General features: G+C 45.4%; 2 protein-coding genes across 4 annotated transcripts; one reads left to right on the top strand and one right to left on the bottom strand.

Annotated features, from left to right (window-relative positions):
• Positions 1-3753: 3753 nt before the first annotated feature.
• MYBBP1A (MYB binding protein 1a) lies at positions 3754-84749 on the bottom strand. Of its 3 annotated transcripts, XM_084651009.1 has the most exons (28): positions 84509-84749; positions 83715-83810; positions 82204-82287; positions 81751-81825; positions 80856-80963; positions 79228-79418; positions 78681-78848; positions 77429-77546; positions 71467-71756; positions 70394-70501; positions 68794-68919; positions 66545-66751; positions 65341-65449; positions 64049-64136; positions 61223-61374; positions 60205-60297; positions 59292-59438; positions 57929-58093; positions 55430-55587; positions 54057-54191; positions 52448-52568; positions 51444-51575; positions 48885-48953; positions 22826-22942; positions 7929-8030; positions 6927-7063; positions 4086-4230; positions 3754-4049 (listed from the first exon to the last, which is right to left on the bottom strand). In XM_084651009.1, exons 1-28 carry the CDS (start codon positions 84683-84685, stop codon positions 3852-3854), a joined length of 3816 nt encoding a protein of 1271 aa, XP_084507135.1. In that variant the 5' UTR covers positions 84686-84749; the 3' UTR covers positions 3754-3851. The 3 variants fall into 3 exon arrangements, with proteins under 3 accessions (XP_084507135.1, XP_084507133.1, XP_084507134.1); XM_084651007.1 differs by having other exon boundaries at positions 3754-4230; XM_084651008.1 differs by having other exon boundaries at positions 3754-4230; positions 6927-7051; positions 84509-84748.
• A 3177-nt stretch (positions 84750-87926) lies between these two features.
• On the top strand, positions 87927-102171 carry EIF4H (eukaryotic translation initiation factor 4H). Its single transcript, XM_084651144.1, has 7 exons — positions 87927-88074; positions 94963-95147; positions 96286-96350; positions 96465-96564; positions 97277-97342; positions 99792-99953; positions 100178-102171. The coding sequence occupies exons 1-7, from the start codon at positions 88019-88021 to the stop codon at positions 100312-100314; spliced, it is 771 nt and encodes a 256-aa protein (XP_084507270.1). The 5' UTR covers positions 87927-88018; the 3' UTR covers positions 100315-102171.
• The last annotated feature ends 1037 nt before the right edge of the window (positions 102172-103208 follow it).

Below are 103208 nucleotides of genomic sequence, written 5' to 3'. Positions count from 1 at the left end.
AGGGCCCCCTCGTGCCGGGTGCTGCACAAACAAACAGCCAACGACAGGCCTTTCCCCTTTGGTATCTAGGTGCTAAAACCACCACAACTGAGAGCAGAATTTGGTCCTATGTATTTTTGCCCTGTCGTCCCTTGCAAGAGCGATGGGGAGTCTCCTAGAAACACTTCAGTGCTGCCAGGAGCTTTTTGCTCCCCTGCAGTCCTGCTGAGATCTGATCTCCACTCCAGCCAGCCACTGAAGAGCATTGCAGGCCCTTGTTCAAAACATACCAAGCTCTTGCTTCACCCACTCTGTACCCGGGGGGGAGAGGAGAGGAAGACACACACATGGGGTCCAGTCCTGAAAGGGGCTGAGTACTGGCCCACTGACATCAATGGGAGTCACTGTGCACAGCACCTCTCAAGATCGGGCCCACGAGGAGGCTCCCGCTGGGGCAGCAGGCTCCACACCCGCATACAAGGGGGCCTGTGTGCAACACGTGCCTGGCTCTGCTCCGGACTAGTCTCAGCCAGCAGACCAGGCTAGGGGAAGGCCAAGCACAAGGACACTGAGTCTCATTTTAACTGCAATCGGGCCCCTCAACTGCTGCTTAAAATACTGCCCAGGGGCAGCCTCTGGAGCAGGGGGTGGGGGACAGTGAGATGGCTCAGCCAGACCCCATCCCCACGCTCACCTCTGCTGCCAGGGGGCTGCGCTGCTTCATTCCCCAGCTCTGCAGGGGCAGCAACACCAAATCCCGATCCCCAGCAGCAGGGGCAGCTTCCCAAAGGAGAGAATCAATCAGCAGCGGATACACACACACAGCTTCAGACCCCTCTCAGTCCCATCAGCAGATCATCAAGCAGGCCAGGCCCGAACTCCACACTCCATTTGCATAATTTATCACCGGTCATCTCTTAGGAGAGTCTTGAAAGGCATTTGAAGTGTGAGGCCCTTTATTAGGGCAGAGGCTCTGAAAGGTGCTGGCCCCGCTAATTCCAGATGGCAGAGGGTGCCCTGCGTCTCATCACCTTGCTCTGAAGTTCATAGGGAGGTTTTTTGGCCATATAAAGGGTAATAGCTGACCAGGGGATGCTGGGAATGAGATAGGGTTCGCAGATGTTCCGCAGGCTAAACCAGAGGCTATTTCAGTCCCTCCAGGAACAGCCATGGATTGGTCACCAGGGACCCTTCAAAACCTAAAAGCAAGTGGTCTTGGAAGTAAAGTCTGAGTCGCTCAGTCAGGCCCTAAACAGTCAGAATTCCCTCGGGCGGGGTGAGCAACAGAGCGGGCACAGCAAGGACAGCGGCAGGGGAGCGTGTTAAGGTCCCCACTGGGCCAATCCACAGAGAACAGGAACCGTCCCAGCTCCTAAGTCACAGCTCTTGAGCTCAAGCCATAGCCGCTCCTGCTTTCGGTTTGATCCCCGGTGTGTCGGCCACGAGGGCAGCCAGCACACAAGCATTACCCATGCAACATGGTACGGCCAAGGCTTTGGAGCGAGGCCCTAGATGGGTCATTGGCAGGGACTGATCCCCGTGCCCTGGATCTAAAAGCACGAGCCTCTCGGCTACTTGAGCAGCAGCAGCCTCTTCAACCTCTCTGCACAGTCCAGAGATGGAAAAAGGGGCACAGTGTGTTCACTAGCATGGGATACAGAAGTTTCCCTTCATCCCACTGCACTAACAGGCTGAGCCCAGGCTGCGGGAGCTCGACCTCCTGCGCCAGCCACGGTGTCATCAAACCTCCCAGAAGAGCAGGTACGTCAGCGTCAATCTCCAGCCTCGTTGCTGAAACTGGTGATCAGTGCCAGCGGTGGCAGGGTCCATGTGACTCACGTCATTGGTGACTACAGCTCTGCACCACCTGAAGGCAGCTGCTGTCCTCCTGGAGCTGGGCACACCGGCTGTTCCCTCCTCAGTGCACTGGGGGGAGAAAAATCACTCACAAAGTCTCACTACAGAACAATGGGGCAGCAAATTGGCATGCAAAGGGGATGTGGGTTTAGCATTCACTGAAACCTGCACCTCCCCACCCCACTCTTTAAAATCCAAACCAGCCCCGACAGGGCACTGGGGGCACAACATCAGAGGAGGATCCCCACCCCAAGGGAGGAAGGGATATTGCAGGAGAGCATTCCGCAACGGATTCGCCAGGTATGAATCACAGGGATCTCCCACCTCTGCTGCTGAGGCTGGTGCCAAATGCTTCCTTGGAAAGCGACCAGCATGAGGGCAGGGGGCCCTGCAGTGCCGTTCTGGGATACGCAGGAGGATGGGAGATGCCGTAGGGTAGATCAAGCGGTGCATTGCTCAGGTACAATGGGGCAGGGGGCAGCAAGTGGGGAAGCAGATGAGCCAGGCTGACAGAGACCACCAATGGGCAAGCTCACCCCACCTCCTGGGGAAAGTGAGAGTTTCAGGTGGGACTTCCCCCTGCATCAGCATTTGCTGCCTGGAACATGGCCCCCAGCTGCTGTGGAGGAAGCCCTCTTGCAAGGTGGAAACCTGGAGGGGTGAGACCTACCTGGATTAGCAAGAAGCAGCCCTTTAGGTGGCGGAAATAAAGCAGGGGAAGGAGGTTGGAGGAACAGCTAAAAACCCAGACCCTTCCCACCACCCCATACACCTCTAAATCCAGGGGGATACTCCCGAGACCCTGTCCCTGCTGGGGATAACGCTCCCCTGCCAGCAGCCTCGGCTGTGCTCCGGGCAGGGAGGGAGAGCTGGGAAAGGAGCCGGGAGGGAGAACCGCAGCTGAAGCCAGTTCTAAGACCCAGTGAGTGTTTCTACAGGTAAATTTTAAAAGAAGCTATCGATTCTTGACATTTTAGTCTCCATTTACTAACTACAGGCACTTATCAAGGGTGACTATATGGAAAGGATACCTGTAATCTGGGGCAGATCCGTCAAGAACGCCGACCCCACCAGCTGTAAAGCAGTTCAGAAGCAGCAATGCTGGAACCCACATCCCAGCCCTAGGGAACCAGGGCCTCTGGCCCGACATGAACCCTCCCAGTAAATGCTGCTTCAACAAAGACCATCCTACTGCGAAGGGGGAGACAGGAGGGCATCACTCTGGTGTGGCCAATAGAGGGCCTGCTGCGTTCACAGCACAAGAGGACACCCGAGTAGCTCCGACGGGAAGCACTCAGCACTGGCTTAAGTGGGTATAATGCCAAGATGTCACTTACACCTGCTGGAAATTTGGTCCACAGCCCAGCTCCTGCTTCCCAGGCTGGCAAGGACCAGAGCCACTGCCGAGGCTGCACCTTCGGTTTGTGAATGGGCCCCAGTCCAGCCCGGGAGAGCTAAAAGGAACCAAGCCCTGCAGTTCTCGGCTGGAGCAGTGGAGGACGGATGTTGGGGGGAGGCGTGGGGGAGGAGACCTCTCCAGTCATAGCGACTTACATGAATGGCCATCCGGGACTGTACCAGAGACCATTTCTGACCTGCAGAATGTCAGCATTGATTGACTGGCCAACTACCTGCCTAATCTCCAAAGAAAAACAGATCTTACCACTGGCAAAGCAGAGACATGAGCGAGACAAGAGCTCCCGCTATCCCAGACAATCACCCTGACAGGAAGGAGGACGGTACCTGGGGGCACACTGCTACTGCATCACGGTTACAGAGCAGAGAGCGTGAGGACACATGCAGAGGGGTTGGAGGCAGGGATGTGTCTATCTGATCCCAGGCTTCAGGTTCAGCAGACAGCGACACCCTGCACTCAGAAGATTCCCCGGTCATGAATCAGACAGGCAGGTCGTAGGGTTCAGCACCACAGATGGTTTATTGAAACTATGGGATAGTGCAAAAGTATATATAAGCTATTAAAACATCCCAACCAGGTCTGATTAAGTCCACACAGTTCATGCCTTTTGAGCTGGTGTTTTGTTTGCTTTCTTCTTCTTCTTCTTCTTGGCTTTACCCTGCTTCCCCTGAGTTTCTTGGCCATGGCTCCCCTTGGCCTTCTTTGGCGAAGGGCCCTCTGCACCGCCCTTTCCCACTCCTCCTTTCCTCTTTTTGTTCTTCTTCCGTGCTGCAGCCTCCCCTCCCTCTAGGCCAGCCTCTCTGCCGCTCTCTGCCCCGTTCTCTGGGCCAGCCTCTCCGCCGCTCTCCGCCCCGTTCTCCTGGAGAGCCTTTTTGCGTTTCTTGGTAGCTGGCAAGAAGCCTTTCTTCTTCCGCTTGAGAGACTTTGCTCCAGGGGCGTGCTCAGGCCGGGCCACTGCCTTCTCCTTTTTGGGGCGCCTGTAAACCAAGAGCACCACAGATCATGGCACGTTCCAGCTAGGAAGGTGACATGCACCGCAGCCTGCCCCCTACGGACGGCAGTACGGGCCAGTAACAGCAAGCGGAAGCATGAGCGCGTCACGGGAAGCGTAACATAGCAAGCAAATAGAGCAGGTAAGCTACATTCAGAGCCACATAGAGTCGATTACATTATCTGAACATTTGCTCCATCTGATCACACGACAACCCCAGCTGGGCTGGAATCCAAGAAGATAAACAAGAGCTTCAGAGGAAGGCAACCCCAACTCCAGTAATGAACAATGCTGTATACATTTTGTGTGTGTGTGTGTGTGTGTCTGTGTCTCTCTCTCTCTCTCTCTCTCTCTGAGTACACAAGTTTGGGGGAGTGGGGGGACAGGAGGGGGAGCAAGAGACTTGATTGGGGCAGCCAGCTCAAAGATGGAAAGGAGGATCTCAGGGGTTCCTACTTAACTTTTGGGCTCATTCCAGCCCCTACTCCAGGCCTGAGCAAGTTCCCACAGGGGTGGAGGCCCCACAATATTTCCACTGCGGGGAGGCTAGCCCCCTCCACCCCAGCATGAATTCATTCGTTATGCAGCAGCAATTGCCCGTGTTTACAAGACGCTATGTGAAACCACACTCCTATTTAATTCTATCTTGTGCCCTTTGTCCTCGTACGGCGTGACAGAAGAGTGAGGTCCAGGCCATTTTCAGCATGCCATCAATCCCAACCGACACTTCGACTGCCTCACCTCTAACCCTGCTAAGTTACACCAGCCTATGACAAACCCGGCCACCTCCCTGGATCTCCCCTGGGGGCAGCGTGAGTCAGTTAATCCAGGTCCATTTGCCTGCTGGACCACTTAGGTGACAGCACTGCTAACAGCTACCGTGTATCTCAGAACGCACAGAGCAGGGATTCGGGAAAGGATCCAGTCTTGAATTTCCCTGGCTTCTCTCCTTGTTTTTTAATCCAGAAAACCCTTCTCAAGTCAGTGTGTCTCTTCACCGCAGAGGTCTCGGGTTCTCAGGGCTGCTCATCAGTGACTCCACCCGGGAAAGATGGGGCCAAACCGCACCATTCAGTGTGCTGCGACCCCTCCAGCCCCCTGGTGCCAGCCCAAGGAACTGACGCAATCCAAGAACCATGCAGGGAATAAGATTTGGAATCCCTAAAGCCTCCCTCGGGCACTGCCAAGCTGGTCATTTGGGTAGCAACATTTGCTCTTGTTATCTGCCATTATAACATGAGCCTTCAGCATCACTTAGACAGAACGCCCTTGAGTTAGGCTGAAAAATGAGAACGTGTCACGAAGGGGGAGAAAGTACCACAAACCCCCCGTTCGTTAACTTAATTGGATTCCACTTTGTTCCTTAGTTGATACATAAGCCACCAACACTCCACTCTGTCTCTGCTTACGGCAGCTGGGCCCTGTAAACTCAGGCAGGAGATGAGAGGGACAGAGAATGCCAAGCAATGGTTTCAGCTGTGGATAAAGAGGGCCAGTACTATTCCTTCATTGGTATGTTCTACCAGACCTTACACTACTGCATTAGCAGGATAAAAGATGTTTTTCGGGATTTATCCTAATTACTTCAATGGGCTTTGGGTCAAGCCCTTAAAACCCAAACTGCATGCCTATGCATCCTGTGAAATGAGTCACACACACTCCACAAGTCCCTCCCCTGCAGATCCTGGACCACGTCTTCTAATGTGTGCATAATAATTAAACTGACGCCACCACCAGGAAGTGGCAAAGCTGTAAAGTTCGATTTTAGCCCACAAACAAGACAGATTTCCAGGAACAGAGCATTTCTTTCTGCCCTTGGGCAGAAGTTAAATACAGTCCAACAACTAACCCGCTCGGTCGGACAGATACAAGACATATTCAGCCCCTGTGCCTGACTCCCACCCTGTTATTCCGAGATGGTTTTAAAGCCTTGCTGAGAGATGCAGAAACTAACTTATTCCCTACTCACAGAGACTCACAGGGTAACAGAGCTCAAGGAAGGGGTGGGAGCCTAAAACAGTCACCTAAACCGGCTGGCCTCGCCCTCCAGATCTCTTGCAATGGTCACAAGTGACCAGTGATCTTGAGAATCTAACTTGAGACACCTCAGGAGGACCTGGGCACCCTACCCACTGAAGCGTTTTAATTTGGGCATCCAGAAAGCAGGGCACCCAAAATCACAAGTCATTTCTGAAACAGCTGACCTGCTTGCTACTCAGACCCATTGGTTGAGTATTTCTGCTCTCCTCATCCAGGACTGCCTCCGCAGTAGCTAGTCATACTCACAACGTGAGGGGTAGAATGGCAAACCACTCCTCTCCAGGAATTCCTTCACTGCCCCTGTCTGCCCTGGGCTGCAACTCTGTTCCAGCTGAAGGCTGGTCCTAACTGCAACGTGAAGTGTCCGGAGACAGCAGAGCAGCTAACTGAAGGTGATCCAAGATCAGGGAGAGCTTGCTTTCCTTCCCCCAGGGCTGACGAGACACCTGTACATACCACACTTGGCCTAAAGAGGTCCCAACTCCACCAGCCCCATGAGCTCAGCTCAGGTCGACATTCAGTCTCCTATATGGCAAAGGCACGGATCTGTTTCTTCCTATTTCCCCAATCTGAGAAGCCAGAGCAGCACAGAAAGCCCAATGCACAAACTGGCGTAGAGGCCCCGGAGCGGAGGGTACATACGCAAATCCCAGCAGCTTCATGACGTTCCAGTAGAGACTGTCGAGGCGCACGGATTTCCCAAACCCCTCCTGCTGGCTCAGAGCTTGTAATGCCTGACTCAGCTCCGCCAACTCCACATTCAGCTTCTGCAAGGAGAACTGTAGTAAATGAAGACCGACAATGAACTGCATTCAATCCTCATTCACCGTGGCACTGCACCCAGCTATTCCCTAAACCAGAAGCTACAACAGGCAAATCCCAACCCTCAGCCAGTTCCCAGCAGCCACTAGGCTTTTCCCTTCCTTAGGAACTGTCTATCTTGGGGGACAATGCCCTAGTACATACCTCTAGTGCAAAGACGTTGCATCTGTGTCAAAACGGACTTGAACCTGCGTGGCTTATCCTGGTTTCAAACCCATCTGCCATCTTGCGGACACCCACCCTCCCATTCCTAGGCCCATAATGTCCCTGTAGCAACACAGTATTGCTCCCATGAGAAAGGGATGTTAGGAAAGCATTTTTGTAAGGGGCCTTTAATGCAGTTCTATCCTTTTTTGGAATCAAAGCTAATCATGTTCTCTGCTCTGTCTCTTTATATAATAACTATCACCCAGATATCTCAAAGCACATTACAAAGTAGGGCAGTATCCTTATTCCCATTTTACAGATTGGGAAACTGAGGCTCAGGAAAAAGGGAAGTGACTTGTCCAAGCAGGTCCAGTTCAAGAGGCCCTATATAAGAGCTAGATATTATTATAATTATTGTGGATGTTAAGGGTTTTTCTGTCATCAGACTTAGCTACTAACTCATTTTCTAAAAGCTGTACAGGGATATAGACATGGGACTTGCACTGGCTTCAGTGGGGAGCCATCTGGTTAAAAGCCCAGTGTAACATTTGGAAACAGACCTTCATGCAGGATGCAAACAGGACAGCTGCTGACTGAAGCAGCAGGCCTGTCAACAGCATGTATGATGGACTGAACCTGGAAGTGATCACAAATTCGGCCAAAGTCTGGGCTCACCTGCTGGTTCACAGTTTTGATGAGGAAGTTCAACAGCTCCAAACACTTAATGACTTTCTCCTGGTCAACTTTCACCTTGAACTCGGTCACCACCTTCAAACTCTGCAAAAGGAAGGAAGGAACATCAAACTAAAACGAAGGTGAATCAAACTAAAAAACAAAGAGCTTCCCTCAAGAAAAAGCAGACAACGAGCGATTTGCAGGTTTAAAACATCAGTAAAACACTCAGAAAGGCAAGAGGCATCAGACTGCAGGAGAGCCTAAGATAAGTGCCAGGAACCGCTATCGCTTGGGTTAATAAACATGACCGAACAAAGCAAGGCACGATCCTGCATTGCTGGGAGACTGCAGCAATTAGAGACCTACTACTGTATGCGGGATAAAAGAGGAAAGTTAATATCTCACCCGCTAAAAGGAGAACTCCATTGCTGGAAAACAGCTTCTACTGAGAAACCACCATTCAGTTCAACGGCAGCAGGACCGGGGATTTACACACAACTTGCTAATGCAAAACTCTATTACCACGTATGTCTAGGAAGCACCAATCACGAGTCCCAAGAGGGATCTTGTCAATCAAGTGTATGTTCACCAAAAAGGAGAGGGAAAAAATAATCTCTCTCTGTATTTCCTTTATGCACTGAAGGCTTTGAGACACCAGCATGCTTCGGCTTAAAGCAGAGCCACGCAAGCAGTAGCGGTGATGGGTTAAAAGGAGGCCAGATTTATTTATGAGGGGAAGAAGGGAAAACAAAGCATGAAGGGCAGCAGCAGCAGCCACCCTGCACAGAGATGCTGGGTCTTTTGTTGACAGGTGTTAGAATCCTGAATGTCCATGACTTTTACCAAAAATATCCTTGACAAAATCTTAGCCTTAGTACTCAGTGTTGCTACCTCACTGCACTATGCACACCCTGCTCTAGGCCCACCCTAGGTTCCATGGTGGTGAGTTGTGACTTCTCAACTCCAGCAGAATAGTTATTGATTTAGGTTTTTTTTTTAAAAGAAAACGAACAGTCCAACAAAAGTTTTCACTCCCATCTTCATCTCCTCAGTACCTCAGGCAATTACAGTTAATGCAGTGAAAAGGGAACAAACCAAACATCAACTCCCCTGATAACCATGCTGCAAAAATAAGAAATAAATTCCCCTCAAAAGCCATGCAACATTCTCTGAAGGTCAACAAATCTGGACTGCTGTGGAGAGATCCACATGACCATCTGGCTAGAGGGAAGTAGAGGCAGAGACAAGATGGAACAGTCAGGTTGGTGGAGAAAGTTCAGGCTCAGATTTACCTCCTGGTATTATTATTATTATTCAAGTTACCAATAAAGCACAGTGAATAAGAATACTATGATTTAAATCAATCATATTTTTACATTAAAAAAACCCTATTTAACATTACATTTTAAATTATGACAACCTATGTTAATGTCTAAACTTAGATTATAATCTATTAAAATAATTTACTTTAAATATAAAAACAATACTAAATGGTACAGGTTGGCTGTCAAGTTTCAAAGAAAGTCAAACCACTAAACTAGAGGCAATCACTGGCTAAGCACCTGGAACCAGTGTGTTGAAGTGCTAAACCACAGCTGCAGAGAGAGAATATTTTCTTCATTTCAGTTCATTCAACTAGTTCAATTCAATGACTAGTTCATTCAAAGTTAAGAAACCAACTGGGAGTTCAAAAAGCAGGAACACTTATTTTTATTCATAAATTAGAAGAGGAAAATGAGGCCTAAAAGAATGAGATTTACTAGTTCTGAAATCCTGAAGGACAGGGTGACCCAAAACAATCAGCTCAATTGACTAACTACAGATATTTCCTTTGTTTAATAAATCAGTTTTAAATGCAAAACATATTTTGATAAACTTTTATAAACTTCTATTCCTTATGTATCCAGTACATTCAAAGGCGCTTGTTGATGCTGATGGGGAGCTCAGCAGTACAGGTGAAAAAATAATCATCATCGAGTAAATAAGAAATGCATCATTTATCCCAACATACACATTTTGAAAATTAAGAATCTGAATAAATATAAGTTAAGTTATTTAATCGCTTAAATGAATGTGTATAGACATAGTGTATCCTCCGGATTAGCAAAAAACAGCACCAAATTTAGGGTAGAGCCTATATTTAGCTGCAAATCAGCATGTATTAATGGTTACTAACTAGTGACAATCAAACTTCCTTTAGGAAAATAACTAAAAAGTACAAGATTAAAATCGATGATTTAAATCAAGGTTTCATGCTTGCTGATTTAAAATCAATTATTTAAATCGCTTTGATTTAAATCAATCCATGCTGCAATGAAGCCAAATGACACCAAGGGGGTGAGAATGACTGTATACTGTGTATGTAGGGAAAGGGGAGAGAGTTTATCTGGAACAAGTCAGGAAAGCCACAAGTTCACATGGGGGACAAGTGCGAAAAGGCACCGACCGCTGCAGAAAGTGTCTCAATGTGACTGTGTGCCAAGTGACATCATATGTGGAGTCCTGGAACACACACACTAGGTTATGAATTCACAACTACAGACCTGTTGAGTCTCTTCAGAAACTTCTCCTTTTCTTCTGCAACTCAAGATCCTGTCTACACTGAGCTGTCAAGGCTCCTGTATCAGCCAGTTCAATTTCAAATAGCAAACAGATATATAAAGATTGCAGTTTGGTCTCAGAAAATTCACGAATAGTTTAGGAAAAGGACTACATCTGCTGAATAAACTTCCCTTGAGAATTGTTCGCCCACCTCTAGCAGAACTTTACTCACTTCAGACATGAAGTAGAATTAAGAAGGTAAAGAAATCTGGACATTTGTAAATGTTAAAGAGGGAGGATGCGCCAGTGGTCAGGAGACCAGTTCCCGGCTCTGCCATAGACTTCCTGTGTAGCCTTGTGCAAGTCACTCAGCCTCTTTATGCCTCAGTTCCCCACCTGTAAAATGGGGCTAATGGTACTGCCCTGCCTCCTGGTGTGTTTTGAGGATAAATACATTAAAGAGTGTGAAGTGTGCAGATTCTATGGTGATAAGTACCTGAAACAGACATCAGAGCACGCACCCAGACGCTTATCCCCACTGTATCACATAGAACATAGGTCTCATTCTGACTCAACGGCCACACCAAGGCAACTCCAACAGCTTCAGAGAAGTTACTCCTGGTTTACACCAGAGTAAATGAAATCAGAGTCAACCCCCTTATGTATAGCAGATTCTGAGGAGTATAAAGAATTCTATTGCACCAGGGAAGCGCCTTCTTTGACTGTGGATTGCAACATCAGGGTAAAACATCAGTTGGCAAGACAATCTGATGCATACCTTTACAGGAAAATAAAGCAGAAACATATCATTATATAACTATCGGAGTACAAGGTAGCTCATTATCTTTAAGGGATTCCGCACCCCTGAATTAAATTTCTTACAAAAATACAATCATTTCATGATCAGGTCCACCAAATGCTCCACATCTACCAATCAGAGCCAGCAACTGAATGCCACCATGTTCTGCAGGCTAGAATTCACACCATCACTCCATTTGACTTTCAATAAGTTGCTGATTATTCCCTCTGGGTGGGTAGAAACTATGCTTCCCTTCCCTGTGCCAGAGCTATCAATAACCTCCAAGGTTACACACGAGTCAATGGCTCTGAAGTCTCTCAGGTAAAAGGAAAAACAAAACAAATATTAGCTGTGTAATTAAAAATACTCGCATGCATGAAATTATTCCAGAGACGATGCACAGTCCATTTATTCCACTTACCCCTCCCCCCACAAAAAATCAGCAAGTCAATTATTTGTTTAAACCACCAAAGCAGAGATAGATTTGTATTAAAACCATCCTTGCTAATAGTAAAATAGGGTGCTACCAGACTCGCATTATTCTTTGTATTCCTGTAGCTGAGATCAGTCGAGAGTGGGGGGCCCCTTATGGTCTCAGACAATTCACGAATAGTTTAGGAAAAGGACTACATTTGCTTATGGTAGGTGCTGTGCAAATACCTAGTGAGAGACACTTCTGCCCTGAAGAGCTTATAATCTACACAGAAAAAACAAAGGGTGGGAGAGGGAAACTAAAGAGAAATAAAACTATTTGACATTTTGAAAAATAACAACGCTTCTGATCATTAAAACAAAGACTTCAAAATCCCCATTGACTTCCCACTGTGTCTGCTGTTTGTGTCATTGTCTGAGCTTAGAGAAATGGTAGACAGAGACTCAATATTTTCTGTTCAGTTTGAGTTCTTAATTCCCAGGCACTAGCACCATGCCATTGGGTTTGAGGCCTGATTCAGAGCCCTCTGAAATCAAAGGGAAGACTCCCACCGATTTCAGTGGGAGCAAGATCAGTCCTGAACTACCTATTGCCTAATTTTCAGAAGTACTGAACACCTGCAGCTCTCACTGAAATTAAAACGGCATTGGTTTGTCACCTTTGAAATCAGGTCTTTGGTGCAAATTCCTTTAATCTCGATGGATTTCAATATAACCAAACTGATGCAGTTACACTGATGCAGTAAAACACGGGCTTTCGTCCCACTGACTTAAGTGCTTTACTAAGTTACTTCAGCAAAAACCCTGCTTTGTACCAGTCTGCACTGATGTAGGTGGTTTGCATGTGAGAGGGTATTTAGATTTAGTTATGCCAGGTAAAATCTCGAGAAGACTCCAGCATACTGTTGACGCTATGTAAACACCCACCCAACCAAAACGATCACCTGCAAGTGGCTATTGGTGAGAAGCTCAATCAGACAAATGATTGGCAATCACCCAGCACAGAAGAAGCCAATATTCATTCTTGCCCCTTGTGCAAGTTTCAATGGTGCAGAAGCTGGAGAGAATGATTTTAATGAAATCGGATCCAGACACGGTTTATCCTATTGGGTTTCTCTTCCAGCTCATACTCATTTTTTGACGGGGGCAATGAAAATTTTCCTCCAAGTGTGAAAGCACATTAGTTTATTAGAATCCTTGTGCACGGTACAGCGGAGATGATTAAAGCTGCCTCGGAAGCCTTGGGCACCCAATTCCCATTCTATTTTACGTAGCTTCTTACGCTGCATTCATCACCATAGTATCTGTGCGCCTTCCAGCAGTGCATTACGCGAGGCGACTAACTTCTGTCACAAGTGTTTATTCCTCTCATCCTCTCCGCAGAGGGAGACACATGGACAAGGGAGGGTTTTTTAAGTTGTTATACGTGTTTATGTTGGACAAGGCGTGCCAATGCAACATGCCTTGCATTTGAAATGGCAGGTGGTAAGGTTTCCGATGGTCCTCAGTCCCTGGAGGCGTTTGTTTCCCAGCTGTGGGTCAGCCCATTTTATTGAGAATTATCTCCAAATCTCATCAGCAGCTTTGAAAAATATCAGCCCAAGTATTCTTGCCACCTGCAGCATAGACTACTGTTTGTACGTCACAGGCTTGCATGAGGGTTTGGTTTTCTTCACACCCCCGCAAACCTCTGCACTGTCTGTCTAGGTACGCAAGTCACTATATGGAATGCAATTTCTACTACTGAAAGCTCAAACTTTTAAAATTCATTTTACAAATGTAAAGCAGAAGTGATTACCAAACAACAGATGGCACACCAAATATGTAACTATTCTAATACTACTTCAGGCATCTGTAACATCCTCGCAAGATACTAACTAAACCCCTGCAAAATTGATAAATATCCTCCTATTATACAAGGGAAAACAGAGACATGGAGAGGTGAAATGACTTGTTCAAGGTTATGGAACTTGTAGTTAAAAGATCCTTCACAAGGACAGCTGACTGATCAAATTACCCTGTCACTCTCTCTAACCATCTAGGACATCCTTTATGTCCACACTGGCACTATTGGCCAATTACAGTATTTCCTACTGTTTCCATTGTTGCTACCCCAAGAACCACCAGTGCCACTTAACAAGGAAACTCAGCCCAGATTTCAGCTCAGCAACACCTTCGCCAGTTAAATCATTCTGGCACATCTGAGTTGTCAGCGTATTTGGGCAGGTAGTTCTCCAAGAGGAAAAAATATGAAGGCAGTTTTCACAGCTGGAATTCCCATCTCACTCCAAGCCAAATACCAGCAGCCGAGTCTCTACCTCATCCTGCTCATGTTCAAATGGTGGAAGTGGCTACACAGGGGATCTGCTGCCTCTGAAGGCTTCTGCCATTTGCAATGTGTGGCATTTCTTAATCTAAGCCTTGCTGCCCATAGGGCTGCTGTCTGGAGTGCAAAACACATCTGGAATTTTCCAATTCATTATTTTTCCAGCATTACTAAAGCGAGTGAGAGACACAAAAACTGGTCTTCAACAGAGGACCAGAGTAGGAGGAAGCACAGTCCGGTGGTTTGGGGGCTAGCCTGGGACTCAAGACAGCTGGGTTCAAATTCCCTGCTCAGCCACAGGCTTCTTGTATAATCTTAGGCAAGTATCTGTGTGCCTCAATGTGTCTCTGTGAAATGGGGATAATAGCACATGCCTACATCACAGAGGTGAGGACAACGGAGTTGGTTATGGTCTCAGATACTACAGCAGTGGGGGCCACGTAGAACTGACAGTAAATAGCACATGTAACCTCTGTAGAAGTGGTAACACAAAGCATATACCAGGGGGATGAAGAAAAACACACACACACACACGTACACACACACACAGAGGAAACAGAGAAATATAGTCCTAGACTAGGAAGTTAATGCACATTTGTAGCCAGGAAACTTCAGAAGGGAAGGGAAAGCAGAAGAGAAATGCCCTCAGCTTCCCTCCTAAAAACAGGTCACAGGCTCACTCCCATGTTTAGTATAACTCTGGAGGCCAAACTGGCACACACTTGCACACCCAGTCTGGAGACACAATTCCTGTGGTAATTATACCAGGTATAATTCAAGGTAACTAAACATGCAGGTAAGACAGATACGCTGTGTACATGCAAAAAGAAAAGGAGTACTTGTGGCACCTTAGAGACTAACCAATTTATTTGAGCATAAGCTTCTGTGAGCTACAGCTCACTTCATCGGATGCTGTAGTTCACGAAAGCTTATGCTCAAATAAATTGGTTAGTCTCTAAGGTGCCACAAGTACTCCTTTTCTTTTTGCGAATACAGACTAACACAGCTGTTACTCTGAAACCTGTGTACATGCAGTTACCTGATTTGCAAGCACCATTATGGTAACTTTGTAAATCAGGTGCAGTCACACTCCTCAACCAGCTACAAATCTGCCCTTTAAAAACAGAACAAAATACAAACCCAGAACCCGATCCTGCTGCTTTGTGCTGCTGGATCTCTGCACTTGTGCAGGGCTCCACCGAAGTCAATGGGGTGTCACCGTGCATGCCGGGGTTTGCAGAACCAGAGCCATGTTGTATAAAATGTGTAAGACCTTGAGTTTCCCCCTATTCCTGCCAAGAGCTTTAAGTTACATTAGGTATTAAAAAAATCAGACAAGCAAACAAATAGCCACACTGATCCAAAGCACAAGCTGTCTGTCTCTCAAATACTTACGGTAGCATCTGAGCACCTTGCTGTCTTTAATCAGAGCATCTCTGTGAGGTGGGACAATGCTAAGATCCCCATTTTACAGATGGGGATCTGAGACAGAGAGTACATCTACACTGCAATGCAAATCCCCACAGCACCCACTCTCAGAGCCCAGGTCAACTGACGTGAGCTCCCAGGGTTAAAAACAGCTGCGTAGATGTTTGGGCTCAAGCTGCAGCCCGGGCTCTGAGATTTCACCCTCCCCTGCCTTGCAGGGTCTTCACTGCGATTTTTAGCCCTGTAGCCCGAGCCCTGCAACCCCAAGTCAGCTGACCCAGGCCAGCCACAGCTGTGCCTCAGGACCCATTGAGAATAAGTCCACGCCCAGGGTTGTGCAGGAAGTCTGTGGCAGAGCAGGGAGTTGAACCGGTGTCTCCAGAGTCCAAGGCCAGTACCCTAACCTGAGAGACACCCTTCCTTCCCTGAGCTATCTGTGGAGTGGTCAGTGGAAAGACACCATGGCAATGAAATAGGCCCTATGGGTTCAACACGTCTCAAAGCCTTTACATTTCAGGGTGGGGTGCTCTGCAGCCTGAGGGAGCTCCAAGCAGTACGTCTTCTTGCCTGGTACTTTTGAAGTGGGAACAGTTAGTCTAGGCTGATAAGAAACACAGCAATATCCCAGATAATCATTCTGTTACTGAGAGAGGAGGGCTGGTTTCCTAGCTCAGGGCCCAGGCACCAGTTCAAAATGCTATATCCCTGGCACACCCTCCAGCATACTTCATTATATAAAACAAACAGCCCTTCACCTGACATATCAGTCACAGCTCCGTGGGGTGGATCTTCCATTAAGTCAAACAAAACCCACAGCCAAGCTGCGTTCTTTCCACATGCCGCGCGCTATCCCCATCCTTCCCTCCTCCCACACAACAGACCTGGTTGCTAATGGATGAATGTACAGATTAGTGATGGAGTACTATGCCAGATGTCTGCACCTTTCACTACCTCACATCCCCTGGTACACCCAGACATTGCCAAGGAAACTCCTGCTTTGAAGGTTATTGTCCAGCTCAGCAAGCTTTTCAAATTACAGGAAGTCCACTCTAATGTTTAGAGTGAAGTTCACTCCTTCATTGTTACACAGAGATTTGCAAGTAGAAAGGATTCCTCTAGTTAGGGCCAAGAAAAAAAAAAAAATCAACAGCCTAATAAAAAACCCCCAAAGCATTCAATCTTAGGTACTTTTATGGGACCCATCACCATGCTATCTGAACACCTCACAATCGCACATGTATTTATCCTCACAATACCCCTGAGAGTACGGAAGTGCTACTATCCACATTTTACAGATGGGGAACTGAGGCTAAGTGACTTGACTAAGGTCACTCAAGGAGCCTGCGGCATCCTAACCACTACCTCGCCGGTGAATTTTCACTACTTTTGCAACAGATGAGCGAGGCCCTAACCTATGACCTCATGGATACAAAAGCACAAACACTTTCACAGCTCCACCAAGCCCCCGCACTCATCATCTTTGGCCACAACCAACTACAGTTTGCTCAATCATTTAATTTCAGCAAGGGCAAAAGGTTTCAAATGGATAGGCCTGAAGACAGAAGACCTCTGTTTACCCACAGAACAGATCCAGCATAGGCAGCATCCGTGGAATGGGAGAACTCTTCTCCATTTGTACATTAAGGAAGGGCTATCAAACCATACTCCCAAACAAAATGGTAGCTACCACCAACACTATGGAGGAGGCAGCATATTATCTCCTCCCCAGAATGATCAGCTTGTGATAAATCAGGCTCAAACCTCAAAATTTATTTCCCTTCCTGCCCATTTATGGAGGTTGTGCAGAAAGGCGGGTGAATTCCATGCTGCCCAGTTATATGCATGCAGCTGATAGTGCAGGAAGCAGGAGGTGCAGGCAGGGATGGTAGGGCACAATTACTTAGCCTGGAAAGGACCAGTGTTAATGGGGATGTGGTCGTTAATGTGTGGGGAAGGAAGCGAAATCAAACCCTCTTTTGTCCCCGGCCACGTGAGAGACCGAACAGATCCCACTCAAAAGAGCATCATTGGAGGACTCTACGTTTTTCTATGCAACGTTTATTTTGGCAGACATGGAAAAAAATCGGCAAAAACGAGTTCATGCAGAACATTTTATTTTTTTTTCTGAGTTTAAAGCTTTGGGGTTTTTAAAAGCCATATAACAATACAGAAAAAGACAAACTGTAGGACAGCCAGGGTGCACGGGATGGAACAAACAGGACTGAATGCTTCCCCAGCAATATTCTATGTCCACAGAGCACTTTAACAGCTCTGTCACATCTGCACAGCCATTCAGCAAGCTGGCTAGCTTATAGCTAGTGCAGGCACATCCACCCAAGCTGCTGCTGAGATGTGCCCACAGACACACACACAGACTCACTGGCTCAGGAGATCATCAGGACACACACTGTGGCTGGATTTTTTAAAAAGGACTTGGTGATTTTCACAGCCATGCAAATTAAGACGCCAACACAGGTCATCAAATGTCATGCACTCTGGAGACTAAAGCTGGTCTACATGGGAAAGTTCGACCAGTTATATGGTTTCACTCTCTCTCCCACTATGTAAACTCTAATCCCGCTAGTGGCTTTTTCCAGTGTAGCTTAAACCTCTTCCTAAGCAACAAACATAACTAACCCCCAAAAGCGACCACATGGGGTGTTATAATGGCAGAACTAAATCAACATTAAATTCGTGCCTCAGAGGTTATATAGAGAAAAAAAAAACAAAACACAACTTTCCCATGTAGACAAGGCCTAAAATGATCACCCATGGGGGTGGAGGGGTTCACAAACACACACACAAATAGGTGTATCACAGCATGGGACGTTTGCACTTTCCTCTGGACGCCTCAGTTACTGGCTATAGCCAGAGTCTTCATTCCAGGGTAGACAGGCTAACGGGGTCTGATGTGGTATCAAATTCGGCACAAGTTTCTCAGCACAGTGATGGGTTGAGCACAGGAACAGCAGCACTGCCTGCTGACCCCTCCCTTTGTACAGGATGCTACATTGATAGGAAATTAAAAACTAATCCAGGCCATCCCAGGATGCATTTACAGGAGAAGGCAGATCAAAACAAAAACCAACCCGCAAACCACTGTTCACAAGCCAAGAAAAGACTGACCTTCACAGACAGGTTTTCCACAAAGGCTCAGTAATAAAAGTACCAATTTTCCAGTGACACGTTTCATTAACTCTTCTCCATTTCCCTCTGGCTTTCAACTCTCAACACCTACTTACAACCTCAGTTGCAGCATCCTATGCAAGAGTTGACGGGGGGTTGGTCATGCAGCATTAGAGACTTGGCCACAGAAAAGAGGTCTCTGGTAATGCACTCAAAACAGTCTGCCCAAGGCTGAGAATTACATTGGCTCCTAACCAAATTTTATCAATGGGTCACTGGCCCTGAGACGACTTTAAAGGCAGGACAGCAGCAGAGTAGGAGGACAAAGAGAAACCTGAGCTCTACAGATACAAGAGGGTGAGGGAATGCACCAAGGTGAGAAGAATTCAGGGCAGCTGCATCTGAAGTGAGATCTTTATAATGTAGCGACATCAGCTAGCGATTTGGCCAATAATCTGCAAAGCCAATGTATGCATGGCCCCCACTCCATGAAAACATATAGCGAGGGTGGAGGGATCTCCTGGCTGGGAAGTCAGGAGTCCTAGGTTCTGCCACTGGACTTACTGTGTGACCCTGAGTAATTCATTTGAGCCTTAGTTTCTCCATGTGCAAAATGGGGATAATGCTACTTCTCTAACACAGTGCTGTTGCAAGGTTTAATCGGGAGGCAGCAGTGGAGAGAGCACTGGACTGGGACTCAGGTGACCTGGATTCTATTCCGGGCTCTGCCACTGGCCCACTGCATGACCGTGAGCAAGTCACATCACTTCTCTGTGCCTCAGTTTCCCCATCTGCAAAACCGGGATAACGATGTTTGTGCTACTCTTCAGGAAGCTGGGAGTCTCGGGTTTCAGTGAAATGGTTTTTATTTAGTGATTACCTCAACAACGTGATGGCTGAACCCTCCTTTTTTAATGTGCTTTCAGATCTACTGATGAAAAGCGCTGCGTAAGAATAGGTGCTATTATTATTACTATTAATAAACATAGCTAAGGCTCTTTGAGAGCCTCAGGTGAATGGAGCTATTCAAGTGGCAAGTATTATTCTTCCTTCTTCATTGGCAACACCATCCTGTTGGCTAGGTGCCCAAATTAGGGCAACTTTAAAAGCTGCACTAACTTTATATTTTTTAAAAAGTACTCGCCGTGGAACTAGGACTGAGGGCAACATCAGGGTTCCAAAACTGTATGGAGGGCCGGGTAGGGAAGGCTGGGTCTCCCCAAACAGCCTGGCCTCCGCCCGCTATCCGCCCCCTCCCACTTCCTGCCCCCTGACTGCCGGGAAATCACTGGCATTGCTGCTGCAAACCTGACTGACGGCTGCAAGAATGGAACTGATCCCTCCCTAGCCAGTTCTGCTGCTGTTTAAACAGCTGTCGCAGGCATTAGCGAAGAGCCACTTAACAGTTCTGGCTTTTCAGGTTATCTCAGAAGCTGCACTCACACCTTCACCTCTTTGGGAAACAGATGGCTTGGTGGGTGGTGCAGGACATTTGGAGACTACTGAGCGTTTCACGTCTAAATCCGCCCTCCTGCCAGTAGTCAGCAAGTTCTGTTACCACCTCCCAGTTGCCAGTATGTAATGGGTTACTGGTCTCCATCCTGTTCCCAGTTGGCCAAGTTTGCAGAGGAATCATGGGCTGAGCAGGCAAGAGAGACTGAACCCCCTAGTGAGCCAGAAGCTTCTCCTGCCTCTTCCTATGCCCTACCTAGTCTGTAGATAAACAAAGGCATTCCTAGATTTTGAGGCCAGAAAGAATCAAGATGCCACCTCGTCTGACCTCCTGCACAACACAGGCCAAAGAACCTCACCCAAAAGCTACTGCATCAAGCCTCTCACATCTGTTTGAACTAGAGCCTTTAAAAAAAAAAAAAAAAAAATGAAAATGTCCAGTCTTGACTGAAGGTACGGCTAGAAGGTGGAGGTGCAATTCCCAGCTCAATACATGGTTGCTTTGATTGAGCTAACACGCTAAAAACAGAACGCAGCCATGCAGAGCGCGGCAAGAGAGGTTCGTCGCACCAAGGATATGCCTGTCAGAGACACAGCTAGGTATGTGCTCGGGGTGGCTTCCTTCCCTGCTGCACTTGCCAGAGCAGGAACAGTCTCTTTAAGCACATTCGCTTGATGAGAGCTCACGCCAGTGTCTCTCCTCACACCCCCAGCTCAAAGTACAGACACACCCTTGGAAAGTTTGAGAACCCACCACGTTCCTAGGTAAGTTGTCCCAATGGTTAATTACCATCACTTAAAAATGTGTGCCTTATTCATAGTCTGAATTTGTCCAGCTTCAGCTTCTAACCACTGGATCTGTCATGCGCCTTTTTCTCCTGGAGATTAGCCAGGATTTGAACCTGTGCCCACTTGGTAAGAATCTTTCCACTCGACCACCAAGCCACTGCATGTTTCTAGTGCTATCAGTCAGGCACAGTCTATGTTACTCAGTACAATAACACCCCACAACACCGGGTCCTCTTTTTGCAGCAAGGTCTGTTACAACGTTTGTAACTTTGGAAACAATTTTCTGGCACAACGTTCAACCTCGCAATGCACTAAATCGCGGAAACAGGCAGATCATTTTACAGTGAATTAGGAATTATATACAGTGTATTTGTTAACCCCCACCACCACACTTAGCACTTAACCATTATTTTATGGGGCTAGTTCCGCACTTCTTGATGTTAGTTATACACCAGTGTAAATTCACTGATTTCAAAGAAGTTACACTGGTATAAATCTGGGGCATGGCAGTGAAGATTCAGACTCTACAGCTGGGATTTTCCAGCCATAGGGGGTAGGTGCCCAAGTACCATTGACATTCAGTGGAAGTCGGGATTTTAATTCCTTTAGGATTCCTTGAAAATCCCCATCTACCTGGACCACACTGTGGCAGTTTTTGTTAAAATGCAAACATCCACAGAAATGGAAAGGGATGAAGAATCATTCAGCTCAGCAACAGCTCATGTTGCTACCAAAGCTTGTTATAACACTAGATCCTGAACTGAATGACATGGAGGCATCGTAAAATTCAATGTGTATCACTAATGTGACGTACGGCCCTCTTGTGAGCCCTGCAGGTATATAACAGCGCCTGCCAGCTAGAAAGAGACATGGTGACACAGAAGGTTTGCGGAGGAGGATAGTTGATTTGATCCTACCCATTGCGTCACTGATGTAATCATTAATAAAATGCATTTTGCTGAAACCCAAGACTCCCCGATTTCTCGAGAGTACTACAAAGGTCATCCCTGAGTTTCTTAAAATAGATTTGCTTGGAATTCTTGTTCCTACTCAATGAAGGAAAATTCAATCTGTTGACAACATTCTAATATTGCTTATTGCTATAGAAACTTAAGACCATCATAACCAATTAAAAATGTGCAAAGAATGAAAGCTATACTCAGAGAGATGATAATGATACAGGTAAGACCCTAACCAATATGAGTCACTGAAATTAAGCCCTCTCTGTTGACTGAGACCCCCTCCTTGTACCGTTTCGGAACACTCCCTCCTAAAGCACCAGAAGCAGCATGGACCCATCATTCTTTTGCTCTCGCTGTGCTGCAATCTTGGCATCATTCTATTTTTAGAATAAACGATTTTAGGATTCTCTTAGCAAATATCCATCTGCCATTAGCAGCGAGTGGTCCGGGGCTATGTCAGGGGACCAGGAGCCAGGACTCCTGGGTTCTAAATCTTGGTTCCACTTACAACCGCACTCAAGTCAAGTCACTTTACCTCTTTGGCTTACAGGGTTATCTAGTTGTAAAACAGGTGTAACTTTCAGAGGTTTTGCGAAGTTAAATTAATATTTATGACACCCCTTAAGATTCTCCAATGAAAGGTACATGCAAAATGCCATTAGTGTATTGAATCTAAAATGCCTAAAACGTTCTGACCCATGCAAGTTTATTTCTCATGCTTAGCCTCTCCCACTTGGATCCACACACTCTTCTATCAGACCTACAGCCAAGCATCCCAGGCCTATTATATATGATACAAAACGGCCATGTCCTACAGCATGCAGGAGTTCATGTGGCATGAACACCAGAGAAACCATTCGCTAGCTACTAGGGGGTCCAGATTCAGATCAAATGTAAGTGGGTGCAAATGCACTGAAGTCAATTTAATGGAGCCAAAGCGATTATACCACATCTGAATTTGGCCCTATGAGCCCATGAGGAACAGGTGCAGAAAAGGCATCCAGTGGGCACGACCCACATTTAACCTGCTAGTTCTCATTACCTCTGTGATCTGATTGGTACTCTCTCTGATCAGCTCCTCCCACTCCTCCTCCGTCGTCATGGAGAGCTTCAAATCCCGAGTCTGCAGGGCCTTCTGGAGAAGCATGCACGCCTGTGCCTGGAATGGAAGGAAAAGAGGGACATGTGAAACTCCACTCTTTTTGGTGGATGGCATTAGCCACCTAGCTACAGATCACTGAAACCCCCAGTTAAATATGGGGATGGGGATAGTCTGCATTAGACTCACCAGCACAGTTAATGCTTTGACACAGAACATTCATTCTCCCTTTCAGAGTCATTCCTAACACAAAGCGCTTGCGTAACATACTGGAATTATTCGGTAGAACAGATGCATTTTAAAATGTGAGTCAAGCGGGTGGAGAGATCACCGTTATTTCAGAATCAACCTTTTATGGCAGAAATGCGCCCAAGTGCAACATATACAGTCTCCATAAATCTATAAGCCACTTTTTCAGTCACTTTACCTTTTATTGTGCTCTAGCTCTGTTGGTAAATGCATTACACACAGAACATAAAAGATTGGAGCTGGCAGCCTAGCGAATGCTCCAGATGGAAACTGCAGCTCAAAGCAGCACTCAGCCTAGCCCTGGAATAAAACGCACTCATTAAACCTACATGTTAACAGGACCACTGAAGAGGAGTATCCAACAGAAACCCAACGGGAATTTGCAGCCTTCTCACGTGTCCTCTTCTAGTTCAGAGATTCTATTTGAAGTCCCCACTTAGGTACAGGCAATGCGCAAAGCAAACAAAAGAAACACATCAAGACACTACGCCAACCATTAGTGTCAATACGCTGTAGGATTTAAAGGGGACACTTCCCTGACAACAAAATGTCAGAAAGAAAAAGAGCGAGTGAATTCTAGCCACAGATAGAAACACCGTATTGCTGTCTGCAGATACAGTTACAAAGGGCTAATTTCAATCTGGGTGTGTGATGGGGTATATAAACCCCGCACTATCATGGAAGGGTTTAAAGAGCTGCTTTGGGCTGGGGTGGCCCAGCCTCCTGGTACTGGCATCTACACACTGCTATATTTAGCATGACGTCTCCTGCTGCCTTCCACTGCCAGAACCTTTCCCCACGGCCAGAGCCTTTCACTGACACACGTAGGTACACACCACAGTCTGGACGCAGCTTGTGTGATGCTGGTGGAACTCCACTGATCTAATCAAATTTATTCCTGAATTACAACCCCTGAGAGGAGAATCAGGCCCAGTGTGAAGAGAATGGACAATAAATAGCATGAAATAAATAAATGAAATAGCAATTACTGGCTTTACCTTTGCACACTGACAGAGATGCTCGTAAATTAAAGCTGACAGTTCCAGCCAGTGAGCAGGGAGGTTTTTAAAAAAAATCCATACTTGGTGCCAAATTAACATCCAACAAAAACAATAATTGGGAACATAGCATAATTTTGGTTAGAGTAATCAGCAATATTTTAGCTAGATGAAAATCAAAACCATGTATGTGTGTATGTCTGCTGGAATTTAGGGTGCAGGCTGGAGGCATGTAAACTATTTGAGTGACACCTGCTATTGTCACTAAATAGTGATGACAAGCTAGGTTCTTTAGGGACTAGGGATTCTGAGACACTTCATAGAGGCCTCAGAGTAGCAGCCGTGTTAGTCTGTATTCGCAAAAAGAAAAGGAGGACTTGTGGCACCTTAGAGACTAACCAATTTATTTGAGCATAAGCTTTCGTGAGCTACAGCTCACTTCATCGGATGCCTGATATGCGGAGGGCAGGTGCTCAGCACTTTACTGAAAATCAGGTCCCACTCAGGTCTCAAGTCACGAATCCAAAATGGCATCCGCCATTATTAGTCACTTTTGATTCTCCTGTTTCTGATCTGTGATGTTCCCACCCAATAATTACTTGAGCTCTTCTGGAATACAGCTTCATCACTGGTGCCCCTGGTAGGACTCTCCACAAGATCAGCATTTCACATAAATAAAATACAAAAGCAAGACGGCACCCTGGAGTTAATCTACAGTCCTGAGATGCTGTTAAAGCAGTTTAAAGGAACCATTCTCTTGCTTTGCATCCTGGTGCAATCAAGATGAGTTGCCTGGACGAATGTTATTGAAACTGCAAGAGGAGAGATGACGTCTTTAGGTTTATGATCTCGTCTGGCCCCTCAAGTGAGTTACTGCCTTTCATTTACTTCAGGGGTCACCTATTCTCTTTGATAATTGCACAAAAGCAACTCTCCACTACCCTCGGTGTATGCACCCAGACATGCCGTAATTGGTCTCATAAGCCATAGCTGCCTCTTAATTACAAGAAGTAGGTGAGAGCGCCTGCCTGGCATGTGGTGGTAGGAATCTGTAACTCTGGCTAAATCAACATCAATTGAATGACGTCTGCTGCAATTTTATTTGAAATAACCCAGCTAATGGAGTGAGCTGTAGCTCACGAAAGCTTATGCTCAAATAAATTGGTTAGTCTCTAAGGTGCCACAAGTACTCCTTTTCTTCTTCCAGCTAATGGAGTTCCTGTTCGGAAGTGAAAAGCCTGGTTCCGCAGTATATGTCTCTATTCTTGCTACCATGGTTGCTATGTGCCCTGAAGATGAGTCACTCCTGTAGCCCATGAACCTTAACAATCCCACCTTTGCTGGGAAAAAAGGTTTAGTTCTATTTCTGTTGTTTTTATTCCAATGGAACTTGCTCTACGGGCAGGTAAAATTGCAATGGCTGCAATTTTCAAAGAGACTTCACCGCCCCATCACTCCCTTTTATCTTCTAGATTGCTAATGCAAGAGGCAATTTTCCTCTTCTCAGATAATCATAGTCTTACCCCACAGACTTGAGTTTGGCATTGGGACTAGTTCTTCTGCATCAGAGCAAGAGGCATGGTGTGTTAAGAGGTTACGGGCTGACCTATTGCAATAGGATTACTGTCACAGGTGGTTTTAATCTCCTGGCCCACATTCCTCCTTGTCTACTCTACTGCCAAACTCCTGCTCCAGGCAGACTGCATACTGAATGAACATATGAACTGTGGCTATCGATAAAACAAGCCCGGTAACATTAATGCTTCACTGTCCTTGGAAACGGTAAGAAATTAAACAATCCTGAAGAGAGGAAGTAAAAGAAAGGAAACTGCTTAGTTTCAGCAGGTCCCAAATTATAGCATGAAAGCGACCAACCAACACAACAAACCAGCAGAAAATTTCTGCACCCTCTTGTTTAGAGAGAAGTACGAATACTGGTCCTTGTTCGTATCATTTTATTTGCACGTAAAAATGGAACTTTGATTCCATAGCTCTACAAAAGGGACAATCATGGACATATGAAACTTGCCGGTGCTCAGATCTGAAACTCACCAGGCGCCCAGGATGGTGAGTGACAGCACCGCAATGGACTGGAAATTACCAGCCCTTAACAATAGTTTTAGAGTCCTAAAGCAAGCTAATGTATTGTCAGAGAGCACCCCCCTGAGAAATGTCAAGCTATGGACCTGAAGGCTGGACACATACTAAAAGCTGCCTGCAGAACAACGGCCTCTGGGTACCTACTGAAGTTAAGAGAATATTACAAATTAGGAAGGGATAATCTGCTGTTTGAGTGGGCTGCTCTAGGAAGCTTTTCCTTTTTATTTATATAGTGACGCTTTAAGAAGGGTGAGAAAAAAGTCTGCTGGGAAGGAATACAAGAGTCACTGAAGTACAGTTATAACTCAAATTATCCACAAGCCATTTCCTTTCAGGTGCATTGAGAAACCACTTGCTCTCTTCTCTTTATAGTTAATATTTTCTTAGTGGACAGAGCTTGTCACATTGAGGATGTGAACACAATGCATAAGGAAATCAAGGAGTTCAAATTTGTCAGAATTTAGCTAGGGAATCTACGTAGGAACACACTAAGATTGCAACATGATGAGTGATTTGGGGTGCCCATCATAAGGGGGCCTGATTTTCTTAGAATGGGTACTCAGCACTTCCTGAGAACCCAGCTCTTTTAAAGGTGACTCAAGCTGATAGCCTAAGAATTAAGGCACCTAAAATTACTATTTACTTTTGAAAATTTAGGCTACTATTTCTTTCTATGTCCAAGAGATAGTGCTGGCAATCCAAGAGGTGGGCCAGGGAGAGAGAGACCAGCAAAACCTATAGGGATGTAAGATTTCTATAAGCCAATGCTATTTATTTTTATTTAAGTAGATGCTTAGAAACATGCCCTGCTCTGGGTACACGTGTATACATAAAAATACGGTTACAGTTAGCAATGACCTCTATGCTGTCCTTGCCCTGAACAGCTTGCCACCTACTAGAACTGTGAAAAATATGTGCAGAAAAAAGTTTCCAATGACATTAGCTTGTTTTCCATTCTGCAAAATTTTTTTTTTTTTTTTTGGCAGAACATTTTCACACAATGGCAAGGGTTTAAAAAGCCAAGAGTTTTGGAAAGGATGTAAACCCTCACATTCAGGGCATAGACCAGCCTCTCGCTGAATGAGATAAGGGAGCAGTTTTGCTTGTGTGCAATGTGTCCCATACCTGGCTCCTCCATAATCTTTTGCACCCTCCAAGTCCAGGCCAGCGTCAGAGACAGGATAATGGACTAGAGGGACTATTGGCCTGATCTGATCTGTGATTTCCTACATTTTAAACTGGATGTTTGCTGGGGCAAAAGAGGGACTGACCATGTACACAGGAGAGCTCCCTACAGGGAGTGTGGTTCTAACGGTTTCAGCCCATGGACAGAGGCCAGCAACGCTCAAGTTCTATCCCCGCCTACGCCACCAAATATTCCTACCCCTCTGCATGTATGTGGCACTTTACAAACAAGCAGTACAACTTTGTTCCCAGTGGAGTCAGAGGGAGTTTGTCATTGACCACGCTAGAAGTGCGATTAGACCCTTTATTTAGTTGTGGCTCGTGACATATCATTCTCCCCATTTTACAAGGGTCAAAACTGAGGATCAAGAAAATTACACTCAGAATACAACCTTTTCTCAGAATACCCAGGAGCTCCCAGCTCCAAACCCTGGGCTTAATCCACTAGACAAGGATACTTCTAGGACACACATATCGCTTCTCACCACACACATACCCCAACCCCTATATCCCCAAAATGAAAATTTGTAAGTGAAACCACATTCTGAGCTAGCTTAGATCCAGTAACCAGGTGAAAAACTTTATATCCCATTCTGAGTCCTATAAGCCATCTAGTTCCCCAGCCAAACCTACTATAGAAACCAGTTCAGAAAATTCAGCATTAACAAAAAAAGGGAGGGGGAAAAAAAGAAGAAGAAGAACACTAACCTTCCTCCCGATCCACCAAAAAATTTATCCAAAGAGGATATACACACATATTCATCTACTTACCCATAGGAGTAAATGGGGTAGAAACGCTCATTAGTAGTTCATGTGGAAGGACGAAAACGAACAACAATCCATAACATGCCAATTCTGTGGTTTTCTGCCAGCTGTTTGTTTCTCTCTGACACTAACATGCATGTCAATTCAGTATAAACAGCCAAAGTCTCCCTTTAAAATACTAACTGTACACTTACTGCAGGAACTGAGATGATGGGGGATCCCCAAATCTTTCCCCTTACCTACAGGCTAACACACAGATCAATCAGGCTAAGATGCTGGGATATACAGCATGTCTCTATGTGTCCCAGTAAGGCATTGGCAATCTGATAATTTTAAATGGCAACACAACCGCTGTTCTCCCGCTGACCAATCACATCTGCTGTGGTTGCGACATTGGAAACAAGACAAAGGTTACCCAAATCACCGTCCATGACAGCGTAGGGAAGGCATTAAAGGGCCTATTGAAAGAAACAGTCCTCTCCTTATTTTATTTCAGTTTAAAACAGATGGGAAAACTGAAGTCCAGACATGTTAAAGCAATCTATTCAACTCAAGATCGCAGAGTGAATCAGAGAAAGAGTCAAGGAAAGAACCTTTGTTCAAAGTCTACTGTTCCGCCAGTACAGATTCAACACCAGAGAAAGCAATAGAATTACTCTGGATTTACAATGCTGTAACTGAAAACAGGATCTGGCCCAATGTCTCCGGACTGCCAGTCTCCTGCCCTATCCAGAGGGCCGTGTTGCTTCCTGTAACATACCCACCCCTCAATAGGCAGAAATAATGTTGCTATGGGGCCCTGATCCAGATTATAGCAAGCAAAACGTGAAACAAAAAATTAAAAACCAAGAATGAGAGTACAGACTCACAACCCTGGAGACAGAGCAAGTATGGTGAACGAACAGCAGCAGGGCAAGCTTCCCCATATCCTATCCGTCCAAGAATGCCTGAATAGATCACTGCAGGGTTGCTGCATGGTTATTTCGCCCATTCAGTCCTTGGTGTCTTGATGACTGCTGATGTTATGATACAGGCCTCACTTTAGGAAAGCACTTAACTACATGCTTAGGTCCATTCCTATTCAATGTAGCACATAGTTAACTTGAGGCATGTGCTTCAGTTCCATTAACTTTGATAAGACATAAGCATCCACTTAAGCGCTCTCCTGATTAGGAATGTGTTCCTGAATCAGGGCCATGGAAAATTGTCCTGTAGGCTCTGAAATGAGATCCAACTCACGTGGCCACTGAAAACACATTAGGATAGCAACAACTCATTCAAAGACAGGCTTGAGAAAGAGCCACTTTCCAATTCAAAAGCTTAGAGATAATACAGTTGACTAAGAAGCCTCCACCAATAACTTTCTCCAACCTAGAGCTACGACTGAGATATTCCACCAGTGCAAGCAAAATGTGCCTATTCTGCGACAGGATTGGTTTTAATGTGCTAATAAGCAAGAAAAGTTGCCTATTGATAAAGATTAGAATTTTTTTTTTCCTGATCAAGTTGAGAAGCGAACAAAATCCTATTTCAGCATTACTGGTGCAAGACAAACAGAATCCAAACAGCCTAAGAACCTTATTTGGGGGCTATTTAAAGGGGTTTAGAATGAAAGTATCCAACCGTTTCTGGGAGAATGTGCATTATTATTAAGACACAGCAAGTGCTGTCTACTTTGGATCAGGGCAGCAATGCAGAAATGCTCCGAGACCCACAGTTTTTTAGCATAGTTGCAATCATGTCCACCTTTTAAGAATACACACTTGGTAACTGCAACTGGGCCCCTGAAAGCCAGGCATCTCCCATCCCAGATCAATGTCAGCGGAGACCTCACCTCCTACAAGCAACAAGTCCTGGTAACAGCCGTCCCTAATGCGTTCGTAAGGCTTTCAGCCATTCTATTCTCTTCTAGGCTACTGTAGGCCAAGAAGCCCCAACGGAGATCAGGGCTCCACTGGGCTAGGTGCTGAATACTTGCATTGCGAGAGACAGTCTCTGCCTGGAAGAGCTGAAGTGACTTGCCCAAGGTCATACAGGGAGGAGTGTGGGTAGCAGAGCCAGGGATTAAAGCCAGATCTCCTCCTACAAAGTTAGGCCAACCTAGCTACATCATTCGGGTGTGAAAAAATACCGCCCCCGAGCGATGAAGGTAAGCTAACCTAAGTCTTGGGGCAGACACCACTAGGTCAACGGAATAATTGAGTCACTGCAGTGAGTGTCTACATTGAAGCGCTACAATGGCGTCGCTGTAGCTGTTTAAGTGTAGACACAACCTCAGTCTAATCTCCTCTGAGTTATGTATTTTGGTCTGAGTTACGCATTCCTCCAGGAATGGCCAATGCGGAATGCTGCTGCAGTAGTAGTAAAAATCCCATAAAATGCACCACGGACAGTGTGCAGCGATGTACACGGGTCGGAGGAGGAATTCATTCATTCACTCAGAGGCCATAAGCTTATTCTCTGAAGCATGAAGCCTGACATAATTGCCCATCATATAACATTTTGCAAAATCCACTCTCACTAAAGCATACCAAAGGGCTGGTCATTTGCTCAAGAAGCAGCACTGGTTAATGCAATGGAAAATTTACAAGCCTAAAAACAAAATTCTCCTTGCCAAAAATTTAGTACAACAGGGTGTGTGTGGGGCAATTATGACACTTTACTCACCTGTTTAAAAAGGTTACTGAGCCAGCTGGATGGATAAGTAGAACCTTGCAGATTGATTTAATCACCATACATGAAGCATTTAAGTGGCACTTTTATCATCACATTTTACTACCTTTGAAAAGTAAGAAAATCTCACCAAATACACTCCAACCACAATTCCTAGATCTTTACGCTTTTATGATTTAAAGCACTACCATTGTTTCAGAATGAGTAATTCTGCACTGCAACCTTGAATTCTCCAAAGAAGACAGTACCTGCAGATTCCTGAGAAGTAGCTGGATGCCTTCCGCTCTAAGATCCTTTAAATAACTGACAACGGTTTGCTTATTAAAAATAATCCCATCACATACTAGACACATTTTGCTCCTACAATATGTGGAATATCTGTGTGGTGTCTCCTTGCGTGAGCAAGCTATCAATTAATGTTTTTAAGTCAACTGTTTTACACTGATCCAAAGAGTCTCTCCCTCCCTCCCAAGCTTGTCTTTAAAGCAAGTTAAACAATGTTTAGTAAACACAAGGCTTTCTGTGTTTTTATGAACAGCTGTAACACCCAGTCTCAGTGATTCCTCTCCCTAATGAAAAAAAACAACTCAGCAGGATTCATCTGCAGTTTTAGCACCCAGTCACTAGCTCAGGAATGCTGCAGCACTTGGGGAAAAACAAACGCAGATAACCAAACACCTGTTAGATAGAGAACTAACCCCACTTGGCAGAGTTAACCAGTTCAGAGAGATGGGACACTCACCAATGAGGTTCAAGGGCAATGACCTAGTAAGAGAATTCTGGCATTGCCAGCTGCTGGCAAGGGAAAAGACACTGGTGTTTCTACCCTGGACCCTGCTTCCAAGGTGCCATCTTTCACATTTTATGGATCTGAAACTTCATTCCCCAACAGCTGATAAGGATCTTTCGGTTTCTTCTACCCCACTCCAGAACCTGCTGGAAGGAGGAAGAGATCACCACCATTCTATCCCACCTCCAGTCCCTGTTTCGTTGGTCTTCTGTTTCTCTCCCCTCCTTCCTCTGCTCAGTGGCAGCAGTGTCAAGTTCTAAGTTCTTTCACTGCTGCCCCCAGGGTACTTTCACTCTGCTGCTACTTCGGGCTTGTCTATACTACACTGTTCTGCCACTTTGAACTATACGGATACAGATAAAGGAGTACAAGTCCCCCTAGCGTGCATGCAATTTTACTGCTACAAAAGCGCTTACACTGATACAGATTATTCTGGTTCAGGAAGGGGAATACGCGATACCAATATAAGGCACCTTTAACTGCTACTATTGTGTCCACACTACAGTTATGCCAATATAGGCCCCATCGGAGGGGGGGGGAAAGGGGGGGGAATGGGATCCTTAACTTTTGTAGTACACACCAGCCCCTAGCAAAGCTCTGAGCAGCTACTGAGGCACTGCAGCCGTCTGTCTGAACACGCAGGCAGACCACACTGTATCCATTCATACTCAGGAGGTTTTCCTTCACAAGCACAAAGACTAGAAGATATTCTGTTTAAATTAAAAATTTTAGCTTCTTGAGTAATTGATGACCTGGGCCCCCCACATTCATCAGAGCAAGTCCATTCGCTCCCTGCTGGAGAGAGTGGATTTTTCAAGTGTTGCTGCCATGCAGAGAGGTACAAACATTTGGATGCAATATGAAGTCTCAATTTTATATTTAAATCTCCACAGAAAGAGGAATTCCTCTCCCCACATACAGGCTAGCTTCCAAAGGCAAAGCCAGTCTACTTCTGACAAACCCAGGCAAAGAATGGTCTTTTCTGTGCAGATCCCTGCACTGCCCAAGTAATGAATTTGAGAGGGCCAACAGCTACAAAATGACAACAGGGAATCCGGAAAGTAGGAAGCTCTGAGTACAGCTATTACTTTAAACACTAGGACAGCTGTAGTCCATCCTGCTGTGGTACAGCAATGATAGTTATCTCCCAATAAAAACACAAAGGAACAACAACAACAACAACAGGAGAAGAAACACAGAACACAATATGCAGTAATAGGTGCCTTATAAATGTGGACAAGAGTAATAAGCACAAATGCCTCTGAAAGTTTGCTCTGAGGTCTTAGCAAGTATTTAAGCTCCTGGTGTGTTCTCTGCACAGTCTCAGATCTGCACGATGAGGCCAGACTTAGTGCCTTTGAGCAGAGCTTCACGACAAGCTTAGAATTAAATGCCATTAAAAAAAATCTCCTATTCATATTAATGCTCTGCTGAACACAGGAGAGCAAGCTGCTGTGCTTGTTCCCAGGCACCAGAGCCCAAACTGGACCCCAAAACACTGTCTAATGTTAGGTGCCTCTGAAAAATGTAACGATTTCGCCAACACGGGCAAGGTACATGCAGCGCTATCCATCTGCCACTTACAGTGTGTAACATTGCCCTCCGATAACTTCAAGAGCGATTCGACTGCAAACCAGGCCTAAAAAGGGCATTGTGGAATCCCACGGCCAGTCTCTCTCAGCAATTTCCGATGGAAAAATATTGCGTTCACAAGTCGAAGGATGTTTACCCCCTCCTCTTCCCCTCAATGGCCAGCCCTGCAACTCCCCCCGAGTCAAGCTGGGCTCTATTCCATCTTACACAACACCCCCACAAGTAGGGGTTCTGCTGATCAGCTTCTCAGTTACACCTGTGCAGCCCCATTGGCACAGGTGTAGCTGATCAGAACTCAGTAAACAACCATGCATACACACTGGCACAAAATCCAGTTTTGTGCTGTCACTGCAGAGCTAACAGGAGTTCAGTAACAGAAAGAGTATTTTACCATTTTTTTTTTAAAGTCAGCAGATATGCCTAATGCACACCGGAAGGAAGTGCCTTCCTGCCTCCTGGCATTTTTCAGAGTACATCGGCCATATAGTAATTCAACACAACGGACATACAGGCACCAGGACCTGCAAAATTCAAGTATTTCAGGGGGCTTCTAATATTTTTGCTTCTCTTTCACCATAGACTACTGGGCAGATGCTACTGATAAAATTACTTATGAAAAGAAAATTCACACTGATCCCCTTGCCCTCTTCCAATCCGAAATGTCTGATGAAGTTAATCAGAATAGATGTAGCAATCCATATATTGACTTCTTGTTTTGTTGAACATAAAGATTTATTTTCCCTTGAGGTAAATATTGACCGAAGCAGATGGGCCAATCAGTCTTAATATTCACCTCACCAGAAGTCAGTATCTTCTTATCCTAAAATTTAAGACGGAGGAGGGGGGAAGAGAGAGAATATACTGATGTCAGAAAGGTTTTGTGACTTGCCCAAGGTCATATGGTGAACTAGGGGCACAGCCAGGACCAACACTCTCACATGCAGATATATAGTCTCTCACTCTAGTTACAGCATCTCACTACAGGACTGGGCTCTTAGCAAAGAGTGTTGGAACTGTAAATATAAACTCTGCTGTACATCCGAAACGGGGCCACCCAGTGAAAGGTCTAGTTCTGTGCTTTCACCTTTGCCAACAGCCCAAGTGTTCAAAAACCACAAGTCAGCCTCCAAAAACGAGATTTAAAAATATACATATATATATATATCTTGTGATTTCTCCCTAGCTGGGAGCCCTAGAACCTTTTGGTTTTAAATGCAAGCAGAGATCCTCATGGAATACTGCAGTAGCTGGGGCTTCAAGAAAAAAGGTCAAATATCACAAGCCTCAGAATAGAGAGTTAGCAACCACCTCCCTCCTTACCCAGACTTTTCTTCTTGAGAAACAAGGCCCTGATCCTGCTAATGCTGAGGCACACGAGTAACTTTACACACCCGAGTAATCCCATCAAACTCCATGGAACTTCTCATGTGCCCAAAGTCATCTGCATGCCTAAGAAAGCCCTTCTCCTGCAATAAATTCTCCTCCAAACAATTCCTGAACTGGATGGCTCCTCCTGGTCCAAAATGCTGCCTTTCCATAATTCAAAGAGGCACGTGCCAGTGTTTATTTCAAGGCTATTCAAAATGAGGCTACTGCATTAAGCAACCTAGTTAAAAAGACCTTGCTAGAGCCAAATCCTCAGAGATTTAAGACCAATATACATGCAAAGAAAAAGAGTGTCCTAATTATCATTTTACCCATACATTCTCTCTCTTTCAGTTGTATTCCCCAATTCACTCAGTGAGGCTTGTGACTTTGCAATTGATGGACAGAGCTTTTCATCTCTCTCAAACTCTAACCAGCCAAATAATGAAAAATTAAAATTCAGATTCACTCAAGTATCAGTTTGGAGTTTAACATTCAAACAATTAAAAAAAAAAAATCACGCCAGTAAAGCTGCCATCTGGGAAGCAAAAGCACGGGAGCACATATTGGGCCAAATAATGCAGTTTCATCATTTAAGACAATCCCACAACCCTTAGTCCTGGAAGGAACACTATAAGGGAGGTAATGTTGCCTAGTGGATAGAGCACTGGATTAGGACATAGGAGAACGGGGGTCTCTGGCACTGGCCTGGTAAGGTAACTTGGGCAAGTCACATCAGCGCTCTGTGCCTCAGTTGCCCCATCTCGAACACAGGGATGATGACACTTTGTAAGGCACTTGGGATCTGTGGATAAAAGCATTCTATAACAGCCAGGCATTATTGTTATTACGGATGTCAGGAGGATGGCTAGCGTAAATGAGTTCAGTAACTACTCACACAAGTTGCAAGACTGAGTCCTAACTGCATCTTCTTTGGCAAAATAGGAGAGCCATAATTTTCCAGCTGCACCCACCACAGCAGCTCTCCCACTGAAGCCAGAGCACAGACAGGAATTGCTGTGCCTCACAGGGCATAAGAATACCTGGTGGTTCTGTCTGTATTACAGCCTTCCTTCACTGGCGGCCATCAGCAACACATTCCAGGCCCTGTTTACGATGGGGTAGTCAAGGCGATACAATGCTCTCTCGTCGCAGGTTGTAAGAATCTCAACTTCCTCCACCCATCAAAGGCCAAGAAAAGGGTCAGCACTGCACATATGCTCTCCCTGCCATTTTCGGCTTTGCAGTATGTGAAAGGAAAGCAGCAAGCAGAATAGTAGCCACATACAAATCTGAGAGCAAAGCAGTGATTTCTCTCCTAGGGTCTGATGCTGGTCCCATTCAAAGCAAAGACAAAACTACCAGTGACTTCAATGGAACAGGATTTGACCATAAAACCATAAAACATTCCGTACCATCTATGCCACGTAAATCCAGACGATCCAGCCATTCAGTCACCCACTGCATCAAAATAAGCAAACATAAAAGAGTCACCCCTCATTTTCTCCACACTTAATTATTAAGCATGTTACAATAGCCTTGTAACCGAACAAATTTATCCCACTTGCTCCACAAAGACCCTTCCAGTGACTGGACCAAAAGGCTTTGCTGAACAGGGGGAGCAGAATGCACAGTGGAGGATTATTCTCAAATGTGCGGCTCTTTAAAAACCCCAGATGGCAAATAGAATTCAGTAGGTTACTAAATCACTCAGACTTGCAACTTACTGCAAACTCGTCCACTGGAGACAGGTACGGCTACTACAAGCCCAGTGAATGACTCCAGCCAGGAAAGCTGGTGGAAGTTCTTGTTATCAGCTGTAACCTGTAGCACAGAAGGAAAGAGGAACCACAAACTGGTGTGCCAGAACGCATTTAACAGAGAGCCTCTATTCTGATGGAGTAACAAAAAAGAAAAACATACCCTTCCTCTATCATTGGGAAATTTGCTAGAGAAACCATCATCTTGCAATCAAATATGAAGAATCTAGCAGAGTGAATATTTTACATGCCCTAAAAACCAAAATGGAGGAGAGAACTGGGGCAGAGACCATCCTTTTGTTCTGTTTGTGTACAGCGCCTAACACAATGGGGTCCTGGTCCATGACAGGCTCCTAGATGCTCCAGCAATATAAAAATGACAGAGACAAGGTGGGTGATGTCATATCTTTTACTGGATCAACTTGGGTTGGTGAGAGAGCCAAGCTTTTAAGTGACACAAAGCTCTGCTTTATGAGAGCCTCTTGCAGACCGTGCAGCTTGAAAGTTGGTCTCTCTCACCAACAGAAGTCTCTCTAACGTCCTGGGGCCAACACAGGTACAACAACACTGCAAACAAATAAGTCATGACATACAGACAGGGCCATATTTTGGAACAGAGCTCAGCACCCCAAAATCAGTCCATTTATTTAGGTGTCTGAATGGTAGTCAAGCCCTTATTGAAAATCTGGCCCAGAGAGATGGCATGTGTCTAGTAGCTGCCAAAGGTGCTGGAGCAATAACCTAATCTCACCTGTTTTATCCACAGAGTAGGTAGCGCACAGACAGCAGCAGCAATGCAAGCTTCTCCACCTGGTCATCAAGAACCTATCAACTTGCCTCAGAAGCCTGATGCGGGGGGCCCCACCTCAAGATTGCTTCAAGCCCCCAAGTCTATCTGCCTTCACCGTCTCTGCTGAGACAGGCTAGTGCCAGTTGTGGGTTTCTGTGTGTGCCATGCAGACATTTGTCCACTGGAAAACGGATTCTGATCAACATTTGCAACAGGCCACTCAAGAGCCATCACACAGCAACCAGAATAAAAAGTTACCACCACCACTGAGGGGAAAACAGAGGTGTGAGATGATCTTTCAGAGGAGGCACACAAAGGTGTTTATGACGCTCCCAAGAGAGTTTGAATGCACAAAGTAAGCCACATCTATGGCTGAGATGTAGCACAACCCCATTTACACACCACAGTTGGTAACCAATACAGGTATGTACCACAATGGAAACTCAGGCATTGGCTCCTCTGGAATCCATGCGTATTTAAATGTTTCAAGCTCCCCTGAATGAGTTAATATGATCCTTTTTTTATTTTAAATCAGCCCAGTCGAACAGGTGAAAATAAAAGTGGCTTATAAAGCAACTCAGGCCAGAGGGCTGCATTTAAAAATGGCACAAGACATGTTTCCAAATAATATCAGAGGCTATGTATAGATTCAGCAGCATCTAATGGAAAAAAGGGTTTCTTTGAGTTTTCCTGAGGCAAACAACCGGGTGTCAAATTCACAATTCCACTGCAGAAGTGGAAGGCTGAGATGGTATACATCCACAATACAGCTCAAAAGTCTAGGAATTAAAGGCTTGATCCTGCCAGGAATACAGCACTCTGGCCCCAATCAGCAAAGCCCTTCAACACATGAATATTCCAGCTGAAGCCAAAGGGACTACTCCCATGCTTAGAGTTAAGCACATGCTTATGTGCTTTGCTGGATCAGGATCAGAGTGGCTCAGCACTGTGGGATTAACCCCTAAATTCATCTTTTCCTTCAATTCCACCCAACTGGCCTAGACCCTCTTCTCTTTAAGCAAAAGAAGGTGGGGGGGAGAAATCAAGCAGAAAACTGTAATCAGGTTTCAGTGCAGACACCCCTAACTTTTACAGATACCTCTGCTCTTAAAAAATTGTCTGCCATGATTAAAAATAAACAGAGAGGTCTACAGGCAACACTGGCTGTAATAACTGCATTGCATAAAGAACCATACCACTTCCTCTAGTTAACTGAGGCTTCCAAGAGTGCCCCTGTCTCTGCAGGACACAGTGTCAAGCCTGCCCCCTCGTGGAAGCTCTTTGAAAGAACTCTTCCCCCAGTGAAATACACAGCAAGTACCATGACTGGAACAATGCAGAGAGAAGAGAATGGAGGCTGGTTTAAATGATTGAGATCTGGGAAACATCATCTCTCACTCTTCCTCTCCTCTCAAGTAACATTTCAGAAAGAAAGGAGTACAAATGGCAACAGTACTAATCTGGGCAGGTTTCAAATTTGCTTCATTACCAATAGTAGCTTATGCAAACTATTCCATAACAAATTCTCCCTACCACCCACTGGAAAACATCTATGAAAATGCATTCAAAGTAAGGTGCATTAGTGTAATGATTCATTTGTTGATCACAGGCATGGACAGAAATATATGCCTACCCAGAGAGGTGCCAGCTTTTGAGGCTGTGCGGCTCTTTAGCTGTACTTACCGTGTTAAAATTTAATTACTCCTCAACTTAAAAAACTCATATGAAACAAACTGTTCAGATACACTGTCATCCAGCCAAGACCACTTTTGGCACGGTTTAGGGATCATTTTTCACTCTCATGGCGAAGGCAGCATTGGCACAGAATTACTTGGATTCTGCAAAGTTTATCTACATACATTAGAGCTCTTAAAGGAGGCTCCGGAGACACCAAGAATAATCAGTAACTTGCCTAAAGTATAGTCTAGATTAAATACATTTTCAAGTGTTTCCCATCATGGGCTGCTTTAGAAAATGTATTTTGAAACAGTGATGAATACATTATATATATATGACAAAAGGTCACATTTTGAGCTCCACCTCCATGCCAATTGAAGCCTCAATGCTCCAAGGAAAGTGATTTTTTTTTTTTTTTTTTTTTGTTTCATGTCAGCAATGCACTTACTTGAAGGCCTTGAAGAATTCTAGCCAAATCACTCAAGGACAAGAAACTTGTGTTTGCTGGACAAGTAAAATATCTTTCTGTTTCCCTGGCTCACCCCTGCATCTTTAGTCTCCACAGAGAAAAGGCAGGTGAGTCACCTTTGCACCTCACCTGGTACATTTGTGTCTATGCCAAAATGCTGAGGTGAACACAAAGGCTCCAGATTACTGTGTAAGCTATAGCTCAGGAAAGCTTATGCTCAAATAAATTTGTTAGTCTCTAAGGTGCCACAAGTCCTCCTTTTCTTTTTGCGAATACAGACTAACATGGCTGCTACTCTGAAACCTGTGTTTAAACAAACACACAGCACAAACTGCACAACACACACAATGATGAATATTTGCCGGACAAACAGGCCATTGACCATGCATTACTCCATTAGCCCAGACTTGGAAAAAGGTCTTGAGATTGGGAATCCTACAGCTTTCCACTGAGACACTCAATAAGGGGACTTATTCCTATCCATGGTAATGGATGTTTTTGTAGGATGAACTCTTCTCCATTAGGAAACAGACTGAGATCAGAAACTAACGTCACACAGGCCACTGAACCATCATCAAAACCCACCTGAGTAAATTCAAGCTATGAGCAAAAGGTTCTTTTTCCCCACTGCCAGTACAGAGCCATCATCCAGTTGCCCAAAGCCTTTCCGCGTTAGAAGGTTCATTAAAGCTTAAAATGACTGACTGGATCAGCCTTTCAAAGAGAAGTCTTCACTACAGACATTGCCTCACCCCAAGAGATTTAGAGTACGCGCATGGGCATCTTTCGAGACAGTCAAACACTTTCTACTTAGTTTCTCTTTGGAAAATGGCAGGGAAAATTACTTAAGCCCTCATGAAAGGCTCAGTGCTCGGTTTGTACACGCCCCTAAATGCCCCTCACCAAAATTTTCTGAACACCAAGCACATTTTGCTACTGTCTCAACTGAATGCATCAACCGTCTAATCCAGACCAAAGGCTCTGCTTGGATGACGGCAACAGACCCAGGGCTGGTCGACGCAGGGCACTATGATGAATTAACTAACCCTGGGAAGTTACCACACTTAAATTAAACTACATTCAACCCATGCATGGATGTTCTCATTCAGAAATAAAGTGGCCTTCAGTTCACTGTGGTTTAATCCTACTTGGCGGAATGAGAGCCCTCGATGGGGGGGTCCTAAATGTGCTTTAATTGAGGTGCATTCTTCACAGATTAGTCAGTTTGTTTGTATTTCTCTAAATGTTCCCATATACACAAGTCCCTAGAGTAATGACAGCACATAAGCACCAGTGTAGGTATATTGCTAAGAGAAGTTGGGCTCATGGTCAAAGCCCTGGACTGACACTCAGGAGATCTGGGTTTCATTCCCAGCTCTGCCACAGACTTGTTATTTTATGTTGAGCAAATCACTTACTCTCTCAGTTCACCCATCAGTAAAAAGGGGATAAACAGCACTTTCTGTCTTCCACTCTCTCTTTGTCCTATTTGGATAGTAAGCTCTTCATCGCAGGCAGTCTCTTATGTACATGTACATTGCCTATAGCACAACAAAGCCTCGATCTCTGCCGCAGCCTTGAAGTGGTCCCATCGTACAAAGAATGATCAGACTTTTCTCTTTTTCAGCCCTTTCCACAACGATGCTCAAGGGGCTTTAACAAACAACACATTAATAGTTTCAGAGGGATGCACCCAAAGCCACGGGCAGTTACTCAACTCAGTGTTACTTCAGCTACTTTCACAATGTATTGACACTGCTAAAAATAAAGCAGGAAGCCATTTCTCACCTGACAGTCAGGAGAGCTCTGTGAAATACACACCTCAATCCCCTGTTCATACTCTGCCAGCCCAACATGCAAAAACAATTCTTTCAGGAGTTCACTGAAACACAATTCTTCATGCAGTGAAACAAAGCACAAGGAAGCAATCCGAAGGTCAAGTTCCCCGAGGCAACAATTGCATTAGGGAAGTAGGAGGGAAATGAACCCATGCACGTATATTTCAAAATAGAATTTAAAAGAAGAAGGAGCTCAGTGCTCATCGAAACTGTCAGGCTGACAGCACTAGAAGCCAAGGTCCCATATAGTCAACAAAACAGCAGAGACAGCAGCATGCCTCCCACGCTTGTTAATATGCCACACACATTCTGCTTAACTAATTGCAAGTGTCGGAACTGCCAACAGACCCATACGCACCAGAAGTTCAATGCAATTCATTAGTGGCAGGTTAGTTCAAAGGTCTGACACAAGCAGTTTCACTGGCGGCATAAGACATGGTATTATTTTCCTGTGCTAATGTGTGTGATCAAAGAACCTCCTGCTAGCTGCCACTTCTGCTTGTCCTACCTTTGTGCGTGCGCATGTGTAAAAAGGAATCTGAAACCGTACAGGTACATACCACTCAGTGTAAGGACAGTCGTCGCGGCCGTCACTGCATGCAGGCTGTTTCCATACAAACACGGAGCCTGATCCTACAGCAACTGTGCCACTAGTTTCAGTGGATGCAGGATCAAGGTTAGCTGGCAGTATTTTCAAGTGCTCAGCACCCAGAACTGCATCGAACAAGCTGAGCCCTAAGGAAGATTTGGCCTATAACGGTAATTATTGCTCTGACTTGTAAGAAAGCCTTACAGATACATACACATGCAAGCAGGTCTATAGGCTCAATGAATAATCCTTTGCCATCCAGAATTTGTTTAAACAAATTTTTATTAAAAAGTCCCTATTGCTAGCAGCAGCAGCAGCATTAAATTAACACCCCAATAAACATGCAATAGGCCATATTCCTAGAGGTCATTAGAGTGAAGATCTAAATTACCTATACATATGGCCTCAGGGGCAATGGTAGAAAGCGCTGCAAGAAAAGCAACTAACAAAAGAACTGAAAGATTTTTAAGCCTTTGTGAATTTTTATAAATTTAAAAAGCACAGCCCACTCCCCCCAGCCCTTGAAGGGAAATTAAGCTTTGAAAGACACTGTAGAGGGAGCAGCTGCCAAGCACTACCAAGCAGAAGGGGGTTCATTTCAACAGCTTGCAGATTTTTAGCCTCAGGATGGGCATGTCTGGAGCATCAGTCCCTGTTCTTTTGTGGCTAGCTCAGAAGAAAACACAGCATTCGGAATGTGACCACTGTATCCAACTACAAATGTCAATGCTTTGTACTCCATCAGAGGGTCTCAGAGCACTGTACGAACAGGAAGGAAATACATTTCACACCTTACAGTAATTTCATTGAGATCACATTTCCCTAGTTTGCTTATGAGAATCTCATGGGGGACTGTGCCAAAAGCCTTACTAAAATCAAAATACATCACATCTACTGCTTCCCCCCTACCCACTAGGCCAGAAACCCTGACAAAGGGTTAATATAGGTTGATTTGGTATTATTTGTTCTTGACAAATCCATGCTGGCTATTCCTTAGATCCCTGTTATCTTCTAGGCGCTTACTAACTGATTGTTTGATAATTTGTTCCAGTCTCCTGCCAGGTATCCAAGTTAGGCTGACTGGTCTATAATTCCTTTCTTCGATGGGAGTAACACTCATGGAATTACAGGCCTTATCTAATCACACAAGTTGCGCTGGTTTAAACGTGAACTGGTTTCAAAACAGACTGATGGACTGGTACAAACCACTCTCCATACATTTCTACCAGTTTAAAATTGGCTATAATTTAGCTTGTCTGCAAATTTACCAACACAGGCTAGACCCCCTATGAGCCAGGTTTATATTGATTTAAGAGCTCCCACCCACAATATGATGCACCTACTTCCACAGATCTCAAAGTGCTTTACAAAGGAGATGAGCATCATCAGTTCATATCGCAGGTAGGGAAACTGAAGCCCTGAGAGAGAAGTGACTTGCACACAAAGTTGCACCATTTTAAATGAATCAGTTTAAAAACCACATATTTCACTCAACTGGTGCATCTTTATATGCAGACAAGGCCCCATTTTCCAGAACCCCCTCCCCCAAATCCCTCCAGGAAAGAGCCGGTTCTGTAGTAATTATAAGGAGGTGTGACAGATTTCTGTTACCAATCTGCCTGAGGCGTCAGGTGATCAGGCTAAGGCCGTGAGATCATTTGGGGAGGAGATGACGGAACACACCAAGTGTCTAAATTTTAAAGCTTTGTTAATATAATAATAAAACAGCGGCGGGGGGGGGGCTGTTTCCCCATGTCACTCAAAGGAAGGAAGAAAGTGTTAGTGCTCCAGGCCTTAAGCAACTTTCATACTCACACACGCACTACCCAAGGCTGGCCAAGCCTGGGTGTAACGTAAAAGAAGAGGGGGGGAGGAGGGGACGGGAGTTCTTATCCTGTGCGCACAGGTCATCCAGGTCCCCTGTTGATCTCTGATTTGCCTCAGCTCTCGGAAGGGTTTTTAAGTCCTGGGTTCTTTTGGGGGCGTTTCGTTCAGAGACCTCTGTTCCCCGTGCTCTTTGTACCAGTCCAAAACGGGTCTCTGTGGCCTCCCCAGCTTTCCGAAAACACATCAGTTCCAGGAACGCGAGACTTTGTTTTCCCCCCCATTCTGCTGGCCTTCGCCATCTCGTTCGTTTTTGCAATCTCTGCAGTCCTGCTCAGCTTAGTTCTCCCCTTTTCTTACGGCTGGCTGGGGTTGGCTAAGATATGAATACAGCTGCAGACTTCTCGTGGGGCTCCATGACCTTGGACTGGGGCCAGTGTCTTATCTTCAGACTGAGCTAGCTGAAGTATTGAGTTAACCCATTTTCTGCTCTCTTCCCCTCTCCCGCTTTGGCCTCTCACAGCCTGCAAAGGAATCTTCCACTCCACACTTACACCTTTGACACTCCCCAAAATGCTTTGTGATGCTTGTAACAGCATTAGCAACATGCAGTGCTGATCTGCCTTCCCAGGGAACCCCCTGGGGGGAGGGAGGGGCTGTGGGGGTGTGACAGAGGGTCAATGCAATGTACTTATTAGGTATTTCTATGGCCCTCATTACTATAGTGATTATGAGCACCTCACAATCTGATGTATTTATCCCCACAATACCCCTGTGCAGGATGTACCATTATCCATATTTCACCCATGAGGAACATGAGATTAAATGACTTGCCCCAAGTCTTGGAGGAAGCGTGTGGCAGAGCAGGGCCTTGAACCCAGGTCTTCTAAGTCTCAGACTAGCACCCAAACCACTGGGCCATCCTTTTTCTGCATCTGGCATAGTTTCTTCTCTTCAAAAGAACCTTCAATCATTGATCTGCACTGATGAGTTTCCTAAACGAAGCCTGCTGCATTAAAAATATCCAGCATTGTCTCAAGAGCCTGTACCAGGTCTCCCAACCCAATTCCGCTCCAACAATTGGAATGGTTTTGTAAATGCTATGTAAATGTACACACACCCCAGCTATGCATTGGGTCTACAAATGGATTGCTATTATTTAAACATTGTGCTACTGCCTAGAGGCTGACCAGGGCAGAGCTGCTTTGTACTAAGCCCCGAACAAACACAGAAAGCCTGCTCTGTGTGTGTCTGTCTCTCTCACCTCCCTCCCCATACACAGAGGGTTACCACTGAAACAGAAGGTGTTACCCATTATTAGTAGCTCAACTCCTTGTATGAAAATAGCACCAGAGGCCCTGCAGCAAAAGCAGGGCCCCATTCTGCTAGGCACCATACACACCCTAGAGAAAGTCCCCACCCTGAAGAACTTACAGTCTAAACAGACAAGCCAGACAAAAAATGGGAGAGGAGCAGAAAGGGGAAGTGATTTGCCCCAGGGCACCCAGCAGGCCAGAGGCCTAGCCAAAAACAGAACCCACGTTTCCTGACACCCAATATACTAAATACAAGACCATGCCATGTTGTCTCTCCACATTGAGGGTTCAGCTGAACAAATCCACTAGAGCAGGGGTTCTCAAACTGGGGGTCGGGACCCCTCAGGGGGGTCACAAGGTTATTACATGGGGGGGAGGGGTCATGAGCTGTCAGCCTCCACCCCAAACCCTGCTTTGCCTCCAGCATTTATAATGTGTTAAATATATTTAAAAGTGTTTTTAATTTATAAGGGGGGGGAGGGGGATCGCACTCAGAGGCTGGCTATGTGAAAGGGATCACCAGTACAAAAGTTTGAAAACCATTGCACTATAGGACCCCCCACTCCCCCACCCCACCCAGGGTAACGGGCCTCACGCCCCTTTCACCATAAACTAACTGTAGACGTTAACACAAAAGTCCAAACCCAGGTCTGACTCACCCTGTTCTTTGGCACAAGTCCTTCCTGCAGGCTCTGGCTGGGACATTCTGCCTAGCAGCAGAACAGCAGATGATAGCCTGCTGGGTTAATTGACAGGCTAACGAGAGACACCTGTCAGCAGACCCAATCGCTTCTGAATGCCCTACAGATACTGAATATATCCCTGCAGAAAGTACAAGGTCTCCTCACAGCGACAAGGGGTCAGAGTCTGTGGAACTCAAATCGTTGAGGTCAAGGATTCAACAAGATTCAAGGCCATTCATATGGCTATCAAGAATATTCAGATTTATCATAGCATTGACATTTATCATAACATCTGACACTGGAGACCAGACACTCCACCAGATGGACCTCGGCTCAGTTCTAGTCCAGCAAATCCTATGTTCCTAGGTACAGTCCAGGGTGAGCCAAAGATGGCTTTACTCCACTTTTTCACCTCCTGGATTCTGGGGCAGAATAGCGCTGTGTATAAGTGAGATCCTCCATGGAGCTGTTCTAATTCATGAGTTTCCCAAGGGAAGCTCAGAACAGCACCAAGTGCAATGCAAATGTCCCCTCCTGCCCTCCTGTGCCCAGCACCCTGTAGCCAGACAGCCAGCCCCCACCCTCAGACCAGCATTGCTGGAAACACAGGAGGAAGCCGGAACAGGGCACTTAACATATATTCCAGCACAGCCTTTGAAGCTGTGAAAGCACAGGTGTGCTGCTACAATGTGCCTCTGGGAACAGATACGACGATTAAGCTCACAGCAGGCAGAGGCCCTGTGACAGACATGGCTCTTAGCCCCTACTAAATAGCGTGATGCGCACACACACCAACATCCTAGGTGGGAAAATATTTACCCTGATAAAAGAAATGTCCAGTAGTCGACACTTATTGTTTCTCTCCCTTGCAAGTGTAAACTACTCTTGCGAAAGCTGGCGTCACCCCGACAGACCAGCCTCAATTTGGCATAAGAAAGGAGAAAGAGAATAAAGGAGTACAGAGGTATAAGTAGGGGACCTACAGCACCATGATTTTTGAGTGCTTTTCACTATCTATCTGCTGGTCAGATAAGTGACAGCCTCCCAAGGCTTCTGCAGCTAAGAGGGTCCCTACGCCTTGTCCCTTATTCGTCTTTCCGCGGAATTGAGTGACCGATCCTGGCTTGGCACCGCTGGAATCGAGAGATGCAAGGAGGGTAAGAAGCACCCACACCTGATCTCCTATCTTTAGTGTACACATATTTTGAAATAGAGCTCTATACTTTGTTTTCTTTCTTTGGGATTGTGGCTTCAGTTTTGTAACTTGTTTGTGTGTGTAACATCTCTACATTTAAATAAGTAGGCACTAGCAATTTTGTAACCACATGATTAGAATCTAGCTTAATAAATTTTGGTAACCATTTGTGCATAAGCCTGACTTGTTTTCTCTGGTTTACTGTAAAGCAGCCAACACAATTAAAGAACCTCAGCCGTTTTGGCTCTAAAGCCTGGCCATTAGGTGAGAGTACTAAGAGCCTAGTGTTGAGTTGTGCCGCCTCCACAGGGCAAACTCTTGGGGCACCTGTCAGTCAATCCTGGCTGCCCGCTGCGAAGGAGCTCTGAGCTCTAGCAGTTAAAGTCACGGGTGGTTAGGACCTTGGGGCATCCGTCAGCCTAGCCCGGGCTGCCCGCCACGAAGGGACAGTGCGTCCTAGCAGTTAAAGTCACGGATGGTATAAACGGGCATAGCTGGCACCTCACCAAACATCCTTGGCAGTCGGCTAACACACCCCCCCCATCTCTAGCACACCACCTACACTATAGGTAAGGGGACGGGATTCCCTTTGGGCCACATCCCTAGACAAAATAAAGCCAGTCTGCATCAGGAAGGGAGGATTTAACAGAAGGCACCCCCCACCCCCACCCCACACACACGCGGACTGAAATTTTGACTGTAAGAAGCCAAACGTCCTGAGATGAATGCAGCCTGGGTAATTCGGGGGGCTGACTGCAGTGAGTTACCTGCTACTCCAGACTCCAAAAAAACACTTCACCAGGCTGTTCTTTATCAGCACAGTGTAGCCCAGTCCATGTTCTCTCCCCTCCCACGCACCCAGAGCCAAGAGTCCTTCCACTAAATAGACTCTTGAAATGAAGCTCACACATTACCACGGGAATCCCTACAGGAAAGAGATGTTATTCCCCATGGAAGAAGCCGAGATAGTAACACAAACGAAGCCCTCTGCTAGGGATGCTGCACGGTCTCTCGGGGACAGAACCAAGAACGTGCTTCTATTAATTAATTTGCTTGTTATTAACAGGGCCCATTCTCATTTTCATCCACCAAAGTCACTTTGGGTCTGATTCTCATTTACACCAAGGTCACTCTGGCAGCGCACAGGGGCCTTTCAGAGTGAGTTAACTTCATTTACACTGGCAACCTCAGGCAGCCTTAGTATAGAGGAGTATCTGGCCCTTCGTGTTTTAATTCCATTGCTGTTAATGATCAAATAATAACAAAGTAAGGTCACTCCAGGCTGTGGGTTTCTAAGCCAGATGCACTTTGCAGCAAAGGAAGGGAGTGTTAGAGAGACTACGCCACTGGCCTAGAGGGGTTTTCAGAGGAGGCACTCAGATGTCACAGTGATGGCTGCAGGTATAAAAGTCCTGACAGACAGGCTTCGATCGCACGGGCGTGAAGCAGCCTCAGTGGGCAGTCATCCCGGTCACGTTCTATCAAGAAGGCAACACACATATAGCAAAGCCCGGCTCACACAATTAACCTGAAAAAAAAACAGTTCCATAGACTAGGGGCTTGCCAACGAAACACAGAACTACGTGACCGGGGAAGAAGAGGATAGCCGCAGCTGGGTCGCTGAGGAGAAGGCATTGCCTGGAGGGCATATGGGGCTTAAGGCAGGTGCAGGAGGCCAAGCTTGGGATTGCAGGCCCTTGACATTAGGAAGCAGATATTTCCTAATATGATGAGTTAACAAAAGGAGCTTCTGACCCACAAAGCGTCAAGCTGTGATTCAAAGGCAAGGCAAATCAGGCACCTTCTGCAAGACCACCAGCTCAGGGCTGCGAGGGGAGCACTCCTGTGAGGTGCCAAGCACCCTGATGGCACTAATGAGTAAAAAGCAGGAGTGAAAAAGCTCAGTAGCTGAGAGAATACAGGGGAGCGACCAGGAAAATACAAAACCTCAGAATCTACCTCATATACCCACAGTGGGAAAGCAAGAGCCACAAGAGAACACTCCTTGGGAAGCCCACTTTGCAGAACAGGGCAATTCCAAAGCCAGCAATACATCTATGAAGCATCAGCCGAGCCAGCACGATTAAGTGCCATCTCCAAATTGCTGTTGAACACAGCTTTGCTTCCTTGTTTTCCTTCTTACCTGCTGATGCTGCCTTGCTCCTGCTGTGATAGACTTCACGAGGGTGTCTATTAACGGTTTACACATGACCTGTAACAAAGAAAGACCCGGCCATTAGTGACTTGCTGCAAAACCTAGTTTGCTTGTTTGTTTTTTTAAAAAAGGCCTAAATTTTAGTCAGCTATTGTGTATGTTGATTCAGCACCCGGTTACTGGAAAGGTAACCAGCTTTGCTCACAACAACTCTGGGCAAAGCCTTAGCTCTACTGAAGTCAGTGGCAAAACTCCCACTGTCTTCAATAGGGCCCCAATTTCATGCTCTGTCTTTTGACTGGTACTGTGGGCTTAAGCCCAGATCCTGCCAACATTTTAGGCACCTCTACAATCCCACTGACGCATGGGAATACCCAGAGTTAGGGTTTGTCTACAAAGGGAATTATTCCTGATTAATTCCGTGTGTGGATGCTCTAATTCTGGAACAGAGTGCCTTATTCCGAATTAGCTTAATCCACTTTGCAAGTGCTTAATCCTGCTTTAAAGTCACACCCTAACCTAATTTATTCCGGATTAGTTTTCATGAGTAGACAAGCCCTTGGAATGGAGAATACTAAAAAAAATAAAAGCAAACAAGAGTGTTGGAAGGGATACTGAATATCATGCTTCATGGTGAAATCAGCCTGCAACTAATGCGGGTCAGGGAGAGTTTCCCTGTGGACAGGTTATTCCATAATTGCCCACTGCGGAGTTTCTTGCACCTTCCTCTGAAAAAGCAGGTATTCCCCACTGTCAGTGAGAGGTTACCAGACTAGTGGACCTGAAGTCTGAGGTCAATCTGGCAACTCCTATGTCTCTAAATGAATCCTTCCAGCTTCACGAGCATTAAGAATCCAAAGAGAACAATGCAAACAAGAAGGGTGCACAAATATCTTGCTCAAACATCTGTGATTTCATGTATAAATAATTGTAATGCTTTGCTCTGACCAAGCACCTTGTCCATCAGAGCACTCGCAGTTTTTTGCTATAGAATGGACCCCTCCTGAACTCTTTGTGTGGTTATTAAAAACCGTAGAGACTCAGGAGGCAACTCAGACCCGTGACTCAGTGAATGAACAGGCCGGGCAACAGGTTAAACTGAAACTGAACATCCCAACACCCTGGTAAACCATCACCTTTAAATGGACAAAAATCAGAAACGAAGGTTATGGGGATGATCCTGAAAGCAATTCCGTGCCCTTAGATCCTGGTGCCTCCAATGGGAGCCCAGAGCACTTGGCATGTTGCAGAATCGGGTCTTAAGCAAGTTGCCCAAGATCAATGGAAAAGCCAGGAGTAGGCACATGAGACTCTGTGGCCAATAGCCGGTATTTGCCCTTCCCACCTCTCACTGGCCAATTAGGGTAGGGCAGGGCACAGCCTCGCAAGGAAACCAACCTTCCAGAAGCTCCCCCTTGCCAGAGCTGAATTAAGTAAAGAATCTGAAAATGGCTCATTCTCAGTTTGACATTTTGGAGCCTCTTTCCTTAGTTAAACAGCTATGAGACAGCTGTCCAGTGGCTATTTCCCCTGCTCCGAAAGGGCTTGAAGCATCACAGAATTTCGTGGGTTTTGGTTTGGGTTTGTTTTTTATTAAGCCATCACCTCCATTTCTTGATGGCCCCAGCTCAGCCGCTCCATGATCACAGCTTATTGCAAACACCACAGCACTCCAGGAAGCTAATTAAACTGCCACAGCAGCCCAGGGAGAGATGGCTGTCTGCAGGTCTGAGGTTTTATTTGGGAAGAGACGTGTTCAGGACAAATACTGCTCACTGAGTCCAACACACTGAGGTCAGCCTCATCCCCAGAGACGGTTTACAATGCTGAGGATTCTGGAGAAAGGGCCCTCCTAAAGCATAGTCTCCTTTACCCGAAAGCCTCTGTGTATCTGAAGTACCAGGAGGGGCATGTCCTCTAGCTGTCAAGAGGAGGGAAGGGGTTCAGAGAACTGTTTCTTGGACAGACTCCTGGAAAGCCATCTGGAGGGTAGGAGGCAGCCTCTATAGGTGCAGAGGTTCAAAGCCTGCAGGAGTCAACATCCATTGCCTATCCCAAAGGTTTGAGGGTGACGACACTGCTCTACCAACAAGGTTGGAATATGTGCACTGGAGTCTAGTTTGCAGGAGACTGAGAAAATGCAGAGACTCAGCACACCTTGTGTGTGCAGATAAAAAGCCATTACCCGGAGGCAGCTGGATTAGAATTGCAAGCCTAATGCATCCCTACCGTCTTGAGTACATGTATCAAGCTAATACACAACGGCAGATTTCATCTGGCTAGGGCCTCATAAGGCATCCTAAAAAGTATGGCCTTTCAATTCAATTTAGATTTCTATGCCAGTATTCCCCTGTATGATACTGTGTTGTTAATGGCAGGATGTAAGAATAGTTCATTTCTCTGCCTCTTAGACTTAGCAAGCTGAAATTCTTGTAAATCTTACAGCTGTTCTGCAAGCCTGCAATTAACTGAAATAAAAAAAAAAACTCGTTGCTTTCTGTGGGTTTACACTGGAACACAGGGTACCACATTCCTAGCAATGCTTACCGGGAAGCGGTTGAAGAGATCAAGAAACATAGATCCCGTGAGGGCACTCTTTCGCCTGGTCAGGAATCCACTCAATGCCTCCTGATACAGCATGGTCACTCTCTTCAGGTCTAGAAGGCCTGTGCCAGAAAGCTGGAAAGCGCAGCGAGGAAAGATGAGCTTGTGAAGCAATGGGAACGATTCTATCTATACCAGAGCACCAGGGAGCACGTCAAGATTGCCAAAGCTTATCGTTCTTGGGTAACTTACACATTTGTCCCAAACAACATGCCTTTTCAGGGCCCACCCCAAGCATATTCCTCACACCACCGAACTCATGAGAGCTGTGTGCGCACAATGAATGCAGGATCAAGACCACTCAGCTTTTACCTGGTGCCTTTAATTTATAGCTCCCCAAGTGCTTTATGAAAGGTAACTATCCTTATTCCCATCGACCAGGTAGGGAAAACTAAGGCACAGAAAGGGATCGACACTAGGATTTTCAGAACAGCTTGAGACCTTTGCCCAAGGCCACAGATCAGTGGCAGAGCTAGAAACAGCACCCAGGTTTCCTGACTGACAATCTACTGGACAACACTACCGCCATACACAGGTGAATTAGGCCATGCTCCAATTTGCTGGATTACACTCTACCCCTCCTGGAAAAGGGCTCAGAGTCAGCAGGAAGAGGTAGTGGGGCAAAGATATGTGAGAACAATGGGGTGAGCAGCATGAATATGTATGCTCGGGATCTGGTTTATTATCCAATTAGCAGGCACCCAAAATGTATTAGGACCCCTTGATGGCTGAAGGAGAGATACCTCACCTGGACAAGTGGTTAAGATGGAGACAGGGTAGGAGGATATGGGAGTTCAGGAAACGAAGGGTTTTCTCATCAGAGAGGCAGGACATTGTGGGACCATGACCACCAAGGTCAATAATACAAGGCAGACTGATAATACAAAAGCCACCTGGGATCCCAGCCCCGTAAAGCCCCTGCCTGGGGAAGCGGCCAGCCCTCTTACCTGGTCAGTCTGTGCACTGCTCCCTTTGCTGTTTTTCTGTTTCTTTTTCGAGGGAGAAAGAGGAGTCGCCATCTCTCTGGCCACATTTCCTTTCAGCACTTTGAACAGGTACAAAGAGGCGCTGAACCAGAAACAAAGCGGACAGGTGGGCAGTGTTTAGTGGAGTGCCCAAAAGCCGAGGCTCGTGGCCCCTGCAATCAGGTCTCCAACAGAACTTACAAGCAGGCCACTGGTCAGACAGACAGAGCAAGCAGCTCTTCTCAGTGATCTGCAGCAGGGACAACAAACAAGTCTGGAGGCTGGGGTGGGGCTGCAGGGTCTCCTCTCTCTAATGCAGTCTCTGTTTTACTGACGACTACATCAGGAGCTAACACCACTTTGCTCGTTACACCTTCCACCCAAGAATTGCCCAGTGCCTTGCACACTCTTATTCACTGTATTGTGGTAGCACCTACAGCTGCCCTATTGCACTAGGCACTGTACACACACGCAATGGGAAGGCGGCCCCTACCCCAAAAGGCAGACAGTCTAACGCATCGGGGGGATACAGCCAACAGATTGCAGAGGGAAGCACAATGTTACAGCTGAGTCAAACCTGACTAGGTATGTTTAGAGAGCTAAGTAGTGGCATCCCCATTCAGAGATGGGAGAACCAAGGCTCAGAGACGGGAAGGGACTAGCTTGAGGTCACCCACGTTTTCTGGCATAACACGGCAACAGGAGAAATAAATGTAGGCTGCACCAGCATCTTGGGAGCTCCTAACCCACCTGTACCAAGGGGGAGAGAAGCAGACGCTGTCAAGTAGAGGTTAGCGCCCTTCCGCTTAAGATTTTCAGCTGTTTAAAGCTCTTGTGAAACACAGATGGGGAAACAAGCTACCAGTGTGCATGCAGAATGGCCACTGCAAGGGGACGCCAGACCTGCAGTGACACCAGCTCCCATCCCGATCAGCCGGAATCAAGACCCAATTCCATCGCCTACTTCAGAAGCCAGCGAGAGACTTTCTACCAGTTGGGTTGGACCATTTCTGTACCATATATCCCAGGCAAGAGGAGCATTACAAATTTTGCTTCTCATGTCAGTGGTGCTTCAAACTGGCAGGACACTCTCCCTAGCTTGCCAGCTCAGACGCTGTCCCACGACCCTCAGGACTTCCCCCCTCACTTCTCTACAGCCTCCTCAGGATTTTCCAACGCTCACATTTCCCCCAGGCCTACTGGTCAACTTGGTTTCACCGGCTCTGTCTACTGGAATGGTTTCAGTGCTACCATAACTAACGAGCTATAATGGTTAGTTGTAACCATTGTAATCAAATAAAATGGACCAGACAAAACTGCCGCTGGCCCCCCTTACCCCTTTCAATTAACGATTTGAAATATTAGCACCATTTCCTCAGCCTATGAGCCACCGAGGTCTTCGGTTTCACCAACCTGAATGGTGGCACCTCTCCGCTCACCTAGTAAACGCCTGCAGCATATGGACTGAAGACAGACCTTGTGTAAGGTCTCCACTGAGGTCAGTGCAACTGTACCCACTTACAGCAGCTGTGAATAGGCCCTCCTCCTAGCACGGTGTTAAATAAAAAATTCTCCCAGCCTTGCTACCCACCTGAAATAGTAGAGTGCCAATGCGGAGTCCGTGTGCTTGCTGGCTCTCTTCACCAGGCTCTCCAACAGGCCATGCAAATCCTCCTGCAGGTCACCCACACTCCTGCAGTACTGCTTGGCTCTGCATAAGTGATTCCTGAAAGGAGGACACAGGCATTAAGAATGCAGGGCTGTCACCTCGGAAGAGAGAGTTCGGAGCAAAGCGCTGGCATTAACCCTCGACATTAGGGCTCAGAGTTACCCAGCATGCAACTCACGGCTGGAAATGTGAGCTGTGCTGTAGCCACAGGTAGCCCTGTGGCGGAGTGGGTACAGGACTCGTTAGCTGCTTGATACTTCTTGTGCTTCAATTCAAGGATGGCATGGTTTGCGGAGCAGCTGTTTACACCTTTCACCTAGAGATCCAGGCTCACACATGAAATGCATTTGGTGGCCTCGAACCTCGTCAGTACTGAAGCACATGCAGAGCAGCGGCTGGAGTTGAAAGTGTGACTCAGAACTGAAGGTGCCTAGAGCAGGGTTGTGTGAGGGACAGGAGAGTATCATGTGCCATGCACAGCACTTTATGCCTGTCCTATCAACCGCTCTTGTGCTCTTTAACAATCCCAAACACACACACACACACTTTCTCTCTCTCTCACACACACATACACATGCAGAATTCTGCTTCTGCACGTGAAGAATCCCTATTCATAAAAACACCCTCCCTTCCAAAGCTGTCTGGGATGACGTCAACTAGCAGAGAAATCAGGAATGTGTCAGCCCCATGTGTCTCCGCACCTTGTGTAGGAGGATAGCATGTTTCTCAAAATAATCTCCAGCAGCCGAGTGAGATTCCCTGCTGCATGATCATGAACAACTCAGCTGGTGATTTCCCCCACCCAACTGCAGGGCTCACCAGGCAAGGTCTAGCAGGGTGGGGCTGCTACAAAAATCTTTTATAGTGCCGTGAAATTTACACCGCAATTTAGTAACAGAGTAAGTTGTTGGGTGATTTCACTCTGGACAAAAGAGGGTGAGTTTCCACTTAAAGCATGTGAGTCAATGCACAGCCTGAAGTCTATGGAAAGGTTACCATTGACTTCAGCAGCATGGTATGTAGGGATTTCACCTCCTCCAAATGTGTTTTGTACTTGGAATCCTTCAGTGGGAGAAGCGTGGAGGAGGAATGCTATAAACTATCAGGATTCTTTTCCTTCTAATAACAGGCAATTAGCAGAAAGAAGAATTATACTTAATCCACATACACAGCAGACTCATCACAACCAGCTGCTAGGAGTCAAGTCAGCACCACCAAGCAGTAGCTACAGAAACCAAAGACATACTGACAAGTAGTTAAAGGACTTTGAAAGCCACCTCAGTGCAGACACTTACGTGAAGATATCAGCTGTTTTCTGGAGGAAGTCTTGCTCTTGCTTGTCAGTGTCTGAACTCATGCTCCGCTCAATCACCAGAAGGAGGGGCTCGATAATATCAAACACAAGGGGGTTCTCTGGCTGCTTAGCAAGGAACACCTCAATGAGGTCCAGTACCTAGAAATATAGGTCATTCAAATGAGAATCCCTGTGGACTAGGCAATATCGAATATCAGGATGGGACAAAAATAGCTCCTTCAAATTTGTCCATTTTCAATGGTCACCTGTCAACTTGGGGGAAGTAGTAGGGAATAAAACAAATCACATTTCCATCTGAAAATTGGACACCTACTAACACCCAGAATTACTGTAACTGATAGAGATGAGAGAAGAACATTCTCTTTAGTTAATGCATTTGACAGTGCTTTGTGGATAGTCAGTTTCTGTGTTGTTGATGGGTCAATAACACTTCCTGGCTAGATCCTCAGATGGTGTAAATAGGCATAATTAGGTTGAAGACAAAGAAACTACAACCACTTCACCAGCTGAAGGCCCACTGATTTCCAGACCAGCATGATGATCTCACACCAGTGCACTGGTAGGTGTTACTAAAACTAAAAAGCAGACGCTCCTGTGACCCTGGAAACCCCTTCGTTCTTTTTCCCCCATCAGTTTGGCCACATGTATAAGTAGGGCCCTACCAAATTCAGGGTCCATTTTGGTCAATTTCATGGCCACAGGATTTTAAAAATCATAAATTTCATAATGTCAGCTATTTAAATCTGAAATTTCACACGGTTGTAACTGTAGGGGCCCTGACCCAAAAAGGAGTTGTGGGGGGGTCACAAGGTTATTGTAGGGCAGTTTGTGGTACTGCTACCTTTACTTCTGTGCTGCTGCAGCACTGCCTTCAGAGCTGGGCAACAGGAGAGCGGCAGCTGCTGGCCAGGGTCCCAGCTCTCAAGGCAGAACTGCGGCCAACAGCAGCACAGAAGAAGGATGGGATGGGATGGTATTACCACCCTTTCTTCTGTGCTGGTGCCTCCAGAGCTGGGCACTCAGTCAGCAGCGGCCACTCTCCGGCCGCCCAGCTCAGCAAGCAGCAGCGCAGAAGTAAGGATGGCATAGTATGGCATTGCCACCCTTACTTCTGCGCTACTGCTGGGAGGGTGCCACCTTTAGAACTGGGAGCCCAGCTAACAGACACTGCTCTCTGGCCACTCGGCTCTGAAGGCAACGCAGAAGTAAGGTTGGCAACACCACGATCCCCCTAAAATAACCCTGTGACACCCCCCCCCCCCCGAAATTCCCTTTTGGGTCAATTTGAGAAACATTCGTCTCCCCCATGAAATCTGTATAGCATAAGAACATAAAAATGGCCCTACTGGGTCAGACCAAAGGTCCATCCCGTCCCAGCATCCCATCCTCTGACAGCGGCCAGTGCCAGGCCCAAGCGGGAATGAACAGAACACGTAATCATCAAGTGATCCATCCCGTCGCCCATCCCCAGCCTCTGGCAAACAGAGGCCAGGGACACCATTCCTGCCCATCCTGGCTAACAGCCATTGATGGACATATCCTCCATCAATTTATCTAGTTCTTTTTTGAACCCTGTTATGGTCTTGGCCTTCACAACACCCTCTGGCAAGGAGTTCCACAGGTTGACTGCGTTATGTGAAGAAATACTTCCTTTTATTTGTTTTAAACCTTCTGCCTATTAATTTCATTTGGTGACCCCTAGTTCTTGTGTTATGAGGTAAGGTATGAGGTATAGCGTAAAAGCACACCAAAGACCACATTTCACAGGGGTAGACCAGATTTCATGGTCCATTACATGCTTTTCATGGCCGTGAATTTGATAGGGCCCTATTTATAAATTACTGCTCAAGAATCCGTTTACCAGATGAAGCAGCTTGACAAACTGCAAATCCATTCTACAGGTTCTACTGTCACCCAGTGGTCACAAATTAATACTACGTTCACAGCTACCTAGGGAAACTCTTTTCACTGCCGAGTTCATCTCCAAGCCCTGCCATTATTATACCTAATAACTCAGGGAAAAACATACAGCCAAGAGTTTCCAGGAGGGATTTTGGGTGCCTCCATTTCTCAGTGCTCAACTTGAGACATAAAATCAAAAAGTGCCAAGTACTCACCATCTGAAAAATCAGGCCCCTTTAAGGCACCCCCAGCTGAACATACAACAGCCAGCTAAGACACCCAAAATCACTGTTTTCTTTTGAAAAGCTTTGCTTCTTTATTATTAATTAATTATTATTATATATTCTGTAGTAGGTCTTTGGAGACCTATTCATGCTCTAGAACCCCAATGTGCTAGGAGCTGTACAAAAACCAGAACAAAACACAGTCCCTGTCAAACGAAGCTTACAATATAAAGACACATTTAATGTTTTTGGCTGCATTAGCAGCTTATTCAATGCAATAAAATACACCCCGCTGTTTAACAACATGCTACAAAGATAGACATGAGCCATTCAATAGGATATTTGCTTCCTACCTTAATCTTAAAATCCCTCCGTAAGATTTTCTCCTTCCGCATCTTTTCTTTCTCATCCTTCTTTGCCTGGATCCGCTTCTGCTGCTCAGCAAAGAGGGCCGAAACATTCTCATCAAGGGCCAGCATGGTTTCATCATCCACATCCTCATCACTCTTGTCTCCTCCCTTTAAAAAACAAAAAAGTAATTTTACTTATTTTAAAATTCGATCCCCCTTTCCTCAGCCTCTTGGGACTGCAGTTCACTGGGGTCCAAACACTTAGAGCAATGGAGAGTTCTAGCCATTAAGCCTCAAGAGGGACAGGATGGATTTGGCTAGCACAGGTGTCCAACAGACTTCCCCACATGTGGAGACCGACCTGAGGTTTAGAAGCTTTTACCCGACAAAGATTAGCCCAGCGTAAGCCTACTACGCAAAGGGTTGTGAGAAGGCTGCAGAGATGTGTAAAAGGGCAACTACCTGCCTATGTCTTGCATGCATGTCTCTGATGGCCAGGTTACTGCGAAACTGACTGGACAGGTAATTGGGTGCTTTCCAGCCACCCGACCCACCAAAGGACAAGAGGCAGAAACACTTGCACTATATGGGCCCAGCTCAGACTGCTTCCAACATGGATGCATGTGGGGGGAAAAAAGCGGCCAGAGAAGGACAACTTTTGTGCTCCAATCCCTCCCATCTGACGAGTTCAGGGTTACAGATGACTGCAGAAGCCTAGTGTTTGGACCAGGTGACAGGGAAGAGGCCTGTGTTTCCCTCTGGTCTCTGGCTCATGGTGTGATCTCTGGCAGCTCCCTCTGTGCTGTAGTTGTTCCATCAGTAAAATGGGTAACACTTAGCCCCATCTGTGAAGGGCTTAGAGAAAATCCAACCAAACCTGCTACATAAATGCTCAATATTATCACCTGCCCCCCTGCCCCTGATGCTCTGCTACCACTGACATGAGAAGTCTCCACAGGCAGCATACGAAGGCACTGCGCCCCCACACACAGACCAACCTGAATCCAGACCTCTAGTGACACCGCTTGGCATAACCCAGGTGTGCCAGTCCACACAAATATCACCTAAGGCATACATTTTTAGCTACAGGCCAAGATTTACAGAGGAGCCTAAATGGGGCTCGGCATCCAAGTCCCATTAACTTTCAATAGGAGTTAAATGCCTAATTCCCTTAGACTCCTGTGAAAACACCAGCCACGGGTTTCAAATACATATAAAGGATAGCTGGATCAGAATTCCTCCTACCCAGAAAGAAAGTGGATTACACCGCATCAGGGCCTTAGTTATATTGTACCACAGAATATTCAGAGCCTTCCCCTATACTCTCTCGAAGCATCAATCGTCTTGCAGCTTTGCCAACACCTACCAATGCATTCCCCGCCTGCAGGACATTCATCAGCTGATTCCGAAAATTTTCATCTACGCCTTCATTATTATTCTCATCTTCACGGTCTTCCTCTCCATCTTCCTCGGAGCTGTCGTCATCAGAAGAGTCGGCACTTTCCTCCTCATTCTGTGAAGAAGAAAAAAAAGAGTCCACCTCACCAATTAAGTGGCATGCGAATTTAACGCTGGTGAGACAAAGAACAAGCAATGGCAACGCACGCTTTCTCGATGCTGCCCGGCCTGTGTGCCTCAAAAGGGATGGGGAAAGAGTGATGCTGGCAGAAAGGACATCAAGTCTGCATGAAAGGGATATCACTGTAGCAGAAAGAGCAGGGCAGGCCGGGAAACCTCTCTAGGCTATAAAATAAGAGAATTCCCAAAGAGAAGTCAGTCTGGTACTGGCTTTGGAGAAAAAGACCTGCAGGCATTGCAGGAAGGGGCCTTGTTGGGGAACCTGCTTTGGAGAGTTATTTTCATGCCTAATGAACTTGGATTTGGCCCACACCACTTGAGTCTCTGCAGTTCCTAAACTCTGAGCTCCAGGGTCCAGACAATCCTTTGTCACAACTATTCAGGCTGTGGCTCTTCTGCTTAACTGCCAACAACAGGTGATCATCATGGTGGCTTGTCCGATGCGGAGACCTGTCCACTGGAAATCACACACTTTATAAAGCTGTATTTCCAACAGTATTTGTCTTCAGCACAAAGAGACTAACATTTAGGCACTTTCAACAAGACATGTTAGGACTGCATCAGAAAAATATCCCTTAGCAGAGGAGCAGTCATTTCATTAAAAGAGAAATGCAACTAACTTCTAAAGCCACAGATCTGCAGTAATACTGTTTTCAATGGTCAGGGATGGAAGATTATTTCTTTAAATGAAAGAGAGTTACCGTATCCTCCAGCAAGGTTTTCTTCTTCTTGTCTGTTTCTTCCATCACAACAACAGCACTTTCCTCATCCTGGTCTTGCTCTGGATCAAGAACCTGTGGAAGAGTTTTCCAAATAAGTTTTACTTTGATTGATTTTTTATATATATATATACACACACACACACACAGAATGTACAGCTGTTTTCAGCAAACTGAATTAGCTGAACAATGACCAAGTTATAACAGACTAGAAAAACATACCTTTCTAGCTTCTGTCAATAGTTTTACACCTGCTATTTATGGAAACCCATACCAGAAAATTTGAAAAAAAGCCATATGATACTTCTACAACTAACAAATAAGAGGGGGAAAGGAAAATATGAGAGGAAGAGAGTGGTAAAATGAACAGACATCTATTTTAACTCATAATACACATTACATTCCTCATAGCAAGTACTTTCGAGTTGTTTTTTGCAATCGATAGATTCTTCTCTCATCAGATGCAACATTAGGTAGCGGTGTGACACTATTCTTTCAGAGTTTGAACTTCAGGTACTTTTAGCTTCTTTTCTTTTTTTTTAATTATGATTCATGCTAAAACATATAAGCACACTGATGTATAAAGTGACCCAATAATTTCCTAAACTAAAGATAACAAAGGAAAAAAAGGTGGACAAATATAAGCTGTCCTAGGTTCGCTGGTTCAAGAACAGGTGGCCCTGCACAAATCCTCTCATAAGATTCTTTTAAGACTCAGAAGTACGTATTTTAGGACATTCCCATTTCATAGCATGCACTCTCACGGTGGCCTCTCCTTTAACCCCTGAGCTAGAAACTGGACACATACTCCTGGACCTAGAATGACACAGGCAGGTAGATAGCAGGCTGCAACCTAGAAGGTGAAGGAGCTATCTGCTTTACCAAAACCCCCCAAGCCATAGGATGCCCCCTTACTGTCCTCATTTAACCAAAACCTCACTTTACTTGTGAAATCAGAAACTTCAACCAATCCAGCTCCCACCCCAGATCCCTCACTTACATTCAGGATCAGGTGCAGGGCTTTCTTTGACATGTAAGGACATATGCGTCCAAACACACTTTTGGAGACCCGGCGCATGAGTAGGCTGGGCTGGGAGAGGAGGGATAGAAGAATTTCCACAATCACCTCCACCCATTCTGGCTCTTCGTTATCTGTGCAGGAAACAGAAAGGCATCAGCACAGGAGAAATTAAAACTTGGGCACCAGGCTCTCAAGGTACTTCCAAGAAAGGGCTACAGACACCTCCATCAGGCAAAAATATAATAATGCTAGCCAAATGGGGGAAGAACACAGGTTTTTCTGCAGTGACGTGGTCTGGGAATAATACAGTATGTTGGTGGTTGATGCAATTGTATTGAAAAGGTTACTGTCACTATAAAGATGACAGACCTAAAATCTTCTTTAGAACACAGCCTAAAGCAAATGAGCATTCCACCAGGCAACAGGCCTGGCCAGTCCTGCTATCTGGTTTGCTCCACAGGCCTGTATCTAGCTATGTAAAGGCTCTCATTGCCTTAGTATTCAAGAGTCCCACAACCGTTAATGGATTTGTCCCCATGCCCACTGAGTCAGGGAAGCGATAGCCCCACTTTACAGGTGGGGAATGTAGGCACAGGGTAGATAAAATGCAACGTGCCCACGGCCACAGAGGCAGTCTGTGGGGGAGCTATGAATTGAACAGGTCTGCTAAGTCACAGGCTAGTGCCCCACCCACTAAATCAGAGGTGTCACGTACAGAGCAGGCAGGACCGACCCAGCCTACTGGAAATATTCATTTTCCAGATTCTCCGCTTTCATTTAAACAAACAAACAAAAACAAACCGCAACAAAAAAGGAGTAAATTTTTTGCCTTACAACTAGAGAGAAAACCTTCCAAAAGTGAACCAAGGGTAACGGATGCCTGAATCAACAGACAGCCTGGAACCAATGACTTGAAGGAGCAAACTCCCCTCGTTCCAATTAATCCGATTGAAGGGTCAACTTTAAATCCCAACACTCATACTACTAGCAACAACATCAACCATTGAACAGCTGATCATTTCCACGGATGATAGGGACAGGGAGCGGAACGGATACCCTCTGGCAGGGGAATTGAGAGTTGCCACAGGGACGAACAAAGACGACTCACAAAGATGGGAAGGCTTGGAGGAGAAGAAAGAGAAACAAACGGCAACTCTAGCAGCAGTGGCCCAAAGGGGAGCAGATTCTCTCATCAAGTGATGAACAAAAAACGCACTGGCCCACTTATAACTGAGCACTTAGCTAATCTATACAGGTCATGTTCACCTCTGATCTCCGTGCAAACCTCCCACTGATGCCAGTGGGCATCCAGTGTGCTGTGAGGAGCAAACAGTTCTGAATTTATACCCTGGGGCCTTCAGATGAATAAGCACGGAATTTAGCCCTCTGCTCCCAATGAGTTGGACACTCCATTAGCCTTCCTACTCTCTTGGCCAGGGAAAGTTAATTCGAATGCTCTCCCTCATTTCCTTCCACAATCCCCAGACCACAGAGCTTAACCATGATCTTTTGTACCTGGGTTTTTTACATGGGATCTTGAGGTCCTATTGGCCCCACAATGTAACAAGCTCTACTTTAATAATCTAATGAGGTATGTTTACATAGTCCCTTGCTTGGTTTTTGATGCTTTGTTTTCTATGCCATATCTTTTACATGAATTACTGTTTCAGAGTAGCAGCCGTGTTAGTGTGTATCCGCAAAAAGAAAATAAGTACTTGTGGCACCTTAGAGACTAACAAATGTATTTGAGCATAAGCTTTTGTGAGCTACAGCTCACTTCATCGGCTGCATACAGTGGAAAATATAGTGGGGAGATTTTATATACACAGAGAATTACTGTGCCACTCTGTGGAAAAAATTAGTTAAGGGAAAGGCTTAAGCCTCACAACACACCCTGCAAGTCAGGTATTATCATCATGGTTTCTCAATGGGGAAATTGAGGCACAGAGAGCGGACACAAGTTGTCCAACACAATGAGTCAGTGGCTGAGCCAGAATTAGAACCCAGGAGTCCTGACTCCCAGTGCCCAGCTGCAATCACTGGATCATGCATGAGTTACTAGTTCTACCCTAAGGATTACCTTAGAGAGCAGTCATTTCAAATAACCACACTCAAAGCAGATGGTGTAAGCTGAATTCACTGCTGGCAAAAGCAGATGCAACGAATCCACTGCAGAAGCTCCCACTTACGCCAGCAATGAATTTAGCCCTCAGTGGTTAAGAAATAGTTTTTTCATAAGTAAAAATTCAGACCAAACTCCTAAAGATGATTCCCTTGTGAGATTTATCGAGAATCCTTGTCCTGAGCTTCTAACCAAGGAAACTACTCATTTATAACATGGCCATCACAATAGTATCCAGGTGCTCAGGATCTCAGAGTATCTTCCCCATAGCTCTTCTCCTTGGGTGGGAGGGTGAAGGGAATTAGTCACATGGGGAGGTGGGTTTTGAGCACCTTTGAATGGGCACCATACACACCTGCTGGTGGGAGAGGACAACAAGCCGACCCCCAGCTGACAAGCTATGCTGATATGGATTGCAACCATCAGGGTGTTGCACCTAATATTTTTGTATGCTTGAGGAAGGGAAGAGACACACCCCACTCCCTCCTCCACCAAAATCAACACTCTCTGCAGAGGGCAGGACCTAGCTCCTGCTGGTTAGTAGCGCACTTCCTCTGGTTTTGTTTTAAGATGGGCTTTATATTTTGGTAGGCTCCCAGTGCTCTGGGCAATGGAAAACACATTAACAGAGTAAAGGATTGTTAATAAATTCCCCAAGTCTCTCTCTTTAAACTGGAACTCACCAGGCTTCTTCTTCTTGGATTTCTTGTCAAACGCCCTCTCAATGCAGTTCAGAAGGTCATTCAGAAGGTCTAGGGTTTCTGCCGGAGTCTGTTCGATGTAAAACACGAGCAGAGAGAGAAGACAGGCAGTGAATACCCTCTACCAATGCAAGTGCAATGAGAATGCAAGAAACGTACCCATCTCTGCTCCCGACTTCAGCACAATGTGCCACCATTAGGATGCTAGGCCCACAGACATGTTGGGATTGTCATTTCAACCATGTGGATATCGCAGGACAAAGGGCAGGAGTCAACAGGACTAGTTGGGAACCTACTGGACCCAGTGCTTCAGGGTTGTGCAGGCCTTCAGGAAAGTACCATGGAGAGTCGGGAGTTAAGTCCATGGGAAGGAAGGGATCTCAGCACTTCAGAGGCAACTGCCCTACACTCCCCCCAAAAAGGATTTTTGTATGTAGAACAATTCTGCATGGAGAGTGCAGTTTTAAAGCCCCTCACTTTCCAGTCATTAACTGCCAGAAAACGCTTTACTGGTCTTCTGTATATATAGTGCACGTGAACATTATATTATAGCTCAGACCAGGGATTCCAGTTCAAGCAGAACGTACAACTGAAGAGCCCACCTTGGCCGTCAGCACCAGGCCACCCCATAGCACACACCTGAGCTGGAGATGATGCAAAGCTGGCAGCTGGGGTGGCCAAGATGAGAAAGAGAGCGAGGATTTTCTGGTTGCTTTGTATTACCAGTAGCAGACATGATTCTTATTTTAACAAGATGCCAATCCCAAAGTGGAGGGTCTGAAAATTGCAGCACTTTGTACAATGTATTTTTGGATCCTCTTTATATTTTAAATGAGGACTCTGATGGACAGTCCAACGTGAGTCCTCCAACCCCCACTGTATTAATAACTTTGCATGTGTATAAATACCACTCACCAATGGAACTCCAAACATTTACAGACATTAATCAACCACCACAACACCCCAGAGAAGGCAGCAACATTATCCCATTTAGGAGCAAAGAAAGTATGCGACTTGCCACAGTCGCACAGCAAGTTGGAGGCTGAGCTGGGACTAGAAACCAGGATGCCAGCTCCCAATCACTCTTGCTCCCTACCTGATAGCCAAACGCATTTCCTTTGTTGGCTGAAAGCTCAATGCTTATGACCAGTGTTGGATTCTTGTCATATCTTGCCAAACACAAAGGAACCCTCAAACTGTTCCAGCCAGCGGTTGAAAAAGCCCAGCAGACATCAGCATGGTTTATATAGCTCAATGTGCACTACGGCTGTTACCTTGAACAGATGAATGCCCACTAAGAGCAGAAGGTGCTGGAAAGCAAAGATTTCCATACTGCGGGACTCCTTCTCTTTCTTCTGTAGGTTCTCCAGAGACTGCAGCATTCTGAAGAGACAAACAACGATGGGCCTTTCAGTGTTACAAGATAAAGTTCATGTAATCTCAAACAAGAGCAAGAGCTTCAGTTAACCTGTGCAGGGACCAGTAAGATCAACTGCACCACTTCAGATACTCAGAGGCAATTTTACTAGACCAGAATGACATCAAAGCATGTAGGAAAGGATCTGTCTTTGACTAACAATTGGCAGTAACAGAGGTCTTCGCTTTAATTCTCGCAATAGCACTCTCTGTATGGTTTCTAAATAACAATGTATTTAGGGCAAGGCATGGATTCCCAATAGACTTCAGCTGAATACACAGCAACAGCATACTTATTTAGAGGAGAATGAGTTCAGAAAAGAACAGTCAGATAGGGGCCAAAGGAACTGGCCTTCTAGGAAGAAAGATTAAAAGAGAAATCCAGCCTGGGAAAGCTAATGGCAGTGGGAAGTCACATGACCATCAACAAGTATCTGAAGGGAGGAAAGAGGAAGAGTTAGAGTTGGTGCAAGGGAGTCTAGCTAGGCGCAATGGGGTGAAGTTAAAGGGAAAACACAGGCCGGATTTCAGGCAGAATTCCACAGACTAACAAAACATTGAGTACGGGTCTCCAAAGGGAAGGAACAGAACCGCACTGCTTAGGACGGTTCAACCACACTGGACAAAGCAATAAAAAGCATAGTACAGAATAGGGAACAATCCTGCACTGGCCAAGTCACTAGACTAGGTGCCCTATCAGGGCTTATCCACTTCTAACATCTAGGATACACCCTCAGCAAACACTAAGCAGGCAGATACAGGCTGCTTCACCCAGAGTGGAGGAGATGCTTATTCAGTCAGGCAGCTTCCACTGTCTCATGTTACATACCCATCGGCCTAGACAAATCAGCTGATCTAGGATGATCTGACCCAAAAGCAGAGGCATAGCTCACAGTTTTAGAGACACCAACAGAAGGGACTGGGCAAACACACTCATGGAGCCCATTTTCCCCAAATCTCTTGCACTCTGCTAAGCAAGCCTCAATTTCCTGCATGCATCAGCCATTCCGAATGCCGTTCCTCATCCCCACAGCTAGTCACCAGACTTCCCAAGCCTCTCACCGGTCCCAAGCAGCCCTCTGTTCAGCGGTGAAAGGAGTCACAGCCTTGACATGTTTCTCATGAGACAGGAGGACGCTGGCGTACTGGATAATGAGGTAGATCCACAGGTTCCTGTCTGCAGTCACACCGTGGATGTGCTTCTCCCTCAGGGCTGCAGCTTCTGCCGTGTCTCCCAGCACGGGCAGAGAGTTTAAAATCTGAAGCAAACTGAAAAGCAAGCAGACAGCAGAGAGAGACACATTAACATGGAGAAATGCTGCTGTTTTCATTAGTTTTACTGGATTATTATAGCATCAAGACACACTAATTATGGACTAGCGCCCCACTGAGCCTGATTTATTTCACCATCCGTTCCCAACACCACAATGGCTGGGATGAGTTAGAGGAACCGGTCTGAAAACACGGCTCACTCATTCTATTCCTTTCTGGGTAGCTCCACAGATTTATTTAATTTAACATCAGTTTGCAAGCTTTTTGCTTCCAGAGCCCAAAATGTAGCCACGGTTCACTTCTGTGGTCCCATTTGTACTACAGCTGTAGCTAAACCCCCCAACCAAAACCAGCTGCACTGTATAAACACAAAGTCAGAGGAGTCCCTGCCCTGAAGGACTTCCTGTCCTGTTTAAGTAGACTGTGGCAGGAAGCATGATCCCCATTTTACAGATAGAGAACTGGGGCACAGGGGAGATTAAGTACCTTGCCCAAGGTCATCAAGGGAGTCTGTGGCAGAGCTGGGAATTGAACCCAGATCTCCCAACTATCAGTCCAGTGTCTTATAACCACAAGGCCATCCTTCCCCAAACCCTTTATCCCACAACGCTTCACAGGATTCTTTGCAAAGTGACCGCTCCACTCATACTCCCCCCACCTCCTCCTCCCTTCTCCCAACCTCCAACAGAGGGGCACTTGAGCACCTGGCCTCTCAATTGCCTGACAGAAGAGCGTTAGCTGCAGCAATGTCCCTGAGATCAATACTCCATTTCTTTTGCCTAAGAACAGGCAGGGTCAGTGGAGCACCAATCAGCAGGTCCCCAAAACAACGCACTCCTGTTCATAGAAATGGGACAGCCGAAACTTGCCTATAACCAGGTGGTCAGATAAACCGATACTTATCTTAACCAACACGGGCTACAACTGGAACACACTGTGGATTCGGATAACTACGCTTTTGGGATCGAGGGAATCTGGATCACTGGAATTGTATTACACCACTGGCAGGCAACAGAGAGTAGCCACATGACCCTGCCAGGCTCTGCAGTGTCAAAACAAAACCCACCTCTCTGGAGTCCATAAATAGCGCTCCCCTCAGCCAGTTAATGGGAGCCAAACTGAAATTGGAGGAGAAAGGCAATCTGGCTTCACCTCAGCACAACACAGATACAATTTGAGTCAGTTATTGTTTTCAGAAGACGCTTAAGCATTTCTAGGAAGTTTTACCCAGGACCTCTAAGGAAAGGGCTTTCAGTGATAGCTGCACTGATGCACAAGCACACAACACTTCATGCAACGGAAGTGCAATAACCCCCGTCTCCTGCCACGCACCTGGTAGGGCCAGAAGTACCCAACGCAGGGACTGCCGTACTGCAGGGGAGGGGGCAATACGAGGTCCAGCCACATCCCTCTCGGACCCACAACTGTGCAGGGGAGACACCACACACCCCCCCCCCCGGGGGCACTAGGACAAGGCAGTGCCTTCCCCCCACCCCAGAGAAGCCAGCCAGAGACTCCTCAGAAGCGGCCAAAGCTGGGACCTCAGGACATTCCAAGTCAAAATTCCAGAATGTTCTGGCTGTCAGAGCCCTGTGCTGATGGGCTGTTGGCGCCAACCCTCCCACTCCCTTCTCACCTCAGTTTCACTCTACACCTGTCCTATCCCCCTCCCCCGTCCCCTTTTTCCCCCCATTTAGCAGACACTCTCCTAAGTACCCCCTCCCCCCAAAAAATGGTGGAATGAACATGAGGTTTCCCACCATCACATTGTTCACTCTGCTTGTGTGTTCTACCCATTCCCCTACCCTGTGTTTGTCTTGTCTATTTAGACAATATTGCCCCATTGTTTCCTGGCACTTGGATTGTAAGTTCTTTGGGGGCAGAGACCATCTTTTTGTTCAGTACTTATCATGGGGTACTTGTCTTAGCACCTAGAAGCCCCAGCCATGGACAATACAAATAATAAATAATAATATGCTCCTTTTCTCTGGAAAGGAGATCAACTTCTAACATTAAATGCACGCAGGCAAAGTCCATACCTGAAAAACAAGTTTGCAGCTGTCGAGTGAGACTGTCCATCCAGAGGTACTGAGGGGCGGGTTTTCGTCTCTGGTATTTCAGAGGTTGGTTTCTGGGTCTCGAAGAAAGCATGGAAGAAGCAAAACCTAGAGAGGAGAAAGGAAGAGAGCAGAATGAAGAGTTGACTTGGGTTCTGTGTACCTGTACAAAGCAGCCTTTACAAAAAGCAAATTCAATATTGTAAACAGCATGTGCTTATCTAGCATTTCTCATGCAAGCATCTCCAAGCACTTCACAAATTTTAATTAGGCCTCATTAATTCTATAGGCACCCGACCCTGCCAGGTACTTGCAGTTAATGGAAGAGGAGGGCGCTCAGTACCTCAAAAAAGGCCTTTAACACCCTGCAACATCATTTTTATTACTACAATACTCATTTAGGAACAAAGATCTACTTTTTAAGGTAGTTAGGTGCTTGAAGATGCAGATAAGACACCTTAATACCTTTGGAAACTCTGGCCCAAAAGTTTAGGGGTATAATTTTCAAAGCACATATGAAGTGCCTAAGTAACCTAAGTCTTACTGAAAATCAATGGGAGTTAGGCTCCTTAGTGATTTTGGTGCTTTTGAAAATTCTACCCTAAGTGACAGGTTTCAGAGTGGTAGCCATGTTAGTCTGTATCAGCAAAAAGAACGAGGAGTGGCACCTTAGAAACTAACAAATTTATTTGAGCATAAGCTTTCGTGGGCTGAAACCCACTTCACTGGACGCATGCAGTGGAAAATACAATAGGAAGAGAGATAGATACACACACACACACACACAGAGAACATGAAAAAATGGGTGTTGCCATACCAACTATAACAAGAGTAATCAGTTAAGGTGAGCTATTATCAGCAAGAGAAAAAAAACCTTTTGAAGTGATAATCAGGATGGCCCATTTCCAACAGTTGACGAGAAGGTGTGAGGAACAGTACAGGGAAAAAAAATAAGCATTGGGAAATAGTTTTACTTTGTGTAATGACCCATCCACTCCCAGTCCTTATCCCAGCCTAAGTTAATGGTGTCCAGTTTGCAGATTAATTCCAATTCAGCAGTTTCTCGTTGGAGTCTGTTTTTGAAGTTTTTCTGTTGTAGTATTGCAACTTTTAGGTCCGTAATCGAGTGACCAGGGAGACTGAAGTGGTCTCCGACTGGTTTTTGAATGTTGTAACTTTGAATGTCTTATACCTATAGCTCTCTCGCTCTCTCTCTAGCTCTCTCTCTCTCTAGCTCTCTCTCTCTAGCTCTCTCTCTCTCTAGCTCTCTCTCTCTCTAGCTCTCTCTCTCTCTAGCTCTCTCTCTCTCTCTCTAGCTCTCTCTAGCTCTCTCTCTCTCTATATATATAATCTTCCTACTGTATTTTCCACTGCATGCATCCAATGAAGTCGGTTTCAGCCCACAAAAGCTTATGCTCAAATAAATTTGTTAGTCTCTAAGGTGCCACAAGTACTCCTCGTTCTTTTTACCGTAAGTGACTGGCCCAAGGTTGCTTGTCAGTTGCTTTAGTACCACTCCAGCCTTCTAGCAAGAATCACCCCACCCTTGGGTGACACTAAGTAGTCTTTAAATCCTTCTCACCTGACAATGTCTGTCACCAAATCCTCTTCCTTCTTCCCTTGACTGTCAATGATGCTGACTAGTCGGGCAATAATCCATTTTCTCAGCCGAACCACTCGGTGCTGGGTCCTTTCAATAAGCAAATGGATACAATTATAAAACAGAAGCTCAGACACTGCACTGGATAAGAAAACCCTGAAACAATGGGTGATGAGAATCTGAATACCGTGTAGACTTTTAGCAACTCAAAGCCCCTATATAGCTAGAAATCAGCTCAAATGCAGCATATACTGACACATATGCAGAAAGAAGTGACAGATGCATGTATAAAGCTACCTTTCCTAAGCGACCTACATTTGCTCTTCAGCTGGTATAAATGCACTTTATAAACAAATATGAACTCAGATCAATTCTGATCCAGTGAGCTTCTGTGTTCCACCAAAAACTGCTTCAAGAAAAGCAAGAATGTTCCTATGGTTGAAGATCTTTATTCACAAAGAGAGTACAACATACTGACATAGTGTGTTTAACCCGGGAAGATCACAAAATGCTTTACAAGCCTTTGCCCATGTCTGGGGTGAAGCATCATGCTGGCGTACCACACCACAGTAACAGTTAAGACAGACAGGACCCTATCCTTCACTTCATCTAAAATTGAGGGAGTGCAGTTGGAATTTTAAGTAAGCATTACCCAAACTATCATTTGACCGGTGCTCCAACTGTCACACAAAGTGCTGTAACACAACTGATCAGGACCTAAGTTTTACATCTCAGTTTGAAAAGACACTGAGCGACACAGTGCCCCGCTGGGTTAGTAGCACAGTAATGACTCAGTGAGAAAGACCACCTACACAGACTCCCCAATTTTCCCAGGAGGTTTTCCCAATAGGAAATTTCTATGGTTTCCCAGTAAGGATAAAGGGAACAGAAAACACGAGCTGCTCCTGACCTAGGACCAGCTAAAAGTGCCTTTGTGAATCAGCTGTTGTAGATGCCCCACATCTCCTCCAGGCCAACCGAACAGAGCTAAACATGGGAGGATGCATACAACACGCATCAGAGAGAGGAGGGAGCTGTGCTGTAAATACACTCACATATTTACTTTCTCCTGGTTCTGCTTCTGTCGGCTGGTGGTGAAATCTAAGCAGCAGTCAAACTCTGGCCTAAGAAACATCCTCTTGAGCCAGTCGACATATTTCAGCAATGCTACAGGCTGCAAGTGTTTCACCACCTTCCAGAAGCTGGGCACAACCGGATAGCCTTGATTGGTCAGAGTGGAGAAGCCAATCATCACTGCCCGCTGCTTCTCTGGATCATCACAGCCCTCTAGGAATGAGTTAACATAGGTTTCCATCTCCGGAGCGAACTTAAACCGGTCCGGAAGCTGAAAGGCACAGTCAATACAAGCAGGTTACGGCCCACCATATTGCATGATGGAGACAGAGAAATATGCACACTCAGTCATTGTACAAAACTGACTTTGCTCTGTACTTGCGCTTGGTACATCCTGGGTCTGAACATTCACCGGGGCAGTACCAATACACCAGATCCCCACAAGCCACTCACCCCTTCAGTGGTCAGGTCAGCCCTACGTGCTAGCTTGATCTATCAGATATCAGTATATCACGGAGTGCTGGACAATGAGCTCATCAGCTCCATTTTACAGATGGGGAAGCTGAGGCACAGGGAAGGGAAGTGACTTACACAAGGTCACCCATGAAGCTAGTGGCTGAGTCAAGAATAGAACCCAGGTCTCCTGGGGCCCAGTCCAGTGCTCTATCCACTAGACCAAACTGCCTCACCTACCAGCAATGGAGTCTTGCATGCTCTAACCTGCCACTGATCTTGGATTTCACCAAACCTTAATCTCAAACTGCAAGTAGCCCTCCCTCCCTCCCTGGTAGATCAGACACCACATGGACTGATATAGGTGAAGTCTTAAGAACCATCAGCTTGCAGTGTTGCCCAAAAAGTTTGTGAGAACTGCTTTAGCTTCCTTCAGTAGAAACACAGCACATATAAATATAGTCTGTTCTTCCAAATTCTCTGAAAGCTGTGCAAATCAAATGGTTCAAATGTTGAGTCTGGGAGCGTTGTTGACACTAGATCCCAGACCCAGACGCCGTACATGCTAGAATGACACAGACAGCAGTCTGCGAGGGTCAGAACTTTCAGGCCAGCATCACCAGATACATTTATTTATCCCATTTTCGTGATGGTCTTTTACAACCCACAGCGTTTCAACTATGCCGTACATTCATCCCTGCTCGCTCAACTGTGCTGTGAAGAGAATGAAAATATATCTGGAGAAAGCTTGAAGGGGAAAAGAATGGTGATTCCATTCCAACCATATAATGCAACTTTTCTAAGTGAATTAAACAAATTGTTTTATGAAATGTCAAGATCAATACGGTGAAATGAGGGAAGCTGGAGCAGTAATGAAATTTAAAGACTGAATTTTTCCCTAGACTAGAAAGCCAATAAATTTAACAGGTAATTAATCTGCAGCCACCTCCATTTGGCCATAAAACATATGCCTCAGAAAGAAAGGTCTGCAAAGCACAACTGAATAAGCTTACATTTGCATGCTATTGGTCAGCTCCTCCCACTGTCAGTATTGTCCAAAACCAGCAGAACCACCCTGAAAAATTTCATTAAAATGTGATTCTATGCTGAAAGTGGAGAAGCACCGGGATACAGGGGTTTCATGTTGGTTGTCTCTTGATTAAAGAGAATCAAATGTGGTGACTTTACAAGTGAAAAAATAAATATATATAATGGATTGATACGTTTTTAGGAACAGGCGAATCACCAAACGAGCAGTCAGTCTCCAATAACCTATACCGGTGACCTGGAGGAAAGTAAGAATCCAGCGGTAGTTTTCCAATAGCCAACCCTGCTAATTTAACCTGGGATTGGAAGCTCAAACTAGTAATAAAGGTGCTGGAGATTAAAATTAATTAGCATTTATTTCTATGCCTTCGAATTAGGCCTTCCATGTCACCTGTAGAATCCCATAGCCTCGTACAAGGATGACGGAACAGAATTTAGTAAACAAGTCTATTGATGCACAAAGAGAAACAGAATTCAGTCCACTCTCCCACAGCTGTCTTGGCTTTGCAGGGCTAACAGGAGCAAGATGTACTAAACCTGTCAATCTGCAGATATTAGAGAAAAAAAGCAAGAAGGTGCCATTGATACCCTCACTTGCAGACTTCAGCTGCTGCTGTGATACCAGCAATGGAAGCCTGGAACATTGGCTTGCCCCAGAAAAGAAAAGAGCAATGACTGCTGTGTCCACAGCAAAGGGCAACAGGATTCTGTTAGCCCACAGAGCCTAGCCAGCGCCATTTTTTGGTGAGTTCCCCTCAAAAAATGACTATTTTAGTTTTCTTGGAGCCAAAAGGGATGAATTTTACAGTGACTTTCCAAATGAAACTCAGACCTCAGCCCCAACCAGATTATTTACCAATTTTATGGTAAACTACTTAACACAGCAGTTCCCAAACTGTGGGTTCTGACCCAAATGGGGTCACGCCAGAAACAGACAGGGTCACAGCAATCGTGTGAGTATGTGTGCGCGCACGCATGCGCAAAGAGGACACTATTTTGCTCCGCACAGCGTGATCTCACGTGTCTGGTAGGTGAGAGGTCACAAAGCATGGAGGATGCCACTTTGGAGAGCAAAGTAGTGTCCTCCATGCGGTGTGACCTCGCACATACAGTTCTTGCGAAGCCTTGCTGGGTGGAGGACGCCATTTTGCGCTACAAAATGGCATCCTCCATGTGGCATTACCTCGCACATGGGCTCTCTGGGGTCCTAAGAGGAAATAATTAATTAAAACAGGATCGTGCCAGTGAAAAGTTTGGGAACCCCTGACTTACCAGCATCCGTGACACTTTTATACCTTGTCTTCAAATGTGTTTGTACAGCACCCAGCACAATGGGACCCTGGTCCTAATGGGGGCCTCTGGGCACTAGCCCACCACGAAAAATAAAAAAACTATAAGGATTAAGGATGGGATTTTCAAAAGTTCTCAGCATTGTCTTAACTCCACTCCCATCAAAGTCAATGCAGGCAATTTTTGGTGAGTCAATGCAGGCAGGGCAGAAAAGGTGGGGGAGTTGCACTGTATGTAAGAGAGCAGTATGACTGCTCAGAGCTCAAGTATGAAACTGCAGAAAAACCTGAGATTCTCTGGATTAAGTTTAGAAGTGTGAGCAACAAGGGTGATGTCGTGGTGGGAGTCTGCTATAGACCACTGGATCAGAGGGATGAGGTAGACAAGGCTTTCTTCCGGCAACTCACAGAAGTTACTAGATCGCATGCCCTGGTTCTCATGGGAGACTTCAATCACCCTGATATCTGCTGGGAGAGCAATACAGCAGTGCACAGACAATCCAGGAAGTTTTTGGACAATTTCCTGGTGCAAGTACTGGAGGAACCAACTAGGGGCAGAGCTCTTCTTGATCTGCTGCTCACAAACGGGGAAGAATTAGTAGGGGAAGCAAAAGTGGATGGGAACCTGGGAGGCGGTGACCATGAGATGGTCAAGTTCAGCATCCTGATACAAGGAAAGCAGCAGAATACGGACCCTGGACTTCAGAAAAGCAGACTTTGACTCCCTCAGGGAGCTGATGGGCAAGATCCCCTGGGAGAATAACATGAGGGGGAAACGAGTCCAGGAGAGCTGGCTGTATTTTAAAGAATCCTTATTGAGGTTACAGGGACAAACCATCCCAATGTGTAGAAAGAATAGTAAATATGGCAGGCGACTGGCTTGGCTTAACAGTGAAATCCTTGCTGATCTTAAATACAAAAAAGAAGCTTACAAGAAGTGGAAGATTGGACAAATGACCACGGATGAGTATAAAAATATTGCTCATGCATGCAGGAGTGAAATCAGGAAGGCCAAATCACACCTGGAATTGCAGCTAGCAAGAGATGTTAAGAGTAACAAGAAGGGTTTCTTCAGGTATGTTGGCAACAAGAAGAAAGTCAAGGAAAGTGTGAGCCCCTTACTAAATGAGGGTGGCAACCTAGTGACAGAGGATGTGGAAAAAGCTAATGTACTCAATGCTTTTTTTGCCTCTGCCTTCACGAACAAGGTCAGCTCCCAGACTACTGCACTGGGCAGCACAGCATGGGGAGGAGGTGACCAGCCCTCTGTGGAGAAAGAAGTGGTTCGGGACTATTTAGAAAAGCTGGATGTGCACAAGTCCATGGGGCCGGATGCGTTGCATCCGAGAGTACTAAAGGAGTTGGCGGATGTGATTGCAGAGCCATTGACCATTATCTTTGAAAACTCATGGCGATCGGGGGAGGTCCCGGACGACGGGAAAAAGGGTAATGTAGTGCCCACCTTTAAAAAAGAAGGATCCTGGGAACTACAGGCCAGTCAGCCTCACCTAAGTCCCCGAAAAAATCATGGAGCAGGTCCTCAAGGAATCAATTCTGAAGCACTTAGAGGAGAGGAAAGTGATCAGGAACAGTCAGCATGGATTCACCAAGGGCAAGTCATGCCTGACTAATCTAATTGCCTTCTATGACGAGATAACTGGCTCTGTGGATGAAGGGAAAGCAGTGGACGTGTTGTTCCCTGACTTTAGCAAAGCTTTTGACACGGTCTCCCACAGTATTCTTGCCAGCAAGTTAAAGAAGTATGGGCTGGAGGAATGGACTATAAGGTGGATAGAAAGCTGGCTAGATTGTCGGGCTCAACGGATAGCGATCAATGGCTCCATGTCTAGTTGGCAGCCGGTATCAAGCGGAGTGCCCCAAGGGTCGGTCCTGGGGCCAGTTTTGTTCAATATCTTCATAAATGATCTGGAGGATGGTGTGGATTGCACTCTCAGCAAGTCTGCAGATGACACTAAACTGGGAGGAGAGGTAGATACATTGGAGGGTAGGGATAGGATACAGAAGAACCTAGACAAATTGGAGGATTGGGCCAAAAGAAATCTGATGAAGTTCAACAAGGACAAGTGCAGAGTCCTGCACTTAGGACGGAAGAATCCAATGCACCGCTACAGACTAGAGACCAAATGGCTAGGCAGCAGTTCTGCAGAAAAGGACCTAGGGGTTACAGTGGACGAGAAGCTGGATATGAGTCAACAGTGTGCCCTTGTTGCCAAGAAGGCCAATGGCATTTTGGAATGTATAAGTAGGGGCGCATTGCCAGCAGATCGAGGGACGTGATCATTCCCCTCTATTCGACACTGGTGAGGCCTCATCTGGAGTACTGTGTCCAGTTTTGGGCCCCACACTACAAGAAGGATGTGGAAAAATTGGAAAGAGTCCAGCGCAAGGCAACAAAAATGATTAGGGGACTGGAACACATGACTTATGAGGAGAGGCTGAGGGAACTGGGGATGTTTAGTCTACGGAAGAGAAGAATGAGGGGGGATTTGATAGCTGCTTTCAACTACCTGAAAGGGGGTTCCAAAGAGGATGGCTCTAGACTGTTCTCAGTGGTAGCAGATGACAGAACAAGGAGTAATGGTCTCAAGTTGCAGTGGGGGAGATTTAGGTTGGATATTAGGAAAAACTTTTTCACTAGGAGGGTGGTGAAACACTGGAATGCGTTACCTAGGGAGGTGGTGGAATCTCCTTCCTTAGAAGTTTTTAAGGTCAGGCTTGACAAAGCCCTGGCTGGGATAATTAATTGGGGATCGGTCCTGCTTTGAGCAGGGGGTTGGACTAGATGACCTCCTGAGGTCCCTTCCAACCCTGATATTCTATGATTCTATGAATGGGGATTCTATCCCGACGTCAATAAAAAGAGTTAGGCAATTGCTGACTCCTTTTGAAAAATCTCAGCCTAAAATAATAGCAGTTGAGGAATAAGACCAGAAACTAACACACAATGAAGATAAAGAACAATCCAAATTCAGCCCATAATGACCAATATACCTACAGCGAATACTGCCTTAAACAACACAAGGTCTAACAATACTGTAATGCGATATTTGAAAATGGCTGTATCAGGTAGGGTTTGCTCTTGAGTTTGGGGTCTTTAGCATGGGTTGCATCATATCCTCACAGGGATGCCTACCTGAGCCGATACCACATGATCCCCATAGTGCCGCATCACTTCCCCTCGGAGAACAATCTGTAGCTGGTCCAGAGACAAGAGTGGGAGAGCGCTGCCCAGCAACCGATAGCACATGTAACTGAGTGGAAAGAGAACAGATTCCCTCAGGGAAGGACACAGTAGTACCACCACACACAAGGACAGGGCAGAGAAAGAAAACCATCTGTGTGTGCTTCACAGAGATGTAAAGAAATGGACAGCAGTCAAGACTACAGGGACACTACCAGCCTAGCACTCTAAGGTGGGCAGATTTTGTAAAAGAACGGCACTTCAGAGCATAAAATGAGCATTCACCCATCTATCCTGATGCTGATTTGAGCACCAAAATACAAGATTTGGGCAGCTCCTGTTGGAAAATGGCCTCTTTTTTTCCCTGAAGCTTGCATGCAGCAAGTTAACAAAATCCCTTAGCAACAGGCCAAGGAAATAGTGTTTGACTCTGGATTCGAGTCAGGTTTCAGGGAGCAGGTTTGTGAACAAACCCAGGTTCAGATTAAACAGTGCCAAAAAACCACTCACAAGATTTTGGCTCCAATCTCAATAGCATCAATCTCAATATAGCAGATGACTGATGAGCTTTGTTCTTGAAAATATTTTGGTATCTTACCCTAAAAACTTGCTAAAACAGTTAACTCTTGCCGTCTCAACCACCTTCATGTTAGAAATGGAAACAACAGATAATTTTTAGTTCTGTGTCAAATCCAAATCGGGAGTTCATACGGTCTAAGGATTTGAATTCAGCTCATGGTAACAACACAAAGGGGAATGGACACAAATTTCAGGATCTGGCCCACCTCCAAATCTCACATTAAGACAGACACTGTTATAATTCTTAAATTGACCAGATTTCAGTGTCAGTAGTTTCAGGTTGTACATCTGCCCTTAAGTTCTTCTGCCAGTTTCCATGGTCCTCACAATCACATATGCCTAATTTTTGTCCCAGTTATTAAGAACAGGAAACATCATCACACTTCAAGCAGTATTTCCTAGATTGCAGCAAAGCTGCTTCTTCAGTTTGTCACAATTAGATCTGGGTTTAAAAAAATATATAAATAAAAAACCCGACAGATTTTTCGTGAGAAATTCTCCCCCCCACCTCCCTTTTTTTTTTTTAGTCAGGTTTTAGTCACCATACAGCAGCAGAATTCATGTTCGGATAGGAAGCAGAAGAGTAGATTATATTAAGAACAATGAATGACATTTTAAAACAAACCTATTAGGACCCGACTTTTCCTTAAGCAGCCCATTCTCTACAGCTTCTTTCCAGAAGAGTTCAAAGGCGCCTTCCTTCACAGACACTCGTAGCAAGTCCAGCCCGACACGTGGAAGATTCCTATCCTTCTTCTCAGACCTGGCAGCAGTTTTCAAAACCTTCACGAGCCTTGAGAGAAAAGCAACCACAGGAAGATAGGAAATCTGAACTATCCAGTCAGGAACGAACTTTCTGAAGGCAAAATCCCTTCCTCTAACCACCTTCTGGAATGGACAGACAACTGCACGGAAACTAACAAGTTATCTGCGGCCACGGCCTCTAAAGATGAGCAACTGATCTGAATATTGGGAGCAGCACTCTCTGCCAGTCTGGAGATGCCCAAGAATAAACATCAACCCCAGCAGCAGCTCCATACCATGTCTCCCATTACATTCAATGGAAATGCAAGCATCCAGCACCCCTAGGCATCAGAGCCCAATTAGGTTTCTCATTTACATTCAGGAAGTTGGGAGACTTGACATCTTTACACCCTTCTCCTACAGCTCACCTGGGAATGTTCTCCATGGTTACGATGGCAGATGAGCCTAGGAGTATCTTCAGCTTATCGGGTTTCAGAACCCCAGGAAATTTCTGTATGCTCACGAGCAGGAGGTGCAGCTGCTCCGGGGTGCTGAAGGCCGAAGTGAGGTCAGCCTGTAGGGCGCTGAACAGGACTTCCTCAAACACAGCTTCAGGAATCTACACAGCAATGCAATTGAGAAGCAACACAGCAAGTGATACCGGCTCTATACATAGTTATTGAATAGTATAACTATATGAGGTAAAGGGGTGGGTTTTTTTAAATCCCCTAGAGCGGATGCAGTTGTAGCAGTACAAAGGTGCCTTATACCCAGTATGGCATATTCTCCTTCCTATACAGAAATAGCTATATTGACCGACTACACCATTATACCAATATAGTTGTACTAGGGGTGTTGTACTAGTGTAATTATACTGGTATAGTTAAAGGGGTACAAAGTTTGTGCTTAAACAGGCCCTAAGAGACAAGACTGCACAACATCAAAAGCCAAGGTGGATCTGATAGGAAAAGGGATATCAACCCTTTTCCTTCACTTTTATAAGACACAGATTCTGACCTAAAAATACCTTAGGGATCCATCATCGATTGCAGCAAAGACTGTATATTTTTGGCACCTTATAAAAACTTTATTTTTACTGATGTAACAAACAAACAAACAGAAACCCCAAAACCTCAGGACAATATTGGACCCAAATTTATCAATGGGTACAAAAGGTTATAAGGATGTACAAGAGACACACATGCCAACAGGAAGAAAGCGTGCTGTAATTAGTTTGCTACAGTAAAACCTAAAGGTAAACCAAGAATGGGGCCCAGATGGTTTCTGTCCTAAGAGCTTTATTTCATGGCTGTAATTGCAAACTTCCTGCTGCATTTTGATTCTTCTCTCTTTCAGTGCTATACAGCCATGATTTGTTTGTATGATTTCTTAAATACAAATCCATTTTAAAATGGTGTTGTTCATCTCCATGGGATCTTCCTGGCTGAATATTTTGAACACTTTAATACGTTTTGGAATAAACTGGATAGATGCTTTTGAAATAAAAAAGAAACTCCATTGTTGAAGAACCTACAAAGTATCTGAATCTGCCACAAATCAGGAGCATGGCAAGCATACAAAAAAACCTTATATCAAAATTGCTAGACCAAGAACATTCTTACATCAAAAGGTTGGTAAACTTAGAGTTAAGGTTGATAGTCTGCATAGTCTACCCACAGAAACCATACAGAGCACAGAAATATGCATATAAACCATTCTACACTCTTTTTATGCTAAATCCTCAGTTCCCCTTATCATCACCTACCTCTCCTCCAGCCCCAACAATCTACACATATCCACCCCTATCCTGAGCAACCAACACCGAGCAACACATGGAGACTTATACTGCTGCACCAATTTTATGGACAATAAGCTTCCCCTATTCTGACTTGCCCACATGACAGTTTTCAGGACCACCAACCATTTGGTGCAACACCCAGTGAAGTCAATGGAAAGACTCCTTTGACATCAGTGGAGCTGGTTCAGACCCAGCCTAAGGAAAAAAACAAAGACCACAAACAAAAAGTTCCGCTATTCAGGTGCCAGGTCTTCATACCTCCGAGAGGATGTCAACGAGCGTTTTCCTGGGGAGATCTCGGAGGTGGGCATGGTGCTGGGCCAAGCTCTGCAGAAGTCGGACACACTCCAGGAGGGCCTTTTTGTCCTAGAAATTAAAACAAGAAAAAAGTAAACGGTACACAACCACGGTTAAGCTCATGGCTCCATTATTAACTCCTAATGGATATGCTGAATCTTACGATTATTAATAATAAACCGACCCAATTGCTTCCTGATGCGTAAGTCAGATCTTCCCGATACAGCATTCCCTGTGTGTGACTGACACGTGATAACCTTTCTTCTGGAAAGGAATTGTTCTACCTCCTCTGTCCCTCTATCTACGGACAGTTTTTATATGGTTACCATATTATCTCTGTCCTCTCTCACTCTCTCCCCATCCTTCCCTTCCCCTCTCCACCCCCACCCTCCCCAGTTTTCACATCAAAGGTGATTGGATCTGATAACTTTTCTACACATTTTCTGGATTTTCTTGACGCTGCTGATTTCCAGCTGTATACAACAAATTTGAACGAAACAAAGCTTGGGATTTTAGCAGCAGGTACCAGCTATCTAAGGTACTTGTCTGGCCACCATCACCATAATAACTGAGCACCTTGCAACCTTAAATGTATTTATCCTCATGACACCCCCGTGGGAGAGAGACATGCTATTACCTCCATTTGTAAAATGGGGAACTGAAGCACAGAGACTAACTGATCTGCCCACAGTCACACAGGAAGCATATGGCAGAGCAAGAAATTGATTTGAACCTGCGATTCCTAAGTCCGCAGGCTAAAGTCCTAACCAATGGACCATCCCTTCTCTCTAGGTCTTGTTCCACATTTGGGACAGCACCAGGTCAATTGCTCATGAACAAGCAACATCCATGTTACCTTTGCAAGACGACCAGACTGGAACAGAGCCAGTACCCCAAAAAAGTTTCCAAAGGCAGCATTTCTAAAGAGTTTCTGAAAAGAAGAAAATCAACACTGTAGCCCAACAATTCAAAATGCAAAAACAGGTAGATCTTATGTTCAACAACAGCTCCCACTGCAGGTGAAAACTGCCCAGAAGCAGGCAGGGAGAGTCAACCTTGAATATCCTTCCATGCAAAAGGTGCTGTGCTGCCCTCAATTCACATATGCAAACCTCTTCAATGGAAGCGGTACACGCACATCGAGGTCCTGTGACAACATGGGTAATTACAGATTCTGGCAGACAAATAGAATCATGTACCTTAAAAGGGGCCCCAAAGCAAGGGTGATCGAGGTAATCAATACTCACTGAGGAACACGGAGGATTTACAACTACTGTCTGGTGTTGCTATGAGCACAAGGCGGACGTACCTTTTTTACTCTCTCAAGGTTGTGTTTTTCTTTTATCTGCTGCAGGACAGTATGCAGTGGAATTTCTTCAAAAAATTGCAAAACCTGGATATCAGGACCAACATGAGACAGAGATTAAACTCCAGGAGAAAATGCTCTCACAACATCCATATTTATCTTCAACAACTATAGACTGAACGAAGAATTAGAACCAAACTCTCTGATTCTTTCTACCAACCTTAGACCCAGTCTACAGTTAAAAGTTTCCCTGCACAGCTATGTTGGTTAGGGGTGCCATTTTTAAAAATTGTATTTTATTTTCAAATGACATGGCTTTGCTGGGAAAAGCCATAGCGTGCACACCATTTTTCAAGTATAACTGTCTACAGTAGAGCACAAAATATGCTTTGACCTCAAGAGGTGGTCCTTCTGGGTCAGAATAGAGACCTGCTAGCAAGGGGGTGCATGAAAGAGAACAGTCTTCATTACCCATACTGTACCTGTTCCGAAGGAAGGGTACTTCAGTCTTCAGAGGTCAAACAGACTGGCACCAAACATGAGCAGACTGGCTTTGATTTTTAAATGTTTTCAGTTTTTTCAATCAGTTCCAGAGGCCAACTTGTTTTGAAGCCTGGTCTGCTGCGACACTCCATGTGCGTGAACAGCCCAGGAGCGGGGGTTCTCACAGCAGAGCAGGGTAAGGCTGGCTCCCGGAGTTAAGGATTGGAGAGGTTTTGCATTATTCTATGTCAGTGAGGGGTTTGATTTTTTTTTAAAAAAACCAATAGTTACACCAGTCCTACCCTTATACCAGCACAATAGCGTCCGCACTAAAGGTGCCCAATGTAGGTACAGAAGAGCCCCTGTTTTATGAACTATTTGTGGATTGATGAGTTCATAAAAACTAAAAAAGTTCATAACACTGAAGATCTCAAAATGACTGTGGGTATGGTGTGAAAGTTAATGCATTAATCGTCCAATACCAGTGTACGCAAAGAATGGTAACAAATTTATACAGCATGCTTGATTTTTCTTTGTGAGTACTGCATCTCTTTGTCACCCACTCTCTCATCTTTTCCAACCTGTATAGCTGCTTGACCATCAGCTAAAGAACTGAACTCTCGTTCAGCGGCACAAAAACGGTTCATATAATTAGTTGTTCATAAGATTGATGTTCAGGAAATCGTAGTCCTGCCATAGAACACATTCCCCTTACCTTATGGGAAAAAGCTAAACCAGCATCAGTGTGTCCACACTCCATGTGGAGTGGGGTAGGACTACTTTCCCATATCAGTGTAGCTAAAGCAGTATGTGTTTAGACCAGGCCTACAAGAGTTCACTCTGAGATGCAAGAACTCTTCCCAAGACTCCTGTGCATCCAGAGATTAACCAATCAGAACTCCCAAGTATTTAAACAAAAAATAAGCACCATGCTTTAACCAAGCCAAGTTAGAACTATTTCGTTACCAACATACCCATCGATGCATACTCTGAAATCCATAGAGAGTGCGCTCCCATGGGAAAATACCAACCTGAGCTAGTGCCAGACTGAAACCGGGACGGGCTGCCTCTCGAGTTGCTCCCAGTCCTTCTATCAATCGTTTTAGAGTATATTTCAGCTCATCTTCCTAAAAAATTATATTTTAAAAAACACAGTACATTTAGGAATGCTTCCCTACAATAAGGAAAATCATAAGGATGTACTGCTAGTCAATACATAAATACTGTCTGACCACTTCTCCCAACTGGGCTCATGACTGTCAGTTACAAAGAATACCCAGTTCTACAAATGCACCTCACTGCCCTAATTCAGATTAGCCAGGCCCAAGCATATATCCCTGCGACTGTATCAAACCCTTGGTCTGCTCAGGGATTTAACCCGGGGAAAGGGACACTGATTGGTACCAGACCAGGGAACAACTGCACTGTAACCAGATCCTCTACTTCACAGCTGTAGAAGGTAGGGATGGGATTATGCACCCACTCACCTCAACCAAAACACTGCTCCGGATCTAGCTCCAATCGCAGCAGCCCCCCGAGAGCCTAGACCCAAGTTTAACCCTTCCACCCCCTCCTGAACCCAACCAGCCCCCTGGGACGCTGGGCCCCAATTCCCTTCCCATCTCTCTGGGCCCGATTCTCCCCCCAACCATGTGGGAACCTGGACTCCCCCCCGCAGCGCCCGATTCCCTTCGCTCCCCCACCTCCCTTCCGCCCCACACCCCGGGACTCCACTCCCGCCTACAGCTGCCCCGAGGGCTCTGGACTCCCCCCGAAACTCCCACGGCGGCCCCGGCCCCCCTCCTCCAGGCTCCGTCGCTCTGACCTGCCCGCGGGCCCGCAGGTACCGCAGCAGGCTCTCGGTGGCCGCCAGGCGAACCTCCTGCTGGGGCTTGGCGATGTCCCAGAAAAAGTCCAGGAACTGCCGGTTCTGCTGCAGGACCCCCCGCGGGCCGGAGCCGGGGAGGGCCGGGGCTGGAAGCGGGGCCGGGGCCGCCTCCATAACGCGACCGCGGCGGCGGCTGGCGCTGCTGGGACCCACGCTGCAGCTCCACGTGGGCTCCCGGGGCCAGCCCCTTCCGGGCTCGCCCCAGCAGCCGCCCCCCGCTGCGTGCAGCCCGTGCCCCGGCCTCCGGGGAAGGCGGCCCAGCCCTGGGAACTGGGGCGGAGTCTTTGGCTGTGTTGGTCGCTGAGACGGTGCCCCTTGAAGTTCCCCTGCTGGACTTAGGGTCTCCAGTCACAACAGCAGAGAGGCCCCGGCAGCAGGGTCCCAGCAACGGGGCTGCTCTCGCCAGACCTGCCTTCCGTCTGACTCCGGAGTAGCGAGCCACGGCCACCGCTCTGGGAAGTCACTTCACACGTGCCAACTGGTCCCCCAGCCTACAAGGTCCTGCATGGCCCCGGCGCAGGGGGCACTGGGCAGCTCGCAGGGCCAAGCCTGTCAGAAAATAGTGGAGTCTCTCTCTTTTTTTTTTTTTAGCAAAATACTTATTATTTTCCCACTGAGTCCATCCAAAAATCTCTAGCCTCGTGTACTTAAACTGAGCGACCAGCTCATGAAGTATCCATTTATAGGTTTCAAATATTGGCAGGTATCATATTTTAAGGAAAGGAGGACTTGTGGCACCTTAGAGACTAACACATTTATTTGAGCATAAGCTTTCGTGAGCTACAGCTCACTTCATCGGACGCTCACGAAAGCTCATGCTCAAATAAATGTGTTAGTCTCTAAGGTGCCACAAGTACTCCTTTTGTTTTGCGGATACAGACTAACACGGCTGCTACTCTGAAACCATATTTTAAGGAGTCCTTTAAAGTCTCTCCCTCTTGGAAATGAAAGGTTCTGCTGTGGGCCCTTCAGTAGAAAATGTTTAAAATCTCACTGATTATTGATTTAGCACTCCCCCCAATCCCTTCATTTAAATTGTCTTACACATGCAGAATCTAGACCTCAAGAAGGGGCAAATGCCCCCGGCTCCACACTTGGGGAGGTGCTGCACTTTGGGGTAACCTGTGCTGTCAGGTGACTATCTTGTCCCTCTTCCCCATGGGCCTTTGTGTCCTTCAGTATTCACAATCCCCCACCCATATTGCCATGTCTGAAGATTCCCCCATAATTTTTAGACTGAGTGACTTGCCCGGTTTAAATTCATGAGCAATCTGTTAAGTGATTGTAAGTTTGTACACAGCTTTGAAGATGAAAAGTTCTATGTAATGTGCTAAGTATTGTTATTACTAGTTATAGGCAGGGAGAGGAGCTCACAGGCTATCATGAGAGATCTAGGAAAGGGTCCCCTTGGCAGAAAAGTTGGACAGGACCCTGTAAAACTTAAAGCCAACTCTCATAGCTTGAGATAGGCCTCACACAGGAAGACGGGCCAAAAAACTCACAGCAGAGAACTGAAAATCAAGAACTAGTGATGTGAGATCAACTCATTTCTTTTTAACATGTATTGCTTAAATTTTCTAGAATCACATGATCTCCATGTCACAAAACTCCACAGAGCGACCGGTGTCGAAGTCTGAAACACACATACATGCACAAAGTAGGATCTTCCTATTGGCAGCTAACTCAGACTCTATGAACAGGAACCATCTCTCCTGACCTAAATTTTAACATGAGATTCTCTAAAACTGGCTGCTGTGTGAATATGGATGCTGAGAAAGCTCACCTCTTAAATGCTTTTGAAATATGACAGCCTGGTTTTGTCTGGGTCAGACATTAGCCATACTGATGCAATCAATCAGACTGTGGAAAAAATCAATGTCTTGTAGTTCAATAATAAAAACCCGAAGAGCAGCTCAATAAAATAAAACAAATAAATAATGCAGAGGATATACCTTTAAAGATATTAGAAGTTTCTCAGCAAGAATCCATTATCTTCCCTCTCAACGGTACCACAAAGAACCAGGATAGGTTCCCACCCAAGATGCTATTTATAAGGAAGAACTGTCCAATAAATGTGTGGTGTAGTTTTTCCTTTTAAAATCTCTTCTCATATCCGATCTGTTACAAGTATATAGAGAAAACAGAACAGTATCTGGAATGTTAAATAACTACTTTTTATTATGCTATTAGTGATAGCTAGACAATCTGTTGTCAACTTAAAGGCATCCTGACAGATTCATACATTCATATATTATTTTAAAATAGATTAAAAATCTTGTTATTTTAAACCAAATATCCTTTGTGTTCTTGATATCTTAGATCATTAAAAGTGAAAGCGTTTGTAACATCTAAGGCTTTTCACAATTTATGTTGTTTACCTCTACATTCCATTCAGGTTGCATGGCGAAAATGGACAGTGGTCAGGGTCTTTTTAAAGGCCATTCCATTTTCTAGTTCCTGTATATAATATGGTGTTGCAGCGTTTGTGTTGGAAGCAGTTCAAATCAACTGTTTTTATATTTAAAAAAAAATCAAAACCCATTTCTATGAGTAATAGAGTTTGTAAAACTATTTTTTCTTTCCAAAACCTAAATGCTGTGGCCTTGTGCTGCCTGACAGCATTTCTTTAAAAGTACCTGACAGAGCACACCAATGTGCTTGCTATGAATTACACATTATTGGTTTCTACAAGTACATACCTGTGATAACAGCCTAGGGTGATCGGATAGCAAGCGTGAAAAATCAGGACAAGGAGTGGGGGATGAGAGGTACCTATGTAAGAAAAAGCCCCGAATATCGGGACTGGCTGTCCCTATAAAATCGTATCAGAGGGGTAGCTGTGTTAGTCTGTATCCAGACATCTGCATCTGAAGAAGTGGGTTTTTTACCCACCAAAGCTTATGCCCAAATAAAGCTGTTAGTCTTTAAGGCCTCACCGGACTCCTCGTTGTTCCTATAAAATCGGGACATCTGGTCACCCTATAACGGCCCGAGCCCTGGCAGTTCTGGCACAGGGTCTGATGACAAAGGCAGTAACCACCGCTCCTGGCCCACATACAAGCTGGAGGCCTGGGGGCGAGCACCCCAAGGCCCATACACAGACATGCGGCGTTAGCAGGCTGCATTGACCCCTATGGGGCACACAGCCTGGGAATTGGGGGAGGCAACACACTAGCCCCACTAGCTGGGGGAGGGGTGGCTGCGTTGGTCCCTGTGGTGCTAACACAAGCGGGGGGAGGGGCAGCAGCCCCATGTGCGTTGGGGATGTGTGTGTGGGGGGGGTGACTTTTTAGACAGGCAGCACAGCGGGCAGCTGCCGCAGAGCGGGGTTGGGATTTGGCGCAGGCAGCGGCGCGGGCAGCCCCGGCCGGGCCCCCTATATAAGTGGCGCGGGGTCCTACGGGCGCGGCCCTGTCACGCTCGCACGGGGTGGAGGCTGAGGCGGCGATGGCGGATTTTGATGCTTATGACGACCGGGCCTACAGCAGCTTCGGCGGAGGCCGGTGAGCGCAGGGGGCCGGGGCCCGGGCCCCGCGGGCGGAGCCCTCCCGGGGCGGCGCTTCCCCGCCTTGGGGCCGGGATGGGGAAATGTTGGGACACCCCCTCTTTCCCCGGGCCAGGGCTGAGGGGAAGCGTTGGGGCCGGGACGGGACCGGGACCGGCCCTGGCTGGGGGGCGAAACCGCCGGGCCGGCAGCGTTGGGGGCTGGGGGGCAGGAGGCCCAGGGCGCGGCGAGTTGCTGCGGGCCGGCGCCGTAGGGTCCCGGTGGGCTGGCGGGGCGGGGGGGACCCGATAGTCGGGCCCGGGAGGAGCTGGAAGGCGGAGCGCGGGGGGGCGACGCCCGGCCGGGGACGAGCCGGTGGTGGAGCCGGGAGGGGAGGGCGAGGTGCGCGTGGGGGGGGGGGGCTGCGCCGCGGGCGGGCGGGCCGGGAGGGAGGGAGGGTCTTGTGGGGCCTGAGTCGGGACGGTGCGGAGGGGGAGGAGCGTTGCGCTGCCTGCGGCGGGGAGAGAGTGGGGCGGCTTTGCGGCCTCGCCGCGGGGGGGGGGGCGGGCGCACGGATTACGTGTTGCCTGCTGAGATTTCGGGGCTTCAGGGCTCGGAAGTTGATTCCCGAGTCTGCGAGCCCTTTTGGGGGGGGGGGGGGGGGAGTTGCGTCAGTCAAAGCGTTGGGGCTGCAGGGTGACATTCGTGGTAAAGCTGTCTCGAGGGGCTGCCTTACTCCCCGGGAGTACCTTGTGCTCTGTCTCTGGATCTCCTCCAAGCCCTTCTGAGGGGTAACGGGTTCTTTCAGTTTGTCTGAAATAAAGTGGCTCTGTTGCCTTTAGGATAATAGCATAGTCTACTACTGCATACTGCAGGAGGAAGCAGGTGGCATTCCACTGTTGTGCAGCTTATTCAGGTCAGATGGTTTCATTAAAATGCATCTTGCTTAGGTTGGGCCACAGATGTGTATAAAAGAGTATTCCGATCTTATTTTGTAAAACAAATCTTAGTTAAAATATTTCAATCCTTGAGATGGCCATTTGGGTCAAAAATTGGGGATTGGTCCTGCTTTGAGCAGGGGGTTGGACTAGATGACCTCCTGAGGTCCCTTCCAACCCTGATATTCTATGATTCTAATACCATGTAATAAAACAGTTTAAAATATCAGATTTACTCTCCACTACACCTGTGTAGTTCTTTCCCTTCTGTCAGTGTCCACAGTGAAAATTGGCTAATTAGTTTCAATTTCTGGTTCCTGTGTCCTAGCACCTTGTCCAAATAATAAGCAATGCATAGTGTAGTAATAGAAACAGAAAGTCAAAACAAAACCCTGCAGCTATTATTTAGAAATATTTAAGAGAATGTCTAGGTTTGTAAATTAAGCAAGCTAAACATTGTGCCTGATTGATCAAGTGTTCTTGTGTTTCTACACCAGTAATCTTTTGAAGGATGTATACAGCATCATCTTATTTGCAATTCCAGTACAATTGCAATACTTTTTAGCCCATGTTAGTTTAGAAGCTTATTTGACAATGACTTAAAATAAAACTCAGAATTTGTTGTATCATATCTTGCCACTACCAGTTAATGATATAACCTTGTTAAACATCCAAAGGTTCTGTAGAAAACTCATGAAATGAAAATGAAGTTAAAACAACTTCACTGTTCGTCTTTCTCAGATGTTTCAAATAGTGTTCAGATGGCTGAAATACGGTAAGTATAATAATCGGATAAGCACAAAATTGGAGGGAAGGAGTCATATGAAATACACAAGAGGAGTTCACGGGCTATGTTAGTATAAACATAGGGCCATGCACTCCTGTGGTTCTCTAGAGACAGGACAAGTTTCTTTCCTAAAAAAATGAAAACCTAGATTAGATTTAACAAACGAAGGGACAGTCTGTATCTCTTAAGCAAAGGACAGCTTAGTCTGCTTAGACACTTTTTCACATGAAGCTGGAATATAAAAACATACCTGGAAGATCAGTAAATAAATCTTTGGTTGAGGGAATACATTACTTTTTCTTTAATACAGCCTTGTTTTTGTGCCTGAAACATTGAACTCTCAATTTAGTAAAGTTTTGTAAATGGTTGTGCTACTTTAAAACATTTCTTCATCTCTTTAATTGTGCCTAATTGAGAGCTTTTACTAGTTTCCCAGTGAAAATGGCTGTTTAGTCACTGCTGACTCATAAGGCTTTGACATCATGAATATGATGAGCATGAACATACCAGGTCACTGTACCCCTTACTCCAGTCTCCCTTGCGTTTTTGTTTTAATAGAAACAAAGGATTAATGGAAATGAAGTTACATCTTATTCTGTGCAATTCGAGTTTCTTAAATTCAGAAATTGTCTTGTACCGTTCTACCCATTTTATAAAATAGCATATATAAAATTGTTGTAGAAACTTTTCAGAATTATCAGTTGAAACATAATAGCTACTGTATTGATAAGGTATATCCAAAATCATATGTGGTTGACCTAGAGCAGAGTTTCTCTAACTGGGGGGGGTGGGGCGGCACGCAGAAGGTATTCTGGGCAGGCTCTGTTTGAATCAATGCCTTATTGTTTTTAATATTTAGTGAGAATTGCGTGTTCGTTTTTTTATCAGTATATGTACTTGTGTGGCAGGGCGAGGGCATAAACTATTACAGACACGAAGGAGGGATGTGATCAAATAAGTGTGAAAATCACTGACTTAGAGGGAGAGCATTGTTCACCTAATACCAAATAGAGATCTGAAACCTGATTCTCAAGTACAGATTATTAGATGGTAAAATTCTCTCATATAAGGCAAATAAATCCTTCTGACATTTTACTTTCATCAGTAGAGGTAGGCAGCTGGTATTCTGAGACCACTGCCTCTCCTGGTGACAAGTACTGTTTTACTGTCTGTGTTCTGTCCCTTACAGTTGCATTCATCTACAATTTCTTGTCTTATACTTAGATTGTAAATTGTTCTGGAGCAGGATCTTTTTTACTTCAGAGCCTAGAACAATGGCACTTTGGTCCGTCACTGGGAAGTCTATATATGACTGCAATACAGATAAATAAACTTTGTCATGTCACATCATGGCAAGTTGGCAGTCTCTACAGCCTAGTACAGTGGTCACGAACCAGTCGATCGCGAACAACTGGTTGATCTTGGAGCCTCTGCCAGGTGATCGCAATCTCCGGCCACTAAAAGTCCGGTGGCGCAGCGGGGCTAAGGCAGGCTGCCTGCCTGCCCTGGCTTCATGCCACTCCCAGAAGCGGCTGGCATGTCTCTGCGGCCCCTGGCACTGCCCTACACACACGCACTCACACACCCCATCACTGACTCCGCAGCTTCCATGGGCCGGGAACTGTGGCCCATGGGAGCTGCGTGGCCGGCACTTGCAGCCCTGTGGAAGGATGGTCCCCTGGGGCTGCAAAGACATGCCAGCCGCTTCTGGGAGCGACATGGGGCCAGGGCAGGCAGGGAGCCTGCATTAGCTCCACTGCACCACCGACCGGGAGCCGCCTGTGGTAAGTGCCTCCTAGATGGAGCCTGCACCCCGCGCCCCCTCCTGCACCCCAATCCCCTACCCCAGCCTGGAGCCACCTCCTGCACCCAAACTCCCTCCGAGAGCCTGCACCCCTCACCCTCTCTTATACCCCAGCACTCTTCTCCAGCCCAGAGTTTGCACCCCTAGCCGCCTCCTGCACCCCAACCACCTGCCCCAGGCTGAGCCCAGAGCTCCCTCCCACACTCCGAACCCCTCAGCCCCAGTCCAGAGCCTGCACCCCATCCCACATGTCATCCTCCTGTCCTAGCCCAATGAAAGTGAGTGAGGGTGGGGAAGAGAAAGCGACAGAGGGAGGGCGGGGGACAGCAGTGATCAGAGTTGGGCCTTGGGGAAGGGGCCGGGCCATGAGGAAGGGGCGGGGTAGATCCTGGGTTGATCTTAAATTTAAAAAGTGATCTTGTGCGTAAAAAGGTTGGAGACGACCTGTCCAGTGGAAGCAGGTTGTTACAAATTCCTGCGAAGGACACCATGTTTTAACGGTATTGCCAATTGTAAGCGTTGGAAGTAAATCACTCTTTTCTTTTGTAGCCTATCTTAGTTCATTTGCATAGTTCACTTGTATAGGGTGAAATAGGTCAGTGAGGTGGCAAATAGAACATACATGGTGAAACTTCAAATACAAGCTTGTAGTTTTTGAACAAATATAAGCTCTATTACTACCAACTTCAAATAGGGTGGGCAGCAGTGTGCAAACATTTTTATTTATAGAGATGAAATCAAGGGAGAACTTGACGGTGACTTGGCAACTGGAAGCCAGTGCCAGTTTGACAAGCAGACTACACATGTAGCAGCAGACATCTGAGCAAAGGACAACGTTCGAAAGAATCCAGTAACTTGATGTGGAGGTAGAAAGAACACTGCTGGAACAGCACTTGTTTATACTTTCATTTAAACTGTGTTCTTGTTTCAGGAATCGTGTAGTAAAAAAATATTGAAATTCCAAATCTTGAATGCCAGTAAATTGAGAACACCATTTGAAAATCTAGTATTCTTTGCTTATTCCCTCTGCCTTTCCCTCTTTCCCAAATTCATTTTTGGGAAATGGCCAATATGGTTTGGCGTACCTTTACTCCTACAGTGAGACCGATCAATTTGTAGCCTGTACACTGCTCTCTGATAAACATCACTAAAGAGAAAAGTCTTGAGCAATCTCCATGCTATTGATTCTTTCCATCACCTGTAGCTTTCCCCTGCAAGAACTGTTGTCTTAATACTGCCTAGAAAATAACAATTTTGACATTAGGTCACCGTTAGGCCATCATGCTAAACCCTATTTATGATCTCAGTGAGTTTATTGGGCGGTTGCAGAGTAAACTTGTAATATTAGGTGGCTGTTTTATGTCTTTATAGCTTCCGGACAGAGAAATGCAGTTGACTTGACAAAAAGTTTAGTAGAGCCAAGTTCTAAACAGCTGTGGAGGAAAGTTTGTTTTCTAAGAACCTGATATTAAAATTGTTTTCTTACAGGTAGTTTGAATGGATGTTTCTCCAATCTCCAGTCCTGTCTACCTTAAGGAAATTCAGACTGGTGTAACTGCCCACAGTGCAACCCCCAATGTAGATGAGCTTCACCAGTGCAAAGGGGGATCTCACACTGGTACAGCTTAATCTAGTAACATACTGGAATTAACAGTCAAAATTTCAGTAGCCTAGAAATGATAGGTAAGGGGTAGTTGAGTTGATCTATTGGTCTAAGGTTGGGATTTTCAAAGGCGCATAAGGGAGCTGAGTACCCACATCTGTTGACTTTGAGTGCCTAAGGGAATTAGGTGCCTTTGAAAACCTCACTCTTAATTAAGCTTTCAACTACACTCTATATTCAGAACATAACTGTGACTCCTGTAAGTCTTGTATTTGACAGTACAGGGGCAAACTGCTATAATCAAAGATGCAGTGTCTCCCCTCAGTTTTCAGCCATTGCTTGATTTTCCTTGATTACTGCGTATTCCTTTGAGTATTTAACTTTCTTTGACAGCAGCAGGTGCTTGTGATATCCCAGGTGCATCTTGTTCTGACCTTTGAAAAATAACCTTAAACAGTTTAAAAAACAAAACCAAGACCATACTGCAAAAACTTAAAGATGCTAAAATGAAGGTGTAAGTGTCAAAGATGTCCACCCCAGTAAGCACTAATCTGAACCCTTTGGGCATTCTCTGTGGAAGTCAGATAGACTTCCCCTCACCAGTATTCCCTCTTTTTTTTTATATATCCATGTGCAGAATGGATTTTGTTATGTGCACCAATATGAAGGTGATGTGTGACACAGTGGTGCACATAACAAAATTCATGTGGTGGGGGTGGGGCCGAAGGGTTTGGAGTGTGGGAGGGGGCTATGGGCTGGGGCAGAAGGTTGGGGTGAGGGCTGTGGGGTGGGGCTGGAGATGAGGGGATTGGGGTGCGGGAGGGGGCTATGGGCTAGGGCAGAGGGTTGGGGGATGAGGGCTAGGGTTGGGGGATGAGGGCTCTGTGGTGGGGCTGAGGATGAGGAGTTTGGGGTGCGGGAGGGGGCTCAGGGCTAAGGCAGAGGGTTGGAGGATGAGGGCTCCAGCTGGGGGTGCGGGCTCTGGGGTGGGGCTGAGGACGAGGAGTTCGGGGTGCAGGAGGGGGATCAGGGCTGGAGCAGAGGGTTTGGGGATGAGGGCTCCGGCTGGGGGTTCGGGCTCTGGGGTGGGGCTGAGGACGAGGAGTTCGGGGTGCGGGAGGGGGATCAGGGCTGGAGCAGAGGGTTGGGATGGGGCATGCATGCTATGTGATGAGGCTGGGGATGAGGGGTTTGGGGTGCAGTCTGCACAGGGCTGCAGAGGGGAGAGAGGACCCCCCCAGCTCCTCTCTTGCTGCAGCAGCTCGGGGCCGAGTGAGAGATGCCTTTCCCCGGCTGGGCTGCGGCAGCTCTGGTGGGCCTGGGGCAGGCCGAGGGAGGGCCGTCTCTCCTGGCCTGCCTGCTCAGCCTGTTGCACAGCCATGCAGCTTACAGGGAACATAGCCCCCTACCCCCTAAAAGTGTTCCCTCCCTTCTGCTCAGTTTTGAAGTGTACTGGTGGGCAGTGTCCATAAGCTTGCACTGTAGTTCTTGGGGTAGATTTCATTCCCCATGGCTATTATTGGTTTGACGTTAATGTATTTGAGCTAACCAGTGTTTCTTACATTAAAGTGATGACTTTTCATGTCTCTTGGGAAATTCATGTTTAATATTACCTAACCTTTTGAAAGAAATAGAAAGGAACAAATGTTTTAAGAGCTGGGATCATCTCAATGACTAAAAACTACAAGTCAAACAATAATTAGAATGTAACTACTACTGCTTAACCACCCTGGAAGTTGTCCAAGTGTCAGTTGTAATTCTGTGTTTCTCATTAGGTCTCGTGGTGGTGCTGGCCCTGGTTCTCGTAAACAGAAAGATCTGCCGACAGAACCCCCTTTCACAGCATATGTGGGAAATCTACCCTTCAACACTGTTCAAGGAGACATAGATGCAATCTTTAAGGATCTCAGTGTAAGGAGTGTACGACTAGTCAGAGACAAAGAAACAGACAAATTTAAAGGTGGGCACTTGTGTGATTTTTTTTTTTCTTACATAGCTACAGATGGTTAGTAAAGGGTGGTGAGACTCATTAGGTTTGCAGAGATGCTTTATCTTTGAGGGTTCTAATCCGTATTTTTAAAGTATATAATCTGACAAATTTGAATGAATCTTCTCATGCATGCTGATAACTTTCTGTGGACCTATTGGCATCTTGACGTGAATATGAATCAAATGAACACAACCTCTCTCAAATGGATAACAGAGAGAGACAGGAACTTCATTTGCAGAAAACTGAGGTGATATGGTTCAGAAGAGTAAATGTTTCTGCTGCCCAACACAAGGGACTTTAGAACTTGGATTATTCTCATGGATTTCCCTTGCAAACTTTTTCAGACTGTGCATATTTTTAACAAGTTGTGCAACTGACAGTCTTCTGAGAACAGAACTGAGACTTCTGCAATATTTAAGTACCATGAAACCTAGACAAATTCTACTGATCCTCAGTCCTTAGATCAACTCAGTTTCTTGCTCCTAGGAAAACTTGAATGGGTTTCAATTCTAGTTACTACAGGAAAAGGATGAACTGCAGAAGGGGGTTGCATTTCATGAGGACAACCAGCTTTTAAAAAAAAAAAAAGATTCTGGCACCCCTGTTTCACCACTAAGCTATTGGCATCTTTCTCCCTCAACAGCTGCCAGAGTGGGTAGCCTGTATATAATCTAATGATGTTTGGAGCAGGAAGAGAGTTTGTAACTTCAGGAAGGAGAGGATTTCAAAAAACAGAATGGCAAGCAGAATGGTAGTGTTAAGGTGATGTTAAAATTAATTGGGTAATAGTGTTACTTTGGCGTTTAAAATAATCAGGATTTCAGCCCAACAGATGCTGCAGTTAATCTTAGAAAATTTGGGTACAACTAATTGTTCACTCATTGATCTGGTTGAAAACTGTCTACTTAACTGTAAAATCTGAGAAATATTAAACTTAATCTATCATGAGAACCTGCAAAATTAAAAGCAAGTAGTCTGACATGTGCATGCCATCTATTAGTTATATACACCAGAATTACTCTTCATATCCCTGCTCCTCACCTTTCTAGGTATTGATGTGTGTTCCCACTGCTGAAGCTCTTCTATTAATTTCTAATTTTTCGTACAGGATTTTGTTATGTAGAATTTGATGAGGTGGAATCACTTAAGGAAGCCTTGACATTTGATGGTGCAGTAAGTATAACTCCATTTATGTTCCTAAATGTAAAGACAGGCAGAATGTTAGAGTTCTTTGACAATCCAATTTGGCAAATTCTTAAGAGGACTCTCCCCTCTTCTTTTCAATAGCTCTTGAATGACCGACCACTCCGAGTGGACATAGCAGAGGGCAGAAAACAAGACAAAGGTGGCTTTGGCTTCAGAAAAGGTGCCGGGCCTGATGACAGAGGTGACTTTCTCTTACTTAGATGGCAGTTTTAAAATGTGTTCAGGTTTTTATTATAGCTGTATAGTGACCATGTAGGGTGAAAACTACCTGACATCTGAAGAGCAGGCATATGGATAAATTTTCCACTCAGATTTAATGTAAAGTAGAAATGATGCATACTTCCGTTTAGCCCAGTCATTGCTGCTCCTTAGTTGTCTAGAGGAGTAAATAAACTTACTCGAGAACTGGATGCATTGTTGCTCCTGGCCCAGGAAGTGAAACCACAATCATTAGTCCAGCAGTCTGGTCGTCTTTGCTTTCTCATGGGATAAAAGATGAGCAGGCTAAGTCAGTTTGAGAAGGTATAGGCTTAATATGACATTCATCAAACATCCTGTGATAAATTTTGAGTTCTGACTTCCTTCACCACAGCTTCTCTGAGCTGGATATCTAAGGGAGAGTATTTTAAACATTTCTACCTAGTTGATTTTGCATTAGAGAGGCTTTGTCATCAGCCCTTCCTTAGTTCACTTGGAAAGCTCTCACTTTGGAAACTGTTTTTGTGTATATCTAATGGGAGTAGGCAGCATTGTGACCTCATTAAACTGTACAAGGGTTTTGCACCAGATTAATTTGGCAGTTTACGGACTAGAATTCAGATTTTTTTCCCCATTAATCATTCTTTTGCATAGCTTTAGAGCTGACCACAATTGTGACATGGTTTTCTTTCTAGGAATGGGAGGAGGTCCTCGAGAGTCAAGAGGAGGTGGATGGGAACCTAGAGATGACTTCAGTTCTGGTATCAGTGTATATATACTCTTACTGACAAACTCCTGCATTTCTTATGCTGCCTATTAATTGACATGCCTACTACATGGGTCCTGTAACTGGTGATTAAGTATCAAATTTATAGAAGTAATATTTGTAAACCAGTCTCACTTAGGCATCTGAGGTGAGTTATAGCAGAACTTTCCAGATGGAAGGTTTCCGTTGTCTTTGACAATAGCAAGGACAGGGAAGCTTGCAGGATGCACGGAGTAACATTAGTTCTGGAAAAGGCGATAAAATGATGCCTGTGGTTCAGTGTGAATCTGCAAAATAGATGCTTCCTTTAAAAACCTGATGATTGAGAACAGTTGGAGGGTTGCCCCATAATCTGTGACAAAAACAAACTCATCAGCAGAGTACACGTCTGAATAGGAGCAGAAGTAGGTATTTCCTGTGCAGAAAATGATGCATTTAACTTTCACAAGATGCTTACAAGTTGATGTTTATTTTTGCTACAGGTGGGAGTATGGTCTCATCTTTTCTTTCAAATACATTGAACAATCATGATTTGCTTCTCCAACAGAGATTGTCAAGTCTGAATGATTAAAAATTGTTTTCCAGAATTTTCTACTTTTTTAATCTTTTATTTTTTTCTTTTTTTTGGTAATGTAGTTGCAAGTAGCTTCAGATTACAGCTTGTAAATAGCAGGTGACAATGGATGTATTTTTCATGTTGAAAAGTTGATAACTTTTCTTCATCCAGAAAACCCACCTACTTGCTTGGATGATATCATTTATAACCACCTGATAGCAGTTGATTGCCCTCTGAAATGGGTTGATGCATTGGATCCATTTTCTGGTGGGGAGATGTTATGTTGCAAAATGGACAGTTGTCAGTCCCTGCTTAGAATTGAATGGACATGCAAACTGCACAACCTGCTTCAGCTTCACCCTCGAGGAAATAATACTATTAGGAGCATGATATTGAGGGGAAGTAGGAGAGTCTTGTAATGCCACTGCTCATACAGTGTACTCTAGCTAGAGTTCTGATATCCAAGTCTTAGTCTTGTGCCTTTCACTAGTAATTTCCTTTTCAAAGAAATGGAATCTGTTCCAGCCAGTTAGATGTTGAATGGATGACCATTCACTGATAAAACCATCAACGCAATCAGAAGGTAGCCTATTCATGAAAGTACAGTTTACTTGCACTACTTGAATAAGCTGATCTGACAGAAATGCACAGCAAGTCTGATATCTAAGCATTTCATAATGCAGTTAATTTATTACAGTTTAAATGATACTCTTTCAAATGGTACTCTTCTGCACCCAAATACTTACGAGTCATTAAATAACTGTCACTGTAATTAGTTGTTACAGAACATCTGTCTCTTGGGGCACTACACTGGTCTGAAACTTGTCTTCCGTAAACCTTACTGCTATTTCTGCTCTGGTGAAGGGGACTACCCTATCATTCTAATTCAAGAGATTTAATAATAGGGGCAAAATAGCTTTCAATCCCAGGTAACGTCTGCAAGATCTCTTAATATGCTTCCAAATAAACTTTGATATTCTGATAGTTATGAAACACTGCATTGGGAGATATACTAAACTCCCTAATTCCTGATGAATCTGAGAGAACGCTCCACTGGTAACGTGGCAGAAGTATTTGCTACTACAAAAGGTGGTGTTTGTACAAGAATCCTTTTCTGATGTGATTTCCTCTTCTCCTGGTTCTCTCTACTGATCTCTTCTCTTTGATATAAAAATCACAGGGAGGTACTCTAAACCTCATCTTTAATGATCCAGTGATGTTTTTCCCCCAGTGCTGATTATTTATTTAGTTAGTTTCTTGAACTTTAGTCTTTGGAGACATGCAGTCACTTTCACACTATCAGTAGATTACTGTTGTCTGGCTTTGCTTTCATAGTACTAAATATAGGCTTCTCTGCTCCCTCATTCCTTTCTTCGTCGTACACAGCTTGTACATACTCCATGCAAAAGCTGCCTCCACTTCTGTGGCTAGCAAAGTCAAAGTGCTTCTAAACAGAAAGCCTGTGTTAGATCTGCTCAGTGATGTAATGTTCAGCCCTCTTCCCAGATTATAGTGGTTGTGATTTTAACAATACTTTCACTTGCTGTTAAGAACTCATGTCCAAAGCTCGCCTGATGTTTTGGTGAGCATGGTATATATATCTACGTGGGTAAATAGTCTCTGAGTCAAGATAACCACATGGTAATGTTACCAGTTCAAGTGGAAGTTTTAGGGTTTTTTTTCTAAAATTAGTTTTGGCTTCCTTCAGGTCTGTGAAGTGATCTTTGATTCTCAATGACAAGATGAATTGTCTTTTACATAAAATCACATTGCAGTATTTGTTCTAACTGCAGTGATAGTTACATAGCGATCAAGTCATCCAGATATGCATTAAGTTTGAAGGTATGACAAAAATTTGCTCTCAAAACTCAACATCTTCCTTCTTCAGGCTTCAAAGATGATGATTTCTTGGGAGGCCGGGATAGAGGAACTCGTCCTGGTGGAGATCGTCGAACAGGCGCCCCCCCAATGGGGGGTGGTGGGACTGGTCGCTTTAGAGATGGACCTCCCCTTCGTGGGACTTCCATGGACTTCAGAGAGCCAACAGAAGGTGGAAAACTTGTATATTTTGTACTAAGTATCTCCAGTAAAGCTAACCTTTAGCATTCACTCCAAATTTAAAGCTAGCACCCTAAACAGGCAATATTTTTATTCTTGTCCCCGAAGTAAACTGCATAGCTCTGCAAAAGTGATGCATATAATATAGCTGAGCATTTCAAAATTGTTGCTCAGCATTTCGTCCCTCTTTAACATCTTTAAATATTCTCTTTCCAGAGGAAAGAGCACAGCGGCCCCGACTTCAGCTCAAACCTCGAACAGTTGCTACTCCCCTCAATCAAGTAGCCAACCCTAACTCTGCTATCTTCGGTGGAGCCAAGCCCCGAGAGGAAACAGCAAAAGAGCAAGAATGAGCTTGGGGCTGAGGGAATGGGAGTGGAGGGGCTGGGGCGGGCAGGAGAATAAGCAAGACAGTACAGAGTGACTAGCTCTGCCAGAATGTCTACCCTGCAGTTACCATTCCTGCCATCTGATGCTTGTCTTCTTTGAAACCCAAAACACAGAGCTTGTGAATGCATGTCAGCTGTTAACAAGTGGTTTTTAGTACGTTCTTGGCTTTGCTGTATCTAGTGCCTGCTTTGTGCTAAGTTTTCCCTCCTCTGCTTTTCCTTCCAAGCAGCACACTGTTTCTAGCAGGTAAATCAGTGGCTGCTTCCACCATTGTGGCATCCTCTCTAGACTAAGGTGCTGCTTGCACTTTCTCTTTTCTGGGTTTGTTTTACTTTAGAAGCACAGGTTAGACTTAATTATTATCCAGTATCATTTTTTTTTTGACATCCTCAGTGCTCCTTTTCTGATCTGCATGTTTTGTTCTGTATTGCTGTGGCTCTAAAGAGGTAAACTGAAGAGTCCTGGCAAGGTGAACAGAATCCGTAAGCTATACATCCCTGACTATGTAGAATTAGGTACCATATGCAATGATGAATAATAGGATTACCATATACAACAATAGAGCTCCATATAACTAAGAAAACAAATTAGATTGTCCTTTCCAACAGTAAGGAAAAATATCCCTTCTAGACAGAAGTAAAAGAGAAGAAAGATCTCCATTGAAATATCTGTGTATAGTGCACAAGGAAATCCTCTGGGCTGACTATACCTTGTAATTGATTTCACCAAACCACTGTGGCTGTCGGTCTACGTGAACAAATAGAGCACTCATTTCAATAGGCATGCTAGATGGGAAGATGCATCTGCCATTAGGTTTTGTAACATGCTGTCTACCTTTAGCTCCCCAATGGTAAATGCTACACTCTTTTGAACCTGCAGATTGGTGCTATAAAGCTGTGCATGTTCTAGCACATTACTGCTAGCTGGCTCTTTCTGCTTACTATTTCTTTAAGTTTTACATGGTTGGTAAATTTTTAAATGAAGTTTCTACAAATAAAGTTGACTTTTTATTTTTGTTTTGTTTAAGGAGTGTATAATTTGCCACTCTTTTTGCCTTCAGCCCCTATATATCTTTGCCCATTGGTGTAGAGCTGACAGATTAGTCTCTAAAATGAACAGGATTTAAATTCTTTACTTTCATTTAACTCCATAAATTCTGCTTTGTACTGCATAGAGATTCAGATAGATAGGTGGTAATAGCTGCATCTCTTTGAATATGAATTATTTTGTTACCAGTTTTGATGGAAGAGTGTGGGGAAGGACCTACTGAATAGTTGCAGTGTTATAAAAACTTTGAGCTGTAACACTCTATAAAAAATATTAAGTGAAGACTTATCCAGTGCATGAAAAGAACTCTTGGGTCCCAAACACCACTGCTGAGAATTTTCAGGTATCAAGCAACCAGTTTACCAGAGTACCTGCAAGAGGCCAAGAGTTTTGGAAGTACCAAATTCACTGATAGTACTGGATTTTTTCCTTACTGTTGCCTTGTTAACATCAGAGTCTCAGCAATTTACGGAACAATCCTTCTTTCCTTCCTTCTGTCTGTCACTTAATCTGCTTCTGAGATAAGAACCATTTGTCTAACACTAATACTTAATTTAAGACGAAGACATGCATTTGTGTGGTTGTATTCCAAACCAATAATAGCCAACGACCTATTTGCATCTTCAATGTGGAAAAGATTTTAAGAACAAACTCCCATATAAACTCACTTCTACTCAATAAAGTTGACTTTTAAATGTAAAAAAGGAATTCCAAACACTTAACACATTCTGCTTCATAACAGAAAGTAAATTTATGAATATGGTATTTTGTGATGATCTTTTAAATAAAAGAAAACATTAAGTAATATTTAATGCTCCTCTTTATTTCTGAGTCTGCTACAGTTTTTTAGCCCTCTGCAATATTGCATTTAATTCTAAAGTTTTGGTCAGTCCATTTAAAATAGGGAAGCTATCAGATTAGATGTTCATGCACAATGGGGTGTATCTTATAGTAGCAAAGGAACATTTTAAGTGGAGAGAGATTGTTTAATAAAGCATTGGGAGCTTATAAGAATGGCATAAAACTGATCAATTAGTTTGTAAATACAGTAAAAATACTTGTGTTTAAGGTCATTTTGAATAAAACAATCCTAATTTTCTTTCTCTGCCTTGGGCTGCTTGACAGATGCAGAAGTGAAAGCTGCAATTCTTCTAAAAGTTTGTCTCTTGGTTTTATTCATTTTAAATTAGAAGTTTAGTTCTGCTCCTCTTGCAGAGCATTTTATTAAAGTGGAACAAGTTAACAGCCTTAAGTGAACAGATCTCTGAACTGTTTCTAGAATTTATCTTACCTGATAGGACACACAGGTCTTCTCACACAGGTCAGTACTCCATTGGGAGGTCTTTTTCTCTCTGCAGTGAGATATAAGGTAGCTGGGCAAGACTTGGGAAACTGCTTATAAGCTTAAGCAGCCTTGGGCGTGATGGCTTCCTCATAAAGAAGCCTGTTCTGTAACATGACTTTTTTTAAATGAAAAATGTATGTGCTTGTTTTTATGGGGTAGTTTGCATGGTTCTAACATTGCAATAGGTTCTCTTGGAGACTGGTTAAAAATACAGAAGCATTTCAAATACATATCTTTAGCAGAAAGTGGGAAACATGAGAGACTTGGTGTTCTGAGAATCCTAGTAGCATAACTGAAACCCGCAGTAGGAGTTGAAGTTCTTAGGTGCCTGTGAAAACAAGGATTTACTGTACTTTTAAGGCTTTTTTGTGTGGGAAATCTGGAAATATTACATAAGAGCATCTAAATTGTACTGAAAAATACCATTCTGTTTTATTTTACACTTCGCATGGGCTTTTTAAACTA

The sequence above is a fragment of the Lepidochelys olivacea genome (genome assembly GCF_965140295.1).
Source record: "Lepidochelys olivacea isolate rLepOli2 genome assembly, chromosome: 17".
NCBI classification, from domain to species: domain Eukaryota; kingdom Metazoa; phylum Chordata; order Testudines; family Cheloniidae; genus Lepidochelys; species Lepidochelys olivacea.
This window is presented reverse-complemented; position numbering and strand designations above follow the sequence as displayed.

What these genes read in the sequence shown, in the direction of transcription:
- EIF4H (XM_084651144.1), top strand. Translation starts at nt 88,019, where the DNA reads ATGGCGGATTTTGATGCTTATGACGACCGGGCCTACAGCAGCTTCGGC. An exon ending in TAGAGATGACTTCAGTTCTG is followed by an intron (nt 97,343 to 99,791) that starts GTATCAGTGTAT and finishes TTCCTTCTTCAG; the next exon opens with GCTTCAAAGATGATGATTTC. An exon ending in CTTCAGAGAGCCAACAGAAG is followed by an intron (nt 99,954 to 100,177) that starts GTGGAAAACTTG and finishes TTCTCTTTCCAG; the next exon opens with AGGAAAGAGCACAGCGGCCC.
- MYBBP1A (XM_084651007.1), bottom strand. Translation starts at nt 84,685, where the DNA reads ATGGAGGCGGCCCCGGCCCCGCTTCCAGCCCCGGCCCTCCCCGGCTCC. An exon ending in CAGAGGGCTGCTTGGGACCG is followed by an intron (nt 65,450 to 66,544) that starts GTGAGAGGCTTG and finishes TTGTCTCTTCAG; the next exon opens with AATGCTGCAGTCTCTGGAGA. An exon ending in CCCTGCACCTGATCCTGAAT is followed by an intron (nt 60,298 to 61,222) that starts GTAAGTGAGGGA and finishes ACTCTTCCACAG; the next exon opens with GTTCTTGATCCAGAGCAAGA.